At 32.7% G+C, this 142,307-nt stretch overlaps 15 protein-coding genes across 23 annotated transcripts; 6 read left to right on the top strand and 9 right to left on the bottom strand.

Moving 5' to 3' along the window:
• Positions 1–875: 875 nt before the first annotated feature.
• On the top strand, positions 876–4,308 carry LOC11418221 (coiled-coil domain-containing protein 90B, mitochondrial). The gene is made up of 6 exons (XM_003603949.3): positions 876–1,182; positions 1,259–1,450; positions 3,311–3,387; positions 3,504–3,560; positions 3,678–3,744; positions 3,825–4,308. The coding sequence occupies exons 1-6, from the start codon at positions 1,015–1,017 to the stop codon at positions 3,942–3,944; spliced, it is 681 nt and encodes a 226-aa protein (XP_003603997.1). The 5' UTR covers positions 876–1,014; the 3' UTR covers positions 3,945–4,308.
• A 6,676-nt stretch (positions 4,309–10,984) lies between these two features.
• LOC11413103 (GATA transcription factor 7) lies at positions 10,985–12,510 on the bottom strand. Its single transcript, XM_039832208.1, has 3 exons — positions 12,361–12,510; positions 11,944–12,250; positions 10,985–11,842 (listed from the first exon to the last, which is right to left on the bottom strand). The coding sequence occupies exons 2-3, from the start codon at positions 12,244–12,246 to the stop codon at positions 11,240–11,242; spliced, it is 906 nt and encodes a 301-aa protein (XP_039688142.1). The 5' UTR covers positions 12,247–12,250; positions 12,361–12,510; the 3' UTR covers positions 10,985–11,239.
• Positions 12,511–22,373: 9,863 nt separating this feature from the next.
• Positions 22,374–30,340, bottom strand: LOC11415345 (protein NAR1). 2 transcript variants are annotated; one of them, XM_024779905.2, is made up of 12 exons: positions 30,101–30,340; positions 29,832–29,962; positions 29,685–29,755; positions 28,200–28,353; positions 27,886–28,072; positions 26,383–26,509; positions 26,033–26,210; positions 25,896–25,945; positions 25,642–25,813; positions 23,987–24,113; positions 23,768–23,859; positions 22,374–22,990 (listed from the first exon to the last, which is right to left on the bottom strand). In XM_024779905.2, exons 2-12 carry the CDS (start codon positions 29,958–29,960, stop codon positions 22,838–22,840), a joined length of 1,440 nt encoding a protein of 479 aa, XP_024635673.1. In that variant the 5' UTR covers positions 29,961–29,962; positions 30,101–30,340; the 3' UTR covers positions 22,374–22,837. The 2 variants fall into 2 exon arrangements, with proteins under 2 accessions (XP_024635673.1, XP_003603993.2); XM_003603945.4 differs by having other exon boundaries at positions 30,105–30,339.
• A 1,747-nt stretch (positions 30,341–32,087) lies between these two features.
• On the top strand, positions 32,088–37,006 carry LOC11422519 (SH3 domain-containing protein 2). Its single transcript, XM_003603944.4, has 10 exons — positions 32,088–32,319; positions 32,545–32,667; positions 32,770–32,839; positions 33,060–33,211; positions 35,301–35,402; positions 35,542–35,742; positions 35,851–35,913; positions 36,012–36,164; positions 36,260–36,334; positions 36,556–37,006. Exons 1-10 carry the CDS (start codon positions 32,260–32,262, stop codon positions 36,670–36,672), a joined length of 1,116 nt encoding a protein of 371 aa, XP_003603992.1. The 5' UTR covers positions 32,088–32,259; the 3' UTR covers positions 36,673–37,006.
• Positions 37,007–46,924: 9,918 nt separating this feature from the next.
• On the top strand, positions 46,925–57,971 carry LOC11411607 (kinesin-like protein KIN-7D, mitochondrial). Its single transcript, XM_003603942.3, has 25 exons — positions 46,925–47,576; positions 47,642–47,739; positions 47,847–47,936; positions 48,257–48,309; positions 49,683–49,748; positions 50,079–50,132; positions 50,321–50,380; positions 50,580–50,658; positions 50,785–50,852; positions 51,169–51,225; positions 51,324–51,428; positions 51,866–51,970; positions 52,182–52,289; positions 52,380–52,511; positions 52,615–52,797; positions 53,603–53,803; positions 54,314–54,454; positions 54,647–54,766; positions 54,868–54,918; positions 55,094–55,141; positions 55,286–55,429; positions 56,073–56,801; positions 57,220–57,349; positions 57,447–57,546; positions 57,642–57,971. Exons 1-24 carry the CDS (start codon positions 47,248–47,250, stop codon positions 57,530–57,532), a joined length of 3,237 nt encoding a protein of 1,078 aa, XP_003603990.2. The 5' UTR covers positions 46,925–47,247; the 3' UTR covers positions 57,533–57,546; positions 57,642–57,971.
• A 2,564-nt stretch (positions 57,972–60,535) lies between these two features.
• On the bottom strand, positions 60,536–62,060 carry LOC11420444 (B-box zinc finger protein 20). 4 transcript variants are annotated; one of them, XM_024778550.2, is made up of 3 exons: positions 61,725–62,060; positions 61,194–61,584; positions 60,536–60,842 (listed from the first exon to the last, which is right to left on the bottom strand). In XM_024778550.2, coding segments are annotated over exons 1-3 (579 nt in total). In that variant the 5' UTR covers positions 61,911–62,060; the 3' UTR covers positions 60,536–60,840. The 4 variants fall into 4 exon arrangements, with proteins under 4 accessions (XP_024634318.1, XP_039688141.1, XP_003603989.1 ...); XM_039832207.1 differs by having other exon boundaries at positions 60,536–60,836; XM_003603941.4 differs by having other exon boundaries at positions 60,539–60,842; positions 61,189–61,584.
• Positions 62,061–74,405: 12,345 nt separating this feature from the next.
• Positions 74,406–75,549, bottom strand: LOC11420442 (dehydrin ERD14). The gene is made up of 2 exons (XM_003603939.3): positions 75,138–75,549; positions 74,406–75,020 (listed from the first exon to the last, which is right to left on the bottom strand). Exons 1-2 carry the CDS (start codon positions 75,411–75,413, stop codon positions 74,667–74,669), a joined length of 630 nt encoding a protein of 209 aa, XP_003603987.1. The 5' UTR covers positions 75,414–75,549; the 3' UTR covers positions 74,406–74,666.
• Positions 75,550–80,192: 4,643 nt separating this feature from the next.
• Positions 80,193–83,522, bottom strand: LOC11421533 (chromatin remodeling protein SHL). Of its 2 annotated transcripts, XM_024778575.2 has the most exons (4): positions 83,181–83,522; positions 82,969–83,037; positions 81,470–81,570; positions 80,193–80,617 (listed from the first exon to the last, which is right to left on the bottom strand). In XM_024778575.2, exons 1-4 carry the CDS (start codon positions 83,495–83,497, stop codon positions 80,607–80,609), a joined length of 498 nt encoding a protein of 165 aa, XP_024634343.1. In that variant the 5' UTR covers positions 83,498–83,522; the 3' UTR covers positions 80,193–80,606. The 2 variants fall into 2 exon arrangements, with proteins under 2 accessions (XP_024634343.1, XP_024634344.1); XM_024778576.2 differs by lacking the exon at positions 81,470–81,570.
• Positions 83,523–85,104: 1,582 nt separating this feature from the next.
• Positions 85,105–89,383, bottom strand: LOC11422794 (chromatin remodeling protein SHL). Its single transcript, XM_003603937.4, has 5 exons — positions 89,222–89,383; positions 88,800–89,145; positions 87,943–88,011; positions 86,240–86,375; positions 85,105–85,527 (listed from the first exon to the last, which is right to left on the bottom strand). Exons 1-5 carry the CDS (start codon positions 89,298–89,300, stop codon positions 85,501–85,503), a joined length of 657 nt encoding a protein of 218 aa, XP_003603985.1. The 5' UTR covers positions 89,301–89,383; the 3' UTR covers positions 85,105–85,500.
• Positions 89,384–97,937: 8,554 nt separating this feature from the next.
• On the top strand, positions 97,938–101,550 carry LOC11417253 (26S proteasome regulatory subunit S10B homolog B). 2 transcript variants are annotated; one of them, XR_005645380.1, is made up of 11 exons: positions 97,938–98,111; positions 98,189–98,308; positions 98,751–98,887; positions 98,989–99,150; positions 99,231–99,317; positions 99,394–99,480; positions 99,578–99,715; positions 99,891–100,082; positions 100,197–100,295; positions 101,201–101,348; positions 101,400–101,550. XR_005645380.1 is itself a non-coding variant. In XM_003603933.4 (10 exons), the coding sequence occupies exons 1-10, from the start codon at positions 98,000–98,002 to the stop codon at positions 101,273–101,275; spliced, it is 1,209 nt and encodes a 402-aa protein (XP_003603981.1). In that variant the 5' UTR covers positions 97,938–97,999; the 3' UTR covers positions 101,276–101,550. The 2 variants fall into 2 exon arrangements, 1 of the variants encoding a protein (XP_003603981.1); XM_003603933.4 differs by having other exon boundaries at positions 101,201–101,550.
• A 1,132-nt stretch (positions 101,551–102,682) lies between these two features.
• On the bottom strand, positions 102,683–106,308 carry LOC11419457 (bifunctional phosphatase IMPL2, chloroplastic). The gene is made up of 9 exons (XM_003603932.4): positions 105,941–106,308; positions 105,772–105,850; positions 105,290–105,384; positions 105,137–105,186; positions 104,526–104,650; positions 104,276–104,342; positions 103,538–103,627; positions 103,270–103,381; positions 102,683–102,964 (listed from the first exon to the last, which is right to left on the bottom strand). Exons 1-9 carry the CDS (start codon positions 106,233–106,235, stop codon positions 102,897–102,899), a joined length of 981 nt encoding a protein of 326 aa, XP_003603980.2. The 5' UTR covers positions 106,236–106,308; the 3' UTR covers positions 102,683–102,896.
• An 8,048-nt stretch (positions 106,309–114,356) lies between these two features.
• On the bottom strand, positions 114,357–115,267 carry LOC11412632 (late embryogenesis abundant protein). The gene is made up of 2 exons (XM_003603930.4): positions 114,859–115,267; positions 114,357–114,756 (listed from the first exon to the last, which is right to left on the bottom strand). The coding sequence occupies exons 1-2, from the start codon at positions 115,204–115,206 to the stop codon at positions 114,514–114,516; spliced, it is 591 nt and encodes a 196-aa protein (XP_003603978.1). The 5' UTR covers positions 115,207–115,267; the 3' UTR covers positions 114,357–114,513.
• A 753-nt stretch (positions 115,268–116,020) lies between these two features.
• Positions 116,021–120,706, bottom strand: LOC11415342 (uncharacterized). 3 transcript variants are annotated; one of them, XM_024779660.2, is made up of 6 exons: positions 120,486–120,706; positions 120,064–120,166; positions 119,400–119,816; positions 117,756–117,802; positions 116,640–117,654; positions 116,021–116,357 (listed from the first exon to the last, which is right to left on the bottom strand). In XM_024779660.2, exons 3-5 carry the CDS (start codon positions 119,713–119,715, stop codon positions 116,662–116,664), a joined length of 1,356 nt encoding a protein of 451 aa, XP_024635428.1. In that variant the 5' UTR covers positions 119,716–119,816; positions 120,064–120,166; positions 120,486–120,706; the 3' UTR covers positions 116,021–116,357; positions 116,640–116,661. The 3 variants fall into 3 exon arrangements, with proteins under 3 accessions (XP_024635428.1, XP_003603977.1, XP_024635427.1); XM_003603929.4 differs by lacking the exon at positions 120,064–120,166 and having other exon boundaries at positions 116,021–116,360; XM_024779659.2 differs by lacking the exon at positions 120,064–120,166.
• Positions 120,707–131,927: 11,221 nt separating this feature from the next.
• Positions 131,928–132,457, top strand: LOC120579644 (defensin-like protein 2B). The gene is made up of 2 exons (XM_039832205.1): positions 131,928–132,041; positions 132,126–132,457. The coding sequence occupies exons 1-2, from the start codon at positions 131,972–131,974 to the stop codon at positions 132,329–132,331; spliced, it is 276 nt and encodes a 91-aa protein (XP_039688139.1). The 5' UTR covers positions 131,928–131,971; the 3' UTR covers positions 132,332–132,457.
• A 194-nt stretch (positions 132,458–132,651) lies between these two features.
• Positions 132,652–135,052, top strand: LOC11413102 (pentatricopeptide repeat-containing protein At4g21065). Its single transcript, XM_003603926.4, has one exon. It carries the CDS (start codon positions 132,754–132,756, stop codon positions 134,467–134,469), a length of 1,716 nt encoding a protein of 571 aa, XP_003603974.2. The 5' UTR covers positions 132,652–132,753; the 3' UTR covers positions 134,470–135,052.
• Positions 135,053–142,307: the final 7,255 nt, after the last annotated feature.

Genomic DNA, 142,307 nt, shown 5'->3' with positions numbered 1-142,307 from the left:
TATTTCTATATTTATAATTCACAATACTATTAACATATAGTTTTAAACCTTATTTTAAAATATGAAACAATACAAAATACAAAATAAAAATAATTTAAAAAAAAATCACTAATCCATGCGTTGTAATTATGGGTATTTTAAAAATGTTTTATATTCTAGATATGGGTATTTAAAACTTTATGAGATTTTTGAAAATGTTTTATATTCTAAATTATGGGTATGCAATTATTAAAAAAAATTACGAATATTTAAATTTAATTTTTGTCTAGAGTTTTAAACCTTTTAATTTTTAAAACCAATAAAATAGGGGTATTTCAAAATGTATTTTATATTCTAAATAAATATCTTAATAATCAAATAATAAAATTTATTTATTATAAATATTGAAATTAAAAATAAATGATTATTTTTTTGAATTGTAGATCAAAATTATAAATTATAATGAAAATATTGATTTATGTTAAAACATATTAAAGTGTCGTACATAAATAATTTTTAAGGGAGAAGATTGTAATTCAAACATCTCTTTAGGGAGAGGAACATAATTTATTGTAGGTTTTTATTTTCAAGGGATGAAAGTGTATATTATAACATAAAAAAAAAAAAAAAAAGTGTAATTTAAACTTTTATTAGAGGGTGAAGTTTAAATTACTCTTATTTTTATTTTGATAATTTTAGGTTTTGATTTTAAAGAATTGAGATTTTAATTTGATAATCCGATTTTCAACACGTTACGTTAAATGATGTGGCAATGTATGTGCAAAACTTTTGAAAATCATTTAAACTGATTACTAAAATAAAAAACAAAATATTTACAATAATTAAAATGAAAAACTAAATTTATAATATTTGGTTTGGTGGGATAAGAAAGAAAGAAGGAAGAAATAGTGTAGCACGGGGCAGCGGCTTTTGGGGCAAGCAAGCATCAGCTCAACATGAGTAGTACTAGTTGAGAAAGCTTGTTTCTCTCTCTCTCTCTCTCTCTCTCTCTCTGGAGAATCGGTTTTGGATTAGATGGCGTTGTACAAACGTGCTTTTGATTTGGGTTCAAAATCTCGCTTCACCGTCGCTTCTTTATTCCATTCTTCTACTTCTACTTCTACTTCTACTAGCACTAGACATGTTTCACAGGCCGTCGATTCCAACGTTAAACGCGCATTCCTCGTCGACACACTTGCACTCGTAAGTTTAATTTCATCTTATTATTATTATTTCGATGCTGTGATAATAATTGAATTGAATTTGGGTACCTACCTAGGTGCGGAATTTAGAGACGAACGGGCTTCCTCCAAAACAAGCGGAGGCGATAACTTGGGCAATCACTGAAGTTCTCAATGATAGCTTGGAAAATGTTGCTCAATCTTTCGTTACTAAATCCGATATGCAAAAATCTGAAATGATGCAAGAATCTAATCTCTCTAAGTTCAAATCTGAAGTCAAAACTTCTCAGGTATATGAATTGAGTGTGGAATTATGTTTTAAACTGTTTCATCTTTTGTTATAAAGAATTCAATGAGAATAGCTAAATAGATGTTTAAGATTATTATATGACTAATGACTAATACATAGGACAGAAATTGCTAGAGACTGTACAAGTTTGCTTGTTAGAGTTTTAACTTTTATGTTGTTCTTCAATGTTGGAACTATTAAAACTTATTCAGGGTGTGTTTGAATCGAGACTTTTGGAGAAAAATGAAAGAGGAAAGGGAAAGTGAAGTAAGAATTCTCCCCCCCAACTTGATTGAGGGGTTTGGTTTCTTCGTAACACAATTTTTAGGTTAGGTTTTTATTCGCAATAAAGATAAGTCCTAAAACATGGTGAAAAAATTGTATAGTTTGCAAGTAATTCCTGTGGTTCACACTCTTTCTGGTCTTTGTGAAAGATCCTTTTAAAAGACCGATAAATTTTAATTTACTTTTCCTGAACATTCACAGATTTTTTTAATAAGATTATAGGAGTGATGATAATATATTTTTGGAGCTTGTTTTTACTGTATTTATCAAAGAGAAGGTTTAGCATCAAGGACAGGACACCGAGTTTTGAGATGTCATATAGAGTGTAGACTACTAAAAATCTCAAAATGTCGGAAGATTAATCAAGTATTCTCGTGAGGTTATTTTTATACTTTCTGTTTATAGGACGTTGAAAAAGAAATGAGTAGAGTCCTAGACTTGTAGGCCATAATGCATGGTGTATTAAAAAGAGCTTAGTAAACTGCAAAGGCTAACTGCTATTACTGCATTGTATTTGCACAGACCTCTCTTTCGCTTTTTTTTTTTTTGTGGTTAAATTTAAATATGTTAACCGACTAAACTATATAGTAATGGCCAGCACCTTTTTCATCACAATATCACGTATATGGAAATAGGACACATTTGTTTTTTCTACCTTTCAGTTTAGTTTGCATTTTGGAACCTTTGAAATCTCTCCTGAAGTTATGCAAATAACTCGTTTTAATAAAGTTAGTTTAACTTCTTAAAAAAAAAACTTGTTTTAATCAAGTCCTAAATGACAATTATTGCAAGTTCATTATCTGATGAACTCCTTTCAGCTTTTTGTTCGTCCCTGTAGTCAGTTCTGGTAGACCATCCCATTCCTATTTCAATTTGTGTCTTAGTTTCTGGTGTGAGTTAATGTAATATTTCCAGCCATCTGTTGTTGAAACAGAATCCAGTGTTTACTCATATATAATAAACTTCTTGTTTCTCTTCTAAGTAAACGATATAGATACCAGTCTCTCTCAGTGCACTGGCCCTATTACACGCTTCATGTGTAGACGGTAGACCTCATTGTAACTTTATTCCTAAGCAAGGCATTAAATTTAGATTTATTTTACTTAAAGAGGAAAAACTTAGGTGCAATAAGAAATTAGGGGCAAGGGATTGGTGTTTGGCTGAGGTTAACAGCTGCAGAAGCATATCTTCAGTAGTTTCAACTTCCAAATCTTCAACTGCTTCTGCTGATGGAAATCAAACGCTCTGTTTATTGTTTCAAATATCACCCCCGGATTTATAAATAAAGATGCAATATTTGGAGTTTGGATTTGGTATTGATATATTTGAAGTATTTTGTGTATTTGGATGCTCATTAGTCAACATCTGAACAGATAGCTAGGCATATTCTATCCAAAAAAAGGAAGGAAAAAAATAAATAAATAAGTGGCGTATAGAGCATAGGCATACTATGCAGTTTTCCTGTGGTTTTTTCTATATGTTATACTTTTGAGAAGACAGGACAGGACATTGTAATTGTTAAATTTCATAGTTCCATTAAATGTTTAAGTCGTCCTTTTGATGATTGGTGATGCAGGAGCATCATTTTTCTTTGTTGCAACGCGAGACTGAAAAGCTTCGTAATGACATAGATAAGATGAGGACTGAATTGAGGTCTGTACCTTGGAAGTTTATACTCAAATATTTTTCCACCTGAAGCAAATTTGATTTTCACTCCCTAAGATTGTACTATATTGTATATTTAATTATTTATTGATTGTCTGTGACAGGTATGAGATTGACAAAGTCACTGCTGGGCAACGATTGGACTTGAATCTTGAAAGAAGGTAATTGAAAAACTGCAAACATGGTTCTATTTTTTGTGGTGCTCTTGACGCAGTAACCTTTTTATGGTTTAACCTTAAGTTATCATCGCATTTATTTATTTTCAAATCTAATCACAGACGCATTCAGGATGAGCTTGCTACTCAAAATACTGAAACCACCAATCTGACAAACAAACTTGATCGGGTAAGTTTATGATTGTGTTTATATATTAGTTATTGAAGTGGAGAACGTTCAGTTTGGATTGAAGTCTATATTGCTTTTAGGAAATCCATGCATTGAGAGCCCAGTTAGAAGCTGCAAAGTACGATGTGATCAAATACTGCATAGGTACCCTTGTCTCCATATCTGCAGTGGGTCTCACCGTGATCTGCATCATATTATAGTCTCCCATGAAATCAGAGGTGAATTGTGTTATGATCTCAATTTACAATTTTTTTTGGCATTTCGGAAATCAAAGGAGCGCCATTGTTTTCCATTGGTACCAGACCTGCAGTTTCATTTGTAACATTTTTGGGTAAACTAAATGTGTAGTACCCCTGGCCCTCATTAAACATGTTAAAATTGATTGTATTTGGTAGTTGGGATTGAATTGTACCAATCAGAAAGTAGATAGAATTAGTTTTCAGAAAGAAAAAAAAAAGTAGATAGAATTATTATTTACGGATTAGAAGATTAATTGAATAAATTGAAACATCGTTGTTATTAATGGAATGTTAGGATGAATTACTTGTTGAAAGCATTTTTTTACATAGCTTACTTACTAAATTATCTAGGTCGACCTTTGAGCTATTTGCAATCCCTAGATGCGTGGCAGCTTGGGACTTAAAGGGCTGTGTACCCTTTGAGTTTTGGGCACTACTTTACCTACTTCACTCGCTATTAAAAAGCTATCCATGTTTCTGAAAGTGTGTATCCAGGCAGCATAAAGTGTTCAGAAGTATGCATTCAGCCGTGCAAAATTTGGTAGTTGTTAGGATGCATACTTCCGACCTGATGTCGGAGGTGGGGGGAAAGTAGCCTCCTTGAATTTTCGGGTTGACCTTCTGACTATTTGCAAGTCTTGTTAACAAAATGGCTTGCGATTTGGCAGGGAGTTGTGTGTCATCCAAGTTATGCGTTGTGTCTGTGGGGCTAACATAGTCTTCAAAGTGAACAACTAAATCAACTAAAACCCAATCAGAAGATGGGAAATAATAGCGAATGATACATGTTCTCTAATCTGATTGTTAGAGAATGCATAATTAGTTTTTACATCTCATGTTCTCTTTCATTGTATGATTGAATTTTATATTTTATATTAAAAATAAGTCTTGGTATGTGTTGAGGAGATAAAATATTTACAAAACCACAAGGAAATATTGGCTGTGTTACTAAACTAAAAACTAAAGGTTTATACTCATTTTAATCAAACTAATGTAAGTTGTGCATTAGCTTTTTTTACCTATGTTTTGGTGATGTGGTTTTTTAAGTTATATTTCTATTGAATATTTGAAATCTGACTTCTAATTAATCAAGTGTTAACCGCATGCATATATTTTACATGATCTGAAGTTGGTATAAAGAGTTAATTGTATATACTCCTTTATTAAGTTACTGCAAGTGAGCTAATACAATCAAGCCACAGATGAGATTATTCGAGGAGGAGACTTTGGACATGGGGATACTAGGGTTGTGATTGTGAAACTACGTGGTATCTGCCAAGACAAAAAAATTAAACAGTCACCGGCATCTTTCATTATTTACACTTTCCAGATTCTTATTCTATATTGCGTTGGCCAACAGTCCAACACACCTCTTTTGTAAAATCCCCCACTATACACCCTAATTTTGTTTTGTAGTATGCGTATATATGCAAATTACAAAATGGACTTGAATTTTGACAAAGTTATATCCTTTTTAATTTCTAATAATGAGCCAAAAAAAATGAAAAACAATTTTTTGCAATTGTCTAGTCAAGTGGGTTCTCCATGAAAAGGACCTCTGTTCCCCTGTAGAAGAAAAGATTCAGATAAGAAGTGGCTTCTTTCTACTGCTTTAAATGCCTTTGTCTTTGGCTATCCTCCATGAAAGTGAACTTTTTTTTACCGGAAAATAAGTGGCTTCTTTTCTTTTCCCCCTGCTTTAAACATTTGTCTTCTTATCATTCATTTTCCTCCATGAAAGTGAGCGTTTTCTGCATCTGTTAATTATGCGTCATCATGTATGCTCGTATCTGGCTCTAAGAAAATTCAAGCTTTTCTCATGTCCAAATTAACTTCTTGCTAAACAAACTTATTGTATTTTCCTTGGCTCTCTACATACATCATACATGGAATCAATTTTTACCATATTTTTCCTATGAAAAGCTTATATTTATTTTTAAGATGTACATGAAAATAACTAAGCTTGTATTTTACTAATTAGTTAACAACTAAGTTAGAAGTTAGAACTAGTTTTTATGAGTTTTGTAAGAATACACACAACTAATTATGCGATGATCATATTTCATTCAATACCAAACATATAATTTCGAATATCTGTTCCACCTTGTGCAGGTGGAATTCTTCTGACCAGCAGAAAAAAAAAAGAAAAAAAATTATTGGATAGGAGTCTCTTGCCCTATTGGGTATTTGTAAACAGATGTAACATAGGAAAGAGTATTTGGAAGCAAAGTACTATATATAGTCATAGATCCTCTGGTTGTGGCATATGTGAAAGTTTAGTTGCCATGACGTGTACGTAATAATGTCGAAAATTAAAATGGTTGGAGTGGGAACTGGAAAGCCCTATACGATTCCAACTCCCAAATAGATCCAACGGCTACCATTTTAAGATAAATGTTGTGTGTTTCAAATTCAAGATCAAAGTCTCGAGTTGGGAAAGTAAAAGTCTTGCTCACACTCACACTCTTGGTGTCAATGTAACCTTACCTCTACCTCAAATTTCTTGTTGCGATCTTTTCAATTAGTTACTCTCAGGGTAAAAGTAGTTGTCAAGTTTTTAGGATGTTATAGATGCTTTTACGGAGGTTTCACGTGGGAAAAGTATATTGTGCACCCATTCTTAAAATTTGGGTTATTATGCTTAATTCAATTCTTACCAGTTTGTAATATGATGATTGTTCATCACTTGTAAAAACATTTCTATACCACATCTCATTTAATTTGAGATTTTTAACACGCTAACATTTACCGAGTGCAGCAAAGTAGAGATGATCATAGAGTAGATGCTCTAACGAGTCTTTGCATAATTTGAGCGGTTTTTTTTTTTTTTTATCATAAAGTCAAATAAAAGAAAATTAAAATTGAGGGATCGAACTTATTTATCCTTTGGGTTCAACAGTTCGAAATCTAATGAAAAATATTATAAAGAGATAGAAATACAAAAAATAAATAAATATTAAAATGACTAAAATGATAAATTGAGTGTACTGTAAGGACTAAATTTCATTTCCATTCAGATTATATATTTTTATAAATAACGATGAAAAGACATCTTATTTTATGGTAAATATTCTTTTTTTAGTAGAAAATAGTAGTAATTTTATAATTATAATTAAAAACATATATTTTCCTACTTCCTTATATTTGTTTCCTAGCTCTTAACGTTTTTACTTGAGTTAGTTATTAAAGCATTGTCATCATATCATCTTCACATGGAGTGATACCTCAAAGTGGTGGGCAAGTCATGTCCAATAGCATGGACCTTAAGCTTTTTTAATTAGGATTGTTTCAACTTTCACTAGTCCAAAGATTCAATACATGAATCCTCCATCCTCATCCACCCAATGCACGTTGTTCATTCAATGGCTGCTTCTACCTTATATCGTCATTGTTGATTGATTATCTTGTCCTACAATTAGAAATAATGTCATGCCCCACCAACAACAACTATTCACCCACATGCAGTCACGACTTAAGATTGTAATGGACGGACACTAAAAAACACTAATCACATTACACTAACAAAATACAAAATTTTATAATTATGGATTAAGACGAGGAGCCCACGTTTTCAAGCATTATATTGACTCACTACTTGAAGTTGTCAACGCCCACTGAAGTCTAATCTATTTTTATTTTTTTGGGTGAGTAGCTATGTTTGATTAGTTAAATTAAATAGGTAAGAATGGAGACAATATTCACAGTGATCAAAATCAAAATGAAATATGAGATAAAAGTTTAAATTAGTTACTTTAGGGCCTTTAATTAGCAATGCCTCAAGAAGGGGTTGTACTACTCACACTCAAAAATTTAAATCTTTCCTTCTTTCTTTTTTTTTTTTTTTTTTTTTTATTTGTGAGTGTTTGCCTAAATAAAATTGATTTGAGGTAATGTCCATGTTAGAATTTCTCTACATAGACTCGTTTACCCATGGTATACATAGACTTCTTTTTTTTAGTAAAAAACTAGTTACAAACCCGTGCTTCGCACGGGTTCAATAATGTATTCGATAAAAAAATCTTTAAAAGAAGAGATGTTAAAACGAAGGAACATTGTGATTCATCATAAAATATGTATGGACTGATTAAGAAAGCATATCATTAGTTTATGAGATTAAGAATTGACATAATATTTAGGATGAAAATAATTGGAACCAATAAAGGAAACAATGATGTGTGAATCATGATTATATATTATCCAAAATTATAAAAAATAGTGTTGTTGTTATAGAGTTACCAAAAAATGATTGATACTCATATTTAAAACAGATGAAATCAAGCAAAGAAGTAGCATCAGTGAGTGAAGATAATCTAGTATATGATTAGAATTAAGGTAATATGTTGAAAGTGCATATCATGAACACCAAATCTTTATTTGGGAATGACTTGAACGTGCATATTTTTAGGTGGCTTCTCTAGGTCAAAAATTAGCTTATCATCTACCTCTAACATATGTTCTCGGCAAAAGTTGAACCATTGGTCGCCTAAGTATTTTTCGTAACTTGCTCTCTTTGCTGACACTTATACCTTTTTTGAGCTTGTTTGTCGATGAGTGTGATTTTTTTCTGTGTTCCTTTTAGAAATGTCATTAGCGAAGCATATGTCATTATCATTTTGGAGTTAGTACTTGCATACAATCATCAAAATTGAACAAGACTTTATTCTGCTATATGATGGTTTAGTACAGTAATCTTCATATGCGTTAATTTTTACTTATATACATGTTTTTTTTTTTTATAAAAGGAAGGTATGCAACTGCAATCAAAATCTCATTCACATTTTCATACATTTTTGAGTAATATTCCAATTGTCAACGATGAAGAGGTAGCTACCTTTGTTAAATTGACATTAAAAATGAATAAGTATTGATGCAAAATTAGAAAAGATGTTAAAGGAAAAAATCGTCTGGATGTAAATTGAAATCAAAAGAGAATTACCATTCCTACAAGATTAGTTTCTACATATGAGCAATTGTGTTAAGAAGAACGAGTCAATCATCCATTTTCATGGTAATTATCATATGAGTCTTAACATTCATTTTAACTAAAAGATTTTTAATGTTGCTTTAACACAAGAGCCAACCATCCACCTTTGTATTTTATGTTTGAATTCACACGTCGTATTAGAGATAATGTTAACAGACAGAATACAGTTAATGGATCCCGCAGCTAAATGCTTTGTATTACCTTAGACCTTACAACTTCCAATATGTGTGCCATCTTGCATGTTTTAAGTTTTTGTTGGAAGTTAGATATGATTTTAAAAAGTTACATCTCACTAATCTGTCTTTGAAATACGATACACCTTTTATTTTTCCGTGTTCTTATTGAAGTTAAATACTCCATCCGTTTTAAAATAAATGTCGCTTTATTCAAAAAAAATTGTTTCAAAATGAATGTCACTTTACATTTCCAATGCAACTTTAATTTTTTTCTTCCAACTTTACCCTCAATAAATACTCCAACTTTTCTCTCTCACACAATTTTCAATGCAACTTTAAGTTTGTCATTTTCTTATAAAGTAAGGTTATTTTAGTAAAATTGTTATGACATTTGACTACTTTATTTCATTCCTTAATATATGTGCAATTGGCTAAAGCGACACTCATTTTAAAACGGATGGAGTATTTGTTTGTAAGTTACGATAACAGTAATAAAGAATGTCTTAAATACAAATTTAAGTTTAGTGCATGTTTCCTCAACAAAAAAAAAAAGTTTAGTGCATGTGAAAGGTCATTATAGTGCATCACCCTTTAGGAATAGGTTGACTATAAATAGACAATAGACAAATCGAGCTTGTTTTGGCATCACATATATATTATTAAGTACAGAAAAATCTTGATCACTACTAAAAACAACACTTATTTTTCCTTCAGAACATTAGTTTATTTTGGTTTGTCGTGACTTATTAATAGTATAATATAATTTTTTCTATGGCTTATTTAACATTAAGGGAAATAAATAATTTAACTTTGATGTCTATTATAGTCTATAAGACCCGTGTATCACAGATCAAAAGTCTAGTAAAATATAAATATTAGTTATTCAATGAATTTAAATTATTATTTTTTTATATAAATATGATCGGTTAGAGTATGATTTACATTATTCAGTAAAAAATGGTAAACTCTTTAAAAAAAAAAGTAAATATCAATCAATCCACCTTGACCCACTCGACCCCATCATGTGGTACTGCTAAATTTTCGGGGGGTCACTCAAATGGGTGCTACCTAATTGTTTGAATAGTTTTAATTGCTTCAGTCACACTCCAAGCTTGTCTTGGTTTTAAAGATTCCACGATTTAGATTGGCTTACTTAATTCGGATTTTTTCACATATGTAAGTCCAGATCAAATTCACTCAATTTGGTTGGATTTCACGATTTCTGTAAAGTTGATTGCTCCTTGCCTATATACTAATTAATTAGTCTCTAAAGAATATGAAATGCATCAATTTAATCCATAAAATTAGGGATTTGATTTAGTTTATAAATTACTCCTATTGATGGTTTATTCGAATAAAATTAGACAATATCTGAATGAGACTACCTATATCAACAAATTGATGAGGCTATGGGCTTGCTTGCAGCTATCATGTGAATGAGGGAGTTGGAGTTTAAGAAGGTCGTTGTGTTCAAGAAGTTATTGAAACACCATTTAATTTGTCTGATGGAAAACAAGTTTCGAATGCCAACTAAAGAGTATTTGTTTTGTTTGAAAAAGCAATTCCAAATAAACTGAACTGATTAACTTGAATTGATTTTGTCGAAAAAAAACTTGAATTGATTTAAATTTTTGTTGTCTTCCAAAAATTAAACGGAAATACATACACCTCTCCCGCGTCACACGAAATCGAAAAACACAACATTGACTTAGTTTGAATAATTCAATCTAGTGCAACAGAAAAATCTAACTTTAATTAAACAATTCACAACTTGAATAAATGGCCAACTCCACACCTAAATTATTGCTTTTTGAGGAAATATCACACCTAAACCACTATTGTTGGAAAATAATTAGAATTAAGTCAAAAATCACAATTCTACATAAGAGGTATATCTAACAGTATTAGATTAATTAATTAAAAGGAAGAAAGGTAGGAAAATTGGATACAAACAATAAAATCCTTCCTAATAATATCCGTTACCTGCTGCTGCTGCTGACGACTAGCACTACAACTACAACCACTAAATATTTTACAAAAAAGTGACCCGGTTCAAACCGGGTTGGTGGAGTATCTCCTAATCTAATAATAATGACTCAGCAAGTGGTAACCATTTGGGTCTGAGTCGGTAAACCGGGTTCCGGTCCAACCATTCCTTTCCTCTTCCTCATCTCCAACACTTTACGGTGGCTATTGGAATGAATTTCACTGCTGAAAGTTGGGCTACAAGCCGGTCTATACTCCGAAAAAAGCCGACCGGATTTATATCGAACCCCACACGCGTTACAAAGGGTTTTAGCACCCATCGGACCGGTTCTCCACTGCGGCGTCTTCTGCACCTGGCAATGACTACACCGTCGTTGTAACTGGCCCTCTTCTTGGGCCTCATGCCCAACAACTTGAGCCTCGGGCTTTTTCTTCTGTTTCTTCGCTGGTGGTGCACCAAAAACAACAGACGGCGACGGAAAAAACGGGCGCTGAGCCCAAACGCGAGGGTTGGGTTTTCTATTCTTCACGGTTCTGGTCTTGGTGGTAATTTTCATTTTTTCAGTTGAAAAACGTAAAGTTTTTCCATGCTGAGTTTCATGTTGTTTAGGACACGCGTTGGTTTGAATTTGAACCGGGTAGAGAAGAGATAGTTCTGGGAGAGAATCATCTACGAAATGTGAAACCCATTCCAGGCCTGCCACGTCATCATCCTGTAAATTGAAACCTTATTTTCAGCTCCAACTTCTCAATTTCAATTACTACAAAACGGATAAAAACTAGAAGGGAAACGAACGAAGAAAGAGAAACTCACGGGAACGAGTAATTCGGTTGAGAAAATGGAAGAATCAAAGGAAGCGCCGGTGGAATTTGAGTTGTTATCTTCTGAGAGTGATTGAGAAGAAGGAGATAAACTACTCTCTTTCTCTTGTTCATCTCCGTCGTGGTGAAGAATATCACCGCCGTGAGAGAAGTCAAGGAGGTCGTCAACGGAGAAATCTTCACCGGCAACCACCGTGTTGGCAGTGAAGCTAAAAAGTTCCTCGCCGAGAGTTTGTTGAAAAACAAACTCGCTTCTTAAACTCGGTTTCAAAGCTTTTGCTACTGCAAACTCCATTTTTTCTGCAAATAATTTCAACAAAGTATAAATTCACTTCACGTTTTATAGTAAAAGGAAATTAATCGACGTAGTAGTTGATGGTTTATTTAATTTAATTATTAAATTAATTACCTGTGAAAAAGAAGAAGAAGAAGAAGAATAAGAATCGAAGGAGAAACGGCAGTGAAGTTGGAAGTTTTCTTTCTTCTCTATGCTCTTGTACTTGTTGATTTTTTTTTAATAGAATTTAAAATAAAATAAATACAGTAGCTAAGCTAGCATATCTTGCTTCCTTTCAAAAAAAAAAAAAAAAAACTAGCATATCTTGCTTTGTAAAAAGGGTGATCCAGCATGCGTGTGACATTTGGTCACGTGGTGGGCCTTCACTATTATTGGCATCGTTATGAATGATTTTGGTTTTTTTTTTTTTGACAATTCGTTCGTTATGTTTTTTTTTTTTTTTTTTAATATAGTAATTATAATTGAATGAATCGTTGATGGCTCTATAAAGTTCCAAATTTCTGGAATCGATGATTCTTATTTTTTGACCTAACCAAAAAATAAAAAGCTGGCCCGGTCCAATGCAAGTGTGTACGAGCGAGCCGGCACAAAACAAAAAAAACGTTAAAATCACTCACGCCGGTTTTGACTGTTACAATCACCTACAGCCACCATGATTGGAATTTTTTCATTGATGAACGGCTCAGATGAACGTCTGTGGGAATAGTATAATTTGGCGGTATCAATTTTGAAAAAACAGAATCCACAACGCAACGAATTTGTTACTAACTAGGAAACCGCCTAAGATGATAAAAATGGGCCCAATATTTTGGGTATTTGCGAAAATGGGAAAGAATCAATGAAATGAAAAGGATTGCTTCGTTGCGTTGATCTTTCATTATGACGTCGTTAAATTGTTTTGATGAATTCATTTTCGTATTTTTTAAATTTTGTTTATTTATGACTTTTGTGTATGTGATTGTGAGGTGAAACCAGTAGAGAAGAGATGGTGGGGGTGAACGTTAGATACTGATGACTGTTTGGCGCGTGAAGTAATTGACTTTTAAAAATGCATCATGTGAGTGAGATTCGTGGCTTCAACTCAACTCAACTTATCACGTTTTGTTTTCAACTTATCTTTGGCGCGTTCCTTTTATGCCAGCTTTGTGGATTCTTAGCTGTCTTCCCTAACATTCAAAATTATCATTTCTTTCCCTTTAAGCCAAATATTTCATTCTTTATTATTTTACTACTTTTCAGAGTTGTGTTTTAATTTTCTTTTGTTTTACAAGATGCGAATGTATCCTATCACTAGATTGCCGACCCGTGCGCCGCACGGATCCTATCGACTGTAATAAAAATCAATAAATAATTTTTGATCTCAGATGAAATATTATCTTAGAAAAATATATATCATAGAATAAAGATCAATAAATCTTATCGATCTATTTTGTCAACTCGTACGTTTGATTGTAATACAAACAAATAAATGTACAAAGTAAAAAAAGAAAAAATTAGATGTTAAATAAAAAGTAGAATACAATTGTATTAACATTAACATAATTCAAAATTAGAAATTCCAGTCATTACAGCTGAAACACCTATGAAACTAAAAAAGAGAAAGAGCAATGCTATATGGTGTTATAGATTTCTCACACGAACATGAACGAATGCATGAAAACATATATTTAAAATTTAGTTTTATATATTTCTGAAAGTTTCTTCCTCAGTCTTGATTAAAAAAACACTACTTCATAAAAAAAAAATACAAAAACACTTCATCTATTTTATTATCCTTCGGTACAATGGATAATGAAAAAAAAACTAAAAACTAAAATAGAAAATAGGGAGAGAGAAAAAACTAAAAACTAAAATAAAGGATAATGAAACAAAATTCTCCATGTGTTAGATCAATTAAAACATACACGTAGAGAGACCAAAAACTAAAATAAAATATAGGGAGAGAGAAAAAACTAAAAACTAAAATAAATTGTGACGATTATTTTCAAACAAAATGCATCACAAATTAATTTTCAACAATGGTGCAATAAACCTACTAAAATTGTCGAAATCCTTTAGTCAATGATGTATCAAGTTCAATTCCAAAATTATGATCTACTATTGTAACTGGCATGTGAGCCTATCAAGATATTACTTTAAACAAAGATAACAAATTAAAAAAAACAGTCATTTTAAAAATCAAGAGAAACTATTCAAAATCTAAACATTCTAGAGGCATTATGTCTAATTCTCAAATTCAATGGTCTGTCAATACTTAAAATTCATTTCCATGACACTTATTCTACAATCATAGTTTCTTTAGATATTGAGATACAAACTTTTCATCTTTAAAATGAGCTAAAAAGTACTACCTCCATCCTTAATTATAAAACCCTTTTGAGAAAAAAAATTGTCTCTTTTTATAATACTCTTTTAGTATTTCCAAGTACATTAATTATTTTTTTACCAACATACTTTTATTTATTTTGCATCTTTTTCTTCAATCAACAATAAATATTATGTTGAAAACATAAATTAACTCTCTCTTTTAAATGATAAAATTATAAAAACAATAGTAATTACATACAAATTTAATACTACAACCAACTTGCTTAATCTCCGTAATTTTTGCAAAAAGCTCCTATAATTAGGGACGGAGGTAGTATTTATAGTCTAAACGATCCAATTCCTTTCTCCCTATTAGTTCTCTGTCTTAAGTATTTCTGAAGCACAACACATGTAAAATAGATTCACATGTGCAACTCTTGGTAGAGGAGAATAACGCCTAAGTATTTCTCAACCATAATCGTCGCTTTAGTTTTGGACACAACATGCAACTGCAATGCATAATTATGAGTGAGGAGTATATATATTTTTTGGTGGTGATGTGAAGAGAATATATAAACCAAGATACATGGCAGACAAAAAAACAAAAATAACCAACACTGAGTGACTTCCCGATACACGAAGTGCGGTAAATGCAATACTCCAATATCCAAAAAAAATGGGGGCTGGTTTACTTAGAGACCTTCAATGATTTCATATGTGAATGTTTAAATTCATATTTAAGGCTTTGGGAACCAAACGGCCTTCTGAAAAACGTTACCTTGAAAATGTGCATACTGTCAGTCCCAATCCCCTAATAATTAGCTAACAGTTGAATACATCCACTAATTTATATTACAATTAACAACATTTGATTGTTTTTATTGTCATTATAACCTAAATAGGTAAATATCAAGAAAATTATATGCAAAATAGAATATTTTTTTATACATATTTATGACGTGCTAAACTAATGCCTATCTCATTATGAAAATTCATTCCATTTAATGCTGAACAGATATTTAGCTGCAACCTACTATGTAAACGACAGTTCAAATCCCCTAATTATTAGATAAACAGTTGAATACATCCCTTAATTTAGCTAACATATAACAATATTTTTTTATCATGTTAAGCAGAAACAGTAAAACAACAAACACTACTCCGCGTCCATAGATGATTCATGGCAGCACTTAAAGTTGTAGAGGGAAATTTAACTTATATTATTATAACATATGAAGTACTGTTTTTTTATTTTAGACAAAATATTAGGATTGGTAATGTCCTTGCTTAGAGCAAACTTATTTCCTTGCTTGTGTACAGACTTGCGACATACAGAATTCAACCAAATAATTAAATTGCTCAATTGGATTATAACATAAAACCAAATTCATTCCATTGGATCATAAGACCACTTATCAGTTTATGCTGCCTATTAACATAAGTTACAATTACAACTTCTTTTTAACGACACAGTATAAGTGGTTTTAGACATACAAACATATAAACAACTTCTAAAATTAATGTTAAAATAACATTGCAGGAAATTGTCGCAGTACTTGATTGTTCGAACTCATAACCAATATTTGCCATGGATGATAACATTCAAAACTCTTACATTGATATATGTCCACCTTGTTCTTTTATAGGTTCCACAAAACAATAAAGTGAACAAACCATAAAAAAATTTACTTAGAAAATATGTGACCTATTAAAGGTTGGTTCTTTGATTAAGTTACAGTTAGGTCGATTCCTACCATTCAACAAAGTTTCAAGCAATACCAAGTCTATTCCCTTAAGAAGTGCTTAATTTATGTAGTTGACTTCACTTAAACTTGGTTTTTATTGTTGTTTCGTTTTTATTGTTGTTTCAAATTATGTATACGAAAAAGTTAAGCTAATTTTTAAAAGAGTTTTTCTAACTTGTGCAAGATTGTAGTATAGAATAAGGGGTGATTAATGCACCACTTTACTTGGTTTCCCAAAATCTCTTAATGATTTTTCATCTTAAAAATTGATTTTTTTCTTCTCTCCTCAATTAACTATAACAAAATTAATTAGCCTGACTTTTCTCACAAATTGTTTCTCACCATCTCTCCTATTTTTTCTGAAAGAATATCATTAATTTTTTTTTTTCTTTTCACGACATATGTAATGATAACTCAATACATAATTGTTGACACAAATACATACACCGTATACAACTATTCATAAATACTGTATTTTTTATAATAAAAAACTATCTCCCTTCCCACGACAACCTCTACTTCCGATCACGGTCGTCGTACCACCACCTCATCATTCTTCTCCGACAAAATTACCCACGACAACCGCATACCAAATCACACACCGCCATCGCCTTCTTCACATATCTGCTTTCATCTTCTCCTTTTGCCTTTTATCTTTTCGTCCCTCTCAATCGTTTGTGCTCTTCCCCCTGCCCCCTCTCTCTGTCTCGTCCTTGAGTTCTCAACTGAATCCTCTCTCGCTGCCCTCCACATGCATTCGCCGCGCCACCAATGCTCACCTGTCCAGTCTTCGTCGTCGTCACCTGTGTTAACCTCTTTCTGCATATGCCTTCTTTTGCGACCGTCATCGCCGCTTTTGAATCAATGGTATGTTCAATCTCGTTTTCAGGGAGCTTGAAGGCGTTGTGAGCTTAACGACGTTGAGGTAGAAGGGGCCTCAATGCGAGAGAATAGTGAAGAGGACAAATTCATAGAGAGTGAGGGGTTTATAGATGCAAAGACAATTTGACCCTTACACTTTAATGATAATTGCAAAATTACCACTAATGTTGTATTTGCGTCAAATATTTTGTATCCAGTTATCATTACTAAAAAAAATAGATGCTCTATCTACCTTATTGTCAAATCATCTCCAATAAGAGTTGTAGATGTTTCTTAATAATTAAATATTAATTTTATATGTTACATGTAATTTTGAATTTCATATAATTATGTTGTGGCGATTGATGGAAAAACTAGCATTGGGCAATCTATAATTTAAATATTAAAATTTTGAAGAAAAAAAAAAAGATTGAGTAATATAGAAATGATCCGTTGGGCTCTCTTTGTGATCTAAAAATGGTATTAAAGTCGATGATCGCTAAAGCAGCAAATTCTGTGTTGAATGTCTTCTTAACAATGGTGGTCAAGCTTTGTGTCCTGTTGATGCGACAACAACAGTTGTGTTTAGAGGACATGTTAATGTTTTAAGATGTGATGTTTTATCGAGTTCTCCTCATTTCCAAGCTATAATATATGAACCAATGGTTACTAAAGGGATCGATTTCTTGTGTCGAAAGTCTTTCTGTCGATGCAAGGACACTGGTCGTGTAAGTGTATGTAGATGAAAGGTGGATGAAAAAGTTTATGCTTGATGGAGAGCATACCTAAAAGATTGAATGGATTCACACTTAAAGGGAGAGAATGAGACATAAAGTGGATTTTTTTTTTAAAGTGATGACAAGTGGATAAAAAAAATTAAGATTTCATTCTCTTGTCCCATTTGTTCTTCCTATTTTACTTCAAGTTGATAAAAAAAAATTATATTTTCTTGATCCTATTATATAAGAAAAAAAATGAGTCAACAGTGGTTGAAGTAATTGATCAAAAATTTGATTAAAACTTCAAATACACCTACTTTTTTAGCCATATTTCTATTAAATATATAGGATATAGGATTCGAGGGAGAAATATGGTATGTTATGTACGACTTACAATTTAAGGTTATTAACTTTTTTACTCAAATTTCTAAAAAAAAAAAAAAAAACTTTGTTACTGAAAGAAAAAAAAAAGGCTATTAATTTCGTGAATAAGCAAAATATCGAACTTTACATTTTAAAAACACATAGTTAAATTAATACTTATTTTTTGTCAAGGATTAAATTAATATTTTAATAACACTGGCATAAATTTAAAAATAGCACTTTTAAGCATGCGTGCGTTACTAGAGCAGTGTGGAATAATATTATTAGGCCAAATATTTATCCGGATCTTTAAGTTTTATGTTTGTTTTAGATACCTTTTAAGTTTCTAAGGTTTCAGATAGGTTCTTTAAGTTTCGAGTTTGTTTCGAATAGATTCTTTAAATTTATAAGGTTTCAGATAGTTCCTTCAAGTTTCGAGTTTGTTTCAGATAAGTCATTTCTATCAACCTCTGTTAAGCCAAAGTTGATCTGTCCATTAAACCAAAGTTGATCTAGTTCGGGAAAAAATTGATGTCAAATGTCAGAGAGAACCAGTTCACCCACTTAACAAACATATTAGCTTTGGCTTAACGTACAGAACAACTTTGGTTTAACGGAGGTTGACAGAAATGACATGTTCGAAACAAACTTAAAACTTAAAGAACTTATGTGAAACTTTAAAAATTTAAAGGATCTATTTAAAACAAACGTAAAACTTAAAGAATCCAGAGAGATATTTAGCCTATTATTTATAATTTTTTTTATCTTAAATGCATCTCAACTTAAGATTTTGATATCTTCTTCATTTAACAAATGAAATGGAGGATTTTGTACTAAAAAAAGGAAATGGAATTTTTTTTGGAAGATAGACGAGATGACAAAATCATCATAAATTCACACACACAAAATGGAAGTATCGGAGTTCGAACCCCGGTCATGACGTCCGACCTAACAATTTCGACATTTTTACCAGTTGAGTTAGGACTTATGAGACGAAATGGAAGATTTTATTATTGCAGTTTTCGGTGTATAAATGATATAAAATCATACATTTTTAAAAACAGTGAAATTTATTAATCTTTTATACACTCCTTCAAAAAAATATTAGTCTTTTATACAGCATTAGCAATTGAACCCTTTGTTTCTTTTGAAAATGGAGAGATTCTTAGTCATGAAATTAAGTGAAATTTTCTTCTTTTTTGATGAAGTGATATATCTAGAGACAATTCCTACATTAGTGCATCATTCATTTACTCTGGGATTAAATTAATCTTAAATGGCTATCAGCTCTCCCTCTATTTTAACATTAACTGAGAATTCAGCTAATAAATCTTAACAATAATTTTCCATTTCGATACCGTTTTCAATCTTAAAAAAGTTAACTGAGAATTCAGCTAATAAATCTTAACAATAATTTTCCTTTTTTTCTTTTAACAACTACGACTAAGAATGAACCATGTCCCTCAATTTTGAGTTGTTTTACTCCTTCAAAAAGATTGTTTAAAATTATCGTTTTCTATGTGAGATAATTACTTGACTTTCACGGTCCTTATATAGTCTGTATCAATTATGAACATTTTTTTTCCAACACTTGCTATTTTATTGAATAAAACTCATGTTAATCTCGGTCTTTAAAAATAAATCGTACATAATGTGTTTTGATATACATGAATTTCATTCAACAAAATAGTCAGATCAAAGAGAATGTCGTTAATATTATTCATATTTTATTGTTATGAAATAAAAATTAATTTTCTTATAATGCATCCAGCAAAAATTGCATGGAGCTGTTAACAGAGAAGAGTAAGCTGAAGTGACGCATGACGACATTGCCGAAATATGGATTGCAAATTGCTTTTTTGACATTGTATACTTCCTATTGACACAAATAAATGACTAAATTACCCCAGCGGTAGTTAACTGCCTCTGACATATGCGTCGACAGTTAACTGCTGCTGGCTTTGCTGCTTTTTATTATGATTTTACGCGTTTCGGTAGAAAAATCAAAATAAATCGAAAGTTATTCAGAATTCTACGAAACTTTACAGACACCTCTATAAAAATACATATAGATGATGTGAAAAGTTTCGTAACATTCCTAATAAGTCTCGATTTTTTTTTCCAATAGAAACGTGCAAAATAGCAATTGAAAAAATAAAAAAAAAATCGACACTTATTCGGAAAGTTACGAAACTTTGCACATCATCTATACGTATTTATATAGAGGTGTCTATAAAGTTTCATAGCATTTCGACTAAGTCTCGATTTATTTTGATTTTTCGACTGAACCATGCAAAATCGCAATTTTTTTCAAGTGCGAGTACGAAAAAGTGTCCTAAAGGTTGAAATTTTTTACGCTTTTTTGCACTCATATTTAGAACAAAAAAAATAACTTCTCCCACAAAAAATTTGAATTTTTCGACAAGGGACGAATTAAATATGAATTTTTAACGCGCCTAAAATTTAAGACACGAAAACATCAACCTAGAAATTGAATTTTGAGCTGTTTTTTTGCAGACACCTCTATAAAAATACATATAGAGGATCTGCAAATTTTCTTAGTATTTCGAGTAATCCTCAATTTATTTTGATTTTTTTACTGAAACGCGTAAAATTGCAATATTTTTCTAACTGCGCATCCGGAAAAGTTATATAGAGATTGAATTTTTTCATTATTTTTTGTACACATATTAAGAACATAAAAAAAACATTTTCCACAAAAAATTAGAATTTTTCGACAACGGATGGATTAAATATGAATTTTTAATGCGCCAATAACTCAAGAAACCAAAACATCAAAACGTCGACCTAGAAATTGAATTTTGATCTGGTTTTTTGCAGACATCTCTAAAAAAATATATATTAAGGGTCTGTAAAGTTTCGTAGAATTCTGAATAAGTTTCGATTTATTTTGATTTTTCGACCGAAACGCGTAAAATCATATAATAAAAAGCAGTAAAGTCAGCGGCAGTTAACTGTTAACGCATATGTCAGAGGCAGTTAACTACCACTGAAAGTAATTTGGTCATTTACTTGTGTCAATAGAAAGTATTCACTGTCAAAAAAGCAATTCTCATATGAATTGGCTACAAAAGCAAACGGGTGTAAGAACACTGATACGTGTATGGTCCAGTATTCCACCACTATATCATAACTTTCTTATGTAAGACTTCATCCATTCAAATGTTGCTATAAAAATAATTTATTTAAAATACATAAGATATTTTTCAAGATATCTCCGTTAATAATGTATAATATACTCCAGCTGGTTTAAATATCCAGGTTCACAGTACAAAATGACAAATAATAGAAGGATATGTAAATCTTACTCAAGTTGGGTGGTTCAAATAGAGAAGAGTCTTAAATGTTTTATGTGATAAGATTGAAATAAAATGTAGGATGGTTAAGGACCAACATGAAAATAAAATAAGTGAAGTGGATATGAGGATATTCCATTAGTTAGACCGATAAAATTAGACGAGATAAGATTAGAAATGACATCATTATAAAGCGTTTGGATAACACATAGTAGAAAAGATTGTAGAAAATAGAAAGATTATTGATATGTAGAGAAGACGTGTAGATGCTGCAGTAGGGAGAGTAGATCAGAGGGAGGATAATTATATCAAAAGCGGTAGAGGAAGATCTAAAAAATTATACGAGAAACTATTAGAAAAGATTTAGAGATTAATAAGTTGTTTTAGATGTATTTAACGTGTGCGATAGCGGATACAACAGCTAAATTTCGATATCTTGTGATGGAACCCAAAACTCAATTTTCGTTCAACATCTTGTTGGAAACTGAACATCGCAATTATCCAAGACAGAAGTTTGGCACAAGAACAGCACGGTACTCTTTAGTTCCACATTAACAAAACAACATATAATATACTACATTTTTCTAGTATATCAGGCTTAGCTTTCTTTTAAATAGACACCAAACACTAGTTAAATCAGCGTATGGAATGTGTTTGGTTCCCTATAGAGACTTATCATCAAATCATTCCAGTTAACTGGAATGTGTTTGGTTCTGAAGTGTGGCGAGTTATTCGTCTATGGAGATAACAAAATAATTCAAGATCATTACATCTATAAACTGAAATCAATATCAAGGGAATAATCAAAATAATATGAGAGAAAAATGTGATGCTTCATTTGATTTTAAGATTTGATAAAAAACAAAGCATAAAATTTCTACTCCAACAACCGGGCACTGTCACTCTAATCCTCTCACCTAATCACTCGGAAGGACACATGTAGTTGGGGAATCTTTTATTGAGAACTTGTATCCTAAGCTTAATAGCAGACCCACATGATCATCTGAGGAAAGGTCCTCGAGGGTCCATTACAAATGGATGTTTGTGGTTCTTTTTCCTATCTAAATATATGTGTAGATCAGGGGGTACATATACATTATAATAATTATAATTATTACAGACAAAATATCCACCTTGACTACCAAAATTGGACAACTCCACTCCAATAAGCCAACATATTCACAGGGAGTCCGAGAAACAGATATTGACATAATCTTCCGCCTAATATCTTGAAATTACATTGAGAAGAAACTACAAAATGTTGAGTTTCAACACCTCACCAATTATGCAACTGAGAAGTGATGCTTTTCTTCACGGCATGATATTGTGTATGCATGAATCTCCTTGCTTTCTCAGAACCAGGCTGCTCAAGCCAGTTGTCATATAAACCTTTAATAATGGGATTGTCGAATGGTTCTGCGGGCAAAACCTATCACATGGATAAACAAAATAATTCCCGGTTTAAAATTATAAATCTCCAACAAGAGAAAAATAATCCCCAGCGAAGTTATTTACTAACTGACCAGTTTGAAGCAAGAATCAATAAAATTACTTTTACAGGTAATAACCAGGAAAACAAGTTTTCAAAAGAATAGGGTAAAATCACAGACAAATGGCAGTACACAAACAGAAACAAATTTTGTAGAGCGCAATTATCGTTTGTCTTAGAGAAAGTATTTTCTGTTCTCAAATATTTGTGTAACACTAATGAAAAAAAGCCATTTTTACTGTTTTACAATAGGAAACAAAGTGAATGCGACATGGCAACTTTGTGATATAAAATTAGAGTGTCAGATCTGAAAATGGAAAGATAGGCATGTTTAGTTAAAGAAAACATTATTCTTTTTTTCGATTTTCACTTTTAACTGCAAAATTCTCCCTTGCTGTCCCTTTCCGGTTTTTAAAGATTTGTACAAGAAATAATACAAATGCTCGAAAACAGAAACTAAGGGATAGTTCTGTGTGATAAAAAATGAACACCCAAAATATTTTCTCAAACCAAATAAGGGATATTTTCTCAAATCAACCATGTACTAAGCTATGTTTAGATTTGTGATGTTCTCATCAATACAGATCTATGTTTTGACTTGTGACGTTCTCATTAATATACAAATACAGCCAAACACCGACGCAACTTTATGCAAGTCAGACTTTTAAAGAAAGGAAGAACAACTTGAAAAACTAGCTGATCTAAGATAATACTCACATTTTCCATGTAAACTGATTCTAATAAATGACTCAATTCTTTAGCAGATTGTCCCGAAACTGGTTTGATTTGACCTCCCCCATTTAAGCAACCTGCGTGAATGAGCATTATTTCAGTTAATACTTAATCAAATTCTGAGCCTTGTGAAAAAAGTTAATATGGAAAACACTATAAAACCAACAAACTAAAGCAATTCCAGAGAATTGATAAATATAGTACCTGAAGGGCACGCCATGATTTCTAGGAAATGATAATCATATTTCCCTGTTTTAAGTTTTCGTACAGTGTTTTGCAAATTCCGGAAACCATAACAGAGAGCAAATTTCAAAACTGTTTCTCCCTCAACCTGCATGGACAACCTGATTTAGAATAGTAACCAGGAGGATTATTCGACACCCCAAAATAGGATGCAAACACTTTCTGAATTATATATATATATATATATATATATATATATATATATATATATATTATTATTATCTATTAATCTATCTATTATTGATATTATTTATAAAAGAGGTGTCTCGACTGTTTATTATGGACCTGACATTTCCAAACAACCAAATAAAGTATCATATTCTAAGCTGGAATAGGATAATCCAAAATTGAATGAAATCTCTAAATAACAAATACCCCTCTGTTTCAAAATGAGTATCGTTTAAGGTTTTTACACATAAATTAAGAAATTTAATAATGATGTCAAAAGACATGACAATTTTACTAAACTAGCCTTTGGTGTAATGTTTTGGAAGTAGTGTACACTCAATTAATTAGAGCGTACAATTGGAAGTAAAATAATAATCCTACATTGAAAAGTGCAAGTGACTTTCATTTTGAAACAATTTTTTTTGGCAAAAATGACACTCATTTTGAAACGGAGGGAGTAATAAGAACTAACTCCAGTTTACAAAATCTGATTTTGGAATCAAAACCCTAGACTCTGTTTGGGACTTTGGAGGGGAGGGAGGGAGTGCTTTGGAGCGAGGGATATAGAGAAAATAATAGAGAAATCTTGCACATTTTTTTTGTTTTTTTGTAGAAAATGATTAATGAATGCTTATGATTAATATATTTTTAATATTGAGAGTATTATTACAAGAACATACATTGCATTTGGAAAATTATCCAAGCCCTCAAAATCCTCTTCCAGTACAATTTGAGTTCCCCAAATTAGGAGGATTTTGTATTACGAAGAAAAATAAACCCCCCAAAGTTCTCCCCTCCCAAAGCCCTCCATTCCTTCCACTTCATCTTTCCTTTATTTCAAAGCCCTCCCCACCTAAACTCCCAAATAGACCCTAAATAAAGTAACAAAACCTAAGGGCCCAATTTTAACAACAATATGATATTACATTTTTAAAATTATATATATATATATATAACAAAATGAATAGCCCCTAAATTTTATCTTCAAAACAACAAGAAGAGATTGAGGGTCTAGAGAAACAAACTCGAGCTCTACCGGACGGCGAGCCCTTAAATTTTGTCTTCATAACAGCAAGCATAAAGTTAGGGTGAGAGGAATAATCATGGACTTGTATTCATGTCAGAATAATAATAACTCACAAGAAATAGTGAGGTGAGTTTTAGAGCATATTGCCGTGTAAAACGTGCGAAAAATTTGTCATTATGAAATGGTTCTTCATAGGTGGATAAACAACCTTGCTTATAGTCAAATACAATAAATAAAACCTTTCCTTAGGCGGATAACAACCATCATAACATACAAGGTTCCTCGGATGGCACTTCAGTTTGTTATTTATGCATGCATAAATGTCGACTCTTTATATAGTTAGATATTAAAAAGTCCTAGGATCTGATAACAATATTCCTCAAAAGAACTTTCATATATAAAGAAGTTTGTAAGAACTTGCCTCCAAAGTAACTTCCTGAAAATCTGAATTTCTAATGTTTCTAAAGTCCAAAGGGCCATCGATGTGTCTTCCAAAAAGTGTTTTGGCAGCATATCGGAATATTGTTTCAGCGTAACCTCCAGAGCTTCCACGGACCCCATAAAGGTCTCCTTCTTCATTAACATTTGTTAGCCTGAAGCACCACACTGTGTCAGAACATCGTTGTTTGACAATCATGAGTACTTAAGCAAAGGAAATAATTGTAAGTTTCTTACAATTTATCCAGCGGAGCCTCTTCTAAGCTTTTAAAATCAACTTCTTTTGACTGAAAGATTGAACCCCAAACATGACTTAATATACAGTTAATAAGTGAAAGAATTCACAAAAAAGATGGTATGCATAAAAATTTAACCTGAACCAATTCCAAAATCTCTCCAGTTGTCAATACCGAATCTACCTCCGAAATCATATTAACTTCACCTTCATGCCCTTCAGCATGGGGATCTAATTGGAAAACAAAGTCGTCCCTAGAAGCCTCTAGCTTCTTATCATAACAAGGCATCACGGTGACATGGTATACTTCTTCTGGCCTGTTGAAAAATTAATCAAGCATTTCACTAAGCATATCAATCTAGGAATTGCGGCATGCCAAACATAACATAGGTTGTAAGATATCATCAAAAGATTAGATGACCCCACAATTTCAGGGTAAATGAATGCGTTTTCTCTTTCTAAAATTATTATTTGGAGTTAAATCACAACCTGAGTTCCATATCTTGGCATACATAACGCTTTATGATAGTTCCAATTGTTTGTTGGGGACTCTTCACTGATGAAATGTAAGGTAGAACAAAGGATCCAAGTTGCTTTTCAGCATAGCATATCCAACCTGCATATGTTCACACCAATAACCAATGGGTAAGTATATTTCCTCTTCAACCCAGGACACATCACTAAAGCCTATTCTGAACATTAAAAAGTAATTATACTCCGTGCCATATTTCCAACTCAAAATGGAAATTGTACCAATAAATCATAACATAAATGGGGAGCCATGTCTGTAAAACGCATAGATCAAAGTAACTACAAGTCCTGAAATTCCAGTTCAATTTCCTAATTCTAAATCCAGAATAAAAAAAGCATATTATCCAACATATCTACACACCTTCTGCCCAAGTTCAAAGACAATTCGTCTATAACCCCTCGAAATATATTTACTGATAAGTTAATGCCTTGCATAATTTTTAATACACTGCACTGTGTTTTTTTCTTATATTTTGGTTAATACTGTGTCACTATCCATGTGCAAAGTATTGAAGGATAGCATAGCTAAGCAAGCTCGTAAGAGCTTGCCATAGGTCTTCCCTATCCTATCTTCTACCTGTAACTAACTGCTAACAATTAGAGAACTGTAACCATCTGATTGACTAGTGTCGGTCACTTTAGAGTAGCAACCTGGGTCTAATTGAATGTTTATAAATACATTCTAGGGATTGTAATCAATTCACCAATCATTCAACAAGAAAGAGATTCCTAACTAACTCTAACTGTGAGTTTGGTTCAAGAGATAGTAGGAAGGATTGATTGTGGAAGGAGAGAAAGCATGGAGACCAACATCCTTCCACTGTTAGGATTCACTGTTAGAAAGGAAGGAACGGCTAGTTTTGGTAGGCCCCATCCACATAAAGCATTCCGCCCAAAACTGGGAAGAAAATATTCAGGGCCGATATAAATCATGAAAGGACAATTGTGCCCTTGTTTTTGATGATTCACATATAATATTCTTCATGTGTTCCTTTTGTGTTTTATCTTAATAAAATCAACAATTATTATGAAAAGTTCACATATATTTAATAAAAAAAACAATTGTTCAATTTTCTTTTTTGTTCGGTATGTTTACAGTATATTATATAAATGCATTATACCTGCACAGAAATAAATAATATATCTCATTTTAATATACGGGTATCTATGTCATTTACTAAATACACCTCTTTTTTTCCCTTCGCTTTCTTTTCACCTTCACTCAAACCAAACAACCAAAAAATCATCTCACTTCCTACTCATTTTCTATCCACTTTCTTTCCTTTCACTTACTTTCCTTTAACTTTCTTTTCTCATCCAAACATAGCATAAAAGAGAACCTATGAGAATCCATGTCTAGTTTAAACAATCTTAAAACCAAGTCATATCTGGCATCCAATATATATGCTTCACACTTCAAATACACAATTGCCAAAACTAAGATAGGTTGAATTTCCATACCTGGGCATGCTGATGCAATCATGGGTAGGCTAGACTTACTCCTCTCATCATCTACCAATTGATTTTGTCTATACCTTGTGATGAATTCCACACAAGATTCGACCAGGGTCAAGTCTCTACTGCAACTTGTATCAAAAATAGCCCTCACTCCCAATGATTTGAAAAATCTTGTCAGTTTTTTGAAAGCCTGAAATATCAGAAGTTTTACACTTAACCCAGGGAGATCAAGAGTTCGCTATTTTGCATCCCATATTTATTTCAAAGATGAATTACGAAAAAACTGAAAGAAATTATGAGCAAGAGCAAAGTGCCACCTGGACAGGAGAAATGCCAAAATGCGTTGCAATAGAAGTCCTTGATTGTGGAGAAACAGACACAATCACTGCCTTTCCTTTATTAATATTGGACAGAAACTCATCCAAACCTTGCTTCTCCAGCATAACCGTCTCTGCTGATGTGACACATCCACTGTATTACCAAACAAACAAATTATAATCCCATATAAAACAGTAACTTATGCTTTGACATTATCAACTATGTCATAGACTTAAAGCACAGACAACGTCAAACTTTTGATTCTTTATGCGCTCTTTTCAAATGTTTGCAAATTGTAAAGAATCAACTCGAGCACTTGATTGTCTCAGATACCTATGGACCTCGCTCAGACATACTTATTTGTAAACTGAAAAAATAATTCCACTGAACCAGAACATCATAGGATTGAATGCATCACAAACAACTGTGATTTCGTTGGTTCCCACATGAAAGTTTTCTGAATTGTCTGGGGGTGAAAGTAGAAGAAAGATGTGGTCCCCCAAAACAATCCATTCACATGAATCCACAACCTCTCTTGACCAGTAAAATCGACACTTGACAAAAAAAATATCATAGCCAATACTTTCAGAGCAAGTGTTAGAACTCTGAAAACTGTAATCAAGAAAAATGTATATTATTCAATGAAAATATGGGCTCAAAGGCTTAGAAACAGAAAATGGAAAGTTCCAGAGTCAGAGACTCCTAACAGAGAGATGTTATCTCCCAACAGACCTTACTACCGAGGGGTTTGGGTAGCTCAACTAGTTTGAGCTAAGGGTTAAAAGAGTTGGAGGTCCCGAGCGAAGGAGAAAAATACTAATCTAACAACTAACTACTAACATTTGGTGTTCAAAAAAAATAAAAAATAACAGACCTTAATATAAATTGCATGAATGACCCCTCACGACCTAGCCTCTCTCCCTCATATAATCAAATCCCCGGAAAATAGGAACACCTCGCTCACTAACTCTGATTCCTTCTCTAATTGGGCTTTTGGATTATTAGGCCTGCAAGTACATATATGGTACGTATCACCGAGCCAATCGCATGTGAACAGAACCGCCCGCAACCAGCACATCCTTCACCATGAATCTCATTGCTCTTGCCCGAAACCAGCAATTTAGAACCACTGTGGCTCCAAAACTAACTCAGGTCTGTGAAAACCCCGCTCAAAGTCATCAGTCAACACAAACAATAACCTCCTTCGTACACTTACACCCTTCACAGCAAGGAAGTTGATCAGTATGATACTTATTTACTTTGCTTTGATCGCCAGAAGCTCTCTCTCGTATTTACTTTTCTGACAGCTTAACTACTCTCAGATTCGTATAAAATCCCGAGTAATGTCCTCATCTCTAAATCACTCTAAGATTAAGAGACTAAGTATTTCTCACTCTCTGTATATTTACTAAATACATACATAATAGAAAAGCAATAACACCAGCCAATTCTAAACAGAGACGAAAATTGGAAAAAGAGATAACCTGCATGCCAAACAATCCTTAAGCGAAATTTTAACAGGTTCTGACTTCACTTGTCTGTCAGCGATTGACACCTATAGTTAAAAAAAAAAAGTTAAAAAAAACATTGAAAATTTTGATTTAGAAATTTTGAGACAGTGTGATAAATACCTCAACTTTATCGGGCTTTTTCTTATCGGTCTTATTGAATCCCTTGAGGGAGACTATACATGCCTGTGAAGGTGCAATGAAATCGTTGAGATCTCCAATTCGAAGAGCAGGTGAGAATTTCTCAGACATCTCTGTTATTTGTTTGCACAACAACAGTAACCATTAAGTTAACAAGCAGAACATTTGCATAAAAAAATAAAAAATAAAATAAAAAAAACAAATTAGGGTTTGGATTTGAAGGGAAGGGGAAAAGGAACACGGCCACATACATACCACTACTTGGCGAAGTTTCTACAGATGGACAGGCAGGGACCTGAGCGGCTTTGGAGAACTGCAGATAACAACGTTGAGGGACGGATTAACGGTGAAATGAACCCGGCGATTGAAAACGGAGGAGATGATTGGCGGCTGCAAAAACGCAATTTAAGGCCGCGAAAACGCGAGTTGTCGTGGTGAGGGGTGAGAAACGTTAATTTTTTATTTAATTTTCAAGATGATATTTACGCCGTAAGACTAACATGTGTAATAATAATAATAATAATAATAATAATAATATATCTACAATTCATTTCTTTATCACTTTTTCAAAGTACCTTATAATATGAAATGTTAACATTAATATATTAATATTCAAAGGATAATTTAATAACCTCATTTATCCACTAGGCTATATGACTTATTCACCTTATAAGGTGAATTCTAGGCACTAGACTATCTGATAAAAAAAAAAAAAGTCTTTGATAAACAAAGTATCTTGTTAACGAGTGTCCCCGAAGCACTCTTTAAGAATTCCAAAAGAATAAACTATTTTATAACAAAGTTAAATATTTCAATTTCGGATGCATTGATTACACATATTTTCATGATAAGTTGTCATTTATAGGCCTTAACTAGTGCCCCGGAGGCACCGGTTAACATTTCACATAAACAAAACAAGGAGAATGGTAAGTAGTGTTCTAAAGGGATTGAGATTATCTCCATTTAAACTATAGACATCTAAAATAGGCGGTGGATCATATCATTAATTATTTTCAAGAATTTTTGTGTTTATATATCTTCAAATGGTAGAAATGGACAAAAATTAAAATGGAGAGAATCTTAACTCGTTCTAACGGGGTAAAGATTCTCTACATTTATAAAAATAAATGAAGATACAATTTGAAGAGAGATAGAGACATAAAATAGGTAGTGGGTCCTACCATTAAATGAGTTCCACCATCATTAATTAATTTTTACTGTTTTGTATGTCTTTATCTCATCAAAATAAGAGAAATGTTAACCATTGCCTCCGGGGCACTAGTTAAGTACCTTAAATGGTACTCCCTCCGTTTCTTTTTAAATGTCTATTTTGGAGATTTTTTTTTGTTTATATTTAACTGTCACTTTCAAAGTTCAATGTAACATTAAATGATGTTTTATCAATATTACCTTTAATTATTTATTGTGGAGTGAGAAATATATGAAATAAGATATTAAATGAATAAGGTCATTATAGTAAAAGTATAACTTATTGCATCAAAAGTAGTAACAATTATTGATTGTCTTATATATGTAAAATTTTAAAATGTGACAATTAAAAAGAAATGAAAGTAGTAACTTTTTATGAAAGTTTATGTAATCAATGTATTGAAAATTTAAAACTTTAACATTTTAAAAGAATAATTATTTAATTTAGAATGTTTAAAGATTGCCCCAAGATCACTTGTTAACAACACCCTACTAATAATAATCGGGAGTTTCTACGGTACACCCTTCAATTAAGGTGTACCAGTACACCTATTTTATAAATTTATAAATTAACGATAATTTTTATGTGATAAAGAGATATTTATCGACTTTTATATTTTAGAAAATATTATCCCATAAGAAAAAACATCATTTCATTTTTTATAAGAATTATACTAAATTTTTTAACATTTTATTGAAGAAAATAATCAATATTCACTATTATGAGTAATAAAAATTAAAAAAAATTTGAATTTTGCTTTGCCGACACTTTTGAAAAATAAAATATAATTATTATAATTATAAATGATAGAAAATATTTTTTTTAAAAGAAAATAAATCATTAAACTATTCATTTAAATACACGGATGTACGGTACACTCAAAATTATCGAGTGTACCATAGAAATTGCCATAATAATAACTTGCATTTGTGACAAATTTATAATTCAAAGATCTTTTAGCATCTTTTCTTAAAAAGAAAATTCAAAGATCTTTACTTAATACTCTCCCCTTAAAATAAAATAAAAACATTCTTACTAATGGGTGAATTTTGTAAACTGGTAATATGAAAAGAGACGGAGCATAGTATTTTCAATCTCTCTCTCTCTCTCTGATTTGGTCTGAAATCAAAAAGTGTGCGTGCGTGAGATTCAATAACAGGTTTCTTCTTCGCTTTCGATTCTAAGCATAGATTGAATTGAATGGAAGCTATCAGAAAACAAGCCTCCAAGCTCAGAGAACAAGTCGCTCGCCAACAACAGGTTTGCTTTTTTATTTCCTTGTTTCAAATGTTTATGTACTGCTTAAATCTTAGAGAATAACAATAATGAGTTTAATCTCGAGCTGCTACCATCTAATTGCATTGCTGCTTTAGCATCCTAAGCATAGATTCATCCAAGAAAACCTTACCACAAAGATGCAATTTTGATGACAATATTCAATTCATTTCTCGCTCTACTTCTCAATCACTTTTTGTTGTGGTTTAGGCTGTGCTGAAACAGTTCGGGGCTGGGGGATATGGAGGTTCGGATAACATGGTTACTGATGAGGTAGAGCTTCAACAACATCAGAAGCTTGAGAAGCTTTACATATCCACACGTGCAGGAAAGGTTACTTGGTTCCTCTGTACCAATCCTCTAATTTTGTTCTGTTTCACTTTAACCTATACCCTTCCTTCATTACCGATAATGACATGTATTTATTTCTTTCAGCATTATCAAAGGGATATTGTCCGTGGAGTTGAAGGTTATATTGTTACTGGATCAAAGCAAGTTGAAATAGGTTAGTAATATTGTTTGGTGAAGCTAGGGAGTGTAGAGTTGACATATCCTCTCTATTTTTAATATCTTATATTTATGCATTTATTCTATTCTATTATTCACATTTCCATTTTTAAGCAGTACTTCTTTCGTTGTAATTGTAGAGGATATTTCCGCAGTATCAATACCAGTTCCTATCATATTGTCATTGAATTTCTAATTCTATACATGTTATTTAATAGGAACAAAGTTGTCAGAAGATAGCAGGAAATATGGTTCAGAAAATACTTGTACCAGTGGTAGCACATTATCAAGAGCTGCGCTAAATTATGCACATGCCCGTGCACAAATGGAGAAGGAACGTGGGAACTTACTAAAAGCTCTTGGCACACAGGTATCTACACCCAAATATATGTGTGCGCATACCCACATCATAGCGTTATTTGGCCAAGTTTGACATCAATACTTACGACTTTGCACCAAAATAATTTAGATTTCCACTGACCACTGTAATGTTAAATTATCATTGCTTGGATGGATGCTGCTTATGTTCCTCTTTAGCTTGTGGCTTATTTTCAATCCAAGCTTCACCATGCTAGATTATAATCACGAGTATGCTTTCTTTTGTTTTCTACTTTTGTTTTTGGCAGTTCCGGAATCTTCTACAGTAATCTGTTCACTTGAAAGTCGAAATTTAAGTATAGGTATCTATTCGATTTGGCTTCTATTACATATTATACACTTAATAAATAAACTATTTATTATCTGAAAGGGAGAAGTGATATAAAATTGCGACGTTGATGGTGTATGGTGGAAGGTGGATTATGTCAGCCTGCCTAAAATTCACCCTATAAATATGGTGTTGCATAGGCCTGTGCATGGTGTGGTTTTTGAAACAGATTTTTTTTTTTGTAAACTGGTTCTATATTTATTTAGAATTGGTTTTGTTTTTAAAACCGATTTGTGATTACTAGTTTTTATCATGATCTGTTTTTTTTTTTTTTTTGCAAACCAGATTTCAAAACCAATTTTCTAGAACTTGTTTAAAACTAGTATAATTGTTTCAATACAATTATTAGAATCCAATATTTTATCAATATCACAAGAAAACAGCTACTATTTCCCAAAAATGTAGGAAACTAAAGCAAAAGTCCCCACACTTTGACAAAAAGGCCAGCACTATGGACATTTGCAATGCCTGTTTTTAGCTGTCCTACAAAGGATATAAGTATCAATATTCTTAAATTACAACGTGTTCAATGCTTTTATAACTATCAGAAGGGGTAAACTCTTGTTCAGCATAGCTTATCTCTCTATCCCTAAAGGAGTCCCAACTTCTGTTGCATCAATTCAAAGCGATCATAATTTGATGCAATTCAAAACATTGAGGTTATCAAATCATGGAATGGTTAGTGACAGAAGAGATTTAGCTAGTGTTAACACTAAAATTACACATGGCCGGCAAAAACAATCTGCAGATAACCTTGGGAAACCTCATATCTTCAGCCTATACAGGTGCAGTATAATAGTCAATTACACAGAGGAAATGCTTCTGATTCTATTGTTTAGCCAACAACCGTTGCATTATTGATTTAATTCATAGTTTTATGAAAAATAAAAGTCAAGCATGCACATCCAAAACGTTCTAATGGTGCTGAGAAGATTGGTTTCAAGGAATCAAAGAAAATTTCAAAGCCTGTTCTCTGGCTCATGTTGTTTATTTTTACACTTGTCTTTTGGTCTTATGTTGTTTATTGGTGTATATCTTTTGGTTTTTTTTATATTTGTTTAAAAACCTCAGGCTGATTTTAAAAACAAAAACCGGTTCTGAAATGGTTTACGAAAAATAAACTGGTTTCAAAAAAGCAATCTGGTTTGGTTTGATAATCTGTTTTAAAAAAAAACTAATGCGGATTAGTTAACCACACCATTCAGCGGCAGTGGGATTTTTGTGATTGCCTGAGAGGTTCGGACAAGAATTACAAAAACCGATTTCAAATGTGGGTACCCAGTATGGTTTTCTTTTTGATACAGGTAGGGTTGGTTTGTATTTTAAAATGATCTGGGATTTGACTATACTGCATTGGTCAAGAGACTTTTCCTTTGTGCTATACACGAGCCATCGTACAGCAACCACTTGTAATTGTGGATTTCAGGGTTCAATTATTGCTTCATATATGTAATTCTTGGATTTCTTCCTGAGTTGGATATACATAACTATAGATATTTCATTCCAGATTTACGTGAGTTATGTTTGGTTTCTCCCCCTTGTTGAATTGTTTCAATTTGAATGAACCTGACTGTGAGTAAATATTGACGCCAGGTCCAACTCCATGATTAAATCTAACCGAGTAATTATTTCATATCCGTATATACATTCATTGAGTTAGTCTTTCTCACAGTATTTATTTATATGCCAACTTATCCTGTGTATGGTTGGTTGTTGTCTTTATTTGAACATTGAAGTATTGGCTGATATTTAGGTTGCAGAGCCCTTAAGAGCAATGGTGATGGGTGCTCCTTTGGAGGATGCTAGGCATCTTGCTCAACGTTATGACAGAATGCGACAGGATGCTGAAGCCCAGGTATCTTGAATTTCATTTTCAGTATTCACCAGTTTTTTTTTTCTTTTTCTTTTTGGTCACCATCTGAACAAGTAAATAGTTCATAAATAATTTTTTGTTTCTATGAACTTTGTAATTACTGTCTTTAAAACCTATACAGGCTATTGAAGTTTCTAAACGCCAGGCAAAAGTAAGGGAAACACCAGGCAATGCTGAAAATACTATGAAACTGGAAGCAGCTGAAACAAAGCTCCAAGACCTGAAGTCAAACATGGCCATATTGGGGAAGGAAGCAGCTGCAGCAATGACGGCTGTTGAAGCACAACAACAGAGATTAACACTCCAGCGTCTTATAGCTATGGTATTACAGTTTCACCATATGGTGCTGCAGTATTCAGTTCTATTTCTGATTAAGTAAAAAATATTATTCCTCCCACTTAAAAATAGCAATCTATTTCTGATTATGAAGGTTGAAGCAGAGCGTGCCTATCATCAAAGAGTGCTCCAAATACTTGATCATCTTGAGGGAGAGGCAAGTGATGTATATGTGATGTCATCTGATTGTTTCAGAATTATCTTTTGGTATCAAGATTGTGTTATGATTGTGTTATGTTTTTTATGTAATGATAGATGATATCAGAGCGGCAGCGTATTGAGGCCCCACCTACACCTAGTGTGGATAACAGCATGCCGCCACCTCCACCATATGAAGAAGTGAATGGTGTCTATGCTTCTCAGGAACATAATGGCATAACAGACAGTATGGGTTACTTCTTAGGAGAGGTTAGACCATTTCTTGTAAGGCTGCAAATAATGTGTTGAAAAATAATTGACTGTTTAGCTTACTTTACTTTCTTGTGTGCATTTTACTCGTGCAGGTTTTGTTTCCCTATCACGCTGAGTCTGAAGTTGAACTGAATTTATCAGTTGGGGATTATATTGTCATTCGAAAGGTTTGTGATGATTTACAGACTTTATCATTATATATATTTTTTGCCGCAAATTGCGTATTTTGCTTCATTTTATTTGAAGAATTACCCCTCTCCCTCTTTTCTATTTTTTCCTTGCTATTGCATGTATAACAGCATTATGATATTTCAATTTTCAAATTGTTCGTAATTTTTTTTTTTGGGTAAAAGATTGTTCCTAACAAATATGATTGTGATTTTGACAGGTGTCAAACAATGGATGGGCTGAGGGTGAATGCAAAGGGAAAGCAGGTTGGTTTCCATTTGGTTATGTTGAAAGAAGGGACCAAGTCCTTGCAAGCAAGGTGGCGGAAGTGTTTTGAAATTTCCAGTTGGTTTCTTGCCATAGGGATTGTGTATGTGTTCGTGTTTTGGTTTGTGATTAGCAAGAGATAACGTGTTCTTAGCATACAGAAAATTGATTTGTGATTTAGGATACAACTTTTTCCATGTGATTATCGATCGATAGAAAATTGCATTTTTGTTCATAACTCTTCCACTGCATTGGAGGTGTTCATAACTTTATCTTTCGCACCTTGTGTTCTTAGGTTATTAAGCATTTTTTAAGACTATGCCAAGAATCTATTCCTCCAGTAATTATATGGTGCTATTGCAGTGTATTGACTTGTTACTTTTGGTAAATTGTTATTTTTTTCATCTCCTGAAAGTAATATTTGAAATATCCGTTCAAACAATACTTACCGTACTTTAACTGTTTTCATGTGTTCCTCTTGCTGTAAGATCCCCTTCAAGTTTTTTGTATACCCTCCAACCTGCTCAAAGTTTTTGTTGCATTGGGATCATTGTTGTATAGAGGACCAGCTACATTTCAATTGCCACAATTATTTTCTCAAGGGAAGAGGAATTTGTGTATGTAGCAATTTGCATCCAAAGGAGTCTGTGTATTATCTAATAAACAGATATAGAGCAGAGTAGCCAACCCTCAAGTTTGTTAAAATATTTACTTTCATTGATGTCTTCAAGATGCATTAATTTATTTTGTTGTCTTCCAGATAATTTCGAAGAATGTTTGTTTTCTGTAATTTCAAACAGTTAAAGCTGAAAAGTTCAAGTAATGCTTGCCACAAGTCCATACTACTATCATGCTGCCTTAACAGAACTGTATTGAATTGAACGGGTGGTTACTCTTCTCACTTTTGAAATTGTTTTAAAACTACCCCAACATACACTTTTAAGATCGGTTAAACCGACTTAAAAAGTGATTGAAACACTCTAAAAGGTATCCAACGATACTTAGCTGCTGCAGCCAAAGTCGAATTGGGATAGTTTTTGAGCAATTTCAAAAGTGAGAAGAGTAACTTCCATTGAAAGGAAGGATTATCTGGAGCCAAACTTTCAGTATCATAACCGTGAAAAATCTTAGATCAACCAATCCCATCAAGTTCTACCTAAAAGGATGTATCATAATATAGCCTCTTTACCTGCATTTTTCTATAACTAAGTCTTCAGCTACACAGCACAATAAGCTCTACTGCACTAAAATATCAACATTAAATTCTTCAAATCTTTTTTTTCAGTACATTTCTTTTGTGACAAAAGAATTTATGTAGAATCTATTTATTATTGTGAAATATACTCCACAGTTATCTGTAGGAATTGTTCCTTTGTTTTCTTTAAAACCTTCTATAATTGAAGGTTACACATTTGAAAAGAAAAAGTTGAATTACGAACAAAAATTAGATATTTCCTAAAAAAAATGATCTTCAATCTTTTTCTATAACATTTAGCAATAAAAGTAAAGACACCTTATTTTTTTCGTGCTAATTCAACTTTTTTTTTTCTCTAATTGTGACTGAATTCCAAACTAGTCTAAAGAAGAGAAGAACTGAAACATACTTGTGACCTGTTGTAGTTTTTTTAGTTTTAACAAAAGGTGACTTGGCTTTGAAGTCGAAATTCTTATTGATTTGTATGCATGTGTTGGGTATGTCATAATCTAAATTTTTAATGATAAATTAAGAAGAGGAAAGAAATGAGGGAAGTAGGGCTAGTGCATTGAGTATCCATATCCACATATGGGACTTAAAGCACAAAAAATGTCCCCAATAGCACGTGAGCAGTGATCCACAAGTAGTAGTAGCTGGCTTCTATTCCATCTCGACAGACACAACACTACCATAGCAAGCATCAATCACCATATGAATATGATATGATGAATGAATAAAGGACCACTACAAATTAAAAATCGATGTCCCGTGCATGTGCCGTAAAGCTAGTATTCCCACAACACCTTTGTCAATCTCAAAATCAATTACTCCCTAGCTCTCATGTTGATTATAAAAAAAACAAAAACTTGTCTTAAATTGAATGTTATCCTCAAATATTTAATTAATATTTTTAATAGGTTGAATATGATATATGTCGCGACGGATCCTACAATATTCATCTTGTAATCAATGGATATTAGATATGATATGGTGTGAATGTAATTGAATAATGTAGCATATAATTGAATGGAGTCATGATAGGGAAACTATTATTCAACTTTTTACAAAAAGGTATGGTTTGGTACCTTATGACTATTCATAAAAGAATAAAAGAATATATAGAATCATTGTAACGCTCCAAGAAATGATAGAACCCCTCTCCACTTTTCCTATAAATTAAATATATGTTTTGAAATAAGTGGACAATGACTTTACTTAAGTGACTTATGACAATATCTCTAATGAGATATTTGATGCCATTGTTTGCCTACCTGTTAAGGTTTAAGAAAGAGGGAGATGATGATCATATCTTATAGTCATTCAGGAGAGACATTTAATTAAGAGCATCAAATTAAAATCAAGATTAAGATGATTCCTTCAAGGAATAAGATTTCTCACCTTACTTCTTATCTTTATATATTGTGTTTTAAATTCATGCAACTAGATCCCGCATTAAATGTTCATGATATGATATGCATTTATATTTTATAGTTCAATCTAACAATTTCAACTTTTTAACATTTAATTTTTTATACTATTTTATATAACATTATATTTCAAGCGCGTGCATGTGTATTACGGTGTAAATATTTGTTTGATTCGGTTTTTGAGAGAAAACATATCCGCTTAAGAACTCATCCAAAAGATTAACAAGTTTCTTTTGATTCAGTTTTGATTCGAAATCATAATCATAATCAACCCCCTTTGAAACTGACTAATGAGATGATATAACCACTTACTACTAATTATACTACTAATTACCGTTTGATACGAAATTGGTACTGTCCAAAAGACTCATCCAACCCGAAATTGGCAAAAAATCCCAATGCTTCAATTTCGGTTACTAATGCATGCATAGTTGTTGGTTAGTTGAAACAAGCACATCTTTTAGGTTTGTATTAATTTTCCATTGAGACAACCCCACAATTGGATCTTGCACTTTTGCTCTCACTTTAATTAAGTTGACTCACGATCTCTATTGTTGGCCGGACCAATATCATGGATAATCTTGAAAATTATTTGCGGCGTGCACGATTAAGGGTGAGAGAATAGGGATCATCTTACTTAACCAATGATTTAAATCCAAAGTTATATTTAGGCCATAATTTTTTTTTTAACAGACTACTAAACAAAAATTAGAGTACAATTTAGCTAAAAAAAAAAAAACCAAAATACAAATCTCAAATTTTTATTTTTGGCAAAGTTTTATTTATTTTTTTACAACAGTTTTTTTTTTACACACTTTTTTTTTACAAAAGTTAAAAGCAAAATGTGATATATTTTATGGGGGAACAACAATATTTTTAAATTGATTTTTTTTGTTACTATCATCATTGTAACATTAGATTTTATAATTTGTATTAAATTATAAATTCACTATAATTTTCAGTAATTTAAGTTGATTAGTTTATATTAATTTTGACATATTACGGTTTTCTTCACAAAAGAGCACTAATTTGTGAAAAAATAGAGACCTTGGATCTTTCCCTCGTCCGTTTTCAATAAAGTTTCAATTTTTTGATTGAACTTATTTTACAGCGTTGAATCATACAAAGTTCTGTTCTTTTCGTATGGATGTGTGTTGGTTGCGTTTTTTATATTTTTTATTTTACAAAATTTTGGTTTTGTATTTACGATCTATGTTTCTATGTTAAAAGAATAACGCTATGGACACATTTGCTAAAATACATATCTCAACACATTATTTTCTATCGGTTGAATTTTAAGAGTTTCATTAATTATATGAGTAGTTTAATTTTAGGTTTAAATATGTAAATGGTCTTGATAAATATCATATATACGTTTTGATTTTAGTCCATGTAAAAATGTATTTTAGTTTTAGGCCTCACAAATATAAAATATTTTATTTTGATCATTGGTGTTTTGTTTTAGTACCTATAAAATTTATTCATATAAAAATTTGTCTCAATAATATTCATTTTGTCTTTATATTAAAAGACTAAAATAACTATTCTAATGACCAAATTCTATATAAATCAATTTAATTGTACAAGGAAGAAAACAAAGACCAAAAGCAAATAAATAGATATTTACAAAGACTAAAACAAAAGATGATTGATATTAACATAAACCATTTGAATATTTAAGCCTTAATTTTAATGGGATTCTTACACATTTTAATCAATTCAAGAGAACGTGTCTTTTGGAAGAAAAAAAAAAGGGGGGGAGAAATGTGGCATTTGAAAAATGGGAAATGAACAACAAAAATATTTTAATATAATATGCATTTTAATTTTGTATGGACGGAAAAGTAAAAGTTTGCTTCTCATATCAATTTTGTTTTATTAGTATTTTTCCTTTTCGTTCTCTAGCTATCAAATTCCCACATAGAGACAACGAAGCTTTTCTAAGTAGGCTCCTTGTGTTGGTGACAATCGTCACGTTGGGATCATTTAATTTTGTTAGTTCTTTCTATGTTTTGACAATGTGATAGAGGTGGGGTTTAGAATGAGAAAGGGAATTTGTTTTCCATGATGGGAAACTTGATTTTGGCCATTTGATTAAATAAAGAGCACACTATTATCATGTTCTCACAACACTGAATTATTTTCACACTATCTTTCCAAACAATTCTCTCTCTTCCATCTTTCTCTCACCAACCACAACCAGCAACTTCACAATTGATTCATCTTCCATTTGAACGAAAATAAAACAATTGCACCATCACAATCTATTCATCTTTAATTTTCAGATCTTGGTCTTTGTTTAAATTTAACCTCTATTTAAATTTCAATTTGATCCTCTCTTGAATAAGAAGAAATTCATGCTAAAAGCCATCAAGAATTTAATAATTTAAGAATTTGTTCAACATTAATGCAGTAGTTTTAGATTTGTTCCACTTTGCATGATTAAGCTACATTTTTTTAATTAACCACAACAAAACGAGATTCAAATATTAGAACTCGTGATTCCATAAAGAACAATATCTTTGAGCTAATACAGAACCAAAACACCAAAAAGAAAAATGAAAAACAAAACTAATATCACTTGATTTTGTTGGAGAACAAACATGTAACACCCTGTTATCCCAAAGCAATTAAATAATAGTATAACATCAGAGTTAATACCCAACGGGCATGTCACACTACATTTTCAAAATTTCTTAAATAGAATATAAAAACTATTTAATAAACATCCTTCAAAATCATCATTAATTTGCAGCGGAATATTTACATCAAAAGCAACAACGACAACTGTTTGATTCTCCATAAATAAATCTGGGCATAAAAGCCTCATCAACATCAATTCAACAACCAATAAAGGGCTACAACATTAAGTTCCAAAATTTTATACATAGGAATGAAAATAAGCAGTTAAATCTCATCCCGTACGTATCAGAGCCCTAGACACTTGAGTCACCACCTACTACTCAGGATCACCTGCAAGTTACCCATAGGAATGGCAACATTTTCAAGCAGAATGAGTGAGATTCACAACAATAAATATAGATAATAACTCATCAAATGAATCTAACACCCTAACATAATTATAATTCATCAATATATAAATATATCATCATTAACAACATCAACAACAAATGGTATTTATAACCAACAACATCGACTCATGCAACTACTCAACGACTCCACTAAGACCCCTCAACAATGCACATGCATGTGGTACCAATTTACAGGGCAGTAGCCCTCACCGGATATTTACAGGGCAGTACCATCTACAGATATTATTTATACGTCCGTAGATGTTCATGCATGTCGTAGGAGTGTAAAAACAAGCGACTAATACCTCAAATTCGTCCTTGAATTTTGAAAAATCGGCCAATTTCGTCCCTGAATTTTGCGAAATATCAAATTTGTCCCTGAATTTACAAAATGTCAATCAAATCAGTCCCTCCGTTAAGTTGGTATGTTAACGGAGGTGACGTGTAACGTTAACGTCTGACAAAGCTTACCACGTCAAATGCCACGCAAGCAGAGACCAAACTGATTGATTTACACAAAATTTTCAAGGACCAAATTGATGGATTTTTAGAAAATTGGCAACAGCTCTTTCCCTTCTTTGTGAGTAACGACTCTTTCTCCTCTTCCTTATTAAGCACTATTTCTTCCCCAAATATATAAATTTGGAACCCTAATGTTATAATTCCTTACATAGAGTTCAAAATCCCCAAAATTTCTTTCATGAATTGATGTCAAATTTCTTCCCCAATTAAAAAAACTTAGAACCCTAATTTTTTTGATTAAATTCGAAATTCATAAATCAAGTGGTCTACCTTGTAGATTCGGTGTTCAGAAATACAAGGTTGATGGAGAAGCCAAATGATAAGGGCAGAGAAGAGGTTTGGAGGGCAAGGTTGATGGGTAAAGTTGATTGTGTAGGAAGTGAGCTTAGGTTGATTAAGATATTGATAGGAGTATTTTGTTTGACTGAGTTGTTTAAAATGCTATTGTATTGTGCCAAGTCCATGTAATGTTGTAATGTTGTAATGAAAAGAGGTTGTCAATGAATGAATCAAACCTTTCCGTCAAAAAAATTCAATCACATCGGTCCTTGAATTATATGCATATCCATCATTTCGATCCTCAAATTAGTGAAAATACCATCAAATAGGTCCTTGAATTTTCACAACATATATCACTGTGATCCTTGGTGCATACATTTGCTGAACAAAGTAAAAAGTAAAAGACAAAAGTAAAAAGTAAAAGACAGACACTTTGATTATAAAAAGACACACATTTGCATACTATCATAAGTCATATATTTGATGTTCATAAGTCACTACATAGCCAAAAAAAAAAATAACATTACATAGCCATCAAATCATTTGATGTTCTTAAGTGATTACATATCCAAAAAAGCATAAACTAAACAAGTCCAAAAAAAATTAATTAAACTAGTCCAAAAGCATAATTTAAACAAGTATCAATGCTTTGGAAATCCTGGAGTTGGGATAAACTCCATGTATTGGCGTTGAGTAGAAGCGGATTTTGGATTTGGAACTTTAATAACTCCAGGAGCAGTTGGATTTTGTGGAGCAGGACCCCTCAGTGGTGTTTGTTTATGCATGTCATTTGAAATCACTGGTCCTCTCATGCAGCATCTCCTTGTACTCATTCTCTGCAAATAAAATCAATCGTATCAACCCTTAAATTATAACAAAATCCATCAAATTAGTCCTCAAATTATGCCAGTAAGTCTCAAATCGATCCATATTTTAGAGGGGTATAATTGGAAACACATGAAAAATTATACTGAAAAGTTAAGTCTCGAATTTTTACCATTTCCATCAATTTAGTCCTTGTACACGTGGCTGCCTTGTTGACACGTGTACAAGACAACGCAACATGCAAGGGACACGTCATCGTCACTAACGGAGCTTTTGGACGGAGAGACCATTTTGATGAACGTCTGTAAAATTCAGGGACTAAATAGATATTTCGCAAAATTCAGGGACGAATTTGACCGATTTTTTAAAATTCAAGGACGAATTTGAGGTATTAGTCAAAAACAAGCCTAAGGCTGGTAGAACTTGGCAGGTTAATGTTTTATTCGTGTTGCATGTTTTTAGCGCCACTAACCGAAACAATTACTCCCTCTGTTCCTTTTTAAGTGTCACTTTTGGAGAAAAATTTTGTTCCTATTTAACTATCACTTTCAAAGTTCAATGCAACATTAAATGTTGTTTTACCAATATTATCCTTAGTTATTTATTGCGGAGAGAGAAATATATGAAATGAGATATTAAATGAATAAGGTCATTATAATAAAAGTATAGCTTATTGCATCAAAAGTAGTATCAATTGTTGATTGTCTTGGTTTATGTAAAATGTCAAAATGTGACAATTAAAAAGGAAGCAAGATAGTATTTGCACAAAGGCACGTCCCAAGAGATGGATGCACACAAGACGAAAGAAACGGAGAATGTCACAAAAGAGAGAAGTAAACCATATGTGGGACACCACATACTCTCAGCAACAAGAAGAATCACACACTACCCACAAAAGCAGTTGAACAAAATTGAATTATGTGGTCAACAACATTTTGGTCATTAGAACTAGTTGGGGCAATAAATATCACACTTATACATTTCATTTAACACATTCAATCAAACAAGCTAATTTTTGCAAGAGTGGCTAACAAAAATTTAAGCACAAAAAAATCATAATTGAGAGTTATTAGACTGATACTAACATGTTCCTTAAAGACACATGTTAATTAACTCAATTTAGAAGTATTTGTCTCTAAAATCGTTCATTTAACTTTTTAAAAGTTAAAATATCATTCTTTCTTGACAAAAAAAGTTAAAATATCATTGTTGAGTGCAAAATTGCTACTTTTGAATTTTTTTAACATGGCCATCAAATTATAAGTTAACAAGATCCTTCAAGTTTTGATGTAAAATACAATGAATTTTGATTTTGTGTAATTTTAAGGAAAGTGTTAATAAATGACCTAACAACATTGTTTAAGGATTTGAAAGAGCAATTTTTTTTTTTTTTTTTGTCAAATAGTCTAATGGCTAGAACTCACATTTTAAATGTGGAAAAGTGAGGTGTCAAGAGTTCGAATCCCTACCTCTACATTAATTATGCAATGTCCTTACCAACTGAGTTAAGTTCACGGAAACTGAAATAACAACTTTTACCTGTTGATTTTATGTTCAACGTTACTTAATGAATTCATTTCCACGTCAAATGAATAAAAATTATACGGTGTCTCTGTCCAAACTTATGTTCCAGCAAACATTTATGGAAAACATTAGATAAAAAATTTGGCCACGGAGGAAGCGGAGGGCCAAGATTGCAATATTTAAGATAAAAAAAGTGCAAGTAAGTCTAAAATGAATATCCAAACAAATAACATGACCAATTTTGTTTGTAAAAAAGAAACATGACCAATTTTATTTTATTTTTTTAAGAAAAATATTTGCATCAAATGATTGATTATTTAATTCTGAAGCATAAGTTTTTTTGGTTTGAACTAATATATTTGCATACAATTGCATAGATTAATCTTCAAAATGGATAAGACTGTAACGAATGACATATCTCTCCCTCAAAATGGTAAAAATTATTATTTTCGAAGGTTTGTGTGCTCAAGTGGTTTGCATTAAAAGATATTTAGTTGAAAGTTTTGGATTCAAATCCGAACGAAGAAGAAAAAAAAATTAACTTGACAAATATTTACGAATGTTGTCAATAAAGGACAAAAATAGTCACTGATTTTGGACTTTGTTAGCTAAAATAGTATCTGACGCTGAAATAATCACTCAATGCTCACAATACCTCTTTTTATATAAGAACCGATATGACAATAAATAAATATTTATAAAGATTCCTTAAAAAAAGTATTTATAAAGATTGATTTGACAATACATAAGTATATTGAGATACTCGCATCAGAATATTAACCAAACATTGCAACATCTATACTATTTTGACTAAAAAAAATGCATCATAAATAACTATTTTAAAATTTCGATACATTAAAATATCATTCTGACTACTTGTTATTCATTCAAGAACAAAAATATTATCACCTATCCTTCAAAAAACAAATATTATCACCTCGAGTAAGATAACATACAAAAATGTAAGACATTTATATATGTTTAATCCCTGCAAATATGAGTCATTTAAAATTTGGTCATGTATTCTTTAATTATGGCATTTTGCCTTGCTAAAATTTAATCACTTAAAAATTGATCCCTCTACCCAGTTAATTAGTGCCATGTCACTGTAATTACAAACACGAAAATACCCTTATAATTAGTGATATGGCGGTGATTAAGTGGGTTGAGAGACCAATTTTTAAGTGAATAAATTTTGGTAGGACAAAATGCAAAGGTTAAGGAATACATGAATCATTTTTTTAAATGACCCCAATTTATAGCGACTAAACGCCAAAATGTAAAATAACATACGAAAATGTAAAATTTGTCTTCGTAATGGGTGTCCGCAGTTATTCCCGCTCACATTCACACTACTCCATTTTCGAATAGACACTATCGCCGCTTCTCCATTAATTAATTTTCCTTATAGAGGTGCTACTTCCAAACATTACTATAATTTAATTCAAACTACCCTTTCATCTGCCACCTCATCACTCCGTAAAAACAAATCTAACAAATAAAATCCTCCATTAATTCCTTTTTTCAAAATAAGAAATAAATTAAAAAATTTGAAATCAAACAACCATCTTCTTCTTCTTCTTCTCCGTTCTCTCTTTCACATTCATCATTCTTCATCACTGCAACAACAACAGCTTCATTTTCATCTTCCTTCAACAAGACGCAACAGTTTTACCGTGAGATTATTTATACCAAAAAGCACATGACAACCAAATTTCACTCCATGTGAAATTTCTGACACATTCTCTTCTTAGATTAGATTTATACTTCGCTTTCTTACTTAATTTATACTGAGTCACCAACTCGGTGATTGGTGAGCGAGTGAGTTAACTCGTTCTTCAATGGCGTCTTCTTCTCGAGCACGAAGTAGCTCACCGTTTTCTCACCGGAAACCATCAACACCTTACTCTTCAACTTCATCCTCTTCTTCTCTCACTAACGGAAGAATAATACCTCGTTCTTCATCTTCCACTACGTCGTCGTTTTTCAACGCTCGATCCACCACTCCGAATCGCGGTCGGAGTGAGTCAACGTGTTACGGAGGTTCGCTCGGTGGTTATAGAGATCGTTCTCCGGTTGCGTTTGGTGGCGAGGAGCTGAGTGTGGATCCTGTTGAGACGTCCACGTCAGCAGATAGCATTTCTGTTACGATTCGGTTTCGTCCATTGAGGTAAGGGTTTAGATCTGTGTTTCGATTTCAGATCCATTGTGTGTTACTGAATGATTTTGTTGCAGTGAAAGGGAATATAATAAAGGGGATGAAATCGCGTGGTATGCTGATGGTGATAAGATTGTTAGAAATGAGTATAATCCAGCAACTGCTTATGCATTTGGTATAGTTTTGATATATTCATTTTCTTGGATTTTATTTAGTTGGAAATTGATTATTGTTTTTAGTTTAGTTTAGTAATGATAAATTGTGGATGATAATTTTTAACAGATAGAGTATTTGGACCACATACCGTATCCGACGAGGTGTATGAAGTAGCTGCCAAACCTGTGGTGAAGGCTGCCATGGAAGGTGTCAATGGTATGAAATGCTAATTCTGGAATTGAGGCTAATTTAGAAGTGTTGTGTGAGTAGAGTTTGATTTTGATTTTGTACTACCAAGCACCAAGCCATTTTCATGGATTGATCAATGCTGTTTTAGTTTCATGTGATATCTTTATTTTTACTAGAATAAACAGGTTGACGGATTAGTTATATATACTGTTTAGTGTTAGAGTGGCTAATGAGTCAACTGAGTTTTTAGGATCACTTTTTTCCTTTTATAAAGTTGTTCCGGCTAATGGAATGGAAATGGAAAGTAACATTAATAATGGAAAGTAACTTTAATTCTAACATTGCAGGAACTGTATTTGCCTATGGTGTGACGAGTAGTGGAAAGACACATACTATGCATGTAAGTGTCTTTCTCTGGCTAAATATTTTTCTTTTTATGCTTTCATTTGATATTTTGTGTTCAAAGCGAGAGAATTGTGTCACCTTTCATCAATCATCATATTGCAATTCTTTAGTTTGTTATTTAGATTACAGTGTTTACTCGGGTAATGTTCGATGTTTGTAAAAAAAAAAAGTCTTTGTCAGTTAGTAATCTTGTGCTGGTTTTGAGTTTTTAACATGGTAGTGCTTATGCTACATGGCGGCTACTTCTTGTTAGCGTTGCCTTTTTGTACAATTTTTGTGCGGAATGTAGGTTGGAGTAATATTCTAGCTGTTGCTTTATGTTTTAGTAGCCAAAGATCACGTCTCATAAGATTAGTTTTTGGGTAATTTATAAAGGGTTTTGATTCACTTACAGTTGATACATTTTTTCTTCTTCCGAGGTATTACACAGTCTGGAACTACCAATTAAGACTATACTAGCAATTAACCATCAATCACACCCAAGGCTCCTTGTACGATTAAGATCATTCTTGGTGGAAGCTGAAAAATGACAGTGATGGTTAAAAGGATTTAAAAAAGAATATATACAGAAGAAGGATGCACGATACATTGGAAATTGGAGAAAGTTTTGTATTTTAATGCCATTCAGCTATGGAATGGCATTGCAATGATTATACTAACCATTTAATTTGATATTGGAGTCTTAGTTGCTAGAGTATGCATGCTTTACAGTAGATGTATTTTAAATCCAATGCTTGAAATTTCATATTTCTGTCCAATACACATAGTTTTGATGACCCATTCTTGTTACCTGTTAAAAATAAAAAATGCCCTTGCTCCTGTATTGCTATTTTCACTCCCTGTAGTTAAATCATATGAAGTGTGATGTTATAAACTGACTTCGTATTTAGGATGGCCTGTTACCATGTTGTTATGTGTTAAATTTGCAATTGCAAATAAAAATGATAAGAAATCTAGTCTCCAATTGCAAAATCATGGATGACTAGAAATATTATTGTGTGACTGACACTGGTCTTTTGTGTGTATGCAACAACAAGAATAGCTCTCTCATAAATGCTCTAATTGCAAATAAAAATGATAAGAAATCTAGTCTCCGATTGCAAAATCATTGATGACTAGAAAGATTATTGTGTGACTGGCACCGGTCTTTTGTGTGTATGCAACAACAATAATAGCTCTCATAAATGCTCTAATGTGATATGCTTGGTCCACTTGTAGTTCTTACAAATGTTAGCTCTCATATAGTTTGCTTCTGTTTCACATGTCTTTCTGTGTGTGATCTGCTGTATCTTATTGGTATACATTTCTACGTAGTTGTGATCTTTTGACTTGTGTTTTTAATTTTGTTTTCAATAATAATATATGCAGGGTGATCAAAATTCTCCTGGTATAATACCATTAGCAATAAAGGATGTTTTCAGCATGATCCAAGATGTAAGCTTTCTTGCCAATTTAGTAATTATTGATTTTTTAAATTACATAGATGCTACCGTTGTTTATTATATCATGTTCAATGAAGTACACAGGATGTCTCTGTGCCCTTTTGGTCACAATTGTCATCTCTCTTTCTGTGTGCGTTAAGTGTGCGCATCACTCTCCCTTTCCCGTTTGTTTGGCCATCTTTATGCTTGTTTTTGTTATTACTTATTTATTACAAGGATACTTGAGCTCTATGTCCTGATTGGTAATTATTTATTTCTGCTTCAACTTGGCATGATTGGAAGCATCATATCCCAGCTATTTCTAATTGAACTTTTGCTGCAGACTCCAGGAAGAGAATTCTTACTCCGAGTGTCATATCTAGAAATATACAACGAGGTAATAACTGAACATTGTTTGCCAAATGATGTTTACAATGAACATGCTCTAGTCTATTTTTCCTTTTGATGACCATTATTTGACACGGATTGTTACATTGTTGCATGCATATTGTGTTTAGTGTGTGCACATATTTCCAAAATATTTGATTTTATGGGTATATGGTGGTTGGTTCTGCTTGGTTTCAGGTGATAAATGATTTGCTTGACCCAACTGGTCAAAATTTACGAGTCAGAGAAGATTCACAGGTTTCTCTCTATACTCTTGTCTGAAAATTGATCTTTTAATTTATCACAGTCCACTGCTTTCATAAAAATACTCAGTTTCATGTTAAAATAACGAGTTAGAATTTGAAGAGTATCTTGAAAATTAGTGTTGATTTAGAAGTTGGGAATACTATTATTTAGTTATGTCTAATTGTGGTTATATTCAATTATTGATGTTAAGGGAACTTATGTTGAGGGTATAAAGGAAGAAGTTGTTCTATCTCCTGGACACGCCCTTTCTTTTATTGCTGCTGGAGAAGGTACTTGCATTGATAATGATAGTTACACATTTCCTCCCAATTGTTTTTTAATAAAATATAATATTATTCATGGATAACGATTGTCTGCGAAATATTTTTAAGTAAGTTTGTTTCTTTTTTGTGCAGAGCATCGCCATGTTGGATCAAATAATTTTAATCTTTTTAGCAGCAGGAGTCACACAATATTCACACTGGTAAACATCCTTGATATGACACTGTTATAATTGTTATCCAACAGATCCCCTTCATTTTTAATTGTATAACGAAAATTATCTATCATCCCAAGGCAGTAAGTTTTCAAATGTCTAAGCAGATTACCACACTTTTATACACCTATGTTTGTTGGAGTTGATTCATGATTGAAAGGCCAAAGTGTTTACTCATTTCTCAATTAATGTATTTTGGCTTTCTGTCATGAATCAAGCCTCATCAACACATCATAATGTATTTCTAATTTATTTTGTTTTAATATGAAAATCTAAGCTCTGTCATCATCTAATACATTTACAGATGATTGAAAGCAGTGCCCATGGTGATGAGTATGATGGAGTGATCTTCTCCCAGCTTGTATGTAAAAATTATTACTTATGACTTCACCAAAATTTCCATATTTATACGAGTTGGATCAATATTTTCATTGTGTGTTTGCTTATGCCTTCGTTCAGAACTTGATTGATTTGGCTGGATCTGAAAGTTCGAAAACTGAAACAACTGGATTAAGAAGAAAAGAGGGATCTTACATCAACAAAAGTCTTCTGACACTTGGAACAGTAAGTTTCATTCAATGTCTATATTTTTTGCTACGGAGAAGATTTGTCATGTCTTTCTATTGCACCTGAGACCACCATTTTTAATTTCTATATTTTTATCTAGTGAAAAGTATTACAATGCATTTTCTTTGTACATGACATGGTAGTTTCAGAGCATGCAATTTTTTTTTTGGGTAGAATGATATTTATAACTGTCTGAAAATAATGTATGTCATATCTTCTTTTTTTTGGGTAAGCAAGCAGGCAGAAATAACTTTATCTCATATTTAGTTCTGTTAAATGTTGAGGAAACATTTATCTATCACGCTGGGCTATCTTTCAAATAACAGTTTTTTTTATGTGTGTGGGAGCTGATCGAATTGCATGTTGATTTAGTTTTTGTTTTCCCTCTCAGGGAGGGCACACATTAATGTCTTGATTTTGTGATTTCAATGAAGGTTATAGGAAAGTTGAGTGAGGGAAAGGCATCTCATGTTCCGTATCGAGATTCAAAGCTAACCCGCCTCTTGCAATCCTCTCTTAGTGGGCATGGCCATGTTTCAGTAAGTTTTGAATTCCATAGCATTTCAATAATTTGATTGCTTAACAATAACTTTTGCTGTCTCTTTTATTATGATTCTATTTTAATATGCTACTTAAGTAAGGCATTGCTATAGCTATTCAGTTTCTCATGTATGGATTTATTGGAACAGAATGTGTTAGGCTGTCTGCACGAGTTTCTTATTAACATTTGCTGTAACATGAAAATTTCAGCTTATATGCACTATAACTCCAGCGTCCAGCAATATGGAGGAAACTCATAACACTTTGAAGTTTGCCAGCAGGGCGAAACGAGTAGAAATATATGCGTCGCGAAATAAGGTCAACTCAAACTATTAATTATCTATACAATTGCATGCCTATAAGGATATACTTGAGATTTCTGATTCTTGGTGGATTTATTTGTTGCAGATTATTGATGAAAAGTCTCTAATTAAGAAATACCAGAGAGAAATTTCTGTTCTAAAACTAGAACTTGATCAAGTAAAGAAGGGAATGCTAGTTGGTGTCAGTCATGAGGAGATTATGACCTTAAAGCAGAAGGTTTTTAGCTTCTTCTGGTGTTCATTTCATGTTGTGATTGCTAAAAAGGCTTTTGTGACTGTCTAACCATATTTTCTTATATATTGTGCTGTTATATGAGTAGTTGGAAGAAGGTCAAGTGAAAATGCAATCAAGATTGGAAGAAGAGGAAGATGCCAAGGCTGCTCTTATGAGTAGGATTCAGAGGCTAACCAAACTCATTCTGGTTTCCTCAAAGAATACAATTCCTGGATATCTTACTGATGTTCCCAACCACCAGCGAAGTCACTCTTTTGGCGAGGAAGAAGTGAGCTACTCTTTAAATTAACTAGTGTAGATTGTGTTATAATTTTTTTCTTCCTCCCCCATTTTGGGGGCGCTAGTACATTGGAGAGACTTGGCACAATTGTTAAAATTGCCTCCGTGTAATTAGGAAGTTAAAGGTTCGAGCTGTCAAGTGTAAGTTGTTTATGATAAATTTGGTTTAGGTACGACCTTTTCCCTGTATCTCACCTTGGCTTCGGAGTTTTACATTATTAGGTTGCCAACCTCTCCATGCAGAATATTTATTGCGTGGAAGTTCTAGTGCCCTCAGCTTCTTACTTTGATTTGCAGTATAACTAGTTTAACATATTAGGTTTCTCTTCATATTCTAAATTTTCATGGCCAATAAATTTCATGTTGTCACCAGGGACTACTATGCAGTGGTTTGTGTTCTTCTGTCACTGATTTAGTACAGTGATATAAACCATTCTGCTGGGGAAATGCTTGAAGTCCAGATTTTTTTTTTTTTTTGATAGAGAAAGTTAGCAGTTAATTACTCAGGGAAAGGGGAGAATGTTAGTATTAGGGATTGAACCCTAGAACTCCTTCGGTGTGCCAACCCAAACTACTGTGCGAGGGGATTTCAATTGAATCATTCTATGGCGTATTTTTTAACCGTTTCAACTTTTAAATTGAGTTGGATTTTGACTGCTCTAGTGCTAAACTATCTATTTTTTTTAAATATATTATTGCATAACTGAATAATATCTTTTGTCCAGATGATCTTTCTTTATGCGTCCTTCTTTATGGTAGTATTACAAAATATTATATCCTTTTTATTTTTCCAGAAACTTGATGCATTTCGTGATGGTATGTTGGTTGAAAATGAGAGTAAAAAAGACGCCTCTGCAGTGTCATCACACCTATTTCATGATGGTAGACATAAAAGATCATCAAGTAGATGGAATGATGAATTCTCCCAAACTAGCAGTAGTGTTACTGAATCAACACAAGCTGGTGAACTGATAAGCAAAGCAAAACTGGCATCAGTAAATTCAATCTCTCTTTCTCTCTAACAATATTGTTACTTTTCAATCTTAATTTCATATCACTTGTCTCCAATCTCAATTTTTTTTAAATAATTGTAATCACTAGAAAGTTTTTAAAGTGGGTAAGTGGACAACTGTATTTATATTGGGGTCAGTCTTTAGTCTGGTTTTTAAATTGGCTACTTAACTGTTTATCAAGGGTCAAGTTGGCATTTGCCTTCTATTTATGTCAATACCCTAAGCAATGACCTTGAATTGTTTAATTTAACATATAGTTTGTAGTTTAACCATCCTAGGGCATTTATATCAGGGGACTGCTATCAGATATATGATACAACTTAGCAAAAACCATAGTGAAAAATGCTTGAGTAGATGTGCCAATATCTTTCCTTTTACCTTTTTACCATACCTTCACTTGCGTATTGTATTTCATTGATGTTTCTTACTTTTAGTGGTCGGTCACTACACACTCTTTCAAAATTGTTACATGCACCGCCTCTTGAATTGTAGGGTGGGGTTTCAATATCTGATCAGATGGATCTTCTTGTTGAGCAAGTCAAGATGCTAGCTGGAGATATTGCCTTCAGTACCAGCACTCTGAAGCGCTTGATTGAGCAGTCTGTAAATGACCCTGATGGATCCAAAAGTCAGGTATTCTGCCTCATTTTCAAACACTTTTTCACTTAATTGTATTGGCATGAAAGAGTAATAAACACCTTTCTATATACTGTTATGTCTAATTTACACAGTGTTATCAAGTTTTTTGATGCCAAACAGTTTTGCAAAAATGTTTATGTATTTTGATGCACCATGCCTTCTTAGAAAATACTTTTATAATTACAGATTGAAAACTTAGAACGTGAAATCCAAGAAAAAAGGAAGCAAATGAGGCTGTTAGAACAAAGATTAACTGAGACTGGTGAATCTTCTATGGCTAATTCATCACTAGTTGAAATGCAGCAGGTATTTAGACAATCTTACAGTTTTGAAGCCTGCATATTAAGGCAAATGATTTAATAATACTTATTCATGATTTTTTTCCTCCTCTGGGTTTGTTATGACAGACGGTCTCAAGATTAACGACTCAATGTAATGAAAAAGCCTTTGAGTTGGAGGTGAGTAGTATTTTAGCAATGTTGGAGTGTTTCTTGGGTAGTAATCTAGTTCCAAAATAATGATTTTTGTTCACACTTGTATTTGGTTATTGAATTGTACTCATTCAGCATACACCTTGGTCGACATTGATATTTTTTTAACCATACATAATATGTCTCTTCATAACATCTGTAGATTAAATCTGCAGACAACCGTGTCCTTCAGGAGCAGCTAAATGATAAGGTACGTGTCTTTACTTGCAATTTGCGCCCCTTATGCCATACTTTTATTGGGTGAAACGTCCTAAAAGTTGTATTGATTCGTTGTACATATAATTACGAAGTTTGTATCTGACTGCCTCACTTTTAAATTTTCTTTTGTCAACAGTGTTCTGAAAACAGAGAGTTGCAAGAAAAGTTGAAGCAACTGGAGCAGCAACTAACAGCAAGTTCTAGTGGTACATCATTATCTTCTGAACAATGTGCATCCGGAGAACACATTAATGAGTTAAAAAAGAAGATACAATCCCAGGTAACTGATATTTCTTTTTTTCCTTTCAAAGCAGCACAGTTTGATGGATTATATGTTTTCTATTTCATTCAATTGTTTTTTGTTCACTTTCGTAACTATATTGTTTTTTCCCCCTGCATGTCAAACTACTTCCTCTGCATTTATTACTTATGAAATCACTTATTGGGATTGTAATTTATAATCTTTCTGTTAGACGCTTCTGAGTATTGAAATATGGCAGTTATCCTATATGTTATTTTAATTAGGAGGGCAGTGATATATTGTTTTAAGTAGGACAATTTATGGTTATGTGTGGCACTTATGTTTTTGTGTTATGTATAGGGAAGTTTTGGGATGATATTTCTGAATGGTTATGGGTTGGAGAGACCAAGCTCTCGAATTCTTGGAGCGAGTGACCAAGACTCTCGAATTTTTTAGATAGTAACTGTGTATAATATATCTCTATCCTTAGTTTATGTGTGAATTATATATTATCTACAGTGTACGTAATTGTTTCTTGTAAACGTGTCTGCCATCAATAAAAGACAGTTTCTACCATTAAAATGTATTTTGGTACCAGTTTCTAACATTTCTTAAGGCTTCTGAATGATGATACAATGTTGTGTTGATTGCACTGAGCTGACGTTTTCTTCCTTGTTTTCAGGAAATTGAAAATGAAAAACTTAAGCTAGAGCAAGTTCACCTGTCAGAAGACAATAGTGGGTTGCGTGTCCAAAATCAGAAACTATCGGAGGAAGCTTCTTATGCCAAAGAATTGGCCTCTGCTGCTGCTGTAGAACTGAAGAATTTGGCTGGGGAAGTGACAAAACTTTCATTGCAAAATGCAAAGTTGGAAAAAGAATTGATGACTGTACGAGACCTGGCCAACTCCCGTGTTGCCGTCCAAATGGTTAATGGTGTTAACCGTAAGTACAGTGATGCAAGATCTGGGAGGAAGGGGAGGATTTCCAGCCGTGCTAATGACCTTTCAGGTGCTGGTCTAGATGACTTTGATTCATGGAGTCTTGATGCTGATGATTTGAGGCTGGAACTGCAGGCCAGGAAACAGCGAGAGGCAGCTCTGGAGTCTGCATTGTCCGAGAAGGAATTTGTGGAAGAGGAGTTCAGGAAAAAGGCTGAAGAAGCCAAGAAAAGAGAGGAAGCCTTGGAGAACGATTTAGCTAATATGTGGGTCCTTGTTGCTAAGTTAAAAAAAGAAGGCGGAATTGTCCCAGAATCAAACATTGATAAAAAATTTGACGGGGCTGAAAACATAAACGGTCAACAAAATAATGGCCATGAGTGTAATTTTGTTTTCAAGGATCAGCATCTGGATTTATCAAAACCACATGGTGAAATTCCTAAGGAAGAACCCCTGGTTGTGCGCCTCAAGGTAACAGCGTACTGCAGTTATTTTAGTGTTTCTTTGTCCTAGAAAAATTCTGAACTGATTTTTTATATAGACTGGCTAACAGGAAATTAATTTTAAAAAAAATACTAACCCACCCAATGTGCCTAGTTATACATTAATCCCAAGGAATACTAGCAACACACAATTCTCTCTACACTGGATTATATTTAGAAACAATAAACATATTTGAAGGTATTTTCTTAATATTCTACCAATTGGATAACCTGAGTATAACATGGTGCCGATTCAGTTTCTGCAGTAATTGCTCTTTTATTTTTAAACTTGGATGATTAAGTCCAATGACTAAGCGCATAATTTCTTGATATTTACTGCAAAATTTATAACTTTTGCCAGAACGGTCTGCTGAGACTGTTTTTGTGTTGCAATGTTGTGATTTCAGGCACGTATGCAAGAGATGAAGGAAAAAGAACTCAAGTACCTTGGAAACGGTGATGCCAATTCCCATGTTTGTAAAGTATGTTTTGAATCTCCAACTGCTGCTATTCTTCTTCCATGCCGACATTTTTGTTGTAAGTATTTTCAATAGATGTCTGAAACTATTTCCCTCAGATTCTTGGCATATTTTCTTTTGCAAGAATACTAACAGCCTCTTCTTTGCTCTTGCAGTGTGTAAATCTTGTTCACTAGCTTGTTCTGAGTGTCCTATATGCCGCACAAATATTACAGATAGACTTTTTGCTTTTACATCATGACCTTATTAACAGAGGTCTTTGCTGTTTTCTTAATGTTTATTTTGCTGCCTATTCAAATGATGTAAAATTATTAATAGGTATTAACTTTCTGCTGTTGTATTGTTTGCAGGGCTCTGTCGCATTGAATTATTATATCCCATGCAATTAGGGGTGCAATTCTTTTATTAGTTTGCCTATATGTAAGACCGTTTGAAAGGTACAACAATATCTTCTTTCGTTTGAACTACCCATGGGGAATTGTATAATAGGGGAAAACAAAGGGGGAGTGGAGAAAGAATGTAAAAAAGGGAAAGGGTGCAAAGGCCGCCACTGAAGTATATATGAACAATGTATGTTAATACAGTAGTATTTTACTGCAAATCCTCTGGTTATTCCTTTGCTGAGTATAAGAGCAGTAATATTTTTCTCGACTCTCCTCATGGAGGGAATTTACACTGAATTTCTTTTTTAAATTTCTATTGTCTAGATTTTCAATCAAATTATAAAACTTAAATGAGTTTAATTTTGATATACTTCCTATGTAAAGTTTTTATTTGTCGATTAACCAGAACCAAACACACAAAACAGGGATCCTCTATCTAGTAAGGTAAATTTTCTTTTTAGATCCAAGGGTCCTCAAGGTGCTGCACCGTGCAGGTGCTTTTGGAGATCTTTTTCTACTTTCGGCTATGATGAAATTCAAATATGTTCCATTAAATCATGCAAGTTCCTCCTAAATTCAAGTCAAACATTTCTGATGATTATGATTAATTATATAACAAAGTGTGTGGAACAATTATAAACACAAGATAAAAGCAGAAAACAGTGAGAGAGAAAAGCCATCCGTTCCACTATAATGATGAGTAACTTTACAAAAGAGATATCAATAGATTACAAAATAAGTCTCCCTCCTAATTCTATTCAAAGTTTCAATCTCTTTCTGTAACCAAGAGACTCAATCCTAATAGTGTTTTCCAAGATGAATCAACCATCAAACCCTAGTGTTTGTTCCAAAGAAACAAACTCTACAAATTCTAGTTTTGTTGTTGCCTTTCTAAACCCTTGTTCGAGCTCCCTCTATCTCAAGGTTTACAATGATCCAATGTTTATATTTATGGTAAAAGAATCCTCAATAAAATTGGAACAAATTTAGGCCCGAAAATACGTTTCTGCTGTCAAAATCGGCCACCGATTTTTGCCGAACCAATAGACAAAAAAAAAAAACAGAGTTGAAAATCGGCCACTGTGCTCTGAAAATATGAATGATGTTTGTATCATAAAGGTTGGTTTGTTGAAGATAGGATAAGAGGTTCGAGTCGTTTGGCTCAAATAGATTGAAGATCATAAAAGAATTTGTGATTTGGTGCATGATACCGAGTGTAAAATCGTGAAAGTTGCGAGCAAGTTACCCCAAACGATAATAATGGACCGGTTTTCTATGGCCAGTGCCTATCAAATGTTAAGTGGCTTTCATAGCAAAGGTGGCCTATTCATTCTCTGGAAAGGGTTATCGAGCCTTGATTTCGCAAGCTCTCCCTAATCAATTACGTATTTATTAGAGAATGGCAAAGTGGAGTTTGTGAAACTCTTGCTTGGTTTCACATTGTGGGCGATAGAATAAGGGACTGCCCCTTGGCTTTGGCAGTTTGGAGAAATGGTTTAATCTCAACTTAAACCAGCACATAAATCAATCGATGGACTTCGATTGGGATGCTGTTCGGATTACAACATATTAGCTGTGGAGATGATAGACCTTTGGATTTTTGTGGTAAACATGCTTTACTCGTTTAACTCCACGAAGGAGGTGGGGGGCCCAAACGAGTGTGTTGATCTTAGTTGGGTTGCTCCTCTACTTGGATGACTTTGTCTTAACACAAATCACTGGAAGTTTGACTAGTTGTGGAGGTTTACTACGTGATGAGAGGGATATTTGGATATGTAATTTTTTGCCAAAAATCTTGGACAAGCCAAGCTGAGCTCTAGAGTGATTATGAAAGATCATGCATGGGTAAGGGGATGTATTACGAGATTGATGGTGCAAGTGTTGGAAAAGATCAATGATATGTTTAAGTTGGAGTCGGATCCTAAAACTTTGGCACAAATGCACTTTTAGACAAACTATTTAAAAAAAAAAAAATTGTTTTCGGTTTTTGAAATATAGAAGTCCTCTTCTCACAATATTTATCCTTTTACGTGTTTTAGTTTTAGTCCCTAAAACTAAAAAATTCAAAATAGTTTCCAAAACTGTAATTTTAAATATATAGTTTAGCAAAAAAGTTTTTAATTTTTAAATTTTTAAAAACTTAAGAGAGTTTTTGAGAAGTGTTTCAAACAGGCTCTAAGTCTTCCATTTTAAAAACCAATTTTTTGGTCCCCAATTTTCATATATATATTTTTTTACTTTTTCCACTCCATCTACTTTTGAGGTCTCTTTTGTACATGTGACCTAGTTATATGATCACACTGAATGTCCATTTTAGCAAAAAAAATCCTAATAAACGATGCCATGTTGTTAGTAAATTGGCCACATCAGCAAAAATGACTCAATTAAGATAAGAGATGAAAATTCAGAATAAGTTAAACGAGTCATGTTTAGTTTCTTTGTAGTCTCTCATTTTATTTTTATTTCAGTCTTGTTGAATTAAAATGCCTTACAATGTTATATTTATCTTTATCTAGATAATAATATACACCACCATACACTACAGCCATAGTATCATTAAACAATCCACGCGCTTTTTTTGTTTGTACTCTAACTATGCAATCTTAAAAAATCTCTATAGGTCCCTCCTTGAGTTGCTGAAGAGGACCTTACTGGCACTTTTTCTTTCACAAATTAATTTAATACTAAGCAATATTCTAAAAGTTCAAAAAAATCCTATAGAAACTCAATAGAGTTGCTCATTCAGGTTTTTTAAGTTAAGATAAATATGAGACCGAAATAGTAGATGAGAATTTGAAAAACATAGTAAAGAAACAAAAAAGAAAAAATAAACTTAAATGAATCGTAAGGAAATGCAGAAAGCAAAATATAGAGGAATATTTTCCAACATATTTTTACAAACAGTTAATCATCGAAAGTGTCTAGATTTTTTTATGAATGCAGCACCAGTTCCTGAAACTGTACATCCATAATCTCTCCATTTTGAAGTGTTCACTTTTGGAATTTCTTTTAACTCCAACCACTGAGTTAATATTAGAAGGAGTAGGAGTAATTAGTTGAGCTGATTCAGCCTGAGCTAGAGGTACACACGTTACTTGAGGAAAAAAAAAACTTGTTAACATGAATATCTTGGTACTGAAATGCTGAATAATGATTCTGCTTCTGCTTCTGCATAAACAAAACAATTCAAAGTTTGTTAAATCCCAGGAGAGTTAGTCATTCATTCTCCTAGATACATTTAATATTACTTTTAAAAATATCTTATCAAATATCTAAATACCTTTCTATAAAAATATTGTAATATTTTAATAACTATCTTATACCTTTCTATAAAACTATACTCCTTATCCCTTAACAAAATATAAACAAAAGTAAGTCAAAGAAAGTTGATGTATTTGGACAAAATTTTGAAGCAAATACATCTATTTTGTTTGATTTCCTTTTGCTTATATTTTGTAATGGAGGAAATATTATGTATGTAGATAGTAATTAAAGTGTGTAGAGCAAATTAAACCTTACAGAAACCATTAGGTGGGAAAGAAGCATCAAGAAGGTCTTCAAAACAGTAACCAGGTATTGTTTCAATCAAGTATTCAGAAATGCTGCTTGTTGAAACAGAACCAGTATCACTAGCCATGTTGTCTTCAACCATGCAAGAAGAACTTGCATTTTCATTGGAAACTGATGTTGGTATTATGTTTGCTTTTGATCTACTAGAGTAGTTTCTTGCTTCAGAGACAATACTGGTGGATGATGAATCTGGGTCTAAAGAATTGCTTGAAAGCTTAACACCAGAGAGAAGAAACCTGTTATGTTTCTGTGTATGTTGATTTGCTCCATGGATTGGAAGGTCACATTCTCTGCATAGAATCGCTCTATCTTCTTGGCAAAATAGATATCCACGCCTCTCCTGCAACAAAAAACGCAAGATATTATTATTAATTAAAGACCATTTTAAAACGTGGTTAGAGTTGTGGTTGAATTAGTCACATCTGACTCATGAGATTCTTTAAAATATTAAAAGATCCAGATGCGACGGTGTATTCATACTTGACAGATATCACAAAGAGGGTAGTCTTTGGAGTTGAGGTGAACAAGAGAAAAACGAGTGTGTTTGGTTGCGAGCTTGTTGGCACGGTGGATGGTATGATCACATCCATGGCAAAGAGCAGCTTCATCTGAAGGACAGAACATAGTAGCCTCAGCTTTCTCACACACATCACATTGGATCTTCATCTCTTGGTAGCTACTGGACGACAGTTTTGTGCTTTGATTGCTTATGTTGTTTTGTGTTTGTGTTTGTTGTCTCCATACACACACACACACACACACACACACTCCTTTTATTTACTTTACTTTAACATGGTTTCTTTGTAGATGGGAAAGTAAAAGAAAGGGGACAAAAGAATTATGGGCGAATTGGCATTAGGGTCCAGAAACATCAGCTCCACTAGGCTCAGCCTCAGCGGTAGTATTTAGTGTCTCTTCTGACTTTGAGAGAGTCACTTAATAACTCATATCATATGAATATGAATGAATCCTATTTCATATCTATCTCTCTTTTTTTTCTCTTCTGAACTTTTAGGTATGGTCTACTTTATCTGACTCACTGTATCAGAGTCTTGATCTAGCTTGTTTAGATAATATATCACTTTTTCGCTATTCTAAGTAACTACTAAAATAAATGATATATAGCTAGAGAAATAAGAGATGTCACTTGTTTCTTTCTTTCCCTACTTGGCTAATCATTGATCAAAGCTTCCTTCTTCTCCTCTTTTTACGGCTTCCATCATTCATTATACTATTATTATATAGGGAGAGTCTGGTTTAGAATTTACAATTGCTTGCTTTTTTTTGCATGGCGCAACTAGTAAATTAGTTTTAAACTATCTCAACAATTGATTTAGATTGGACGACGACTTAGGTCTATAATTAATTGTGCTGCAAGAAATTTATTTTCGGAGGGGACATAGCATGAGGTACTCATTATATACAGAATTTAGGTTGTCTAGTCTAGAGTTAAAATACTACACGCTCCGTGTTTATTTTTTTGACAGAAACAGAACTATACATGCTGTGTGGTCAAATATCACATTATATTGAACAAATGAGTCATTGAAATAAATATAAAAAAAAATTAATAAAACGTATTCAATTACACAAAAATGAAAGATAAACCGGTAACAAACTGCGTCGCTAAACCTTTTTGAACTCGTTGTAGAATATTCACATCCTCTAACACTAAAAAGTCAAAAGTATCAAACATAAATGATATTAAAACATGTTGATTGTCAGTCAAATCTTACTTTCTCATATTTGAACATTTTTCTTAAAATTGTTTCTAGAGGTGTTGTCTAATAGTAAATGCTCTGATACTGAAAAAACCTCATTAAATTTGTTCATGCCACCCGTACACTAAAAGTCTAGAACTGTTGATCTAATCGAGATGTGCCTACTGCAAGATACAACTCGAGAAGAAGTCTAAAAAAATAAAACTAAGATGTGGTTGTCCCAGCTAATCACGTTTGACTGCGCCCTTACAAGATGAACCACTTATTAACTATAGTGTGTCATATCTTAATATAATTTGCACCTAAACGCAATTGTAATCATATGCTAATGATCCCACAAGCCACCGTGTCAAACTTTTAATCTTTATTGCTGATGCATTAAAAATAATTCTTTTATAGATTGATGACATATAAACGTGTTTGTTGCATTGCACTTAGTTGGTCAGATGTAATTGGGTACTAGTGAGGTACGTATACATTAACAAATATTTATAGCTCAAATTGGAAAGTGCAAGAATGGAAAAGTGATTAAATTAAGAAGTCGGCTTAACTAGACGACAAACAACACTTTTTTTTGGGGACTAGATCGATATATATGGATGATGATGATGATGATCTCGTTTTTAAATCTTTGAACAAAATATTGTATAAGATATGCAAGTTGTCGGCATATCAAAATGGTAGAGACTAGAAGATAAGAAAAGAACATTGCACTTTTCATCATTGTGTATTTAAATCTTATTATAGTTCCAATATATATTCTTCCTCACATGGATTGCATACTGTTTTTATATATATATGGAGGGTCTTACCAAAATTAATTTTAAAAGCATGTGAGGCTGGGATTGAGGACTCAAATTTTGTGTATCATCTCAATATATTATTATTGAGATCCATCATTATTGATGATTTTCGGTGAAAACATGTAAAATCTTAATGATATATCTTAGTTACGTAAAGTTTTAATAAATGATTTATATGATATAAATTTTTAATCCAACATTGAATTTTATATATGATATACGACCCATTTAATTTTCCAACCAATTAAATAAAGTATACGTAAGGAACATGGATGAATGAGAATTTTTGCGTGATAAGCAAATACAATAAATGAGATATTAGTTATATCTTACGTTTGAAAGATAGCAATAACAGGGTAACATGGTGAGCTCTGTCCAATTCTTTACTTGTTTAGGCAATTCATTTCATCACACGTATATTATATGGGAGAATTATAGGGAAAGGTATTGCTCAAGAAGCATATGTGCCAAATAGAGAGATGTTGTTGGCCTGTATTGTATCAAACTTGAAAAAGGCTTTCAAGGTCCGAAACTTGCCTACATTCTGTTTGTTCTGCAGCTTGCATTTTCACGTGGGTCATATAAGTATAAGTATGAGGACCATTTACTAATATTGGGGACCTCCTTTACTTTGTAATGGGCAAAAATAATTAGTGTAATAAATATTTGTGACCCCAATATTTAACTAGCCAGCTTATCAGCTGAATGTCCAAGATCAACCAACTTGTGTTGTGAGTCATGTATACATAAATGCTTTATTTGCTAGTTCGGAGAAAAGGGATGCAATGACTTTGAAATAAGTAAGTGGTAAGAATGGAGAGTTTTGGGAGGAAGGGTTTTGTGGGTTTAGTTCTCTTCATAATACAAAATTCATGTAATTTGGGGAAACAAAAAATTTGAAATTGGAGAGGGTTTTGAAGGGTTTATATAAATTCTTCAAATTTAATCTATTGTATGTAAGCCATGTATTCTACAGCGCAACTGCAGAGACTATTCCCTCGAACCTAGTGGGATCAAAATGGGCGACAAACACTAAGAGTTTTAACGTTGTTGGATGCCCAAGGCTGAATTCAAACTCAAAACCTTGGTTAAGTTAGAAGAGACCCATGTCAAATCATCTAAGCATTAATGGGTTTCAACTTTAATCTATATTATTATGACATTTTTAAAATTAAAAATATATTGATTATAAATGTTCAGGACCGGCTAGAAACCTACAAGAGCAAGGCCCATTAAGCCAAATCCCAAAACATGGTAAAATACGACAATAGAGCTCGTGAAGCCCTGTCGGATCACCGCACATGAGTATGCCTTGACTCCATATCCACCGTCCACGTAATCTCTAACGACCTTCTAAGATTGCGCCACACTTTGTGGGAACCGTTAGCACTCTCTACATCTATATAAGGATGATTCAACGACACCCTCAAGGTACACTTCTGCACATAACCATAAATACTGACTTGAGCGTTGGAGTGTTAATATGTCTGCACTCCTCCACCTTGAAGATTCAACCTCCGCCACACCGGAGAACCATGAACAACCGTTCCATTTCTTCGATCGTCACCGGACCGATCAATAAGTATTAATTTATCATTCTCTAAAAAATCAATTTTTTAAAGAATTTGAAAATTTTCTGAAATTTTTTCAATATTTTTAATCCTCCAAAGTCATTCTCTCTTCTACAAACTCTCAAACAAAACCTAAATGTATACTTCCTCCTCTCTGTTTTGGATTTGGATTACACGCAATTGAAATGTGCCGCTTAAGCGGATCTTAACCATTTGATATTAAATCAATGGTATTACGGACTTCCAGAAGTTTTAGTATGATTTTCAAATCATCAAAATATAATAATATTATGGTAACCTTTTTTCTACAAAAGGGACCTTGGTTCCTCTTTCTACGCTAATTTATTCACTTTGTCCCAAATAATCTAGAGTAAATTACACTCCCCTTCTATCAAAGATTCTTGAATTACACTCCCCTCCCCTCCTATGTTAAAATTTACACTCTCCTCTCCTTTTAGGCAAAACATATTATAAATTTTTGCACCCCCCTCACCTAAGAGAAGCTTGAATTACATTCCCCTCCCCTCTTAGGTTAAAATCTACACTTTACTTCCTCAATTTTTTTTTTTTAATTTCTAATAATGTAAGAGTACACCACCTCTTATAAAACAACAACGTAAGAGTACACCAACTCTCACAAAACACCTGAACATAAACAGTCACCAACAACAACTTCAACTACGACTTCAACAACTCAGACAACATTAACAACTTAAGACTTCAATATTTTGGAACACTTTGGAAAGACAACTTACAACTTTACAACTTAGATCAACACCTGCAACTTGATCATTATGCAACAGCAACAGAAACAGTACAAGCAATTTACAACATAACAATATTAAGGAAATGCGTCAACAACTTAAACATCATACATTTTCCACATAAGGCATATAAATATTTCACATAACCAACAACAACAACAACATAGACAGCACGTAAACATCTCAAGATATAACAACATCAAATGATAATCAACATCAACTTAAACATCTTATATAATTCACAAAATGCATATACAAATATATTACATTACTATCAACATTAAATCATCTTAATTTCAGACTCTCTGAACAACAATAATAAATACAATCAACAACAACAATGACAACAACAATAACAACTTGCATCATAACAATATTAACAACAACAACTTGAATGATATGAACAACAATATTTCTATATCATACAATATTCACATAATATATGTATCTCAAATTATCCAACAAAGATATTCACGTCAAACCAAATTAGATCCATCACAACATAGGTTAAATACTCTTAAACACCCTAATTGAACTCATAGTACTTCTAGTTTTGAGGTTTGGAATTATTCCATAAGTTTTGGATTAACTTAGAAACAGTTATGCTGAATTTTCACAAGATTTCACTAAGACCTCCTTGGAGTATTTTCATCATATCTCAAGAACCAAAAATCATTTTCACGTCAAACCAACTCCACTGGAAAGCTAACTCAATTATCTACAACTTTCATGTTTACACCAAAGGCCAATTCAAAACAGAAACGTGTGAAAAAGACGCAAGAACATGAAACAGGGCATTCTGTTAGAGAGCTACTCGCCCCGGCGAGTACATTCACTCGCCATGGCGAGTTATAACAGATAGCTCTCGGAAAAACTTCATTTTTCACCCCAAAATCCCAATTTTAACTTCCCTATATCCAAATTTGATCTCAAAGTTTGTATAAACATTTATATACATCAAAAGAGACTTAAAAACCATGTAAAACTTGAACCAAAACATTATTTTAGAAAATCATCAATTTTGCAATTTAACCCTAATTTCTATAACATCAAAACTAACAAAACAACAACATGTTAAACCCCTTTTTAGAATCATACAACCCATTATTAGAGAAAGCTAGTCCCACCCTTACCTTAAGAAAATTGATATCGCAACCTCTTCTAGGTTCTCCTCTCTTCTTTTGACTCTTCTCTTCTCTTGGTTTTCTTCCTTTTTCTCCAACGTAATCCTTATTTTCTAATTCTAACTCTCCCCTTTTATATAAATCCTTAACCTACTTATTTTCTCTTATTTCTAAATCTTTCCTCAAAGTCTCCATATTCTATTGTAATATATAAATATATATATAAAATATTTCTATAACAAATAACAAATATATTTCTACATCAAATAACATATATATTTCTTCATCAAATAACATATATTTCTACATCAAATAATATAATATTATACTAACAAATACCAACATATAACACAACAAAATATCACTCATCACAATAAATCGACTAAATTATAAAAAGGCATCTAAACTCAATTAAAATAAATAAATATTAAAATAGGGTGTTACATGCACCACCACATCTGAATGAAGATAATAAATATGGCTAAGACAAACCCAATTTATCCAATCATTTTCATTAAAACCTTCTGATTTCGTGCCTTCCATAAGACCCAACATGCAGTAATGAAGATATTACCATTAGGAGCAAGGACATAATGTTTGAACCACCAATTAAAATCTTGGGAATTGAAATTTGAATCTTTGTTGAACAACAAGGCATCCCAGATCGCCAATGAGAGAGGGCAATCTCTAAAGGTGTGAAGAAGTGACTCAATATTAGCTCCACATCTCTTGCATGATGAATCTGAGGTTAAATGTCTACTAGCCCGAAAAGAATTCGTTGGAAGGTTACCATGCACAGCCAACCAAATAAAATGTTTCAGATTCTCTGGGAGGTTGAGCTTCCAAATCCATTACCATGTTTCCTGCTGTGTCTGACCTGCAAAAGAAAGAGAGTTTGAAGTCAACCACTGATAACCACTTTTAACAGAGTACATACTTGATTGCGAATGAGTCCAAATCTTGATGTCTTGGGAAGACTCATCGATGAAGATGCTTTGAGTTTGGAGTTGAATATTGAGAGGTATCTGAGTTGTGAGATGAGAGAAATTCCAGCGGACGTGATGGTAAGTGTCCCTCAGTCTCAAATTAGTTTCACTAATGTGGACATAAGGGACAAGATTACAAAGATAATCATCCTCCAACTATTTGTCATACCAAAGAGAAACCTCTCCTCTTCCAATTCTAGTCTTGAAGCCTGATTTCAAAACTTCAACTGTCTTGGTAATAGCCTTCCAAACACAAGAACAACCTTGATAATTTGTTGCCTCTAAAATAGAGATACCATGAAGATATTTAGAAGAAAGAAGGTTGACCCAAAGCTTATCCGGATTATGGAGCAATTCCCAAACATGTTTGCCGAGAATAGATATATTTGAAGCACGAGTTGTCCGAATTCCAAGACCCCCTTCTAGACTTTGGTTGTGTAATCATCTTCCAATTCACCCAATGACTATGCTTCCTTCCCCAAATAAATTTTCTAATATATGCATCTATTTGGTTACACACCCCTTCAGGAATCCATAAATTTTGCATGGAGTAGGTAGGAAGAGCAGAGACTATAGATTGGGCCAATGTCACCCTCCCTGCTCGACTAAGGAGTTTTGTCTTCCAACCATCCAATCTTCTATTGACTCGATCCATGATATAAGCAAAGTCAACATTTTTTATCCTACCGGATAACATAGGGAAACCAAGGTACTTGCCTAATTGCGTATGATGAGTAAAATGAACGATAGAAGAAAATTTATTCACTTTGCTTCTAGAGATATTAGCAGAAGACATGAATCTAGATATTTGAATATTAACTTTCAACCCAGAAGCATGACAAAAACTCTCTAATACCTCTTTCACTATTCTAGCTTGAGTAAACAAAAGACAATCATCTGCAAAAAATAAATGTGAAATAGCTGGACCATTATTGGAGATTTTTATCGGATGCCATTCATTAGATTGAACCTTCTCCTTAATTAACATAGAAAGTTTTTCCATGCAAAGGACAAAAAGATAAGGAGACATAGGATCCCCTTGCCTTAAGCCTCTTTGAGGAATAAAACTCTCTAGTTTTTCGTTGTTCCACTTTGAAGATAAAGTAGAAGAGCTTATACAGTTCATAATAAGAGTAATAATAGAAGTAGGGAAACCAAAATCATGTAAAGTAATACGAAGGAAATTCCAATCTACTCTATCATAAGCTTTTTCAAAATCAATTTTGAACAAAAGATAACCTTTTTTCCCTTTCTTCTTATTCATGTTATGAACTATTTCATGTACGATAATAACATTATCAGTCGTGCTTCGTTTAGGAATAAAACTACTTTGAAAAGGGCTGATAAGGCTATTTAAATGAGGTCTAATCCTCCCCACCAGCACCTTAGAAATAATTTTAAGCATAACATTGTGAAGGCTAATCGGTCTAAAATCTTTCAAAGACATAGGATTATCAATTTTAGGAATAGGAACAATAAGAGTCTCAGTCAATTTTGGATCGATGGTACCTAATTGAAAAGCAGTGGAAACCAAGTTATGAACTTATGAGGAAACAATATTCCAAAAAGTTTTAAAGAAAATAGGTTGAAACCCATCTTGACCAGGAGCCTTATAAGAATTCATCGAAAAAAGAGAAAACTTGACCTCTTCAAGACTTGGGTTCAGGCAAAGAGAATTATAAAGATCAATACTAATATGAGGAAAGTGAGAAAAGTGGAGGCTTGAAGGACTGGTTGGTCCTCCCTCCTGAAATAAGCTCCTAAAGTAAGATAAAGCTTCCCTTCTTAAAGAATCTTCATTTATGCACCAAATACCATCAATATTCAAGCCAGCCACCTTATTTCTCCTTCGACGAATGACGGTTTGGACATGAAAAAATTTTGTATTCTTATTTTCAAATTTAATCCAATTCTCTCTTGACTTTTGATACCACAACATCTTCTCTTGAGCCAAGACCTTGTTATACTCATTTTGCAAATGCCTTTCAAAATTGATAAGATCAGAGGACTGACAATAATCAAGTTGTTGATGCACTCCTTTGATCATTGCTTCCAATTGTCTTTTATTTTTAAAAATATTACCAAAGATATCAAAATTAAATCTCTCAGAAGACTTTTGGACCGCTTGGAGCTTAGAGATCACATTACCACCGGTGTCATTCCAAGTAGATTGAACTAAATGGATGATTTTTGATCATTATCTCACTGTGCAATCTTGGTCAGCGGAATTTGCCTCTCCTTTTGAGAAAATTGAAAAAACAATGGTTTGGATCCGATTCCCTGGGCTCAATTTGGTTTTTTATGACGAAAGCATTCTTCTTGCCTTGGCTTCAACAATTGGTAGACCTATCCGCATCGACAGCAACACGTTTGATGTAAGGCGTGGTCGTTTTGCTCGAGTTTGTGTCGAAATTGATCTCAACAAACCTGTTGTTGGTAAAGTTTGGATCAAGGGGGCATTGGTATAAAGTTGAATATGAAGGTAATGTGATCGATCTTTGCATATATAAATCTCTAATACAAAGGCGACATGCCAAAATCTTTATCAATGTTTTTCAAAAGAAATCTTTTAGGTTAATGATAAGTTTAGGACAGTTTTTGTAGAGATTTACTTTTTTCACCCTACTCGCTTCTCATGTGCCCTCCGAAAATTTCAAAAATGTACTTTTTTCCCTTATATATAACTCGGATTTCATAATCAGAACACACCCTGTAAATTTTAAAAATCATACTAACCAATGTAATCCACGATCCAGTGTATTTCTTGTGTTTCAAGTCTTGAAGGTGCACATATCTAGTTGAAAAAAAATTAATAAGTTAGTTTTTTGGGGACTGTGTCGATTTCCTTCGAAACTTGCCTAGAATACCTATAAAAAAAACTAAGGAACACGACTTTGATAAAAGATACTTTTTATCCGGCTCTGCCCCTCAAATTCAAAATTCTACCCTTTAGAACCATTTTTTATTTTTCATATTCTCTCAAAAATCCAATTTTTTTGTATCAACTTTATTTGTTTTTTAATTTTTTTAGTGGTGTTTGTTATATATATTTTATTTGATTTGATAGGTTTTGTAATTTACTCATTGTTTATTTTTTGGTTTTTAGAGTAAAATTTGGAACTGATGAACTCAGAGGAGTTTTTGATTGTTGCTCATATATATTTTTGATTATATAATATAAAGTGTGTTTTTTTTGTTCGAACTATATAATATGGATGGTGCACAGTGAAAATTTAGGAGGGCGAATGAGAAGTGAGTAGGAGTGAATTTTATTTTTGGTATTTATGTGAATGATGAACCAAATTACTACCGAGTCCAATTAAGTCATGTTATGAGCGTTTCTTTTTAGGCGCCTAAATATCTTCAAAACTTCTTAAATTCACATTTGATAGTTATCTACTGGATGTACGTTTTTTTAAAAAAATACATCCGATAGATAACTATTAGATATGTATTTAGGGCTCCTTAGGGATATTGAGGGGTCTAATGAGAAACATTCTCATATGAAAAAAATCTGAAAGCCCAAATTAAGAAACAAAACCCCTTTAACGGCCCAGTACATATTCTTTATTAAATTTCTTATAGCACCTTACATCCCTCAAAAAATTTCCATCGGATTTTTAGATTCTAGAATCTAAATTGAGATTTTTAGCTACTTTCAAAGATGGAATCTCCTTCTTAATTTTTATTCAACGTCTCAACTCATATCAATAGATTATAGCTTTGAAGATTTGAGAGAATTTTAAAATTTAAAGTTAGAAGGTTGCATTGTTTAATGCTTAGTGGTTGTGGTCTTTAGTGTGGCATGTGTGTTCTAATCACTTCTTCTGCATTTGATATGTTTAAAGATAAATGATTTTTAAGCAACCATTTTATGATAACTTTCATGACAATAATTCTATTATGTTTTCATTTTCTCTTACTATTATTTTAATTTTTGTATCAAAACCTATATTTCTTTGTATATTTTGGTTGTCCTACAAATTATATGATGAAATGGTTGTTCAAATAACATTTCACATATTTAAACTGTTAAAAAATTTAAGAAAAAGATTTATGCAGCAAAGAAAAACTCACGAACTCACCGTGAACCCGTGTTTTTAAGCCTAAGAAAGTTTTAATTGGCTAACTAGGCCCCGTTTGGATTGGCTTATTTTGAGTTTATGTGGGTTTATCTACTTCCATAAGCCTTTTTAAAGGTGTTTGGGTAAATAAATAAAAATAGCTTATCATCGTTTCATAAGCTGCTTATGTCATATTTTAATAAGCCTAAATTTTTAGCTTACCCTCCAGCTTAACAAGGAGCTTATGAATTTATGTAACCTCCTTCGATTCTTTCTGGATCCACTTTTTCAAAACATATATTTTAATTTTATTTTTTTGTTTTTAGAAAAAAAAAAAATTTAATTATTATGTTAGTTATCCTTGGTTGTGCATGAGTAACAAAATTGTTATATACTTATCTTACTAAAGTAACACACGTAACTAAGATTTTTATTATTTTTTTGTTACGTAACAAAATGAAACTGAATAAAAAAAATAAATTTAACTTGCCTTTTTTTGGTAACAAACTGTACATTAATATCTATATATATTGAGTTTTCAAAAAAAAAAATCTATATATGGTAAGTTTACAATCATAATTTCTCAAGTTAATATTTATATTATTATACTTTTTTTTAAAAGAAAGCTTATCATATATTATTATACTTGTGTATGATGATGTTTAAACTATTTATTTACACCTCGAATGTTAATTTTGTCTTATATGAATATTGATATTTTTTTAAGAACGAATATTGATTATACTATATATATATATATATATATATATATATAATTAATATATTATAATATTGTTTTTTACATCTTGATTAATTTTATCAATTTTTTTTTTTTTATAATTGTGGTTCGATTCTTTGATTTTTTTCTTAAATTAAAAATATTTTAAATTTTGATAATTGCTTATGTAATGTCACATCCAAACACTTCAAGTTATGTAAGTACTTTTTAGTGTACATATCCAAACGTAAATAACTTATCAAATATAAGAGCTTATGATGTAAGCTCTAATGTTATAAGCCCTAATGGTATAAGCACCTATATAAACTGTTTATCCAAACGGGACCTATGTCAACTATCCAGCATGTCTTTGGGCAAAGGAGAACGTTATATGGTTAAATTGATTTCGTTAGTCAATTGTGAGATAATTACTCAGGTTGCTTTGTTTAAATGGATTGAAAATGCAAAAAAAAAAAAAAAAACATGGCGACTATGTTCGACCTGTGATGCATTGCAATGTTAACCTATAAACTTTCTCATCCATTGGTTGGGAAATTCAATAATAGTAAATTTAGAAGTTGAGTTTATTTGTGCAACCTACACTTTTTCTTTTTTCTTTTTTGGATAACTTTTATTGATGTAATTCATATATATCAAGAAAATTACATATAAATAAAAGCGGTGTTCAAATTGTAAAATCTAAGGGATGTCATTTTGCTAAGAGTAATGATACATAGACACCCTTAGGTGGCAATACACCTTTTGACACCCACACAAAAATCTGACACGTAGTTACGTGGACCCCGCACAATCACACTTTCTCTTTTCTCTCATCTTCTCTCTTCCTAATGCATAGGGTGTACAAGGGTGTATGGAAATAAAAGGTGTCTATGTATCATTACTCTTTTGCTAACTCACTCGCCAATTCATTCACGAATATTGTTTCGCTATGTTACTTTTTTTTTTCTTCACATTTTTCTTAGTTTTTATAAAGAGGGCAAAACTTCGGAAAAAAGAAAACTACAACAAAATCAAGTGACTAAAATTTAAATACACATGACTCATAAGTCATCATAACCGATATCAATGATCAAAAAGCATCCTAAGTTAGCTAAGGCATCAATGTACACCAGTTACTTTTGTGATAGATATGTTGCACCACTACTTCCATTCTGTATCAACAAGTTGACAAAAGGTCTTCCATTCTCATTATAAGGAGATTAGCAATAGCAACCACTAATTAATAAATCCACGTTTAACTCTAAAAACCTCGTAACTTCTCAACCTTCTTGCATATCTTAAGTTTAACCCTTCGTACATTCCTCACATATATATAAAATCAAGTATAGTATGTTCGTTCTTATGAAAGAAAATCAAAACGCATAGTAATGAATAATCGAATACTTATGCTTCACAAACAAAATAGATAATTCATATTCCATAATTTTTTTTTAATACACTAAGAACAGATAAATGAAACCCAAACAACTTTTCTTTTCTGTGTATTTTAAAAAAGTAGACACAAATTAAAGACAAATTAAGTAGCAGATGCATATATGATGAAGAAAGAAATAACACAGAAAATGATAAGGCCTTAGTACGTATTGAAATGAAAATGAATTAAACAAAGCACCCCCAAAGCCACAAAACAGAAGAATGGATCGATGATAATCAATGAGAAGTAGTCTCATCCTTGTGATCATGATCATGATCATGATCAGTAGCAGTCTTAGGGTGATAACCAGGAATCTTCTCTTTGATCTTTTCCAATATACCTTTCTTCTGATCTCCTTGATCATGACTAGTAGTTGTTGTCTCAGCAGGAGCAACAACAACAGGTGGTGCTGGTGGAGTTGTTACATCATCAGTTTTCTTGTGTCCTGGAAGCTTCTCCTTAATCTTGTCTAGGAAGCCTTTCTTCTCCTCAGTTGTTCCATCAACTTTCTCTACTGCCACTGATGTGTCCTCCTTCTTTTCTTTCTTCTTCTTTTTCCTCTTCTCTCCATCAACTTCCTCCTCGCTCGACTATACATGCATCAAAACCACATTCATTCATTCATTTTTATATATATATATATATATATATATATATATATATATATCAAAGCGACAAAGACAGAATGACTGAATTTTACTACTTACAGAGCTTGAAGAGCTATCAGATCGGTGAAGTTTCTCCAAGAGGCTGGTGTGTTTCTTTTCACCTTCTTCTTTTTCTTCAACTTTGGTCTCTGATGGAGCTTCATACAAAGTCACCTTGTGATTAAAATCAGTTGCAATAGCTTCCTCTTGAGGCTTATGTTCTTCATCCTTTTTCTTACCACCTAGGAAATCAAAAACACCCCTGTCTTTGATCTCTGTCGTCTCAGAGTTGGTTGCTGTAGTTTCCTCGTACTTGTTCTGATTCTCCTCAGCCATGATTATTAATTCTTATGTAGTTGGAAATTCGAAAGGTAAAGTATTATGAATGATAGTGTTGTTGTTGTTGTTGTTTCGATGATGAAAATCAAAGGAAATGGGGTCGCACTTTATACTACTTCACTACTACACATAATTAATGACACGCATTACCCGCGATTAAGATTAAAATTAAATTGAGATTATGTAACTGACGTGTGGATTAAGATAAAGAAGGAAAATGAAATGAGCTTAGCCCACGCTCCTACAACTACACTCGCTTCAATTATTTGCCACCAAATGCATTAAGACAATTCAACTTTTCAATTTCTTGCATAAATGTATGTTTTTTATGGTAGTATTAAATGAGATTATATGAGATGTTACATTTTCTTAACTTATTTGTCTCTACAAATTTTTGTTTAGTCTCTTTAAAATCTTTCTTTTTCTTCAAACAATAGTCTCTAAAATATTTTTTGTGAGCAAATCTTTTTTCTCAATGTTAAAATAAGTTAATTAAACACGACATAATATTTGTGGATTATTGTTTAAAGAAAAGTTACAAAAATGATTTTTTTTTCTTTCCATTTTTACTCTCTTAAATAAAAAATTTCTATCAAACAACTGTCTCAAACTTATTTTCCATCCGCAGGTTTTGGTCTTTGATGTTAAAATAAGTTAAACGCTAAATAATTTTGCCAGAAAAAGAAAGGTTGATTTGATCGTTAATTTTTTATGGGAAAATACTACTACCTCCGTCCCTAATTATAAGATCCTTTTGAAAAATAATGGAAATTAAGATAGTGAATATTTATATTAATTATGTTTGTAATTACTATTGTTTTTACAATTTTATCTTTTAATAAAGAGGGTTGGCTTATGTTTTCAACATTCTATTTATTGCTGATTGAAGAAAAAGATGTATAATAATTAAAGAGTATTGCTAACGAGTGTCCTCAGACACTCTTTAAGCATTTTACAAGCAGAAATTATTACATAAAAAATTCAAATGTTTCAATTTCCAATGCAATAATTATAAAATATTTCAAAAAAATTTACCTCGTCTTAAAGAGTGCTCCGAAGATACTCGTTAACATTTTCCTTAATTAAAATAAAATTAAGTTTTAGTTTATGATGAAGGGAATTGGAGAGAGCAAGTGAAAGAATTGCGAAGATGGAAAGAAAAGTGGAAAGTGAGGAAAAGACGAGGGAGACACGGCGTTACAAAGTGATCTGTAATGACGCCAATGAATGAGGGACACGTGGACGAATAACGTGCGGAGGAGGTGTATTGAGGGACCCGAAATGGTCGGTCTGGTTTATATTTTTGAGATGTCGGCCTAGCTTAGCTTGAATGAATGAATGTGGTACATTTTTAGGGAAAAAGAAAAGAAAATACTTAAATGTCAGAGTCGGTGTCTTGGAGTACTCGTGGCACTTCTTATGATGTTGCTGAACAAGCATGTAGTACTATTACTATTCTTCAGACAAGGACTTTGTTTTTAGCTGCCATGTCATGATGGATGATGATACTTGGACGGTTTCTTTCTAAATACCTTGCTTTGCGTTATCATTTACTACTTTTATTCACACTATATGGTAATCCAATAAATAAAAGTTGTATTGTATTCATAAATTAAGAGAAAATTAATCAATTCTGGTTAAGTTTAGTTTAATCATTCTTGCACTTAATACAAAATCGTTTGATAATGTATTTATAAATTGAGAAATCATCATTTTCATAAGACGATTTTGTAAGATTATATTAGAGCCACTACTATTTTTAAGAGTTTACGACCAAAATTTCTCATGACAAATTATAATTCAAATCTAAGTTAAATAAAGTATTTATATTTCGTGTTTGATAGTGTCTTGAATAAGATTGTCTTTGAAAACTATAAAGTGAATGAGCTTATTTATTTTATTTTATTTTGACAAGGAAAAAAATTTCATTAAAAGGTGCATGACAATAAATCAAACGCCAAGACAATTGGGATCATCTTCAATCCATACATCCTCATGATGAGATGATGTGTATTTTGCTAAATAATGTGCAGCTTGTTTAGCTTCACGCCTAATATGCACAAATTGTAAATTTTGAAAATGACAAGTTAAAAGTCTACAATCATCAACAATGGTACCATGTATGAAAGAGGCGATTGAGCATCCAGGACTGGAGATATCACATTTTGTGAATGAGCTTATTTGAAATAAATGGTTGAATTAATTTGTATATAGTCAAATGAGTCATGTAACGAATGCACTATAGACATTGTTTAAGAAATACTTAAAAGAAAACTTCATCTTTGAAATGTTATAAAGACACTTGTTAATATTTTTTCTAATCGAATATACACATTAGCTATGTTCATTTTTAATTTTTGTTTTGGACTCCTCAATCCAATAAGAGAAAGAGTCGCAATTTACTCAATCAAGGACGAATGGACATATTATGGGCAATGTGAAGGCCATGAACTTATCTCAAAACTAAAGTGGAATTGCAAATGAAGTGAGCGTTAGAGTCAGGAAAGATGCCACCACTGGTAGACTAGACATGCCTCTACCTACCTACCACTATAATGAGATCCATCGACCATTGTTCACATTAACTTTAAAGCGATTATCATCCAATTAAGTAGGGGCTTGGTGAATAGATCATCATGCTAGAAATTGACCAGGATCGACCATTGTTCTTATAATACTAAAGGCCAGTGACATTGCTTCAACTCCCCAATCTCTTAAGATAATGCATAATTTGTCTCAGGAGCTTGCATGAAAAGAGGACAATAGTACCTCTAATCTTCTTCTCGTAAAATATTCCCTTGGAAAATATCCCAAATTAAAGTCTTGATTATGAAAAGACCCTTCTAATCAAAGAATTTCAAGTAGTTTTGATCAAGAAATAACCACCAAAATAGTTAAGCAAGTTGGGATAATTAACCACATTAAGTTTTTCAGTACACAAAATCTATGTATGTTCTGTACTAATTCTGTTCTACTACTTGAGTGGCCGGCCACTGGAATGTTTATATATGTTAGAACAGAAAGGAATACGTCCCAAAAAGAATTAATCCTCTTCTTCTTCTTCTAAAAGTGAATTAATCCTCTGAAGCCATGCATTTGAGATCTTCATTATTTTTTAGCATATCTCAAAATCCACTTACATAGATATTTATGGGACCTTAGAGCTAATAAGGCAGAATTTGGCACAATCAGAGTACAATAATAAAGAAATAAGAAGTAATGAGACACCAGACCAGTGTGAAAGACTTATGATGCCAATTAAATTCATTTATTCAATGAAATACTAACATCATTCAAATGCATAAATAATGCTTTAAATTTATAGTAATTCCTTTCCTTTTATCCTTTACGATTTATATTCATTTAAATATACTAAATATGTGAATTTTTATATGTTAGATGTGATAATCTACAAATCAATTGTACAATCTGTTGATTCAACTTGATAAATCCAAGAATTTGGTTTCATTAGTACATGGATTGGCATGTGTAAGGAACTACTTCCCAAATTTATGCATGTTGAGATTCCAATGAAGTTAAATAATATAACCACCTAACTAGAAGTACAATATTCTTTAGCTTTCCTAAATCACATGTCATGAACAATTACATGTATAGTCGAAAGAAACATAATTCACTAAGGTTTTTTTTAACGGTATAGAGAATCAGAGGAAAGAGAGAACAAAACAATAAAATTGACAAAGGTTTAAGAATACAAATGTTATTAATATATATAGTGAGACTTAAATAAAATAAAATAAACTATCCTTAGCCCTATTATAACAAAAGGTTCAATAAAATATCTGACACCCACTCAAGCACTTATTATCTACTATCATTTCGATTTTACCCTTTTAACATAATCACTCTTTTGTCTCTACACCTGATAGACATTCATAAGTCCGCATTAGTCAACATTATTAAAGCACTTTTAATTAAAATTGATGTAAGTGACAATCTACGATACATAATTGTTCACACGTGAAGTCAATGTTGGATTAAAGATCTAACAATCTTTTACTTGGATTATTTGTGCAACCTTATAATTATGCATTGTAAGAATTATTCTTAAGAGTTCAAATAACTATCATTATTAAATGTATCAATAACCAATTTGGTTCATCAATCATTCCAAACATTCGATCAAATCATTTATCATTACAACGATTGTAGCTAAGGTTGAAGATAAGAGTCTTGGGGGCATCTAGGATGATGTCATTTCTCACCAAAAGATTGGGGAACAAAATACACTTAACATATGCAACGACATTTTGTTAAATTGTTGTTATTACAATCGCTTCAGTTATTTTTTACTCCTGTTAATGTGTATTATGCTTCCTAAAACATGCAAATTCTAAAATTCGAATGAGCAAAATACACATTTTTGTCTAAGATCATCTTTTTGACGTCTGGATTCTAAATTTTAGATATAAAGCATTTAAATCTTTTTGTCCAAGGGTGATTTCAAATTTTCATGGGACACTAGAATAGAATGGAATGAGAATTTCAATGATCTCTCCAGGCTAGAGATGCTCTATAAGTCTGGATCAAATTCGCAACCATGTCAAGTAAAATAGGAATTATGTATCAACTTATAAGGTTGCCACATACTTGTTTGATTCTCGGAAATTGCAATTACTTTTATAAATTGATTATCAAATATGGTGTTATAGAAATACGACTAACAACAACTAATAATAGATTGATTCAAGTGGTAAGGGATTTGTGGACATATGGAAAAAATTCAGTTGAGAAGCAAGAACCCATCTTGTGTGCCCCACAAGTTCCCAGACGGAGATTAATCACCGTTAAACGGTGGTAAAATTTCATACTAATATCATGTTAACCCAAAAAAAAAAAAAACGACTAACAACAATTTTGTCACCGGAGAATAGAAAGTCTTAATGTGTATACTGGTTGTAGTTGTAAACAAGTCAAGCTACTTGACAAAAGTCTGAGTATGAACAAGGACCCGATGAGGATATATGGAGAATCTACATCACAAAATAATTACAGATAACAAAAAGAAACACATCCTCCACTACCTAGGGAAACAGTGATGATTACTCCAACCATTGACAAACTTTCAGACCATTGTCAGAGTTTATTCTGCTCCTACCAAGGATTTGAAAAACCAGAGTCCCGTCCATTATATATCTAATACACCATCACTTTCATCTTTGACGGCGTTTAGTATCCACCTACAATACCAAACAAAATATAAACATCAATAAATCGATTCTTCCTTTTATTTAGCAGAAAAATTTATAGGAAAACTCTGCAGTCTATTTCACATAAATCATTAAAATGAGCAACGCTGTCAACTATCAATCATATCATATAAGATTGCGTCTTTCCATGGCTATGCCTATAGAGAAGCATGTCGATATATCCATATTTCTCAGGTGGTCAAACTTGATTGATTATTCTTATTCAAAATACAAAGGGTAGATTAACTCCATCATACAAAATCGGCTTGAGGGATCCGGAGCTGCAATGAAGGCAACACAAATGCCTTAATTAGGCAGCTAGGGGTGGTCACAATGATGGCAGAATTTCCACCACAACCCCTCACACTCGGTCCCAATAAGCCTGAAGTGTAGACGATACGGAAAGCCACAACAGATATAAGATAGGCTCTCATACCATCTTAAAATTTGGGTTGGGCGTAACTCAACCTAACAAAACTAGCTTGTAAGGTAACTGCTACCCAAGCTTTATAAACACTGCATATGCCATATGTCCAGGCAAAGTGAGACTAAATCCACCCCTTCACACCCAACACAACGAAGGTGTTGGAGGCTGCAATGAAGACAACCCGTATGCCGCAGTTAGGCGGCTAGGGGCAGACTGCAATGAAAATGGAATTTCCAATACATTGGAATAGGAATTAACAAACTAACACACTACAGATGAAGATATCAAAGATCTTGAAGGCCATGTAAGTCAATTCAAATGGTATTAAGTGTTGAAAACAAGGTCGTTCTAAAACTGTCAAACAATAGTGGTTAGAAATACATTTGTATCTGGGAGTCTTGTAGCTGAATGAGAACCTCGCAACTTTTTTTGAACTTCCAAAGAACAACTTTCACAAGAGAAGTTGTCAATTCTTTCGGCTTCTTCCACCGTCATGTCTATACAAGCAGGATGAAACCTGAATCACAAATATTATGCTGAAGATTACATTCACACTAAAGGCCTCTGTTGCAAAACAAGCAATTTTTTATGTAAATCCTCTTCAAACAGGTACATAAACCTCAAATATTTCCCATTTACCATGGTTTAGCAAATAAACTAATAGAATCGAGATAGGTTATTAAATCCCACTTAAAAATGATTTATTAATAACCTTTCAAATTGCTCATGTCTCCCATAAAAATAAGTAAATATAGTCATGATTCACAAGGCAGGTTTTCAATTAGTTCTAGAGAATGACCGTATTTTTGTGATCAATGACCAAAATCACGAGGTTAAAGAAATTACAGAGAATTAAATGACATTCTCTTCTAATAAACAGTTTAACAAGTTGGGTTGACCACATAAAGTTTGTCACTGCACAAAATCTATCTATCTAAGGTTATTATTTAATTAATCCGTGTATGTGCTACTACTTGAGTTGCCACTGAAATAATTACACATAAATTCTCCTCCCAGGATTACATCCCCAAAAACAATTAATCATGTTCTTCTTCTTCAAAAATCCACTTAGATAGATATTTATGGGACCTTAGAGCTAAGGAAGAATTTGGCACAAAGATCACATTCAAATGAATTTCAATCATAGATGTAAATGTGAGAAAGAAACAAAGTACAATAATAAAGAAATAAGAAGTAATGAGACACTTGACGGGTGTGAAAGACTTATCATGCCAATTAAATTTATTTATTTAATGAAACACAAAAAAAAAAAAAAAAACATCATTCAAATGCATAAAAAATGTATTCAATTCATAGTGATTATTGTCTTTCACACCATTCAATTCAGTGATGCATGAATTTTTATATGTTAGATATGATAATCTAGAAACCAATTGTAGAATCTGCTGATTCAACTTAAAAAAATCCATGAATTTTAGATTGGCGCGACATATATGTGTAAGGAAGGCACTACTTGTCATTTTTCCAATGAAGTTAAATAACACATGACCACCTAATTAGAAGTATTATTGTCTTTAGCTTTCCTATATCACATGTCATGAAATCCAAACAAGCATACACACATTTAAATCATGCATCAATACTAGTACTGTATAAGCAGAACAAGGGAGAATAGGTTTAAAAGCATGCATCAAATAACAATTCGAGAGAAGCAATGCGCCAGAGCGAGCGAAACAAAGCAAAACAAGAAATCACTAAGAATAGAAGAGTAGCCCAAGTTAATTGGAAGAATTTACACTAGGAAAAATTATGCTCATATGGTTAATGCCGACTTAAAATAATTGTTTTCTTTTCATAGAACCAGACAGACGTACGAGAGTCCAGAAAACCAAAAATACAAAGCAAAAAAACAGAGTACAAGATAAATATAAAGTACAGGTAATGTTAAAATTACCAATCAGTGCAGTGATCACACTGGACCATAACTTCATCAGGATTATATGGCATCTCACATTTACAGTACCTGCCATTAAATTTTAGAGCATTGAACATTGAACAATATTTAAGCAAGAATCAAGATAAAGATCCCACACCTTCTTCATCGTAACAAAAAAGGTATTATTTTCTGTAATAATAGGAAAATATATATGCAAAGGATGAACTCACACTTGAACTATATCAGGAGTGAGAGCACCAGTAGCGGAATTGTAGTTGAATCGACAGAAGAAATCATCATCACCAACAACATCAAGCTTCATGTACTTCTTCAAACTGTGAACAGTACATTTTCCTTCGATTGTATCAACACTCTGAACATCAAAATGATCAGATAGAATAAGCTCCTTTGAGCCATGGAAATGACGCCGACCCTTCTTTGTCTCCTCCGGCCAGTAATACCAACGGACACGAACGTCTCGTGAATCAGCTTTCATCTCTTCGATTATAGCCACGTATGTTGGGATCAACGGTTTAGAGGAACGCATGCGTACACAATCACCCTCTGAAACAAACAAAATATAACAGAAAAAAAAATAAAAAAAAAATGTAGATTTCCAATCAGGTACAATTAAAATAAAAATACAAAATAATGATAGTTTAAAATTTTGATTATAACTTACCACGGAATGACATATCTGAATTCATTGGTTTCTGACTTAGAGAAGTTTTGTTAACGATATAGAGAATCAAATAAGAGAAAACAAAAGTACAAAATAACAAAGGTGGCAAGGGATTTTAGAATACAAATATTATAGTATATACAATAAAATATAAATATATTAAACTATCGTTGACTCTTATAAGTTTATAATAAAAAAGTTTAATAACTTATTATTTAAATATAGTAAAATATAAATAAATTAAACTATCATTGACTCAATTAATATTATAACAAAAAGTTCAACAACTTACTACTATTATTTAACTTTGAGCAAAAAAGACTTTGACGAAAAAGAAACTTATCATCTAACATCCTTTAAAAAAACGTTTTGCAAAGACAACAACTTTTACAATCCAAAATAGAGTTAACTATTGTCGTTTCGATTTTTTTGTCTATGCATCCTAATAGATATTTATAAGTCAACATCAGTAAAACATTATTAGAGCACTATTAGTTGAGATTAGAGATTATTAGAGCACTTTTAATTGGGATTAACACAAGTGACAATCCACATTAGCCAAAGATTATTAGAGCACTATTAATTGGGATTAACGTAAGTGTAGTCCACAATAGATAATTATTCACATATAACGTCAATGTTGGATTAACGATTCAAAATCTCCCACTTAATCTGTATGTGCAATCTTATAATCATGCATTGTAAGAATTATATGTATAAGCTCAAACGACTATCATTATTATTTTTTTTTTTTAAAGGAAATGACTATCATTATTGAATGTATCTATAACCAATCTGATTCATCAGCCATACAAACGTAGGACCAAAACAGTTTTAATTACAACTATTGTAACTAAATTATTCAATAGTTACATATGCTGACACAAAAATGGCATGGATCATGTCGTGAATGAGTAGCATAAAATTTTCATGTCATGTGATCTTAATATGCCTAATTTCAGTTGATCCTCCTTAATTTTTAGTGAGATCAACCAAAGGATATGCTTAATTTTTAGTGAAACGATATTTTGTTAAATAGTTCATATTACAACCATTTTAAAAAAATTGCTGTATACACATTGTTTGACTGAGAAACACATGTAAAAGACAAAAATACCCCTCAGCATTTAATTGCAAAGAAAAAATAAAACCAGCTGCAGTTAACTACCGAAGAAACACGGTAGATCTTTTGGCCAACGGGTAATTTCAGATTTTCGAGGAACACTGTAGAACTGAGGATGGGAAGAGAATTCCACTAATCTCTCAACGCTAGATATGCTCTATAAGTCTAGATCAAATTAACACCATGTCAGTAACTTCGAGGGAAGCCCCCAACTTATTTGATTCTCAAAAATTGCAATTACTTGTATAAATGGGAGTATCAGATATGGTATGTTGGTAAGACAAATACCACCAGTTTTGTCCTTTTTAATTTCCCATTAGTTTTAGTTTGATCATTTTGACACGCCAACTGCTGCCAACATGATGACATCACTAGAGAATAGACTTGATCCTTTACTAAAGTAGTGTCTACTGGCTTTAAATAAGTCAAGCTAATTCACAAAAGTCTGAGTATGAACAAGGACCCGATGGGGATTAGATGGAGAAACTACATCACATAATAATAATTACATATAATAAAAGAAACACATCCTCCACTTCCAAGGGAAACTGGGATGGATACTCAAACCATCGACAAACTTTTTTAAATTAGTCTCTTCTCTTCCATGAAAGTAGAGAAAGACTATAGTTTACTATTAGATACCATTGTCACAGAGTTTGTTCAGCTCCTCCTACCCAGGATTACAAAAGCAAGGGTCCCCTCCATTACAGATCTACCTCTTTTTAAGCCTTACATAACATCGCTTCTACCTTCGGCGGCGTTTAGTATCCACCTACAATACCAAACAAAATATAAGCACTAATACATCAATCCTTTCTTTCGTCACCAAAAAAATTCACAAGAAAACAGCAATCTATCTCACATAAATCATTAAAAAGAGCAATGTCGACCATATAAGATTGTTTTCCATGGCTATGCCTAAGGAGAAGCATGCAGATATATCAAAAAAATTCAGCTCGTGAAACTTGATTATTCTTTATAATAACATAATAAAGGCAGATTTTCAGAAAAATGTAGACCAAATATAGTGGGCCTGCTCATTAGGCATTCAAGCAATTCAACACAAAGCTTTGCATACTTTAATGGGCAGCTTAAGAATAAAAAAAAAAAGAGATCATTGTCCTAAAATTAGCATTAACCTTGAAGAAACATAAATTAACCCAAAAAGAGGCGGAAGTAGATACAACATTCTGACATTATATTTGAGTCTTGATCATGCATGTTTGTCACAATCAGACTTTTGTTATTGTTCATAAAAAATAGTTTAGTTAAATTCAAATTTTCCATGCCTAGTTATATTCTCATATAGAAGAAGTAACTTTCAACCAAGTCTAAAAACAAATAATCGAATAATACATCTTACACAGGAAAGTAGACTAAGATATCAAAGATCTTAAGTGGCCAGGTAAGTCAATTCAAATGGTATTAAGTGCTGAAAACAGGGTTGTTCTCATACTATCAAACAACAGTGTTTAGAAATATACCTTTGTATCTGCGAGTCTTGTAGCAGAATGAGAATTTTGCAGCTGTTTTTGACCTTCAACAGAACAACTTTCACAAAAGAAGTGGTCAAGTCTTTCGGCTTCCTCCACAGTCATGTCTATACAAGCAGGATGAAACCTGAATCACAAATATTATGCTTAAGATTACATTCACTCAAAGCCTGATATCCCCATTATAAAGGCCTCTGTTGCAAAAAAACAATTTTTCATATAAACCCTCAACGAACAGGTACCGAAACCTCAAATCTTTTCCATTTATCATGGTTTATAAATAACCATCCAAATTGATCATGTCTCCGATAAAAGTAAGTAATAAAATGTGATACAGGGCTTTTTTTTTCTTTTCAATTAGTTATAGAGAACGACCATATTTTTGTGATCAGTGATCAAAATCACGAAGTTAAGGGCACTGCAGATCATTAAATTGATGTTTTCTTCTAATAAACAGTTTAACAAGTTGGAATAACCACATTAAGTTTGTCACAACAGAAAATCTATCTATCTATCTATCCAAGGTTATTCTTTAATTAGTCAGTGCATGTGGCTGTGTGCTACTAGAGTTGCCACCGGGAATAATTACACTGAAGATTCCCAAAAAGAAAGGACTAGATCCCCAAAAAGAATTAATCCTCTTCTTCTTCTTCTAAAAGAGAACTAATCCTCTGAATCTTTCCCAGCATTTCAGATCTTCATTAGCCACTTGCCCTTAATTTGTTTGAGCATATTTCAAAAATCCACTTGGATAGATATTTACGGGACCTCGGAGTTAAGGCAGAATTTGGCAAAAAAAAAATCCCATTCAAGTGAATTTTAAGCATAGATGTGAATGTGTGAAAGCAATAAAGTACAATAATAAAGAAATAAGCAATGAGACACCAGACCAGTGTGAAAGAAATGTCATGCCAACTAAGTTAATTTGTTCAATGAAATACCAAAAAACACCATCATATATTCAATCCGTAGTGATTGTTTTATTCTTTACCATTTATATTCATTTAAATAGGCCAACTGGGTGAAATTCCATAATCACCTAACTAGAATTATTAATTATTGTTTATGCATGTTGAAATTCCAACAAAACTAAATAACATGACCACCTAACTAGAATTATTATCGTCTTTAGCTTACCTATATCATATCATATGCCATGAAAAATAACAAGTATAATCAAAAGAAACATAATTCTCTGGATATACAATCTAAATGTCCATAATCCAAACAAGCATACACACATTTAAAGCACGAATCTATGCATGAATAAAAGTATTGTATAAGAAGAACAAGGGAGAGTAGGTTTGGGGAGCAGGGGTATCGAAAGCATGCATTAAATAACAATTAGACAGAAGCAGAGTGCCAGAAGGAAACAAAGCAGAATCAGAAATCACTTACATCAAAAAATAGTTAAACCTATGAGCTGCTATTAAGAATTGTATCATTCATAAAGCAACGCCGCCAAGTACCAAAATATCATAGGAAAGAGTAGTCTTACTCAAGGAAAAATGATGCTCCTATCTCCTATGGTTAATGCCGACTTAAAATACTTGTTTTCTTCACATGAGGATGATGCAAAGTGTCCACAGAAGCAGACATACAAGATTCCAGAAAATCAAACAGATACCGAAACAATAAACAAAAAAAAAAAACAGAGTAGAAGACGAATCAAGTAGAGATAATATCCAACTTACCAGTCACTGCAGCCCTCACACTGAACCATCAGATCATCAGGGTTGTAGGGCATCTCACATTTACAATACCTGCCATGAAAATTTTGAGCAATGAACAACAATACATTAGCCAGAATCCAGATAAAGATCCATTGTTGAGGCGCAGCACTCTAGTCCTCATCCAAATCAGGTTTACAGCGGAGCTGAACTGAGGATAAGGATGATGGAATCAACCAATCAAAATGCATCAATCATAACATAATCCAAGGCCCAAAACTACTATAAATAAGGGGCTAACCCCCGGTTTAATCACTCAAGCCCTATTCTTGACCCTGCCTCTCTTTGACATTGAAGTGTCTACCCCTTTGCATTCAACTCTGTGTTCCGAGGCAGGAACAGTTTTCATTCTCCAATCGAAGAAGCAAATAATAGATTTTGGAAAAAGTTAATCCTAACAGCTTTCATTTTAGAGTAAAAAGGATTTTTTTTCATAAAATGATTTTTTTAAAATCCCAAACAAACACTTAAAAATAACAAAAGTGATATTTTTTTATAAAAAAATAGATTTTTTCTGAAAAAATCTTAAACAAACGCACCCAAGTTCCATTTTACAATAACAAAATCTAAGCAATATCTTCAAACACAATCTAAGAAACAGAAACCTAAAGTTGTCATAATCTAAATTAATTGCTACTTATTAGCTGCCGAATAAAATTATGCCTTAAACATTGTCATTCACAAAAACCCAATCTAAATTTTTTATTAAAAAAAAAAAAATTGTTCCATTTCCAACATAAAAATCCTATCTTTAAAAAAAAAAAAAACTTGATAATAAATAAAAACAAAAAAAATGTAATCTTTGAAAGGGATGAACTCACACTGCAACTCTATCAGGATTGAAAGCACCAGTAGCAGAATTGTACTCAAATCGACAGAAGAAATCATCATTACCAACAGCATCAAGCTTAGTGTAGCTCTTGAAACCATGAACAACACACTTTCCTTCAATTGTATCAGCACTCTGAACATCAAAATGATCTGACAGAAAAAGCTCTTTTGAGCCGTGAAACTGTCTCCGGCCACCGATTGACTCCTCCGGCCGGTAATACCACCGGACGTTAACTTTAACGTTAGCACCTCGTGAATCAGCTTCGATCCCTTCGATCTTTGCAACGTATGAGGGTTTGGATGGATCAGAAGGACGCATAAGCACACAATCCCCAGCTGAAACAAAAATCAAAATTGAGAAATAGAAACAGAAAATTGGAGGTCGAAAATAAAATAAAATAAGTTAGTTTACCTTTGATTGTGACAGATTTGTTCATATGTTTGACTGAGTATGACTCTAGGTTTCGCTTTGGGGCTTTTGGTTTAGCCATGGTTATGAAATGAAATGATAAATCTTGTTTTCTAAATTAACAAAGAAAAGAAGATTGAATTGAAGGAGAAAATAGAAAGTAAAAGAAGCTTATGGCAATTTGGTAATTAAATAGAAGTAGAGGGGTTTGATGGAGAAGATCGACGTGGCATTTTGTTGTAATATAGTGCGTGCTTTACACATGACACGGTAGCGTGGAGGATTAAGATTATTTATATATACATACATACTTTCGGTATGGTTTTTGCTAAGCTTTGTCTTTGAGTGACTTTTGAGTATCTCTGTTTAGCTTCCACAGTAAGTTATGCAGTTTATTGTCAATTCCATTCAATTTTTTGGTTGGAGAACCATCCATAAAGTCTTGTGAATTTTTATTTTTTTATTTTTTTATTTATTAAAAATATAACAAGAAGAAGGCACAAGTCATGCCATAAGTCTAGCAAAATTATCAACACAGAGAGCACCTTGCTACCAACTCCAAAATCACAACACAATGCTCCAAAATCAAGAAAGCCATTTCACATGCACAAATTCCGGTTTCCAGCACAGCAAAGTTACAACTGAGCTGACCAAGGAGTTAGGCATCTTAGATATCGCTCCAAGCCACTAACAGGCCAGGATCGACAAAAGAAAATGCTAGGAAGCATCTACTAATGGATCGCCAACAATCAAACATGGATTTTGAGATACTACCAATATAACACCTTAATCACCCAAAAAACAAACGAACCTTTGAGACTGAGTTAAAAATACATGAACAGCCTTCACATTTCGCTGAACACAACTGCCGCAATTTGAAATTCAAGAAGCCCACCACACCAAACATACTTGAATGTATATTGCTCCACACTTTTGAAATAAATTCTCAGTCCTATACTTCCTCTCAAGCTGCCCAAAGATATGAAATTTGGCCTGACTAAGATACGAAGGAATGGCACTTCCAAAAAATACCACAAAATAATCTAAGATATGAGCCAATACTCGACAAAAACTCCCAATGCTCCCCAGCTGCAACTCAAAATTTCGAACCTCAAAGATCAAATACCATCACCACTAAATACAAAGTATGCTACACATATCCACGGCGGAACTATCCGACTATTGCCCAACCGAGACAGCAAAAGCAGAAATAGTGCTATCCCAAAGAAACAGCGCACAAAACCTGTAGACTATATACACAGTCCACAAGAAGCCGCACAACCACACTGTAAACCCCCCCAGTCCACAGGATTACTTGATACAAAATACCACAAATCAAATTGTGCTGAAAATTCAATTCACTCTATCGCCCAGACACACCTTCGGATTCAGACAGTAGTGATACATGTTGTAATCTAAACTCTTAGCTCTAAAACGCAGCCAATTCCAAGATACAACTTTCACTTCCTCCATAATTTTTCTGATGTTAATTTCTTTACTATGGAAACATTTTTTGTTCCTTGCTTTCCAAATGCACGCAAACCAAACCACACTAACAAGGGTTGTCTCTTGAGAGTTAGGATTTGACATTTTATAAATATTGTCAAACATATACTCCATAAAAATAAGGGTTAAATATGTTTTTGATCCCTATAAATATACCAACTTTTCGTTTTAGTCCTCTAAAATTTTCCTTCAACTTTTAGTCCCTATAAAATTTTGAATCACTACTTTTGGTCCCTATTTTAAAGTAAATTTTAGTATTTTTTTAACGAAATTGTACAGAAATGTGTAGAATATTGTAAAAACATTTCCCAAAAAAATTTAGAATTTTTTAAGTAAACATAAATTAAATATGAATTTTTAACCATAAAAAATATAAGAATTCATATTAAATTTATGTTTTGTTAAAAAATTCTAAATTTTTTTTGGGAGAGATTCATATAATATTATGAATTTTTCTGGAAAATTTGATTCAAAAATATGAATTCTACATATGAGTTTACTTTAAAATAGGGACCAAAAGTGAAGATGGAAAATTTTTAAGGGACTAAAAGTTGAAGGAAAATTTTAGAGGGACTAAAACAAAAAATTTGTATATTTATGAGGACCAAAAACATATTTAACCCTAAAAATAATTATTACGTTAATTTAAAAATTAGCACTTTCGGTTATATATTTAAGCAAATTACTTTAAGGACGTTTGTTACACTTCTCTATAATATTGAAGAGGATGATTGGTTTCCGTTGTAAAATGAATATGAAATTTTGATTCCAAAATCATCTAACATAGAAATTAACCTCTATGAAAATTTTAACACATTAAATTTTATTGCACTTATTATATACTTGTATATATTTTGTAAATAAATATTATGTTGGACTTCATTGGAAACATATCATGATGAATTAGGATGTTCTTTCTGCTAACACGTTGAGATGTCTCTGCCACCACCGTCGGGCATGTATAATCTAGTCATCTCAATAGGTTACATTTTTGGGTTTCATACAGTTTCGGATTATACATATTAAAATGTTATTCGGAATATATTTTCTGAACAAATGATATTTTAGAGAAAAAATAGAACGTGTGAGAAAGCAATAGAGTGGAAAAAGTAATTTTTTTATTTTTTTTTTATCAAATTAAACCGGATCTATTTTGATCAAGATATTTTATGCATGATATAAAACTACCATACTCTACTAAACATAAGTATTAACAATTTGTGCAATAGTAACTTTTCACATACCATGTACAATTGTGCGAATTTTGTGTGCTAATCGCATAATTGATCATTATTTTGTAGAAATTTATATATTTATATTAATAGTAGTTATATTCTATTGATTGATATATTATTATTGATATAATAATATAGAACGTGAAACTTGCTTGAGATTGTTGATAGTGGAACGCAAATTAACTATCTGTATTCTATCAGCTTCAGAAAAATGCTCCTTAAAATCTTCCCAAACATCAATGATAGTATCGTGAAAAATAACAGTTTGCGTAATAGGTTCAAAAACTAAATCAATCAAACCAAGAGTGAATGAGGTGACTGCACCTTTCCCACATACCTTTATTAAGATCATGGTGATATGGAATTGGTGTAGAGCCACTGATGAATGCGAGTTTGTCTTTGGCGCTTAAAACATGTTGCATATAACGACTCCATGTGAGATAATTGGTTCCGTTGAGCTTATGGGAAGTTGTAGCTGAATTAGGTACTTCGTTTGGATGTACAAAAAAGATGGAATCTGATTGTTGTTGATGAACATGAATACGTTGTTGAAAATCAAGAGCAAGAAATATGAGAAATTGGTGAAGATAACGAGGCAATCAAAACTGAGAACACCAAAGATTTCTCCAGAAATGATGAACAACACAAACACAACATCTTTATGAAAATAAAAAACAAGCAAATTAAATCACCAAAATTGAAGGAGAACACAAAACACAAATCATACAATCGTGATGAAACCAAAAACACACTAACAAGTAATGTTCAATGCGAAAAATTGCAAAGATTGAAGATCAAAGATGAATATCAACGAAAGTGATAAGTAACCAACAAAACAGTTAGGAACGTAATTAGATTTCTCTCAAGAGAAAAACTGACACCTTATCAAGAAACAAGGAAATTAATGAAAGTAAGAGTTTTCAATAATGATATCAATGAGTACCCCGTGTGTTTATACTCCAAAGAGTGTATCTACACCAAGCTAAGATGCATTAACAGACATATAATACCCACACTTGACAAATGACAACTGAGTTGTAACTTGCACCGCAAGTAATTTCTAATCTAGAACTAACTAGACTTTATACTACTACCTCCGTACTTATATATAAAACCCTTTTGCCAAAATTATTGGAATTAAGAAAGTGGATATTTACATTAAAGTTGTTTGTAATCACTATTGTTTTTACAATTTTATCATTTAAGAGAGATGGTTACTTTATGTTTTCAACATGTTATTTATTGCTGATTGAAGAAAAAATATGTATAATAAATGGGGCATGTATGTAAAGAAATAGTTAATGTACTTGAAAATAACAAATGGATCTTATAAAAAGGGACAACAAAAATTCTTAAAAAGGTCTTATAATTAGAGACAGAGGTAGTATATACATTGTAATAATTCTAATGGAGATTCAAACATTTGAAACACTTTGGGAGGTTAATTAATTCCCCTACACTTTCAAGTCATAACGACTTATAAAGATGCATGAATGTACATTATTTGTTTATGTTACACATTTGAAAACAAGTAGCGAAATAATTGCAAATAGGGAATGCTGAACATGCAAAATAGTTGTAAGGAGCCACAAATTCTCTTTTAATAATGGGGCAAGCTTCCTTACTAAGATTTCAAGCTCCTCTATATAATAAAGTTAAATTGGGAGATAATATGAAATGGAGTTCCTCTATATAATATAGTTAAATTGGGAGATAACAAGGAATGGAGTTATATGATTGGATATTGTTAAGTTTGATCTCATTTTTTAGAGTTGGGGGAACATGAACCTGATCTGCAACCACAAGATCAACCCTAACAGGGAATTTGAAATAACTTTTGACCACATTATGCCATTTTATACGAATGATCCAAACAAAGAGATGAGTCAATTCATGATGTCAAAATATAGAATAATAAACATATGAGCATATATGGAAGAAAAAAAATTGAATCAATGATCAACGGGTCAAATGATTAAAATCTCTTATAAATTTAATAGGTAGTCTCAAGTTCAAAGAGAAATCTTACAATTATTGAATCGAGATAGCATCACATTGGCGAAGATTATATTGTTGAGAAGGATAAATTTAAAAAAATTGATTTCATTTTTCTATATTGAAACTGTACAATGTATATAAACCGCATGAATGCGGAAGTGCTAGAAATATTAAACAATAATTAACTTATATATACAACATGAGGAAGAAAGCAGAGTAATGAATGATTCTAAACACGTGTTTGGAATGACACTGAGATTGTCAGAATTATGGTGAACATAATAATTTTGACAAAAACTACGTTTTAGAGCTTGAATAAGATAACAGTGTCACGCTAAATTTGTCAATCAAGGTCAATCCAAACATGTACTGATTCTTGTGAACATCCAAATAATTTTAAGCATTGACGTATGAGGTAGTTAATTGAGTGCAACTTGGCGCCCTTCGACAATGATATGGATTAAGGTTGATGAATTCCTTCCTATGAGAATGTTTCTTTCTTTTCTTTGCATCAGGATGTTTTGGTTTCTTCAAATCCTCAACCGAATGTACATCTTCCATACAAACAAATGATCTTGCTTTCCCTGAGTAATACCTTGATAATCCTCCTCTCCTGCTCATACATATAACACAAAATTTAATCAAGCAAAATTAATTAATTAATTAATTAAACAAACAATTAAATGCTCTTACTTTTGTGAGAAACTTGTTCCAAGTGAACTCATGTTGAATATCATGTTTTCGATTTCTTCTTCCATTTGTTCAGCTTAAGAGAAAAATTATAAAATACAATTGTTAAAAATGTTGATTATGAATTTGTGATATTGAGTTTCTTTACTGTTGATTATATATGGGAAGCTGGTGAATCAACTAAATATAAAATTATGGTATGAGAGGCACATTCGTTACTTAAGAAAATGATTGGATTGGATTGGATTTAGATTCAATAATTAAATATGGGAATGGTGTTTATAGGTAAAAGAGTTGTATGTTATCACCGCATCCTTGTCTACACTTTCTCTCAATCATTCAAGAGACTACTAATTTCAGATGAATAATAAAAATATATGCAATGAGCCTCCCTTTGTTTCTAACTCCTCATCTTGGCTTGTTAATATATACCACTCCCTGCCAAAATAAAAAATAAACTAATATAGAAGGGAGTAGGAAGAGGAGGACAGTACATGTACAACCCTCCATATTAGAGAGGGTGTGGTTAGTTTTGCTGAACCATATAAAGGGAAATAATAATAAATGATATAAATTTGTACAATGCTTTTGGAGAGGAAATGCTAATCATTTATATTATATTTAAGACAAATATAAGAATGAGTAATATGTAAACTTTTTTTTTTTTTTGACCAACGAGTAATATGTAAACTTATAAATCAAATTATGTATGTATTTTTTTTAAGACAAGTATCTAAGCATATTAGTTTGTTTGAATTGACATGAAAATAAATCTAAAATTTAACAGTTCAATAAAAAATTTATTGTGTTTGCAGAAAAAAAAATTATATTGATTTTTCGATTTTTATTAGATTGATTTACAAACAGTCAAACACTCCTCCTTAAAAAAAAAAAAAACAGTCAAACACTCCAAGGGTAATAAAGGATGAAAATTTATTTTTCAATAGAATTAAAAGCCCAATGTCTTAATCATAGTATGTCTTTTTTTTTTTAGGGATCATAATATGTCTTTTAAAAGGTGATCCCTTTCACTCCTCATATTTTACTCGAAAACTTTCATGTTTTCGGAAGTGTGGTTTTGAACGTTATAAATTGTGCGAGTGTAGTTTTAGATGACACAAAATTAATGATTTTTTAGATATATAAATTCGAATTTATGTTATAGTGGCAAAAGTTTTTCCCATTTTAAAATTATGGGTTGAGTTGATATATTGTGTGAATATATCATTTATGTTAAGGACCTTAAAAAGATCATTATGATAACTTTTAAGTGTCCTATTTGATTTGATTTATTTCAACATATCCAATGACAAATAATTTGGCATAAGTATTTATAAGATTATTTAGAAGGTTTTATAAAAACAGCTTATGATATGTCTACCTTTATATCCATAATTTCTCCAAATAACTTATATAAAATTAGTTTAACATGGTTTGATCTTTTGTTATAGAAAAATATTATATATAAGCAAATAATAAACTGTTTATGCAAACATGGCCTAAGAAGGTTTAAAAAAATAGGGACGAAGAAATTATTATTTTTTTGGTCAAGGGACGAAGAAATTATTATTAATATGGCCTAAAGAAGTTTTTTTTTAGAAGAAATGGCCTAACGAAGTTAGAAGTCAATCACAATTTTTTTTTTCTATAAGCTAAAAGTAGATTATTAAACATAAAAAATATCCAAGTCAATCGCTAAGTATATCTACGACTAAAAACTTGATATTTTGTTATAAAACTAGTTTATACTTAAGCACTTGCATTATAAGTTGATCTGAGGTGGATCAAGAACTTGGCTTTGTGGAAGGTCGTACAATGTTTTGTTGTAAGTTGATGAAGGATGATATTTGCAAACATTGGCGGGGCCAGAAATTTTATAGAGTTTAGGTAAAAATTGCATATTTTCTGCGGATAATTTTATAGACTTTCTATATAATGTTACTTCCTTCCCATATAATACACCAAAATCCACAGAAAAAGCGAAAGGTTTAAGTAATGGATGAACTTGCTACAAAGAAAGTAGAAGTTGAGTCTGGGCTAGTGTCCAAGCTAGCTGGGGGTGGTTCCACCCCTGCTTGCAAACACCTTAACACTTAGTAAGTAAATAAATTGAAAGTGAGAGGTAAGTAGGATAATAATTCAGAAATGTGTACATTTCCTACGTCTTAATGAAGAGACTTTGAGGAGCGAGGTGTTTAACGGTTGAGGTTGTAATGCCTTCGAGATCCTTGCCCATTGTCTCTGCTCTGCTTTGGGTTGTTGTCTCTACGAGCCGTTGTCGGCATACTAGAGAAGTTTATTTTGTTACTGAGTAAAATGAATTCCCTCCGTCCCATAATAACTGAACTATTTGCACAAAAAAAAAAAAAAAAAAAAATCATAAAATAACTAAGTCATTTCACTTTTTAATACAATATTAATTATATTTTTTTCTATTTATAACTCTAATTAATACTACTTTCATTACTTCTAATTCAATATATTCCACTTTGCATTTATGATACTAGAGAATGCATCGATCCTTAACAAAAACACTTAAAACTATTTTTCTCTCTCCTTCATTTATACATATTTCTTAATATGTATAAAATGAGCAAATAACTTAATTAATATGAGACGGGTGGAGTATTAGTCTAGAATATAGGTGGACCAAGTTCAGTCACATTCCATAACGTAAGTACGTTAGCATGTCAGTTTTTGTCTAAAACTAAAAAGATTAAGCGAACCTCAAGGAGTTGGTCTAGTTGTAAAAAAAGCATGTCTTGAATCCGGAGGTTTTGGGTTTGAGCCAATGAAAGGAGGTAAACAAAAATTCTTTTGTGAGTGTTTTTTAAAACGCAAAGTCTTACAAACATTGGACTAAAAATCATCCCCCATCCTTTAAATTTACTCCATATAAAAAAATTGATGGGTATAATTTTTTTTAAGAAGGTTAAGAGGTATAATTATTTATACTTAATGTTATTATTATTTTTCTAAAAAAACTAATAACTTGATGAAAATTAGTTCAACTGGCAAAGAGTTGACTCATATTCTATGAGAACAAGAGTTTAACTTTTGCTGTCGACAACTCAATGAAACAATTTTTTGTTTGACTTTCCCCGATGAACCCAATGGTTAACAAAAAAATACTTCTAGGTTTTAAAATGATGATTTGTAAAAATAAAATAAAAAACAAATTATGATTTTTGAAAAGATGGATTATTTTTTTTTGATTCAAAAAAGAATAAAAAAGAATGGATAGATTATGTTTTTCGAACTTGACTTGCTTAGGCGGCAACCTAAGTTCTCTTTATATTCTCCAAGTATAAAGAGTAGCAGAGAGAGAAAGAGAGGCGAGTTGAGTTGAACGATGTCGTCTTCGTTAAGCGAGAGTGATGATGGCGTTCAACGTCGTAAAGTGGTTAATGATTATCGCAAAAAACTCCTCAATAAGAAGGAGCTTGAATCCAGACGCAATTCAGGTTCATTCCCACCACCAAACCCTATTCTTTTTTCCTTATTATCAACTCTGCTAGCTAATAACTCTTTCTCTTCTCAGTTAAACTCGATTTGCGTAAATCAATTAAGGAATTTAACAAATCAGAGGATGATTTGAAGTCTTTTCAAAGTGTTGGTCAAATTGTTGCTGAAATTCTCAGACCTCTTGATCATCAACGCGGTAAGCTTCCTTATTTATTGTCTAATTGTTAGTGACTCACTATAATGTAATAGAATTTAATAAATTGTTCTTGTTCCGCCATACCCTATTTAGTAAAATTAACCAGGAAGTGTAGCAGAATTTGAACAAATCACTATTTTATTCATTCCGCGATTCACAACACTGATTCTAAGGGGTAGTTTGGTTTGAGATTTTTTTTTTTTGGATCTTTTCATTGTTTTCATACAATTTTTCAAAGACATGATTGTATTTTTGAAATGAAACCAAACAGTCTTACATTTTCACACTCCCAATTTTCACTTGCTCAGACAAGCAGAACCTTTATTTATGCAATGTTTTTTTTTTAAGCTCTATTGCTAAGGCTGTCCCTCTCTTAGTCATAAACTGGTGGATTGGCTAAAGATGATAATCTAAGCAATGTGTATTATTTGAATCTTTTTAGTGGTCGTTAAAGCAAGCAGCGGGCCAAGATATGTAGTTGGCTGTCGTAGTAAGGTGGACAAAGAGAAGCTGACTGCAGGAACTCGAGTTGTGCTGGACATGACTACTCTGACCATTATGCGAATTCTTCCCCGTGAAGTATGCCCTATCATCTAATCTTGGACCCTTTTTTTTTTGTAGATGATAATTGTTTTTACATTCATTTATATCACATTTCTGTTTTAATCACAATTTGGCAGGTTGACCCAGTTGTATACAATATGCTACATGAGGACCCTGGAAACGTTAGTTACTCTGCAGTTGGAGGGCTTTCAGATCAGATTCGAGAACTCAGGGAATCAATTGAACTGCCTTTAATGAATCCTGAACTTTTTCTTAGGGTTGGAATCAAACCACCGAAGGTAAGGATATCTCAAACACATTTGTATGACTTATTTCTAGTGTTTCATTAATGAAAAGAAACTGAATTTACTTCTCACAGGGTGTTCTTCTCTACGGACCTCCTGGAACCGGGAAGACCTTATTAGCAAGAGCAATTGCCAGCAATATTGATGCTAACTTCTTGAAGGTTGTAGTTTGTTTTTTGTGCTCTGCGCACTTAGTGCTTGATGTGTCATTTTGATCAAAGTTATACTTCACTTCAGGTTGTATCCAGTGCTATTATTGATAAATATATTGGTGAAAGTTCAAGACTGATTAGGGAAATGTTCGGATATGCTCGTGATCATCAGGTAGGAAGAACTTCTATTGCATCAAACTGGGTTTTCTTTCTAAATACCTACTCAGCATTGATTTCTATTGCTGTTTCAATTCCATCCTTTTGTTTAGCCTTGCATCATATTCATGGATGAGATTGATGCCATTGGTGGACGGCGTTTCAGTGAGGGCACAAGTGCTGATCGTGAAATTCAAAGAACTCTCATGGAGCTTCTTAACCAGCTGGATGGATTTGATCAGCTTGGAAAGGTTATTTCCCATTCTGTTTATTGTTCTTAACGTTAAGATATCTGCACATGTTAGACATTTGACTACATTTGTTGAATTTGTCTACATTGCTTCCATATTTTCTCTATATAGAATAGCGGTTTAACTTGGATATTTTTTTTTTTGAACACGGGTTTAACTTGGATGTTGGTTCTAGGTTAAAATTATTATGGCTACAAATAGGCCTGACGTTCTTGACCCAGCCCTTCTTCGCCCGGGTCGACTTGATCGGAAAATTGAAATTCCATTACCAAATGAGCAGTCAAGGATGGAAATCCTCAAAATCCATGCTGCTGGAATTGCAAAGCATGGTGAAATTGACTATGAAGCGGTTGTTAAACTTGCCGAGGTACAGTAAAAAAAAACTTGCTGAGGTAGATTATGGATACTTAATTACTTATGCATGTGGAAATATATATTCACATCCTTTTCTTTATGGTTCTATGTGTTTTATTAACTTCAGGGGTTCAATGGTGCTGATCTTCGTAACATTTGCACTGAAGCTGGAATGTCTGCCATTCGTGCAGAACGTGATTATGTAATTCATGAGGATTTTATGAAGGTAAAGTGCTTCCATTTGATAACACTTAGTAGATCCTTTATGTTGTTTACTTGTGATAGTAAGGCATGGTCGTGTTTCATTGGGTACTTTTAGTAATGTTTGTTTCTGCCAGTGTTGTTAAATAGCGGTTATTGCAGTGCTATAGCATAGCGGAATTTAGAGAAACCGCTATTGTTCTGTGATACGCTATTTAGTATAAAATGTTGTCAAATAGCTGTGCTATAGCCCTATTGCATAGCAAAATTTTAACTAACTATTTTCCACTTTCCGTGATTGACAACACTAGTTCTGCTCCTATTAGTTTTCTGTTTGTGGAAAATGTGTAGTTAGAGAATCAAATGTCCCTTCTATGCATTCAAAAAATAATATTGACTGGCACTTTGATTGGTGTGACGGTTTTTAATTGCAAAGCATAGAGTTGGATGCCTAAATGCAAGAGGGTGTTTTATCCAACTGTTGTATGTCTATTACAAAATGCCTTGTGTTTATCCATTTGTTAAAGTTTTAATGACAGAATTCGATATATGAATTCCTAATGTATTGTGCTTTACATTAACAAAGATCAGTAGTTCATGTTTTTCAGTCCAATTAGAATATACAGGTTTGAAAATTTTGTTCCTTTTTGTTCTCTGTATTTGCTTTTCCTTTCTGCTTGTTAAAATAAAAATATTTTTTTTAAACCAATTATTACCGCATTTTAAGAATGAACCCAAGCTAGAAGTTTGAAAATGAGTTGTGATTGCACATGATGCTGCGATAGCTCATGTGCTAATTTACTGCACATTGTTGTAGTAGGAAGGTGGAGATTTGTGTGTGGGTTATTTCATGAGTAGAATATTTATTTTTGGGGCAGAATGCCTATCTGAAATTCTTCATTGTCTTCTTATATCTTTCTGATCTTCCAGGCCGTGCGCAAACTGACCGAAGCAAAGAAACTGGAAGCAAGTGCCCACTATAATGCAGATTTTGGGAAAGATTAATTTTTTTGTTGTTGTTGTGCTACATCTGTTTATCTAGCACCACTCAAAGGACTTTTGGAGCAAGTAATACTCCATTTACATTGTTTGGTCTCTTCCAGCCACTAACTGATATACTTTTGGAGTAGTTTATTGGCTTTGCAGTTTAATTTATTAATTAGGTTAAGGTTATAGACTTAAAATATCCAAGGTTGGCCGAACACATTCTTATAGACCTAAAGCAAATTTTAAGTGAGACATTTTTAAATGTGAAGTACCAAAGTAAAATTTTTTATATAGATAATTTTGTAAGCTTGTGAACAATTCATTTGTCTAACAAACTTGATTATGTTAGCTATTTTGGTGTGAAAGGTTTATCCTTCAAACTAAAGAACTTGGATTCAAATATGCTCGAAGATAGTTTTTTATGCGATTTTTTAGTATTTTTTTGTCAACTTAGACTAGATTTTTTTTTTGTTTCTTTAGTATTTTTTGTCGACGTGGACTAGTTTCAAACTCATGACCCAGACATTTGGTGTATAGTGGATTCAAATAGGTAACCAACTTTTATTTGGAAGCTTATTGATTAATTAAAAAAAAAAATCTTAGTACTAAAGTTAGAAAACGACTTCCCAGTATTACATCTTTTAAAACATCTACACATTTTATTTTCCTGGCAAGGAGGAATTCTGTTGTTTATATAAAGATTTACTGTCCTTTATACTACTGTTACTATCTTAAATGGATGAGCAATTCGGGGGGTCATTTCAATGGGTATTTAAAAACATGACTTTGAATTGTTAGAAAACAATGGTTTAAATTGAATTTGTTAAGATTGAGTTTAAAGATAATGGATTTATGATAGAATGTTTTTACTCTAAAAATGAAATTTGATGTAAAATTTACGATGCAACACAAGAATAGCCGTTTTATCCCTTTTGGTCGATAAAATTGTGGCACAAACAAACAACTTTGACTATATATCAACAAAAATGTATACTATGATGATGATGATTGTACTAAAATTACGTTTCATAAGAGTTACGTTAAAATTCAATTATTTTCTACTCCCTCCATCCCTAAATAAATGACCTAGTTGACTCTGACACACATACCAATGCATATGTTTTATCTTTGATATCTTCAATTCTTTATTAAAAAAAATTATAAAAATTTAATATTTTAAAAATACTCATCGAGATGAATCCAACAACATCTTACATGATATTATTTATCTTTGTGAATTAGTATAAAAGTGTGGTCAAAGTATGTCAAGTCAATAATGTATATTGTCAACTGGGTCATTTATTAAGGGACGGAGGGAGTATCATAAATTCAAACGCACACCAAGACTAATTAGCATCTCTTCGTCACTTGTAGTCTGACAATTATATTCTTCATTGACTACTCATTTTCTTCATTGACTACTCATTTTGCCTCAAAAGGTACTTCTCAAATTTAATATCTTTAGTGACATGAACTTCAAGTATAAATAATGTTCACAAGGGCCAGTGCCCCATTTGAACTGTTGTGATAAATAAATGCCGAATAATGGAATCATGATACATTTCCTTAGGATTATCTGAACTAGGAAACGGCCTCTAGAGAAGATTACAACTTGAACTGTACTTGAGTTACATCCATACTACCATTGTAATGAATCTAGAGCCTGTTGATGAATCTGTTTGTCACCAGCCGCCACAACATTAAAACCTGTCATAGGCAATTCATTAAGACAACAATGCGGCCGAATGAAGTAAGAGTAAGTGACAAAATCATTCATGACTCTTAAGGTGGCAAGAAGACCAAGAGAAAGAAATTAAGTTAGCGTATGGCAATCGGATGAAATGGAACAAAACAAGACATTTTGTTTTCTTTGGTTACTTCCCTTTTAGATTGAATAAAATGTGCCACTTTTCTTACTTTTCATCCTATTTGTTATATTTTTATGTATAAGGCTAAGAATGAATTACGAATAAGGCACGACTTTAAATGAGAGATGTTGAATAAGAATATACTTGTTGCGATTGAAAGTGGTGAAGCTTCCCATCTGAGTTGATGTCCTTTCCAATCAGTTATGACACCTCCAGAGCCTTCAATAACAGGTATCAATGCAAGAAAATCGTATGGCTGTGAAGTACAAAGTTCACCCAAGGAAGACATTCAAATAATGAGTAAATAACAACCCAAAAATTGTTTTAATCATCTGAGTTTTTCTCCGAATGACTCACAAGATTCTTAAATGAAAACAAGCAACCAAAGATTGGACAATAGAGTATGGAATACCTTCAGACCGGACTCAACGACAAGATCCACAAAACCAGAAGACAAGAGAGCATATGCATAGCAATCACAACCATATAATGGAATTTTAACCTGAAGAGTGCAAATGATAGAACGACTTAACAACAATAATAAACCTTGATATATATAATTTGGGAAAGAAAATTGCAGTTTATCATTACTGTGAGAAGCAGTCGCCATACATAGAACAGTTCACAACATAGACATAAATAAGAATAAGAACAAGAACAGATGTACAATACTGTAAACTGATAAAGCTAGAAATTTAAATAGTACATAGGTTTTGGAAATCACTTGACCAGTAAAGGTGGAGTCAGTAATATAATACAATGATAGATTGATACTCTATTTATGACAGGGTTGTTAGTCGCAGCCCGAGGGGAGTCAGTAATATAATACAATGATGGATTGATACTCTGTATATGAAGCGTTGTCAGGTGCAGCCCGAGGGAAAAGGCGGTTTGTTCAAATTCCGCTGTGCAACAGTGCTATAGCGGCATTTTAGCCACTATTTGACAACATTTTGTACTAAATTGCACACCGTGGAACAAAAACAATTTGCTCAAATTCCCCAACGCTTTAGCATTGCTATAGCTGCTATTTGACAACACTAATTTATGAAAAAAAATATACCTCTTCAAACCAAATACATATTTTATCCTTTTATGATATTATGTGTACTGCCTTTATGTTAACAGTGCAGAAAAAAATGCAACAGACCTTGTCTCTAACACGGATAAATGCCTCTTCTGCATCTCCACTAAAAAGATGTGGGCTTGTAGTGTACCTGGGTGGAGAAAAATGAAATGAAACTTGCTACCGTATGAATTGTAAAATCCATGGCAACCATGTTAAAAGCAGTAGATAAAAAAAATGTCAAATCCAGTTTCGAGAACATCCTCGTTATCCCTCTTCCACTCAAAAATTGTTCATGATATAAGTTTGCAAAGGAAAAAGAAGAAAAGCATACAAATATGCTTGAGAAAGGTCCGCACAAGTGCGTGTGGACACTTCTTGTCCATTGAGTGTAGTTCTCTTTCCAGTTATTCCAATCCATCTTTCTTTTAACACAGGTTGGTCAATTATGCCAAGGATCTGATAAAAAGGAAACCAAACTTAAAAACTTAAAGTTTACTATCAATTAACTGAAAACAATGACAAGACTGATTACAATTTGCAGTTCATCTTAATAATATCCTCAGTTGTCTACAATGTAATTTGTAAATATGTGTAGCTAAAATATAAGGTACCACATATATGTGTTTGTACGCGTAGCAGTTAGCACTGACACCTCGGATTGGAGGTATGTGCGGTGTTCAACGTGTGTCAGTATACATGGGTTAGATTCTATTATCACTTCAATTTTCTTAAATTATTAACGGCATTTGTGTGTCAATTTCAGTGTGGTGTCCAGTTTCCATGCCTTTGTCAAAACTTCATGGTGTGAATCAGTTGGTAAAAAGAGCGCAATCAATAGGTATTGAGATTTTCCTTTTAACTTTGTAATACATAAAGAGGAGCGACCAGGATTTGTTATTCCACATATGCATTCAAGTAGTAAGAGATGAGATAGTTACTTACTGGTGTGCCATTTTGCAAAAGAGCAATGAGAGTACCAAATAAGGGTTTCCCTGAAATGGATACAAAAGAAATATTAATGAGAGTGAAAAGGTAAGATTGAGTGCTCTGATTCTGACAGAAAAATATTATTAATGAGGTGCTTAAGAAATATACCAGTGATAAAGCTCTTAGTTCCATCAATAGGATCTAATACCCAAACATAATCAGCACTGTCTTGTTTACACCTCCACCCTTTTTCTTCTCCGTAACTGCAATTTATTTAATAGAAAATCCAGGCTCAGTGCTGTAATTTAAATTACAGAATCTACCTCATAAGTTATGTATTCCTTCGAAATCCACATGAATAAAATGAAGAACACGAGTATTTGAAGTACAATGTTTAGATAAAACATCTAAATTGGAAGCTTATAGAATAAACACTTACCATGATAAGTGCTTATGAAGATACATTGTTTTTGTATAAACTGTAAGTTATTTTCATAAGCTATCTTGGACAGCTTATAAAAATAAGCGGAAAACAAGTTATGAACATGTCATAAGCTGTTTTCATAAATTCTTCCAAACAGTCTCGCAGCATTTAATTAGCAATAAAAAAATAAATAAATAAGGAAGAAAGAGAGTAACTAACTACATACACAGCATGAGAAGGGAAATTGTCAAGTATGACAGAAACCATAGCTTCCTCGGCGGATTGATCAGCAATGGTGACAGGACCTGCGTAAGTGAGTGATTGAATACCAATATAATAATTACAAATTAAGTGAAATGAAGATGAAGAAAGAGTGAATTAGTATCACTACTTACTGAGATCGTTTTTGTGAATAATGTCAAAATTATTTTTTCTGAAATATTTACGGATGACATCTCCAGCGGCGTTGGCGGCTTTGTTAGCGACGTCGGAGAAGTGATTGAGTTGGTGAGGAGGCGAAGATGAGGAGGACATTGCTCTGATTCTGAATTTGGGAGATGATGATGATAATAATAATGGAGAGGTCAATTTGTTCGGTTGGAATTGTAATTGGTATTGGTTACGGAAGGGATTATTCTTTTCAATATTAGGTATTTTAGAGTGAAGAAGATGACACTGTGACAACAACATTTCAACTCAGGTGTCGTTGGAGAGGAAGACGGATGCCGGCGTCGGAGATGGAATATGAGACTTTAGACAATATTTGAGTACATCATAACATCTCATACAACCACATAATCCAACGGCTGGTATTATTTTAATTGTTTTTTTACCAAACTATACTATTTGTTATTAATGTTTCTAATAAAATTTGTCATATATTTATATTTATTGTTTGAAAGACTAAAAAGATTTTTTTTTCCTACAATTTTTCATTTGCAAATTAAATATTTACATTACATTAATAGATTTTAGTTATTTTTTTTAAGAAGATTTTAGTTAATAAAAGTAGATATTTTCTCATTTTGTTTTTGGTGCTGAAATTGATGGCATTCGGTTGTGTGTGGTGAACGGTGTTTAAAGATGGTTTTAGAATTGTCATCGCTAAATCTGATAGTGTGGTGAACGGTTGTTGTTGGTGTTTGACATATTAAGATACTGTTTGGTCACATTTTTATCTTTGTTAAGCTATAAGGGATTCGTTCCATCTCATCTAAGTACTCTTGGGTGTCCGAAAGCAACTTTAAAACAAAGTTAAAATAAAGGTTTTTAAAAAAGAAGTTAAAGTTGTTTGTCTTTTTTTTTTAATTTTAAAACTTAAAAAAGAAGGTAAAGTTGTTTGGTTTTTTTTTTTTTTTAGTTTTAAACCTATTTTTAAGTTAAAAGTTGTTTGGCAAAATATTGTACAAAATTTTGATTTTTTTTTTTTTTTTTTGTGGTATCTGGGGTTCGAACCCCGGATCTTATATATATATATGCATTGTCGCTATCAACTGAGCTAAGCTCACAAGCACAAAACTTTGAATTTATTATGAATTAACATAATAAATAAAAAATTGTTTAAAATATTTTTAGAAGAAAAAAATGTTTAAAATATAAAAGATATTTTTTAGATTTTAATCTAAGAGCACTACCAAAGTTTTTCAAAGAAGAAGGTTATCCTGACGTAGGTCTGCTTTTGGCCTGGATCAACTAAAGTTAAATGGACTCTCTATCAACCCACTTAAATAAAAATATCAAATAGGAAATGAAACTTCATACACCTTAAAGTTCATAAGATAGGAAGAAAAGAGAATTTTTTTGAGGTCCCTAGACTCATTTGCCTAGCATTGAATAGATTAAGTATTCACCTTATCAATATCTCAAATCCATTATGGATTTTATTTGACGTCTAAATCCTTTGTCAGGCTATTGTTCTCTTATTTTATTCTTGGAGTAAGACATGGATTTCTCAATAAGATCAACTCTTTTAATTACATGATGGACTCATGTGGAAAAAAAAACATTGGCGCGTGTGTAAACGAGGTGCTCTACCAACTAAGCTATAGCCCTTGTGCTTTTGATACATATTTTATTCGATAAATAAATTCTTGTCAAGATTAATATTACATGATCGAATCTCTTTGATTGATAGTGCGTTGGTATTGTTTATAAGTAATATAACATTTATAATCCATTGATCTGATAGATGGGTACTTTTTTTATTTAGGATGATAAACGACCTACTTAACTCAGTGGTTAGAGTATTGCTTTCATACGGCAGGAGTCATTGGTTCAAATCCAATAGTAGGTAAGGTATAGATAGAACGTATTAGATACCATTGATTCCGGTATCTAATAAGTTTTTCTACTCATCTTTTTTTATTGTAATTTTCTATCTTTTTCTATTTTTAATTATTTTGCTGAACCAACTTGTTACGAGATCCTATTGATAGCCTCTACTCGTGTCCTAGCTCGTCGGAGAGCTAGATTTGCCTCAATTTTTTGTCTTTTCCCTTCAGCCTTATTCAAGTTAGCTTCTGCTATTTTTAGAGTTTGTTGTGCTTCTTGTGGATCAATGTCAATACTCTTTTCCGCATCATTTTCTACCATCTAACAAAGAACAAGGCAAGGCAGTGTTTATTTCTTGCTCTATTTGTTGGATTTAACTTTCCTTCATCTATTTTTGTGGGTTTTGTTCTTGGCACCACTTGCACTTGTTTCCTTCACGAGAACCAGTGAAATAAAATTACCAGTACTTGATTTTGTTTGTTCTTGACGTTGAATTCTGTTTGGTTTTTGAAGGATGCTGATTGCTAGACGCATGGGAAGGAGACAAGGATATGTTCTGTTTTATTTTTTTATTTTTTTTTGCAGGCATGGAGATGTGTTGATTTTTAAAAAAATTTGTTGTTTGGTAAATTAAAGTGATTTTTTTTAGTGAATAAATTGGTTGTTGATTGAGTTATGAAATTGATTATGTTTATAGATTTGATGAAGATAATGATGAAAAAGAATTTTTTTTCTGGGTTGGTGTGTTGTTGTTGATGAAGATCATGAAGAATATGATGGAAGGATAAGGAAGAAGATGAATAATATAAACCCTAACGGTTTTTTTAATTTTTTTTTGTAACACCCCGTTACCCAAAAGCAATTAAATAACAATTATACATCAGAGTAATCCACAACGGGCATGCTACACGTCATTTCAAAATTTCTTAAATAGAACATAAAACTATTTAATCAAGCAACTTATTATTTATGAAAACATAGCAGCGAAATAGTTTTCAAATCCATAACCTCATAACATCCAACAACAGTCTATGGCATTAAAGGCCTTAGCATAATTCAACAACATTGTTCAAAAGACAATGAAGGCTCCACATCACAATTCTAAAATTTGATACATGGAAAAGAAACAACAATAAATATAAATAATAGTTCCCATCCCACGTATCAGAGCCCTAGACACGACATTGAGCCACCACCAACTACTCAGGATCGCCTGCAAGTTATCCATAGGAAGGACAACATTTTCAAGCAGAAGGGGTGAGATTCACAACAATAAATATAGATATTAAAATCTTCAATTGAATCTAACACCCTAATCATCAAACACATCATCTTGTAAACATATATATGTATAAGCCACAAGCAACAACAACAACAACATCAATACACCACCATCACAATGAATATATATAAATGCATATTCAACATCAACATCAACCATCAGATAATAACTGCAATCAACAACCAAGACTCATGCAAATGACATGACAACACTTCTAAGACACCATCTTAGACTTCTCAATGAAATGCAATATGCATGTGGTACCAAACAGGACTGAAGCCCTCACCGCTTTTGAATGGTTAAAGCATTCATCAGGACCGAAGCCTTCACCGCTGTTGAGCAACTAGTACTCCAGGACCGAAGCCCTCACCGTTGTTTTATGCACATGCAATGGACCTACTTGTGTATATCTACATACAACTGACCATGCAATGCAACTCAATATGACTCCACTTTAATAATATGTATGATTCAACAATTGGCATACATTTCAACCATCATCAGTAATCATTAATCCAGTAGTTCAATCAACCAAAATAATGCATAATTATATATAACCATGCTCAAAACAACAACATCAACCACTACTATTCAAGCTAGCAAACAACACTCAGGAACTGTGCAGCTCGCCATGGCGAGTTCACAAAAACACTAGCTCGCCATGGCGAGTTCAAGGCGAACTCGAGGCGAGTGAAAATCAGGTGCTCTCGGGAAAAATGCCATTTTCTCACTCAAATCTCATTTCTAAGTTCCCTATTCATCTTTTTAATCCAAAACTTTCACCATTCATCATTAAAATCATCCAGGTACCTTAAACCATCCCCAAAACATCTTATAACAACTTTTCAAAAATCAAGTTTTGATATGGGCTACTCGCCATGGCGAGTTGGTCTGCTCGCGAGGCGAGCTATGAAGTTGCTCACTCGTCATGGCGAGCACAGCTGCTCGCGAGGCGAGCGATGAACTTCTGTATGGGCAGAAAACATGTTTTTCCCCAAAATCCCATTTTTCTTCAATTCACTCCCCAAATTAGTTTACAGATGTAAATTGACTTGCTGTATACATTCAGAGACTATTTCTAACACCAGAACTACATTCTCTACCCCAAAATCATCAATTCTCACAAAACCCATAATTTCCCAATTTTCACCAGAACTCTGTTAAACACAAAATCAGAATTTAAAATCTACACTATTGAAGTAAACCTCACCCTTACCTTAATTCAAAATGAAAAATGCACAGCAAAAATGGATTCCCTTGGTTCTTCTCTCTTGTTCCTGGTTTTCTCTCCCTTGGCTTGGTTTCACGTAAAAACTGCTTCTGACATCTATTTCCCAACTTCCCTCTTACTTAACTCCCTAATATTTCCATTAGCTCCCCATTAATTTTAATAATTATTAAATAACTCCCCAAACTCCAAAATAACTAATATTTCATACTTATTCTAATTATTATTAAATAACTATATAATAAAATAGTTCACCATATAAATCATCCAAAATCACATATATATATATATATATATATATGCATATACTCCGCATAAATCACCAAACATCATATATAAATATATATATACTCCACATAAATTAAAATAATTAATTATAACAACTAGGGCGTTATATTTTTAACTGAAGGGACCAAAACAGGTAACAGAGATAAAGATAAAATACTCAAACAATCTTTTTTTTAGTTAAGGGACCAAAGCGATACCAAATAAATAGTTAAGGGACCGAAAGCGCATTTAAGCCTACTATATTTACTCAATGACATTTATCTTGTGTAACATGAATCCAATTTTTATCATCATATAGAGGACTTTTTAAATATTTGAATAGGATAAAGAATTTAAGAAGACTCAAATAATAACATAAATAATATTAAAATATTGGTTTTTTCTTTTCCGATTATACTCTAAAACAAATTTCGTTATAAGAATGTCATATTTTTCGTGTCGTTCAAAACGATAATAATTTATATTATATGATATTATACTTGTTACATTGTTGATGTCATTGAAAAATATATGTTTAATTTTTTTGAATAAGAAAAAGATATGCATATTTGTGTTGTCATTAAAAAAGATAAGAATTTATATTATATGATATTATATTTGTTACATTATTAGTGTCATTGAAAATGATATGTTTAATTTTTTTGAATAAGAAAAAGATATGCATAGCTTGTTAAAATATAAAGGTGCAATATATATAAATGTAATTTTTTTAGGCATCTATATTTGTACTTTTAATTGAAATCAAAATTTTGTAAAAATAATTATATGCATTATGCAACACTAAAAATAAATTATACGCATTAGCGTAACAAAAAAACTGACAGACAAACATAAAATATTACTTTAAATGTTAATATGTGGGGAGTTTCTATGATACACCCTTAAATTAAAGTGTACCGGTACACCTATTTCATAAATCAATAAGTTATCGATCATTTTTCTGTAATAAAGAGATATTTATCAACTTTTATATTTTAGAAAATATTATTTTATAAGAAAAAACGTCATTTCGTCCTTTATAAGAATCATACTAATATTTTAACATTTTATCTAAAAAAATAATCATTATTCACTATTACGGGTATTAAAAATTTAAAAAAAAAATTGAATTTTGATTTGCCGACACTTTTGAGAAATAAAATATAATTATTCTAATTGTAACCAATAGAAAATATATTTTTTCTAAAAAAAATAACTCATTAAACTATTCATTTAATATATGGGTGTACCGGTATACTCAATTTTATTGAGTGTACCATAGAAATTGCCTAATATGTGTATATATTTGTAAGGTTGAAAAAATGAAAGAAAAATATTTGTGAGGTTGTAATGATTAAATAATATTGAAATTGAATGTACAAGTGATAAAAAGATAACAAAATATAGTTAAAAATTGTCTTGTTGACTACTATGTATATTGTTAAAAAAAGTAATACACATTTGTGTATTATATTTTAATTTCTTCATAACCAAAAAATATAGTTCGTTACATTCTAAAATGCCAAATTGATACTTTTTTGTCGGCCATCTTCTCCTGTTAAAATAGTCGTCGCTAGTAAGAAAAAATATAGTTTGTTAAATTTTAGAAGACCAAATTAATACTTTTTTGTCGGTCATCTATAATCGTCGTCACCGGTACTTGCCGAAAAGGAAAGGAAATGGTGTATGAGTAATCATAAGCAGAAAACTTGAGAAAAAATAACCGTTAAGAGTCCCATAAGAGATGGTCTCATCTCACAGCTGTTTTGTAAAACTGTGTTAGACTCGACCGCTATTTTTAATATAGTATCAGAATCTCTTCAAGATTGATTGGACCACTATTATCATATTTTAGTTATCTGGCTATTGGTTCCAATTTTATGAATTTTGTTAGACCCTACCACCATTTCTAAGACAAACAAATGATATTTGTTTAAGGTTTTAAATTTCTTGACTCATTCTATGTCTGCATGGTCTATTTATTCACTTTCTAAGTTAAAAACGAATGAATAATTTTGTTTATTCAAATTGTAAAACCGTTCTTTTTCTTTTTTTTTTAGGGAAAACCCGTTCAATTTTGTTTTTCCTCTCTTTTCAAAACGAGGAACTAATTCTATTTCTTTTTTTGTGAAGGAGTTTAAACACGGACTTTAATGATGGAAACTAGAGAAATTGCAAGGGATTAAATAACTAAGTTTGATGATGAAAACTTAGTAATAGTTAAATTAACAGTACAGTTAAGAGATTAGATTGTCTCGGTTTAAATTGTAAGGTACTTAAAAAATAACTAAATAAATGTTTTTTTTGGTTGAGGACTAATTTGTTTTCAACATATTTTGTCATGAACTAATGGATAGTTAGTTTAACTTAATACGATGCTATTAAAGAAAGAAAGTTGTTTCCCATCATGAAAAAGTTTTTTTCAACCATTAGATCAACAAGAAACATTAAGATCTCTCATCACTAAATTTTTTATTTCCACTTTCTTCAACCTTTTAACCTTGAATGAAAACAGCCCAGTGGCTTCTTTTTTCATGCACTAATTTTGTTTATCTCACCAGTGGCTTCTTTCTTCTTTCTTTTTATGAGTAAAATCATGTTTAACAACTTTCTCTCTAAAAACATTCATTTCTCATAATTTCTACTATTCTCATCTTCAATTTAATAACTCAAATCAAAATCAAAATCAAACCAATTTGAAAGAAGTTCGTAATGTTTCCTTACATACCAAGAATCGGTGCTATTAATGTGACCTTTGTTATTGTCAACCTAGCATGTATAATCATTGGTTGGAAGAGCATGTTTGAGCATCGAAAAAATTAAACCAACTAACAGAGCCATGTACACTTGAAAAATTGTTTCCAAACATTCTTAGTCCATCTAATTGATTTTAGACTTATGAGCCGGTTATAGATCTTAAAAAGAATTCCAGATTTAGGAAACAAAATTTTTTCAGATCTGAGCAAAAAAAAAGGTTGTGAGAGAAACAGAAAGGAAAAAAATATGATAATGGCAGTCCATGCTAAAATTGATACACCTCTTTAATTTGATGGTTGAAAAAAAAAGTTTTCCATGGTAGAAAACAACCCTCCTTTCCCCTACTAAACCCCACCTGCTATTCAATCATCAAGTTGATTCACTTGTTCATTCAGTAAAACAGACCAATTTTTTTTATAAGAATAAATCAATTGAAGTTATACAAACACATACATATAATAATATTAAGAAAAATTTTATGGTGAAGTCATAAAAATAATTTTTTTGGTAAAGTTAACACTATAACATAAAAATGTAATGAGTAACACCCCACCGTTTAAACAACGACATCAAAAATTCATTCTTCATAGCATCATCAATTCATCATATGAACAAGACTACACTTAATCTAATTTTATCCTACCTTATTATAAGTGTAACATCCCACAAAGTGTAACACTTAAAACTATCAAATAATATCATCAACTATGTTTGTATGTTAAAAATTCCAACTATAAAATAGTACATGTAAGTCCAAGATGTTGCAAGCATTACTAGATAAATTACTATTGATCATTAATCAGTAATCGAACATTAAAATCAAAATTAACTTTTTAAAAAAAAAGTTAGTTTCCTGACTGACGATCCCTAATATTAATGGCATGCAATTGATCGAATCCTTCAATTAGTATCACTATTCAAAACGACGCAGCTTAATTATACTACCTGGAGCAAAGTATATAATACGCAGACCCACAAACAATAATGGTAAGAGCGATAAATCATAAGATGGTGAAGTCACAGTTTTTACATAACATAAAGTGTAATGCCAACTAGTTATTAATTAATCATTAGTACAATGCATAAGAGTAGTAATTATCATAGACACAAATTAAACGACATATATAGATATATATATATATATAGTAGGATATATAGGTTGTTCAGTGGCTGTGATGGTGGCCAGGCAATTTTTCTTTGATCTTATCAAGTATACCCTTCTTCTCAAGAGTTGGCTCAGCTGGGTGATGGGTTGCAGTTGCCGTAGGGTGGTGACCTGCACCTGGAATACTGGTTGCACTATTATGCTCCTTGTTGCCTCCTCCTACACCTGGAATCTTCTCCTTTATCTTATCCTTCACTCCCTTCTTCTTCTTCCTCCTCCCACCTTGTCCATCATCCTCCGACTTTCATTATTTCAAAGGAATAATAAACCAAATCCGTAAGAATATACTATACATGTCTCATGCAGTAATTAATTAATAAAGGAATAGAATAGATATACTTACAGAGCTAGAGCTTGAACTTGAACTGGAGGAGCGACGAAGTCCTCTTGAAACCTGGTCAGTGTGATGGAGCTGCTGTCCGGGTGGTGGTTCGGTGGACAAAAGATCTGCCACTGTTGTTGTTGGGTGTGTGGTTGCACCGCCACCGTAAGCAACGCTACCATAGGTGCCAAAACCAGCTGAACCTGAACCTGCTGCAGTTGGAGGATTATTATGAGTTGTGGTAGTGGTTGCTACACCGGTGAGATGGATCGGGTTTCCATGTTCGTCAGTTAACTTAACTGGGTTACCCAATTCATCAGTTAGTTGAATTGGGTTTCCATGTTCGTCTCTTATTTGCACTCCCGCCATATTTTCTTCCTTACCTTAGCTTCTTTCCTTTCAATTCAACAAATAGCACAATTGTTGTTGTTGTTTATAAAAGCAAAGAAAACATTGGCGGTGAAGAATGCATGTAACTTTGCGCCAACACGTATTTAGACAACACACCGTCATCCCATGCCACGTAACATCAATGACGACACCTGCCCCCCTTTTGGCTGATCAATCACATGGAAAGAAGTAAATTCCTCTTTTAAATTCTATGTAAGTATTTTGATTCTTAAATTTTACAAATACACAACAAAACTACTCCAATTTTGTAGCATTGCATAGTTTACAAAATTATGTATGCTAATTTCTGCCTAAGTGTAGATAGTTTCTCTCGCGACACAACTTTATAAAACAGACGATCTTGGTTTTCTTTGTTAATTTTGATAGTTGTTCGTAGTTGAAAAAATATGACCATTATTACTTTTATGTTTTTAATTTTCAAAATATAAATACAATTGCAATTAAATTATTGTTAAAAGACTCCTTTTGAAAATACCCAACTATAAACTCACTATTCAAGCAGCCCTGCTTCAATCTTAACCATTGAATAGTTTAATAATAAATCAAGGCGACAAGCTCATTTTTGTACCATACGCAAAAAGATTGTCTTTTGTACCTTAAATGCCACCTTATAAAACCAGTTCTAGTGATGAACAACATGCAGTCAACAAACAACATGCTTAAATTCTTTTTCACCCACCAATATTGAAAGAAACACACGACCCACTAATGAAATAATTAACTTCATAGAGGAAATAATTAACTTCATAAAAGGCGCAAATTTGATGATAGCTTATCAGAAACTTTTCTTTTATTAAAAGAACCAACCAAAGTCAATCAAAATAATTAGTATTGCCTATGAATCTGTGAAGACTATTGCCCAAGACACCAGAAACACCATCGAGCTGTTGGCATAAGAAGAATCATGGACAAACATAACATCATTTATATGAATTATATCCATCCATACACAATAAACAAATCGACCTGTACGGCACAAAAAGATACTTGTATGTGTTCTTTACAGAGTAACTTCAGCCTCTAGTTTTCTTCAAATCACGGATTAGTATATAGCTAGATACTCCATAATCCATTTGAGGGTGCAGAGATTATTCACAGTGGAGCGGAGCCTGCTATAAAGATGGTGAAAAGAAACCTGTTATATTGAAGAATACTAGGGATGTCCAGTATGCTAAACAGCTAAAGTCTATATACAAAGTGTGTGAACTTTGGTTAAATTTCTGATGCATGAAGCCAAACCAGAAAGAATCTGGAAGCCCAATAACTTTACATTTATAAAATGAAAAGGAAGCAAAAACTTATTTCTTTATTGCAATGCATGGCATAAGCCAATTTTAAGGATGCTTCTGATGAACAGATGCATGAGATAAAAAGAAATTAATGAAACTAACCTCCCAACAACCAAGATGCAGCTTATGCTTTGCTAGATTTTGTCCAAAAGAAGCCCTTCTTTTTTGTAGGGTGACTATCTAACATGGATCTGGAACCTTTTGATCCAAAGGTAAAGTGTCGTCTCAGAAAAGGTTTCCCGAAGGAGATTTTCCCATGGGAACTGGAGTCCATCTGAGGACCTTTACCTTTACCTTTACCTTTGCCTTTGCCTTTACCTTTAGGTTCTCTCACTTTAAAGCTATCAATCACAACAGAATCATTATTTTCAATATAATATTCAATATCACCGTCCTCAACCTGATTCTTCGGTCTCTTGTTTCTAGCCTTCAAATCCATTTCAGCTTTCAGAACTTTTTTTGCCAGCTTCATAGTTTGTTTCTCACCAAAACTGCAAACTGGGCAAGCTGGATCGTACTTATTAATATCAGATGTCATATTCTCCAAACATTCAGCATGATAGACGTGTCCACAGATAAGAACAGCGACTACAGAAAGGTCATTATTTGAATATATATTTTGGGTGCTCCAAGGAGACTTCTCCTTTAGAACCTTTGAGCAAAAGTTGCATGTTCTCAAATCAACTGGTGAGGCTGAAAACCAACTACTGGATCTAACTAACCTTTCACGGTTCGAACCAAAGGACTCACTATCAAGTGACCATCTTTGTCTTTGTGGAGTTCCCATCAGCTCTGGAAAGCCAGGTGGTACAGTAGACCAACCATCTGAAGAACCCCCACGGGAGTGCATTCCTGATCCGTTGCTCCAAGATAACACGGGTCTTTCCTCAGACAGAGAGAAGCTGCCGGGCAACTTATAGGCTTGCCTTTGGATATCAGAAGTTTGCCATAATGGCTGGTGTCCTGGGGACTGGCCGGTACACCTTGATGGGGTAAAGCTAGGTGGAAGCATGTGAGATTGGGACGATAAAGGAGATGCTGACAATGAAGTTGAACGCAATGGTGGTTTTGTAGGAGATGGCCAAGATGCTAACGATGATTCTCCCAACCCATTTGCCTAGAAAGTGATTTATTAGTGAGGAGAGCGTCAGAGAAACCACATACCAACAACTAAGCAAAAATGTAATATGAAAAAATTCTGCATTATAATAACCTAACCTGTTGCATGCTCACATCAATAGAAACAGACCGTGAAATAAATAGATCTGCAATACGCATGAATAACCATGTCAGATACTAAAAAAGAACCAGTTGACAGAACAATAGACAGTTACTGGATCAGTTACAGAGTGTCATACCACACTTCAATTTTAATAAGAAATAAATCTTAGCAGAATTGACTACCCAATATGGAATAACGAGTTCAAATTTTAGCAGAAAGGTTTAGATGATCAGATTTAATTGAGAAGTTAACATAAAGAAAGGACTTTCATCAGCACCATCATGATTACAAGTTTACAACCAATTTTACTATTTTGTCCTGCTTATTTGATGTCAACCTCTTATTAAGCTTTAATTGGACCAAACAAGGCTCTGATATCATCTTAGAATTTGAGTTTGGGCTTAACCCGCAAAAGCTAACTTTTAGGGTGAGCGTTGCCCCTCCATTTATAACTACTCCCTTTGTCCCATATTTAGTGTCACTTTAAGTTGTACTCCTTCTGTCTTATATTCAATGTCTCATTTGTAACATCTACTTGTCTCATATTAATTACTTTTTTTACTAATATACCCTTTTTTATTGCATCTCAACTACTCCATTAACTACTGTTAATAAGGGTACTTTAGTAAATAAAGCTTGCTTTATGTATCATATAAATAACTACACTCGATATTCTTAAGTAGTGTGCATAACCTTGAAAGACAACCAATATGAGACGGAGAGGGAGTATCAATTTCCAAATTTATCCTTATTAACTATTGAGTGTTAACTATTGTCATAAAATTTACAGTGAAGTATAATTGACTTGGGAGTGAAACATATTGTATTAATTTGGGAGTAGAATTGGATTAAAATAATTAATGCTAAATAGAAAATATAAAGCCACTTATTTTGGAACATTTTTATTTTGCTAAAAGGACCTTTAATATGAGATGAAGGGAGTATTATTCGAATCAAGTCACACTCCAATGTGGGACTCTCAACAAGAACTTGTCAATATAAGTACTAAAACAATTGCTAATTTTCAACTTTTCTACTTCGTATTTGATAGATTACAAGATAGGAGTATATTTGAGAAGGCATCACCCTGTCTCAAAATTTCCTGTATCACGGTTTACTAACTTTATATCTTTCACATGTATCTGTGACTATTAGTGTATAATGGCTTAGAAATTGAGCTAGGTCTAACTCAACTCCAAAAACACAGTAATTGAGGTCAAGCATAGCCCAAACATTACTAAGATCACATTGTCTGTATCTCTAATCAACGTGGGATCTCAACACACCCTCTCACCGCTGGACTGGACATCTAAAGCATGGATAAATGCTGGTGGCCCATTAACAACATCCCCTCACATCTACAACTAGACATCTAGAGCGAGGACAAGTTTTGGTGCACCAATAACATATCTACGATAAACTCGAATACCATCTCAAAATTTGGTGTAGATCTAACTTAACCCCACAAGTTGGCTCTTAAGGAGAGGATTTTTCAAGACTTACAAAGGAATATCTTGACCATATTTCTAGTCAATGTGGGGTCTAAACAGGATGAATTGTAAAATAACTGATACAAAATACAACTCTAAACAGTCCAAACCACATAGTTAAATCTAGAAAGCTAACTATGTGAAGGTTACCTGAAGTTGAATCTCTAACATTTGCACCAGTCCCTTCAGAAATTGGGGATTTTTGGCATGTATTCAGTTGACAATTCTGTGCCGGACTTCCATTCTCTAATACGCGTCCTGATTCATTTTTAGTCTCTGATCCACCATTCCTGCTGTTACCATCAGAAAACCAGTTTATAGAAGTGTCTTCGCCGGCTACACGTCCTCGATGATCCCAACGAAAGCTCCATGTCGGAGAATTTCGAATATTTCGAAGCGAATTCTCATTGGTCGGTCCACTTTGTACAGTTTTATCTCGGGCAGCAACAAAACAAGCATTACCCATTGTGAAGTAGTAACAGCTTTCAGCTTCTTATACTAAGACAGCCACCAATTGCATCCAAAAATACAGGTGTGCACCATTTACTCAAACAAACAAGGCCTAGCCTGGAACAGTGATGTAAAAGCATATAATCAAAATCTGATCAAAGAAATAGTCCAAAACAAAATATCATTGTTACTCAACCAGTGTATTCTCAGTGAAGTTAAACACAGTTTCAATTTAAAACAACCCGGAAAAAGAAACAGAAGACATGATTTATCATCCTAAAATATTTAGCAGCCAATTATATAGGGAAACCAAACTAACTAATCAACTTTTACTTATGATGAAAAGTTTAGGTGAGTTGGGTACCGGGGGCACGCCAGAATCAACACAGACCTCAATGCTTGAAAAGCACTGACAGAGGTACTTACAGATCACCCACCAATCACGCCTTCGTCGGCCGACTAATCAACTTAAAACACACACACACAGCAGAACATGCAAACAATTAGACATTTTGATATGAGTACCAACCTAAAATCAGCAGAAAATGATAGGGAATGAAATGAATCTGATAGACAGTGAAAAGTGAATAAATATATAAATAGAGGAAACATAAGATCCCAGTCAGAAAGAAGGATCCGAAATAAATGCTGAAAAAACGGTATTCAAAGTCAAGACCCACAAAAAAATGATTTTAATTAATTAATATTTATTATTAACGAAAATGAAATTAAGCGAATACAATACAGAGAATCATCGTATCATATATGAGTTGAAAACTCGCGTACCTATTGATTAATGAAATCGCAAAGCGCCACGTCTTCTCTCTCTAATCAATCTATGCAGAGAAAGAGGGCGGGAAGAAGAAGAAGAAGAAGAAGAAGAGAGTGTTTGGGACGGTTTGTTTCTTGTGAGCAAACCCGTTTGGGACTCTACCTCTTCAATGTTTGCTTTTGCTGCCTCCAGGCTCCCACTTTACTCTCTTCTCTCAAAACACAACTTTGGTCCCACTTCCTTCCAAAAAAAACTTTGGTCCCACTTATAATGTCTCTCCATAAAAATAAAAACAAACAAACAAAAGTAATTTTCTATATTTATTAAAAAAAAACTAATTTTGTATTGAAAATAATATTTTTTTTATATATTTTCAAAATTTTTATTACATCAAGTTTTGTTAAAAAAAAATCAAGTTTTATATTATTTTTACTATATTTGTTTTCTTAATTAATGTCATGTTGACCTTTGTTAGAAGTTTTCCTACATAATTCAAGATAATATACTTCATAAATACAGTTCAGTTGGTAACCGCAAGAACAATAATATCAATGGTGGAGGTTTGAATCTAATTCTACATTTTTACACACTTTACACTTAAAGTGTGTGAAATCACTAACTATGATACTTGGAAGAAAAAAATTGATCTTCATTTTTTATGTGATTTAATTGTTTTATAAACGAAGTGGCAAATACCGCCTAAAATTCACGTATATAAACATGAACTTTTGGATTCAAATTGGATGAAAGTGTTTAGTCTAACAATATTTCTGAAATATCAGTATGTTTTGTAAACATTAAAATCTGGTATGATGCATATCAAGAATGTGTTTTGCCTACTCCACCCTCATCCTTGATGTTCTAGTAAAAATTCAGACCTCATCTATTCTTCGTTGGGTTGAAATTTAGGTTTCTATACCTGCCTTCGATAATGATCGTGTTTCCCCGCCTCACACCCACCTCTACCATATACATAAAATAATAAAATTAAAAAAAAAAATCCAACTTTTCATAATTAATATATTAAAATAATTAAAAAAATATTATAAAAATATATTTTCTATTGGGAGAATACTGAAATTTATAATATATAAACCACAAATGGATTGGTCCAAATGGTAAGAAATTTGAGTCTCTTAAAGAAGTGGTCAGCGTTTTGTGTATTTAGAGCTTCTCGAATATGGATAAAATTTGGTTGCGATGGAAGAATCCATCTTGTGTATTTTAGAGGTTCTCCAACATAGATAAGTCATTGCTAACGGTAGTGCAAACTTCGCGTGTATAATATGCTAACTAATAATATATATAATATATAGTTCAATATTAGATAAAATGAATAAGTATAACTATATAAAAAATAAAAATATTTTTACAAACAGGGTGGATGAGGGGAGGAAATAAATACCCCCATCCCCGACATTGAACATTGAGGAAAACCCGAATCCACACCCGATCAAATTGGAGTTTCACCATAAAACAATGGTGGATTTGGAGGGGTGTAGATTATGTTACATGCCTACTTAAAATAAATATTATCGCATATATTTAAGTGGACTACCATACTAATAAGATATTGAATAACTCAACTTTAATTGTAGTGTGTTTGATTTTAAAATTATTCGTAAAAATGGCTAAAAGGGGGCAATAGACTTGATAAAAAAACTCAAGTTTGTATCTTTCGTTAAACCACAAAACAACTTTTTAATATACCAATTGCAAAATATTTGATTTACCGTTAATATACCAGTTACAAAATTTCATACTTGAATTCAATTCACAAAATGTGTGAGCGGAGGATTATAACATCTGTGTTGATCTGCAATTGGTAATATGTTCTTATTTCTTATAAATAGGAGTGTTATAGACATTTTCTTTTCAACCTCTATTTAACACTAACTTTTTAATTGGTGAAATCATTGTGAGCCACATATTTTAGAAATGGATCCTACATATAGAGCACTGAGATTCAAATGAATTCACGAAATAAAAAAATAAGTATTAGAGATGATGTTAAAAAAATAATGTTCATAATATCTCTCATATAAAAGTTTATTTGTCGAGCTTAGTCCCCGTAAAAAACATCATCAATTTGTGCCAAAAAAAAAAATCATCAATTTTTTGTCATGTAAATCACCAAATTGAAAACTAAACATCCATGAAAACTCCTAGGACTCAACTTATTAAAATGATATCTTATAGAAATTTTAAAGAGCGCGTGTACACAACACTTGTGAATTAAAGTGTATTGATATACTTGCTTCCTAAATTGATAATTTAACTATCATTTTTATGAAATAAAGAGTTATTTATATACTAATATATTTTTAAAAATATCATTTCATAAAAAAAAAAAATCATTATTTATAAAAATCATACTAAATTTTTACGTTTTATCCTAAAATAATCTATATTCGTTATTATGAGTAATAAAAATTCAAAAAATTACAATTTATTATGTCAACACGTTTAATAAATAAAATTTAGTTATTATAATTTTTTTCATTTAATTATAATAATATCCTGTTTGTTATCATGTGCGACATCAAACACATGATAGGATTAATGTTTATCATATCCTATCTCTATCCAGTTTTATATCATATCATGCCTCTCTCCTATCTTGACCATCAAATGGACCCTGAGTGTTTATTTTTTTAATGGTTTTTTAAATAACCTAAATTAAGCTTCAAAGAAGTCAATGAGAAATAGTGAGGTAAGCTAATTAAATATAAATTTGCTTAAATTCAAATAGAACATATATAACTTGATTTTTTTTTCCGAGTATATATATAACTTAAAATGAAAATTAGACGGGTGTAAATACAGTTGAAAACGAGTTACTCGAATCTTTTTAAAGTTTATTGAGATTCCTGAAAGTCGTTGAGTGTTAGAATCAGTCAAAACTCAATGGAACTTAGCTTGACAATTGAACAATTAACTCATGTTTCATATTAATTTAGGGGGTCATCGACAGAGGATGAGAATCGCGTGGGGGTGCCAACCTTGTAGGGATGTCAGCGAGTTTCCTTGATGTCTGGACCTCTTGATTCAGCTAAAAAAAACTCGTGTTTCATATTATCAGTGTCACTAATCATAGTAGCTATGAACACTAGACTGTCTAGAGCGCATTATGTGAAAGTTGCACACACATGGATAGAAGAAACAAGAAATGCCGCGAAAGAGAGAAAATCAAATCAAATGTGGGGAATCACATATTTCCAACAAAGTGAGGATTCACCCACTATCCGTGTAATTTTTACAGGCCACATTGTTTTGGTTAGTAGGATTAGTGTTTGTCTATAAATACCGGACTTGTAAATTTTTTTAACATAGGCAACCAATCAAACAAGTTTTTTTGTCAAGTAATCTTGCATCTAAAATTCATCTTTTAAGATAGATAAATAATTTTGCGGCTCAACAACTTCTATAATTTATTCTAAATCTTATTCATTCTCATTTTCCTTAACTTTTAAATTTATTGGACGGCAAACTAGTAATATAAGAATTTTTTTTTGAAGGAGCAATATAAGAAGAATTATTTCTTCTCTAATATATGAGTTGATGAAATTAAGATGAAGATCATAAATGTCTTTTTCACCATACTTGGGTCACTGCCACATATATAGCGTGCTGAATCACTGTCAATTCAACCGCTATAAAGTGTCATGCGTTGGTGAGAGATGCCATGTACTAATCCATCTTTTAATTCTGGAATTAGGTAAAAATCAATTTTATACCTAAGAATTTTATCATTATTTAATATTAAGACTTAAGAGCTACAACTGTATTATTAAAAAAAAATTGTCTAAGAGCTACTTACTACTTGACAAACACTCAAGTTTCTATATTAAATGAAGGAATTTTGTTGCAATATAAAAAGAAGCGTCTGTAAAAGATCCTACCATTACCATATCTATCGACAATCAATGAAACATTATTCAATATTTTTGCACTTTATGAGATAGATGGTACCTCCACGATTAAGTACAAAAGTTTCAATATTCTAAACTGACTTCAACGGTGAATATCATGTTTTTTCCTCCTTAATCCAAACTATAAACAAATGAGAATTGTGGTGGTGGGGAATGTTACGTTTCTCTCTCTCTTTTATTTTTACGGTCTAAATCATATATTGATTGTATCAAATCTCAACAAACTCTTTGGTTAAGAATACAGTTAAGAGGATAGTAAAGCCAAAGCAATAATAGAAAAAAAGTGCTCTGCTAGGGTTTCTTAGTATCCATGAGTTTCACTTTCATGTCTTCACGGCAAACACCAGTTACGTCATCGAAACCTCCCGACCCACCTGACAATGGTGGTGATAAGGGAATATTCAATGCAGAAAATAGAGATGAAACAAATGGGGGAAAAAACCCATGCTCATGTCCTTCCGTGACAAGGTTTTGGAATCGCAGCCTTTTGTTATAAAGGAAAAAGTGGATCTGGTGGCAAACAAGCTAGCACAAGTTGAACACATCAAAGGTATAATAGATTGATGCCAATGCTTCATGTTCAAGATAGTGTGATGGAGGAATTAAGTGTGCCATATAAAGGATGTTTGGCAGTGAAACTTCTTGACAAAAAGCTTGGTTACAATATGATGAAGACAAAGCTTGAAGCCGTCTGGAAGCCAAACAAAGGATTTGATCTTATGGAGGTAGGAAATTCTTTCTTCATGGTCAAATTTGACGATGAGGAAGACAAAAACAAGGTAATTAATGGTGGTCCATGGATGATTTTTGATCATTACTTAGCCATTCGACAATGGACTCCAACTTTTAATGCTGCAACAGCCACGATCGATAAAACTATGGCATGGGTTCGAATCCCGAATTTGAATCTGGTTTATTATGATGAGAGTTTGTTATGGGCAGTGGCATCAATGGTGGGAACACCAGTGAAGGTCGACATACATACTTTAAGAGTTGCGAGGGGAAAGTTTGCAAGATTATGCGTTGAAATAGATCTCACAAAACCTGTTGTAGGAAAAGTGGGAATCAATGGAGAATGGTATCATGTTCAGTATGAAGGTTTGCATGTTATTTGCACTCAGTGTGGTTGTTATGGTCATGTTTTGAAAGATTGCAGCCACAATCTCAAATCTACGACAGTTACACCTGAATCGATGGTTGCTCCGGCGACCGCCGGGCCTGAAGTTGAAACAGAAACGGTTCACAACAAAAACGGTAAGGAAATTAATGTCGCGAGCAGAATATCAGGAGTAATCATTGAAGAGATTTCGACCAAAGCTGTTAATTTAAGCATTAATGGTGATCCAGAATTTTTGCATGGTGATTGGATAAAAGTGGAAAGGAAAAAAAGAATTAATAAGATGAATGTGCGTGGACCTGGTGGGGATGTGAAAGCAGAAAAATTCCAAAATCTTAAGAACAGAATCAAAGAATTGAATGCTGAAAGTTCTAATATTTTGCATGAAAATAGGAACGTCGGCAACAATTTCCAGCGTAACAACTCTCCAAATACAAGCATTAAAGTGGGGAAAAATAAACAAAAGAGATCTAGAGGTGACATTGGGCCAAGTAGAATAGGCCCAAACAATGAAAAACATAATCATATTGCTAGATCAAGTGGTGTATACAAAGGAGGGTACACGGCAACTTTAATTCATGAGCCACAAAAATCTAGTTGTGCTGAAGAAAATGGACCTACAGTCAAAGCTTGTGCAAAATTGGATAGCTCCCATTCTAATAGTGATATCGACATCAATTCTAAGGGAGGTAGAAATGGCAACATGTCCATTGTTACTAATGGAGATGATTCTTCACAACAACATGCAAGTATTGCAACTCCTCGTGAGGAAATATTTTTGTCCCATGTGGTGAATAAAAAGAAAGAAGACCATGACAATATTAGTAGCATGGATGGGGAGGATCAAAACATGGGACAAGCCCATGACATTCAAATGCATATGATCTGATGTGGTTTTCACACGCAAGGTTTTTGTATCCTTTTATTTATTCTTTAATGATTATAATTTCTTGGAATTGTAGGGGTGCTCAAGGATTGAATTTCCCTAGAGCACTTAATAATTTTTGCAGGAAAAACAAAGTGGATGTGGTGGCTTTGCAAGAAACCCGGTGTAGCGGTAGTGTAGCTCGTAAGGCAATCAAAAAGCTTGGGTTCAAGAATCATATTGTGTCTGAAGCTCAAGGTTTCTCAGGAGGTATTTGGTTACTTTGGAATAGGCCAGATGTTGAGTTTGAGGTAATTCAGAATAATTTCCATTTTATTCACATTAAAGTTAAGGAAAAAGACGTTGATCCTTGGTTGCTTACTGTGGTTTATGCGAGCCCTCGTGGCAATGAAAGAGATATAACTTGGCAGCAGTTAAGGGGAATTGCCGCTAATATTCAAGATCTTTGGCTGATGATGGGGGACTTCAATGAAATTGCTAGTCTTGATGAGAAAAAAGGTGGAGCACAACATGATATTAGAAAATGCTTAAATTTTTCCAATTGGATTAATGAGTGCAGATTGATGGAGGTCACAACTACGGGAACTATATTTACTTGGAGAGGTCCAAAGTGGAACGGGCGTGATAGAGTTTTCAAAAAATTAGGTCGTGTTCTCTGTAATGTTGAGTGGAGATTAAGATATCATGAGGGTTTTGCTAAAGTCCTTCCAAGGGTTCAATTTGATCACCATCCTATTATGGTGCTTATGGAGGGGGAGCCTTCCAATAGGGGTAATCGTCCTTTCAGGTTCGAGGCGGCCTGGATCACTCATAAGGATTTTCATAGATTTTTGCGTGAGAAATGGGGGAGAGGCTCCGACTTGCTTCACACTATTTCTAACCTTACCCCTCAGTTGAAAGATTGGAACCATGAAACTTTTGGGAATATTTTTAGAAGAAAGAATGAGCTTTTGGCTAGGTTAAATGGGATTCAAAACAGTCAAAATTATGGGTATAGTCATTTCCTTGAGGAACTTGAAAAGGATCTTCAAGAGCAACTTGCGGTTACCCTTTACCAAGAAGAATGTTTGTGGTTTCAAAAGTCTCGTAGCAAGTGGATTGCAGATGGAGATCGGAACACAAAGTACTATCATGCCAAAACAATCATTAGAAGGCGTAAAAATAAAATTATGTCTCTTCGAGATGACTCTAGTGATTGGGTTGATGAACCAGATAGTTTGAAAAATCTTGTTCGAAGTTTCTATACAAACTTGTTCAGAGAAGATACTCCTATTCGTGATAATATCGTTTCTTGGACCACATATCCGAATGTTGTGGAGGAACAACACGAAAGACTTAGTGCTATTATCCAACTAAATGAGTGCTAAAGAGCTTTATTTGACATGAGCCCTCATAAGGCTCCTGGAGAGGATGGCTACCCTGCTGTCTTTTTTCAGCAACGTTGGGACACCGTTGTTGATTCCCTTTTTAAATTTGCCAACCAGGTTTGGGTAAATCCTTCTTTTATCTCTTTTATTAATAATACTTTGCTTGTTATGATTCCAAAATTAGATAAACCTGAATTTGTTTCACAATTTAAGCCTATTTCCCTTTGTAATGGTATATATAAAATAATTTCTAAGGTCATTGTTAACATGATTAAGCCTTTGCTTGATAGAATTATTTCTCCATACCAGTCTAGTTTTATTCCAGGTCGAAGCATTCACCACAATATTATTATGGCTAAAGAGATGGTGCACGCCATGTCTAAAATGAAAGGGCAAAAGGGCTTCATGTCTATCAAAATTGATTTGGAAAAAGCTTATGATCGTCTTAACTGGAACTTTGTGAAGAATTTTTTGGAGGAGTGTAAATTTCCTCCACAAATCATCCAAATCATTCATCATTGCATTTCCTCTCCGTCGTACAAAATAATGTGGAACGGTGAAAAAATTGATATTTTTTATCCTTCTAGAGGAATTAGGCAAGGGGACCCTCTTTCCCCTTATCTTTTTGTTATTTGTATGGATAAATTGTCTCACATTATAGCTGATCAGGTTGAAGCTAATTACTGGCTTCCTATGCGCGCAGGTAGGTATGGTCCTAAAATCTCTCATTTACTTTTTGCTGATGATCTTCTTCTTTTTGCAGAAGCTTCTATTGAACAGTCCCATTGCGTCTTACACTGCCTGGATACTTTTTGTCAAGCTTCTGGTCAAAAGATTAATAGGAATAAAACCCATGTGTATTTTTCCAAAAATGTTGATACCCAACTTCGCGCTGAAATTTTACAACACACGGGTTTTAATCAGGTAAATAGTTTAGGTAGGTACCTTGGAGCTAACCTTGCTACAGGGAGGAATTCCAGAGGACATTTTAATCATATTGTTAACAAAATTCAGAGTAAGTTGAGTGGCTGGAAACATCAATGTTTAAGTTTTGCAGGTAGGATCACTCTCACTAAGTCTGTCTTTAACACAATTCCTTACTACCATATGCAATATGCTAAGATCCCTAAGACCATTTGTGACGAGGTTGATAAAATTCAGCATGGTTTCGTGTGGGGTGATTCTGATCAGGGTAGGAAAGCTCATCTGATTAGCTGGGATGTTTGTTGTCTGCCTAAAATTGATGGAGGTCTTGGACTTCGACAAGCTCGTAATATGAATGAGGCTTTTCTCATGAAGATTTTATGGAACCTGATTAACAATCCGGACAAACTTTGGGGTAAAGTCCTTCATAGCAAATACGGACGTGGGAAAGATCTCACTGCCAATATTAGTGTGCAGCCTTATGATTCACCCCTTTGGAAAGCTTTAGCAGGCATCTGGGATGATTTTAAGCGTCATGTGGTTTGGAAAATTGGAGATGGTCATAGTACTAACTTTTGGTTAGATAAATGGTCTCCTAATAATGGATCACTTCTATCCATAAGCAATCAGGACTACATAGATACTACTCTTACTGTTAGAGATGTTCTTACTCCTTCAGGCGATTGGGATATTGATTTTCTTATGAACAACTTGCCAGATTACACTGTTAGTAGGGTTCTTGCTCTCCCGGCTCCTACAGATAAGGATGGTCCTGATACTATTGGGTGGAGTGGAACCAATACCCACCAGTTCACAGTTCAAAGTGCTTATTCTCTGCAGCATCAAAATTGTCCAACGGTGGAGGGGGACTGGAAGATTCTTTGGAAGTGGCACGGCCCACATTGCGTTCAAACTTTTATTTGGTTGGCTATTCATAGGCGAATCCTTACTAGTTTGCGAAGAAGTAGATGGGGTGTTGGGATTTCTCCTACTTGCCCATGTTGTGGGAATGATGATGAAACTGTCCTTCATGTGCTTCGTGATTGCATTCATGCAACTCAGGTATGGCTTCATATTGTTCCTTCCAACGTTATAACTAACTTCTTTTCCTTTGATTGTAGGGATTGGTTTTCCAATAACCTTAAGAGAAAAATGGTTGGGACAAGCACATGTAGATGGCAGACCACCTTTATGACTACGTGTTGATATTTGTGGAAATGGAGGAACAAGACTATCTTTGAAGCGGATTTCCAAAGGCCGAATAATCCAAATATACTAATCCAAACATTCGTTAGAGATATTGAAGACTACAACTTGGAGCTCTTTCATAGAGGGCCTAAGTTGACGGACACTATCTACATAGGATGGAAACGACCTCAGGAAGGTTGGATCAAGCTCAACGGCGACGGTGCCTGCAAGGATATGGGTCATATTTCCGGTTGTGGTGGTATTTTTCGTGATGCAGATGGTAAATGGATTAAAGGCTACACTAAGAAGATTGAAGCTTGTGATGCCTTACATGCTGAGATGTGGGGGTTGTATTTGGGTATAGAGATGGCTTGGAGGGAGCATTTTGATCATCTTATTGTGGAAAGTGACTCGAAGATATTGATCGACATGATTTCTGACGAGTTCAAGTTTAATGGGAATGTGCCTATTTTAGTTCATCGTATCAGGAAGCTGCTGAGAATGGATTAGCATGTGCAAATCAACCATACTTGGCGTGAAGGAAATAGAAGTGCCGATTGGCTTGCTAATTTTAGCATTTCTGTGAATCATTTGAATTTGATTATTTCGGAGACTCCTCCTATTGAGCTTCGAAAGCTCATGTTTGATGATATTTCCCGGGCTTGCATGCCTAGGAATGTCCGGTTAATTTCGCAGTTTCTTTTCTTTTGGGCTTTGCCCTCTATTGTACCAAAAAAAAAATAAAAAATCTCAACAAATAATGAAAAATACTTAGTTCATTGTTCTTTGTTGTTTTTTATTCTCATCAATTCATTTTCAATTTTCTTACAAATTTGGTTCATTATAGAATCTCTATTCTTTGATCGAATTATTTGTTGAATATAATATATGCTTTAGAGTTAAATATTGCAATCTCTAAAATATAGAAAAGTAGTAAATTTCATGCACAAAATTTGTAGACAACACACACGTATTCTTGTTCTTAGAATCCTACAAATTAATGTTGGACATTTGGTAAAAAATCATTGTTAACCATAGTGTATATCTATGCACTTAATTATGAGCAAAATAATAAAAATAACTCTTGTTTTATTGAAGTCCATTTCTTTTTTTGAAAATAATTAGTTTTTTTTTCATTTTCATTTTCATTTATACTTTTACCCTCTTTAATTCAACCCAGACACCATATATAAAAATCATATGTAGAAACAAAATTGACTACAATACTCATAAATCTGATATTTGCCATAATTTAGTATTCCTATTTTAATCCTTCAGTTTTTCAGAATTTTTTCCACAATCAAGTTTGAGGCTTATTTTCTATGATGTAACATTTTCGTTGATTATGTGATATTGCTAATTCGGACCATAAATCATTTTACAAATTTTATATTATTCTTTTGAATTGCAATGTGACGAGTGATCGTTATATTCTGCTCAAATTCATTGTTGGATATTAAAACTAGCAATGTCATAACATCAAATATAATTCTACATCATTAATGAATATGGCATAAAAAAAACAAGTCTCAAAAAGAGTTGTTGAAAAAAATTATGAAACTTGTGAAATAACAAACTGAAATTCAGTTTCAATAGGGAGAGAAAAAATATATATTTTGCATAAAAAATATTAACTCAAGAAATCTTTGTGAATTTAGTTTAGTTGATAGAGATATTCAAGTAGAAAGGGAGTCAACGTTCGAACTCTAAATTTCTGATTTATTCACCTTAAACGAAATTTATAAACAATAAAAAAAAAAAAAAAAAACTAAAGAAAATTTATGCAGTCTATTTCTTTTAAAAAGTTGCATCGTGTCAAATTCAAATTTGGAAATACCATTAAAATTCTTGGAAATTTGTTGTTCAATTAGTGGCACTCAATTATTTTTGCATTTGGGCGTTTTGTTTGATGCTTAAAAGGCTTAAGGTGTGGTAGACTTACCCGCTTGCTGGACTCACGTTATTTCTGTACTTAACCTAACAATGAGTTCACCATTTAAGCATGAATATTTATTATTATATATATACAAACCCATCCTTGTTTCATTATATCAAAGCAAAAAACAAAGTGAATAAGCAAGCAAGAATGGCTAGGTTCCTTAATCGTATTCAAATGTTTGCAGCTTTCTTTGCTACCATTCTCCTTGTTACTTCAGGCAAGTCACATTATTGTTTGTTTAATTTATGAAATCATACTATAATTGTTTATTTAATTTTGTAAATTATGGACGGACATGCAGCTTTTTCGGACGAGAAGGAACCAAAACCAAGCAAGGCATGTTTGCGTATAAGTGACACATGGCCTCATGGAAGATGCTATCATTCTGCAGTATGCAATCATTTCTGCCAGAAAGTAGAAAATGCAATCTCAGGACAATGCGTTTTCTTCTTCAAGAAATGCCAATGCCAATTCTGTGATGAGGAGGAAGAGAAACTCTCCACATAATTAAACTGCATCACATAATAAGATGTATTCTCTGCATTCTAATTAGGGGACTCAGTTGTTTAATCTTTTCAATAAATAGTATTACTATAGTCTAAGAATGATCATCGATCTTATTTTCTAAGTTCATTTCCTGCTTTCAATAAAATAGATTTGTGATTGATCTATAATATCTTCATCATCCTTAAAAATTATTGTTTTGTTTGTACTAATCGTGAATTTGGCTTAAAGTCAACATTAATTATTATTCATTGATAAACTACACCTAATTGACACAACAAGAAGAAACTAAACCAAATAATTTTCCTACAATTCTCACTTGGACATCCCTAACAATTAATCCTCCAATCAAATAATTCTAATTATGACACATGCTTCAATAAGGATAAGAAAAGTGAAGCAATTGAATCATCTTTGAGTAGAATATGGAGATAACAAACATGTCCCAAGCTCTTCAACTTCACGCTCAATTCATAAAATCACAAAACCAACGAAACTTCTCAAAGCTCTTCACTTTCGCTGCTCAATCTCCTTCCGGCGACCTCAACTACGCTCGTCTTCTTCTCAACACCAACCCATCTCTCAACTCTTACTACTACAACACCATCATTCGTGCTTATTCTCATACTTCCAACCCTACCCATCATTTTCAAGCACTTTCTCTCTTCATTTTCATGCTTCAACCACATACCAATGTACCCAAACCTGATACCTTTACTTATTCCTTTGCTTTGAAGTCTTGTGGACGTTTGAAACTTACCCAACAAGCAAAACAGCTTCATGGCTTCATAAATAAGATGGGTTTTGGTTTCGATTTATATATTCAAAACGCCCTTATTCATATGTACTCTGAAATTGGTGAATTGGTTATTGCACGTCAGGTGTTTGATAGAATGTCTCATAGAGATGTCGTTTCTTGGACGTCTATGATTGCTGGTTTTGTTAATCATCATCTAACTGTTGAGGCAATTCAGTTGTTTCAGAGAATGTTGGAAGTTGGAGTGGATGTCAATGAGGCTACGGTCATTTCTGTTTTGAGAGGTTGTGCGGATTCGGGGGCGTTGAGTGTGGGGAGGAAAGTGCATGGGATTGTGAAGGAGAAGGGGATTGATTTTAAAGCTAATGTTTGTACTGCGCTTATTCATATGTATTCAAAATGTGGGTGTTTAGAGAGTGCAAGGGAGGTGTTTGATGATGTTTTGGATAGAGATGTTTTTGTTTGGACTGCGATGATTTATGGCCTTGCTTGTCACGGGATGTGTAAAGAAGCTATTGAGTTGTTTCTTGAAATGGAAACTTGTAATGTAAAACCCGATGAGAGGACAATTATGGTGGTTTTATCGGCGTATAGGAATGCAGGCTTGGTTCGTGAAGGTTACATGTTTTTCAATGATGTCCAAAAGCGTTACAGTATGAAACCCAATATTAAACATTTTGGTTGCATGGTGGACCTCCTTGCAAAAGGGGGGTGTTTGGAGGAAGCTGAAGATTTCATTAATGCAATGCCAATGAAACCTGATGCAGTCATTTGGAGGACCCTGATATGGGCCTGCAAAGTTCATGCCGATACAGAAAGAGCCGAGCGTTTGATGAAACACCTTGAGCTGCAAGGTATGAGTGCACATGACAGTGGAAGTTATATACTTGCTAGTAATGTTTATGCGTCGACGGGGAAGTGGTGTGATAAGGCAGAGGTGAGGGAACTGATGAATAAAAAGGGACTTGTAAAACCACCGGGGTCTAGTAGGATTGAAGTTGATGGTGTTGTACATGAATTTGTGATGGGAGATTATGATCACCCTGACACAGAGAAAATCTTTATCAAATTGGATCAGATGGTAGATAAACTGAGAAAAGAAGGGTATAATCCAAAAGTATCAGAGGTAATGCTCGAGATGGACGATGAGGAGAAGGCCATTCAGTTGCTTCACCATAGTGAGAAGCTAGCTCTTGCCTATGGATTGATCAGGACATGTCCTGGGTCAAAAATCAGGATTGTGAAGAACCTAAGGTCTTGTGAGGATTGTCACGAGTTCATGAAACTAATCTCAAAGGTATACCAAAGAGACATTATAGTGAGAGACAGAATTCGTTTCCATCATTTCAAAAATGGAGATTGCTCTTGTAAGGATTATTGGTAGCATGGAATTGTGCTTGGATTGAATGTTGTAACGTGTAAAAGGAACAAATTGCAAATGCCAAGGAATTTTTCCTTCTTGCATGGACATGATTTCAGATTAAAAATCATAAGTGGTGGCCCTTTTCTGATAAATATCAATAAATGGGATACACTTCCATCTGTAAAGCTGCAAATGTGCATATTCAGAGTACTGCTACATTATTCAATTTCTATTTGGCTAAGATTTGGTCATATTAGGACACCTTGAGAGGGAGAACCACATTCATTCTTTGGTCAGGTACTGTTCGCTATTTGCAGGTACGTTGCAAGGACATATACTTGTTTTTCGTTGTGAAGTACTCGCCATCATGTATGTTATCACATTCCATTCTTTAGTTATAGCTACTTGATAATGGATTAAGTTGTGCCTTTCAATTTACATTTTTATTAGATTACTTGGTGACAGGTCATTAAGAACTTCTACTATCATATTAGTATATTACTATTATGAAAGTTCGATTTTTGTAATGACTTGCAGACACAGAATCAGATAATAATGTCAAAAAATTTACATTTAGAATGAACTGAAATTATACCTTTTTTTTTTTATCATTATTGTACTCTTATTCCTGTGTCGTATTCATATTGAGATAACAATATGAAGCGTTGTGCTCAACAAAATTAGATTGAATGCTTTATAATAAGTTGTTTAGGTTTATCGCGTCACATAAGTTTGAACTTAATGTAGCTTACAAACTATCAAAATCTCTTTCCCAGTTGTCCTTATCCTTTCTTTTTGGCATCTACATTTGGTTTTTAAAATTAACGATTGAATCGTACAGATAATATATCTGGTCAGAATTGGAGATTTGTCCCTTTTGCTACTTAGCCAACTTTATTGAGAAATTTATTAATATAAAATTGAACAAAATTGACACAATATAATTACAATCGAGCTTCATGGACTTATTTTCCTTTTCATTGCTCCAGTACCTTCGCAGAATCTAATTTCATATTTTAGCCTGAGCGATAGGAAGCCAAATCAAACACAAGCAGAACAACGTATTATTTATTAAGAAACCAGAACTATCACATAAAATAATCCTTGTAAACCCGGAGCTAATGCTCCTCAAAGAAGAGATGAATCTTCTTCCAGAAGAAAAAAAAGAGATGAATCTCTCTGCCCAAACCAAATGCCACATGATACAACTCATCTCTAACTTCCCTATTCTTTCTTTTTTTGGGGGGAATAGCAAATGTTAGTTGTTAATGTTAGTTTTTTTGTTGTGAGTAGGGGTCGAACTCACAACCTCTTTAACTCTCCCACCCTAGCCACCGTATATCTCCCCTCTAACTTCCCTGTTCATTGTAGTTGTTGGGCTTAGGCCCGAACCCAGAGTCCTATCACAGAGTTAGTCCATGTTCAGAAAACATTGAACTATTCTTATAAAAAAAAAACCTCAAACTATCTTCATGGAAAAAAGAGGAATTTTGAACTACATAATATAGGATAAATTAATGTCATCTGTTTCTAATTTTATGCTTTTCCCTTTAGAGGAATTCTTTGAAGATTTTGAACATAAAAAAACGATATGAAATGACATTTGTCACCTTATATTTGTTGAGAGAGAGAGAGAGAGAGGGGTGGGGTAGAAGACAACAACAATCAATAAAAAAAAAGAAATATGAACTATGCAAGTTTAACATTGTTTCTAATGAAATTGTTTTTAATTGTCATAGTTTAAGCATGATTATTGTCGTAAAAATAGTTTTGCTGTGACAGTGAAGCAAACTGATTCCCCCGTGATTGTTGTTTGTAACATGGGTTTAGTTGGTATCGTGCACTTACTATTCATTCATTAAAGAAAAGCTGCATAGATCTTTTGTCCAAAACCAAGAATTTGAGAATAAATAATGATTATGAGAGTATTCTGACTCGTGAACATAATAATTCTAAATCTAGAGTCTAACTGGTGGACAAATATCAATCAATTAAGGAGCAGGTTACTAATTAAATTTCTATTTGGAAGACATATTACTCATAACATATCATTTGGGGGGCAAAATACCAATCAAGGACCGAATAAAACAAACTAAGGAAGAATTTATATTTAACTACACTCTCAAACATATTACTCGTAGAATTTATATTACGCTTTTTCTTTATATTTAACTACACTTGGTGCATGTTTGGTACTACGTGGGCCACCATAATTTTGGTAAACTAACCGTGACACCTAACACACACTAAGGACCAATAGTGTCAATTGTCAAGCATGGCTGTGAGACTTGCGAATTAACTCGTACATTCAGACGAATTTACGAGTCTAAGAGACCAAAACGAGTTGACTCGCTCTCAGACTTGTTTTAGTGGTAGACTCGCTTGGACTCGGATAGACTGTTACGAGTCAAGTCTACGGACCCTTTGTGATTCTATGTAGACTCATGATTCTGACGATGCTGTCAAGAATTCAGAATGCTTTTAAATTTTGACATCAATCTTGTGAACTAATACACATGAAGGAATGCTCCTCTGAAGTTAAGCCTCGTTTTAAAGGATAAAGTGAGATATCTAAGTAAAAACCATTGCTGATAAAATAAACTGTTAATATATTTTGTCATTTATGATTAAAATAAAATTTATATGCTGTTTTATTAACCTCCAGGTATATTATAAAATGTCATTTATTATTCTTTACTACATTGTGGCATTGAACTTGACAAACGGACAAGAGGTGTTTTTAAATTGATCTGTTAAATGTTTTAAATTTATCAGAATGCTTCCAAGTTCAGGAACTTAAATAAATCAGTTCATAACTTAATCTGAATTTTGATTCCAATTGGTCTCAGTTTCTGTACGTTTTTAAGTTCGTGAGGCAATATTCCTTCTCAGTTTTTGAGAATTATTGCTAATTTCAATTCTCCCATATGTGTTTCTGGTTACCTATATGAATTTTACTGAAATAATTTTCCTTGGTCCACTCCCTTTCTAATGATGCTCAGCTACACCATATTTAAGAACGTTTTTAATTCATATCACATATATTGCTGTTTAACCATTTTTAAGAACATGGCATATTCTAGACAACTCTTGCTAAATGACATCACTTTAACCTACTTCAATTAGATCTTAATTAAAATACTAAACTCCTGCCAAATGTAATCAGAGTTAGGACAACTTTTTACCAAAGCATGTGAACCATTCAATTGCATGGCTGGCCACATGCTCACCCCCCTTTCCAATAAATAATACCCTAAACTTTAATTTTTAAACATATAATCAAATATTCTAATCCAAAAAGAAGGCATCATGGGAGATTTCATCACCCCATGCCCCTCTTTTCTACACACCCCAGTCATAAAATAATAGAATTATAAACCAGAACAGCAAAGTACACCGACTTTCATAAGTTCTGTTGCTTGTTCAAAATTAATGTCATTACATCTTTGTTCTTTTTTTATTTCAGGAGACAAAGGAAATTAAATGTATGTAAATTTGGGTGGTTTCACCTTTTAACTTTATTTTGTCACTTAATCAAATAATGGAAACCAAGTAAGACTCACCATTTTGTAGCTAAGCCAAGCCTAGTATTACAAGCAATAGGCATGGGAATCTTATCAGTTAGTATATTTTAACTCTAAAACAATTGACAAGCACCAAAAAGTTTCTCTTCAATTGCGTATTCCAAGCTATATGCTTCTTCTAGAGGGGAATACCAAATATATAACAAAATTTAATACAATGGGCAAAATAAGGAAATTAATCATGTATTTTTTGACTTGCTACTTCTTTTGCTATCTTTTTTAATAATAGTTCCAAATGCCATTAACCCTGATAGAAGAGAAACTTTATTATCTGATTGAAATAATACACTCTGAGAATCTTTGTTCCTTTACAGCAATATTGCATTCCTTCACATAACATAACAAATAGCACTATGGAGCATCGCCAAAAGATGTATGTAATACATGCTTTCATCTGATGACCACTAAACCAACCATTTATCTATTTCCCTTTTCTAAACTGGGAATTATTCTTCATTTGTGAACCAGAGTTGAGTGAACGATTATTAATGGGAATAGATAGGTCTGATAAGAAATAAAGCTTATATGATTTTATTCCTTACTAAAGATTAAAATTGCTGATAAAATAATAAGTGAGTAAGCTCAAATGGTTAATGAGTTTTAGTTAAAGATAAATAAATAAGGAGAACTTGTGTTTGAATCTCGGTTCAAACATTTATTGATCAAAGTTTACTTATCTTTCAGTTAGAAACTCCGCATTACCAAAGATCTTTTCTCTCAATTAAGACAAAAAAAATACAAATAAAATAAGTTCCAAATAATATTCTGTCTTTTTTTAGAAAAATGTATATCATAATTCCTTGTCCCGGTTGAAAATTTCAAATTATTCTCCAAAATTCATTGTCAGCCTTCCAATTGAAATATCGTTACATGCAAAGATATATATGCCAATTCAATCGTGGCCATTAAGTTTCTAACTATTGAACTGCTTTCCATGTTAGTTACTATCTTTGTTGGGACTACTAAAGATTACATGCTTATACTATTGAAGTGTGCGTTTGGATTAATTTATAAAATTTAAAAAGGGTGTGGAAAAAATTCCACGAAGGTGAAAATGATATTTGTATTATTCATATCTTATTCTATACCCAACACATCTATCATAATATTTTTTTAGGGGCATCTATCATAATATTCTAATTTAAAAAATATTGAGTGATATTTTTTATTCAACTTTAGAGCTATAACAATATTATGGTGTCACCATGGTTTCGTCAATTTCATTTGCCCATATAATCATGCTATAAAATTTTAGTTTAAATGTGTCATTGGTCCCTGCACTTTTATCAGATTTTGGTATTGATCCCTGCACTTTTTTTTGTTTGGCATTGGTCCCTGCACTTTGTAAAAATATTGGTATTGGTCTCTCTGTTAACTTTCTGTTAAAAAAAAAAACACAAAACCAACGGATTGTCACGTGGCCCAATCATTTCATGCCACATGGCACCAATATCAATATTTTTACAAAGTGCATGGACCAATACCAATAGTTTTGTGTTTTTTTTTAACAGAAAGTTAACAGAGGGACCAATACCAATATTTTTACAAAGTGCATGGACCAATTCCAAACAAAAAAAAGTGGAGGGACCAATGCAAAAATCTGATAAAAATGCAAGGACCAAAGGCATATTTAAACCTAAAATTTTCTTCTCAACTTGAGTAATAACCTGTCCTTTTCATTTTAACTTGAGTAATAACTTTCCACCACAAATAGCTCATGAAACACACCTCTATTTCATCACACTACTTTGATTCTATGCTTTATGACATTGGGAGAGTTGTGTTAGGCACCCAACAATTAATTAATATAAAATTTTGCAAAATCTCCATGTCCTGACATGAATAAACAATGCTAAAATAACTTTTTTGGGGTCTTGGTAATGCTAAAATAACATATGATTGCATTTCATTTTGATCTCATTTCCTATTTTTATTTCTAACTATAAAACATCATTTTATTTTTACTTGATTTCTTCTAAATTTTCATACGAAGATATTAAATACCAACTTATAGCACAGAAAACAAATACAAATTTATTAGTATATAAAAGTAGAAGTCACCAATATGTTTGACATAAGTGGTACTCCTATATGTTTGGGTCATTTAATTATTTGGTTATGGTTTGATTTATGGCCGGTATGTATGAAAAAACAACAAATGGTAAGAGAACTAACCTTTTAAATGGATCTTGATTTCCTAAAAAGATTATTTTATGCCGTTGTCCATGGAGATACCTAGTTTAAAAAAATATAGAAACAGGTCTTTGTTAATTTTGCTCATTAGCTAATATGCAATGCAATGACGCCGTAAAATTACTTGGGAATTGTGATTTGAAGATGGAAGTCTATTTTTAAGAGGTCGTAAGCAAAATGCCTTTGCTTTGTATGCATAAATAAATATCTTGCAATAAAATAAACCAGCAACTTTGTATGCAATCCAAATGCACATTTGTCATTTCAAGTTGGCATAGGATGTTCTAATGTGAAAACAGACCATCTTATATTACACTCTCCATTTTCCCTCCTCGATTAGTAAAGTTTTTTTAGTGATTGATGATGTATAGAGGTATTAATCTCAACTGTGATAAAGTTGAAAGATTTTCCTCTTTAAGCTATATTTGGATGGGGATTTTGTGGGGAAGATGAGCCTTATTTTTTTCTTTTTTAAATTACAAGAGCTACGATATATTTTTAAAAGTAAATTAAGTATGATAGAAATGTTATATGATTATTTATCATGTTATTTTTTTAAATAAAAAACATCGACTTAATCCTACAAAAAAAAAAAGAACTGAACTGTTGAATCGAACTAAAAAAAATGAACTAACAATTCTGAAACAGTTCAGTTCAGTTCGGTAACTAAAATTCGATTTCGTTTGTTATTATTAATTTCCATATTTTTTCAAAGGTATCAATAATAAAGTTCAATTTAGTTTGAAACAGTTCAGTTCGGTTTGAAACATTTCAGTTCAAAATGCAAACAATTCAATTATTTTAAATTTAGCAAACAGTTTAATTCGGTTCAGTTTTCATCCCAAACTGAACCATGTCCACCCCTATTCGAGCATTTATTAAGGATTATTTAAGTTTCATTTCAAAGTTTAGATGGAAGGGGACAAGAAGACTTTGGGAGAAAGAGATGAGAAAGAAAATTGAGAAAGAGAACGAAAAATAAATTTTATGATTGATATATTTTTACGAGATGTTAATCATTGCCCCAAGGGCAATAGTTAAGCATACAAAATAAGTAAGTTTTTATGAAAAAATTGTGTAATTATTACTTTAGCAAAAGTAACATCTTATATTTTCAAGATAAATTTTTTATATGTAGATTTATGAGTAAATAGGCAACTACCTCCTGAAATTATAAGTTTCGTCAATTACCCCCATGAAATTGCACAACGTTAATCAATTTACCCCCTCCGTCAAATCCTTATATTTTAGTCAACATCACGTTTTGCAAATACTCTCTGAAGTTTTGCACTTATGTGCAAAATGCCACCCGAACTTGAAAAATTATATATTTTTTTTCTTATACTTGACTCAAAAGATATTAAAGACAAACAATTAATATATTGGTTGATATCCTTGTAAAAAATGTATAATTATAATATTTATCAGCTTAGCTTCATATTTAAATTGATATGATTTGTTTTATAAATAGATTAGATGACCTTTTTTTAACCAATGATTAGATGACATTGTTTATAATAGTTTTAGTATGCAATACTTATCTGATTATGAAAATTATATCAAGTGACAATATACACTATTATCATTCAGCAATATAATTCATTACCATGTGACATCAACCTCTATTTTGAAATCACAGAGGATATGAAAGAATTAAATGAATAGTAAATAAATACACCTCTTAGATTAAACAATAATCTCCTAAATTTTGCTTTAGCTTTGAATTGGAATTGAAGATGCATTAGTTTGTCAGCAAAATTAGAAACTCATTTCACATATTGTTGGATTTTGGGAGTTTTCTTGTGTCTCATTATTGTTGTTTATGGATAGCTAAACAATTTATGTATGCTTATTTTTCTTGTTTCATTCTTGCATATCTTGTGCTTGGATGTAGTTTTAATAGAAGAAGTATATTTTGCCTTTGCATCAAAAAAGAAGTAGTAGGTAAGTAAATGTGAAGGGATTGACGTTGAGCATATTAAGTAGATCATGACAGTATTGAAGCATATAAATGAAATAGAAAAGTATAAGTGCATAAGAAACAACTATTCAGTTTCAAACATAATCTAAAGGGACAACCAA

Source organism: Medicago truncatula, chromosome 3 (genome assembly GCF_003473485.1).
Source record: "Medicago truncatula cultivar Jemalong A17 chromosome 3, MtrunA17r5.0-ANR, whole genome shotgun sequence".
In the NCBI taxonomy this organism is placed as follows: domain Eukaryota; kingdom Viridiplantae; phylum Streptophyta; class Magnoliopsida; order Fabales; family Fabaceae; genus Medicago; species Medicago truncatula.
The sequence above is the reverse complement of the archived record's forward strand: the minus strand, read 5'-3'. Positions and strand labels throughout refer to the sequence as shown.

What these genes read in the sequence shown, in the direction of transcription:
- LOC11418221 (XM_003603949.3), top strand. Translation starts at nt 1,015, where the DNA reads ATGGCGTTGTACAAACGTGCTTTTGATTTGGGTTCAAAATCTCGCTTC. An exon ending in CTGAAGTCAAAACTTCTCAG is followed by an intron (nt 1,451 to 3,310) that starts GTATATGAATTG and finishes TTGGTGATGCAG; the next exon opens with GAGCATCATTTTTCTTTGTT. An exon ending in TGACAAACAAACTTGATCGG is followed by an intron (nt 3,745 to 3,824) that starts GTAAGTTTATGA and finishes TATTGCTTTTAG; the next exon opens with GAAATCCATGCATTGAGAGC.
- LOC11413103 (XM_039832208.1), bottom strand. Translation starts at nt 12,246, where the DNA reads ATGGAGTTTGCAGTAGCAAAAGCTTTGAAACCGAGTTTAAGAAGCGAG. An exon ending in CAACCGAATTACTCGTTCCC is followed by an intron (nt 11,843 to 11,943) that starts GTGAGTTTCTCT and finishes TTCAATTTACAG; the next exon opens with GATGATGACGTGGCAGGCCT.
- LOC11415345 (XM_024779905.2), bottom strand. Translation starts at nt 29,960, where the DNA reads ATGTCTGAGAAATTCTCACCTGCTCTTCGAATTGGAGATCTCAACGAT. An exon ending in TTGGCATTTCTCCTGTCCAG is followed by an intron (nt 28,073 to 28,199) that starts GTGGCACTTTGC and finishes CTGATATTTCAG; the next exon opens with GCTTTCAAAAAACTGACAAG. An exon ending in TTCAGGAAGTTACTTTGGAG is followed by an intron (nt 24,114 to 25,641) that starts GCAAGTTCTTAC and finishes TTGTCCATGCAG; the next exon opens with GTTGAGGGAGAAACAGTTTT.
- LOC11422519 (XM_003603944.4), top strand. Translation starts at nt 32,260, where the DNA reads ATGGAAGCTATCAGAAAACAAGCCTCCAAGCTCAGAGAACAAGTCGCT. An exon ending in TAAAAGCTCTTGGCACACAG is followed by an intron (nt 33,212 to 35,300) that starts GTATCTACACCC and finishes GCTGATATTTAG; the next exon opens with GTTGCAGAGCCCTTAAGAGC. An exon ending in TCCAGCGTCTTATAGCTATG is followed by an intron (nt 35,743 to 35,850) that starts GTATTACAGTTT and finishes CTGATTATGAAG; the next exon opens with GTTGAAGCAGAGCGTGCCTA.
- LOC11411607 (XM_003603942.3), top strand. Translation starts at nt 47,248, where the DNA reads ATGGCGTCTTCTTCTCGAGCACGAAGTAGCTCACCGTTTTCTCACCGG. An exon ending in TTATGACCTTAAAGCAGAAG is followed by an intron (nt 52,512 to 52,614) that starts GTTTTTAGCTTC and finishes TTATATGAGTAG; the next exon opens with TTGGAAGAAGGTCAAGTGAA. An exon ending in ACTCTTTTGGCGAGGAAGAA is followed by an intron (nt 52,798 to 53,602) that starts GTGAGCTACTCT and finishes TTATTTTTCCAG; the next exon opens with AAACTTGATGCATTTCGTGA.
- LOC11420444 (XM_003603941.4), bottom strand. Translation starts at nt 61,910, where the DNA reads ATGAAGATCCAATGTGATGTGTGTGAGAAAGCTGAGGCTACTATGTTC. An exon ending in CTCTTTGTGATATCTGTCAA is followed by an intron (nt 61,585 to 61,724) that starts GTATGAATACAC and finishes TTTTTGTTGCAG; the next exon opens with GAGAGGCGTGGATATCTATT. An exon ending in CACCTAATGGTTTCTGTAAG is followed by an intron (nt 60,843 to 61,188) that starts GTTTAATTTGCT and finishes TTGTTTATGCAG; the next exon opens with AAGCAGAAGCAGAATCATTA.
- LOC11420442 (XM_003603939.3), bottom strand. Translation starts at nt 75,413, where the DNA reads ATGGCTGAGGAGAATCAGAACAAGTACGAGGAAACTACAGCAACCAAC. An exon ending in CTGATAGCTCTTCAAGCTCT is followed by an intron (nt 75,021 to 75,137) that starts GTAAGTAGTAAA and finishes ATGCATGTATAG; the next exon opens with TCGAGCGAGGAGGAAGTTGA.
- LOC11421533 (XM_024778575.2), bottom strand. Translation starts at nt 83,497, where the DNA reads ATGCGTTCCTCTAAACCGTTGATCCCAACATACGTGGCTATAATCGAA. An exon ending in ACTCCTGATATAGTTCAAGT is followed by an intron (nt 83,038 to 83,180) that starts GTGAGTTCATCC and finishes ATTTAATGGCAG; the next exon opens with GTACTGTAAATGTGAGATGC. An exon ending in TGTGATCACTGCACTGATTG is followed by an intron (nt 81,571 to 82,968) that starts GTAATTTTAACA and finishes TTTGTGATTCAG; the next exon opens with GTTTCATCCTGCTTGTATAG.
- LOC11422794 (XM_003603937.4), bottom strand. Translation starts at nt 89,300, where the DNA reads ATGGCTAAACCAAAAGCCCCAAAGCGAAACCTAGAGTCATACTCAGTC. An exon ending in CAAATCTGTCACAATCAAAG is followed by an intron (nt 89,146 to 89,221) that starts GTAAACTAACTT and finishes TTTTTGTTTCAG; the next exon opens with CTGGGGATTGTGTGCTTATG. An exon ending in TGTGAGGGCTGCAGTGACTG is followed by an intron (nt 86,376 to 87,942) that starts GTAAGTTGGATA and finishes TTTGTGATTCAG; the next exon opens with GTTTCATCCTGCTTGTATAG.
- LOC11417253 (XM_003603933.4), top strand. Translation starts at nt 98,000, where the DNA reads ATGTCGTCTTCGTTAAGCGAGAGTGATGATGGCGTTCAACGTCGTAAA. An exon ending in TTGGAATCAAACCACCGAAG is followed by an intron (nt 99,151 to 99,230) that starts GTAAGGATATCT and finishes TACTTCTCACAG; the next exon opens with GGTGTTCTTCTCTACGGACC. An exon ending in CGGTTGTTAAACTTGCCGAG is followed by an intron (nt 100,083 to 100,196) that starts GTACAGTAAAAA and finishes TATTAACTTCAG; the next exon opens with GGGTTCAATGGTGCTGATCT.
- LOC11419457 (XM_003603932.4), bottom strand. Translation starts at nt 106,235, where the DNA reads ATGTTGTTGTCACAGTGTCATCTTCTTCACTCTAAAATACCTAATATT. An exon ending in GACCTTTCTCAAGCATATTT is followed by an intron (nt 104,343 to 104,525) that starts GTATGCTTTTCT and finishes TTCTCCACCCAG; the next exon opens with GTACACTACAAGCCCACATC. An exon ending in TTATCCGTGTTAGAGACAAG is followed by an intron (nt 103,628 to 104,275) that starts GTCTGTTGCATT and finishes TGCACTCTTCAG; the next exon opens with GTTAAAATTCCATTATATGG.
- LOC11412632 (XM_003603930.4), bottom strand. Translation starts at nt 115,206, where the DNA reads ATGGCGGGAGTGCAAATAAGAGACGAACATGGAAACCCAATTCAACTA. An exon ending in CAAGTTCAAGCTCTAGCTCT is followed by an intron (nt 114,757 to 114,858) that starts GTAAGTATATCT and finishes AAATAATGAAAG; the next exon opens with TCGGAGGATGATGGACAAGG.
- LOC11415342 (XM_024779660.2), bottom strand. Translation starts at nt 119,715, where the DNA reads ATGGGTAATGCTTGTTTTGTTGCTGCCCGAGATAAAACTGTACAAAGT. An exon ending in TGTTAGAGATTCAACTTCAG is followed by an intron (nt 117,803 to 119,399) that starts GTAACCTTCACA and finishes TGCGTATTGCAG; the next exon opens with ATCTATTTATTTCACGGTCT. An exon ending in TTGATGTGAGCATGCAACAG is followed by an intron (nt 117,655 to 117,755) that starts GTTAGGTTATTA and finishes ATCACTTTCTAG; the next exon opens with GCAAATGGGTTGGGAGAATC.
- LOC120579644 (XM_039832205.1), top strand. Translation starts at nt 131,972, where the DNA reads ATGGCTAGGTTCCTTAATCGTATTCAAATGTTTGCAGCTTTCTTTGCT. An exon ending in CATTCTCCTTGTTACTTCAG is followed by an intron (nt 132,042 to 132,125) that starts GCAAGTCACATT and finishes ACGGACATGCAG; the next exon opens with CTTTTTCGGACGAGAAGGAA.
- LOC11413102 (XM_003603926.4), top strand. Translation starts at nt 132,754, where the DNA reads ATGGAGATAACAAACATGTCCCAAGCTCTTCAACTTCACGCTCAATTC.